The following is a 144,179-nucleotide window of genomic DNA, read 5'->3' as shown; positions in this document are numbered from 1 at the left end:
CTCTTCATAGTGATAAGCTCCGCCTCTTCAGAGTGATAAGCCCCGCCTCTTTATAGTGGCATTTCGCTGTGACAAGCAGCAGATTTTCATGTACATGTTTTAATTTTATTTTTAAAGTGGCAACATGACATTTTAGAACAGAATGTCTTACAATAAATACCTCCTTGGTTTATTTAACTTACGTCTTCAGTCTGTTAGTGTGGTCCATCTGTTTCAATGGTGTGTGCCACGATTTTGACATTGACCAGAAGCTGTGAGGCCACTACAAAAAGCTTGTTCCTGATTTAAAAAGTGAATAGTTTGAAATACACCAGCTGCATATCTTTCCCACCAAAACACATTTCACAACTTTAATTAGCTCTAGCCACTTCCAATAAAAACATTTTCAAATCAAACTTATTCTTATATAGATTCTTATTTTGAGAAGAGCAAAACTGCAATTACAAGTTTGAAAAGACAGATTGTGTGTTTTTTCAGGTACTTCAGGTACAACAACAACAAAACAATAAAAATAAGTTACATGTTGTTCTTTGTAAACCCCAAAAATGTATTCAAAACGGTTTAGTAATGTGGCCTGTTCAAAATTGCAGAACTGATACGTCAAACACACGTGACATTTCACTGAAAATAACATGATTGCTTACATGTTTTTTAAATTTTCTCAAAGTGGCAAAATTACATTAAAATCCTATCACTCGGAATCTCTAGTAATCTCAAATATGGGGTGGGAAAAAGTGGTTAGGTGAAAACAGAAATCGTCTAAAAACTCAATCAAAAAAACAATGAGAGCATTAATTTTAAGGAAACATCATTGTAACAAGGTTAAAAGTTCATTCAAGCTGATTGTACATGGAATCTCTCCTTTAAAGCCATATTTAGGAGCATTTCCTAGTAATAGTGCGTCTCCATGGAGAAAAGAGGGTGTAGAGATGTTACAGGGTGCACATTTAAGTTTCATATGTTTAATACTAAGCATCTATAACCCAAAAGTGTCCAGAAATTCTCTAATATAGCAAAAAATACAAACATTTAGTGACTCAAAATGGACTGATTGCATTTTCTTGTTTCTTCGCTCTCCAGAGCTTTACAGCAGTTATGAGATCCTGGTGTGAGGAGGCTGTTTTGGTGGATTGATTACTTCTGTGATGGCTGGTGCTTTACCGTCCGCCTCAGAGGAAAACCATGCAGGTGATAAAGCCTGCAGCCGCGCTCACGTCTGACCAGAATATCCTCCTCCCTCCTCCCGCCCTTCCACGCCAACGGTCAGAGTTCGCAGATGAAAATAGCAAAAAGTGGGATTGTTACACTTCGCACTGCAGCGGAGGCTCGATATGAAAGCTTTTTGTTCTGTCAATGAGTCATGTTTCAGCCCACAGATCACGACCATACATCTGAACATGAACATGAAAGTATTCAACCTACATTGATCAAATGTGATGTACTTGATATACAATAGTGGTAAAACTGTGTTCCCCTAACTGGGACTAATCTGTTACTAAACACAGATTTGACCAGGATTTGAACAGGACCAAACCAAGTCTCAAACCAGGACCAATTGTGAACAAACCCTTAATAAGATTCATTCCAATGGAGCTTAAGTCGGATTCTCATCCATTGTTGCATTACGCGGTTGTTTCCAGTTCAAAAAGCAGTTAAAAACACACAAGCAAGCAATTAAACATTCAGTATTATGTTTTTTCGGAATCTCTATGTGAATAATTTATGGAAAATGTACTTCTGGAACCAAGCGGTGGGCGGTCACTGCTCCATAAACGGTACCTATCCCCCGTCTCATACATGCCTCACAATATTCATATGCATGCACTTTAACTCGCTTCCTTTAGTTCAAACTAATTCAACCAGCAGAAAACTTCCTCCGCTCCATCGCTACTGAAGCAGAAAAACCGTCAGCCTCCTCATCTCCCCTTCACCACCAGAGTCTGCCGTCTAAAAGAAATATTGCATCATTTGATTGACAAGACAAGTTCCAGACCCCAAAACATGGGAATTAGCTTGACACGCTAATGTGCAGCAGGTCAAAGAGCACATTTGGCAGATTCTGGTGCAGTGGTTCTCAAACCTTTCACACCAAGAACCACCTGAGACAATGTTTCTGTCTGAGAACTAATCCCAAACTTCATCAGGACAAAATTAAGGTTAAACATGGTCTCTAAAATGAAACTAACCAGGTCTAAAATGAAACTGAGGTGCGTCCAGGCTAAACATGGACAAGGCCAGGCTAAACCAGAACTAAAACAAGTCTATATCAGAATTAACCTGGGACCTAACAAGTACAAGTGTGAATGAGCCATGAACCATGGATAAGGTGGCTGTAATTAAGCTTAACCAAAAGAAGGGCAAAAACAGATACATTCATACATGCAAAATTCCCCATTACTGCCTATTTCCGATGCAACCTGGACTTCCATCAAATCAAACGCTCCGTCACATACAAATGATTGATCAAGCCAATCCCCATAGCAAAGGATAGAAACCATTTATTTTATGTAAACGAGAATGTTCAGTGGTCAATAGATGCTAAGAAGAAGCACACAAGTTGAGAAATCTCAACGTAAAGTCAGTTAGCCTTTAGCTCAGATGACGGTTTCACACGCTAAAATAAAACAGAAGGTTTACACACTCAACAATGACTTTTACCGAAGCGCTGACCTCTCGTAAATGTGGTTGATGGGTTGGTACCAGCTGACACACTCATAATTTTTCATAACTTGCATGCTTTGCGGGCTAATGCTAACGGCTATAGGGCAAATACGTGAGACTGGCTCCGGAGTGCTTCAAATCATACCAGACTTGCGTTGTGATCAATAGCATGAACACCGAGTGGCGCGTATAACATAAACATTATATTTATTTGAAGCAGCTCGCGTACATGTTCCGCAGCTTGAGAAACACTACACCAATGCAGTGCCACATACTCCTGTAAAGAAAACCATTCAATACAATTCTCCCGTATCAATACTTGTTCAAATTAGTTGCTTTTGGGCTCCTAAGTATGAATTAGTACCACAGTAGGCACACGTTCCCAGCGCCATTTTAAATCCTTCCCAAAACGTCGCCAAACTCTCTTTAAACTCATTTCAGAGATATTGGAGTTGACCGTTTTTTTATCTGCGCGATGGTTCTGCAGCTGCCACACACACACACACACACACACACACACCTGCAAAAGAAGTCCACCACATATTTTCATTCGGATTAAAAACTGTCCAAGGCATAAATCCCAGATGTGACCCACTTTCTCGTGGCCTTTATTGGGGAATTGGGACTTTTCATTTTCGACTGTAAATACGATTTTAATGGAAACATACTGCTGTTTTGCATAGTTTGTAAATAGTTTTGTACTCCCCGGGCATTTTGGGTGTCATGGTTTGGAAATAAAATATAGGTGCAACGATCCGGTTGAGCTCGGGACACCAGCGCTGTCCGCAGAGACGCTGAAATGCCCACACCATTTACCCCTTTATCGTGTTTTTATGGCGCTTGTGCTGTTTGTCATTATTAGTGGCTTGGTGTCATGCTGCTGTGCCACTGTGCAGCGAAATAAAATGTTGTTTCAAACGTTCGCTCACACATTGAAATAGGAAAACGTTTTCCGACTGTATAATTAAATGAGTCCAAAGTTCAAACTATGAACGGAAAAAGTAAGTGGTCTATTTAATTTGTATAACGATTCCTTGCTCTCACAAACCCTTTGGCACATTTTTGAGTGCGTGGACAGCTTTAAAATGGCTTTTTCAGACCAATGCACAGCCAACACGACCTTTATTCCAGATCTGCCATAAATAAAACGTAGATGCTGACAGGATGTATAAGTCAGATGCTGCTTTTACAATATAATCAGGCAAATACCGCAGCTTTCACTCTAGCTCAAGCGCATGTGGATTGTGAACGGCCTCCCAGTCTACAGACGGATAAACTCGAGTGTGTGTTGGTGGTCAAACATCCTGCTTCATCTGCAGCGTGGCCGTCTTTGCTTTGTCGTTTGTCCGTCTTCGCTTTGTCGTTTGGCCGTCTGTTTGGCCGCCGTCCCGCAAGCTTAGGTGTAATGCAGTGTAGTGATGCCTTCGGCATTATTACTGTTTAAAGCAAATATCAAACTCAATGCCAAAAACTATAACCTTTGGCTAACTCAGCTACATTTACGTAACAGCGTTAAAAAAACATGCACTGTAAAATAAACTCTCTCAGCAGCATATTACTTTAAACACAAACGCCTCCATTGTAGTAGCAGTGTGTCTTCTGTATCTGAAGGAGTCATTATTGTACTCCAAACTATCGTGTCTCCTCTGAACCTTTTGTTGTCAGTAGAAACTCCAGTCTTTCTCAAAGAAAGAAAATCCAATAGCGCTCATGGTCCCTCTTGTCCCAGTGGCTCTTTGGTCAGTTGTTTCCACGGTTCAGTTCAGACAACATTAATTACTGTGGAGCTGGATACCTGAACAAGAGGACTGACTCGACCTTAAATCAACTCATGGATCAAAGTCTGTAAAAGATTTGGTTGTTTTATCCTTTTCTATTCTATATTTGTTTTTGTTGTTAGTGACTCACACAAAACACCAAAATGCCACACACGACTCAAAAGTGATTCATGGGCAGAATGTTATACAAGTAAAAACAATCCAAATCTTGTTTTTACTTACTTTAAAAACGTTCACCAAAGCAAGTTCCAATGTTTGTGAATTCTGTTCATTGGCAATGGCAATAAACCTTTTCTCATTCTGATTCTATATCTACCGGTAACTAACTTGATAATTTGACACCGCACAGTTCAGTTGTTGTGTCCTTGGGCCAAACACAAAACTAATCTGTTGAAGGGTACATTTTTCACCAAACTGAAGCACCGTGTAGACTGGGCTGTGACTCGGACATCGCCTTAAATTATATTGACTCGACTTGGACTTCAACTCTAACCTTGTTGTAATGACTCAACCCAAAGCAGTCCCATCTGACTTGGAAAGAAATGTAGCATAATGCATAAAAGTTCAACGTAATCAAAAATACTCCATCCGTTTTAGTGTCTGCTTATATCCAGCCCGGTCTGAATTCTGCATTTGGCCGGATAAACTGGAACATTCGGTCTGCTCTGGCGCTCCAGGTCTCAGTCACCCTCCCCTCTGGGCCCCGCCAACTGTTTAATATTCACCCGACACCGCACCGGCGTTCAACGAGCCGTGGTGCGTTCGCTGTCACCCTTAATGCTGTGTTTATGAAGAGATGCGGCAGGAAACTTGCCATAAAACCCGACAGCGGCAAAAGCAACACGGGCCCAAAACAATAGAAACTACTAAAGGCTTATCGCTTTTTACAAATGAAGGCAACCTAATTACGGCTGATGAGAGTCTGGCTGAACTGTCCTTGGTTCTGAATAGGTCGAAAGGCAAATAATCTAACTCCAGTTAAACATGCTAATTGTAATTGCTTCCTATTCGATTCAGTTCCATTTGTTTCTGTAACGTCCAGAATCCCAACAGCGGTTGCCTCGATCGGGTGAAATAGGGAAACGGATTAAACAATGTTCACAGGAAATTAGCAAATGGATAAATGTCCCAACGTCCCCTGTCCTTAGACCCTGCTTCTCTGTGAGGAAAAACTACAAAAGCCTGTGGGGGAAAGTAGAAACCTCGGGAGAACAACATTCTGTTCACAAAAAATGTCCCTGAGATCAATCACTGAGAAGAAAAAGCATAAACTTGTGTAAAGCATTTGAATAAGTTGGAGAAACAGAAGTGGAGCAGTGTAGTAAAGAATACAGAAAGTAATACGTGTGCACATATTTTTAATCTAGGAAGGTGTTTCAAAAAATGTCCATGATCTTCATCACATTTAGGCTGCTCTCAAACGCTTTAAACTGGGACTAAACAAAACTTAATTAACCTGGATCAGGACTAAACAGGGTTTAAAACATGGGCCCACCAGAATAAAGTGTGGACCCAACAACGCATCATCAGTCTTGAAATCAAAAAGTCTGGAAGCGCGAGTATCAGTCCTCTTGTTACCATTGGTAATTGCTAAAAAACAGCAATTATGAGGTAACCCTCTTGTTTATTTTATTCCTGCAATCATTTGGTAATTTTCAAACTTATCTTTAACGTAGAACCAGATCTGAACACAAAAGGTGGAATGACGCGCATCAACCTTGACTGAATTAGGACTGTATTGTTAGCTAGGTTAGGACTGTATTGTTAGCTAGATGTTTAAGAATTGCACACATTCTCCAATAACAAAGCGAGTCAGTCAGTGTGGGTCCAAACGCATTAAAGCAGCTTTTATTTACGATTTACGAAATGAATTAAGAGACAGAGAGAGAGGCGTGGTACTAGTGAAGAAGAAACAAGATGCCACCATCGCCAATAGTGATAAATAAAGTCACCCTCATCCTCCCCGGCAACCTCAGGACCGACACCAACTGCAGGGATATTAGATACTGATACTACTGAGTGAAATGTACAAACTAAACTATGATAAATATAATAAACGGCGTCAGTGCGGTTACTATCACAACTGACCAACTTTACGTCTGATGAATAGTTTTGTTGTTCAAATTTGAAGAGTGGAGATGAAGCGCTTTACACGTTTCCTTTGACTTTGTTATGACACAAGCCCAATTTACAGGTCAGATCAGTGGAGAGGCCTTATTGTAAAAAATATCTTTTTTGTTTTAAAAAAAATATTTTTGGGCAATAAAAACAGCTGTAAAGGAATAAATACTGACATACTGTGATCCTTCCAGTGGTGATGGGCGATAACAGATGTTTTTAATCTGATATCACATAATACTATGGCAAATTGTTGCGATATTGAGCTGATACTGAATGAGTTTTGTACTAAATGCCTTTTTTTTCGTTGGCCATCATTTTCTTTCAGCTTCTACTTGAACTAATATGAATAGTAAATATATGTGCAGAAAACCTAATATGAACACAGTTTTTGGAGAAAGTTTAAGTATCGATATTTTCGCTCGAGGTTCAATACGTTTGTCTGTATCGACGATATTGATATTTGGTATTGATCTGCCTGTCACTGCATTCCAGGCAAAGTGATACCTCCCACCAGAAAAGTTCCACGATGCGCCTTAAACGAACGGAGCGTCATTAATTGCTATTTTTTTCCCATCTCCCATTTGTGTAGTGACAGCTGAGTTTCATCTCCATTCCTCGGCCCCGCCCGCACACATGCAGCTTATTACCACTGCGTTGAAGAAGTCGTTTGTGGATTGATATATTCTCCACACTGTGCAGCTCTCGCATGGCTTTGTGTAAACTCGCTAATGCATTTTTTTCCAGCTCAACGCCAAGAAAATGGATTGAATGTTATCTAAAATAAGTATTGTTTTAATGTGCAGAGGTAGAATGGGAGGAGGTGAGCGAGGCTTTGATATACGGCATAATAGAACCCGCCCGATCCCAATAGAGTACATATACACAGGATATGCAAAGATGAATTATGAAACGGAGGTTGTGAATACACTGCAATACTAAACAGGAGCCTATGCACATGACTATGTGTATTCGAAGGTGCACAAAGTGTCCTCTGCTCGCATGCAGTGGTAATTTTGTTACAGTTACAGTCAAGATTTTGTCAAATAATTGTTTTAGTCTTTGTCAAACAAAAATGCTGTCATAGTTTTAGTCTTTGTGATGGTTTTTATTTAATTTTTTCATTTTCATTTCAGTTTTATTCCAGACAAGGTCCATTTCCAAAATGGACTAACATATGCACACAAAACGGCAGTAGCTCAGAGGTAGAGTGCTCATGTGAATACTGTCGTTGTGCCCTTGGGCAAGGCCTGACTCGCTCCTGGTATCTGCGAATACTAGTGTGTGAATGTGTGTGTGAATGGGTGACTGGTTCCTTGATGTAAAGCGCTTTGAGTGCCTTGCCAGGAGAAAAGCACTATAAAATTATCACATTATATTATAATGTGATCATTTTATTTATTTTATTTATTTGTTTTATTTGTTTTATTTGTTTTATTTTATGTATTTATATATTTATAAAAAAAATGTATTACAGTCTATAAAGATCCTCATAATGTTCCATATTGGCTGTGATGTTATGTTAACGCATGTCGCTCGCATGTCGCCTTAAATGTTATTGCTTTGCCTGGAATTCTCCACAGTACGACAATAAACTCATCAGTCCCCATGGACACAAGCAGGTAAGGTCGCCGGGCCAAGTTACAGGTCAGGTCCGCGTAAAGGCTTGTTCACAGTAAGAATGCACATTTTTTGTATTTTTTCCATCTGTTTTTTCTTTAATAAATGCAAGATGGATACATGTAATGCCATGATCGTGGAACATTCGGCAAAGCAATAAAATCTCCATGGAGACAAACAGGTGACCAAACACCCAGAAGAAAAGTTACATAGTGTGCCTTTAAAATGGAAAATAGTTTAGTTTCATGTGCGACGAAAGGAGTTCACATTATCTTTGAAGCACTTTAAAGCACACTCGTTTTCCTTCAGTTGTTCTAAAGTGCTATTAAAAGATCGATTTATTGATTTGCAGTATTGGACGCTAAGCAACAGAAAATTCGGGTCAGTATAAAGAAGGGCCTCTTTCACCTTCAGGGGCCCACACAATAAGTACTCCTGCTTCTTCAGGATTTTCCAATTGGCCATTAAAAAAAAAGTTCATTAGCCTCTATTGCGTAACATTGGCGTCCCTAAAGATGATGATGAATGCTAAGCCAATATAGAGAGGAAAAGGTTCAGTTTGACCCTAATAATAACACAATTTTCATACAGTAGCCAAACTAGTTTTAACTGTTTTTTTTTATGTTTGTCAAACTTGACGACAGAAACTAATCTTGATGTTCTAGCGACGGTTGTAACTTTAGAAAATTGTCGGTGTCATTGCTCGAATCCGACCGTTTCCGCTCGTGTTTCCAGACCGTCCTGGATGCGGTTGTTTACGGCTGTGGATGATATTAATCCGAGCAGACGCTCATTAGACGCTGCCTGCTCCTGCATCTGTCCCGACTTCGGTTTGGGACCAGACCAGACCAGAATACACAACTAACCATAACGTTCCACTGCAGAACTGTCAGACTCCATACTGCCGGAGGAATGTGCTACTGATGACATTTTGGGTAATTTGAGAGAGTTTTAATCACATGTAATTTGTGTTAAAATGAGTAATAAAAAAATAATACTGGTATGTATGAGCTTAATAAATAGATCTTTGCTTATATAGTGAATAAAAACGGAATAATAATTGACATAGTAAACAATACAGCAACAACGATCATTTGCATTGCCCGTCACTAATAAAAAGTAAGTTGACGAACTAATAATGTCTCTACGAAGATGAAAAAAAAAGGATGAATGGGGACAAGATTGAGCAAACTGTTTTGAATTGATTGTGTAGAGATTGGGATTGTGTCGTCGCGACGATGGAACTGAAGCAAATCAAAAGAGATTTTAAGAACTATATTATGATAGATCAATGCGCTTAGACACGAAAACGTGGGATGAGCCACACGCGGCTGCAGGTGAGCGGTAGGTGCGCTTTATGATTGATACGTGGCAGGACTAATCGGCAGTCCACGCCACGAGGAAATAAGACTCAGATTTGGGCCAAAAAAATCTTCCATTCAACCTTTAAGTAAGAGTCATTTTAAGAGTACCGGTTACTGTCAGTGTAATTTGAAGGACAACCAACATTATTGAAGGATTTTCAAAGGATAAACACAAAAAAAAAAAAATCATATCTGAAGGAGCGGTACAGGAAACACAAAATTTGTGTTTCTTGCACCGCTTTGTACAAATGTTCAAATCGTTTGATATTGTGAACAAAAAGCTTTTGATTTGAGGTTTACTCACAGTAGGAAGAGGAGCCAAAACTTTTGATCACGTAAGATCAAGACGTACAATTAAGTAAGTAAAAGTAAATGTAGCCCATCTCCGTTCATATGTAATCTCAACACTGAATTGTCTTTGTAATGCTCAAAAATAGTTGATATTGAGTTTGAGCAGCACCAGCCAACAGGTCTTTGAAATAGACATAAGTCCATGTTCCTGTTATGCTGCTGATGCATAATGATGGACTTTTTCGCCCGCTGCAGACTTGTGCGACAGTGTCCTCAAATAGCTTGGAGTTATTTATTTTATGTTCGGCCCACAACCTAAAACGAGCTCGACATCCTTGTGTGTAACCCCTTTGTCATTCAGGTATGTCCCAACACTTTGAGATTGAAACAAGTTCATCCAAAAGGCAGAACTCCGAGCCACAAACAAAGTCATGTGGTCCATCCCATCCAGAGCAGCGACGACAGCAATGGAACGAGAGGATGTACTAACGTGGCGCCGCAGTCTGCCGTGGATCTTTATCGTAAAGCCACTAAGCACACCTTTGAGGGCAGTTGAGATCCTGGAGACACAGGAGACGAGCCGGTTTGGAAAAGGAGTCAAAGAGGCTATATTTATTAGGAAAGACAATCCAAACAGTACAATCCATCACCCATTTACAACTCCATCCTCAAACCAAAACAAAGGAAGCACTATAGATCCTCAGGGTATGTTCATAGGTTGTTTTATCATTGTTCATTGTTTTATGTTGCACCGTTTCACCAAAGCAAATTCCTATGTTTGTGAATTATTTTCATTGACAATGGCAATAAAGACACGATAAAATTCTCTGCTAGCCATGGCATTTTCACATTTAATTCTACAACTTTGTTAGATAAATATATGTCACTCTTTTGAAAATTAAAGCCAATACAAGCACTATTCTTTTATGTTTGGTTCCATTTTGCTTGGTATAAGCACTAGAATCACCAAACCCAAGGACCAAACCCAAGGACCAAACCCGAGGACCAAACCCGAGGACCTAAGGTAACATATCGGTGATTATCAGTTATTATAATGAAACTAGACGTTTACCTGCTCCTCTCTCTGTGTGTCATTTGTCCCGCCGTCGATCTCACACGGGAATTTTGATCCCGCAGCCTCACGATCGTCTTGGCGTGGCTCACTTCACGGTCACTTCCTGGTTTTACTCAGCTCTCTGGTCTGTTTGTGTTCACTATTCAGACGAATCGCGCCAGAGTTTGACTCAATCGGACCAAGACTGACCTTTCCAACTGGTTTTCCTTCCTCGGCCCGGACCAGCATCTGATTGCTCGTTCACAGTTACCCGAATTGAACATTAAAACAAGTGAGTGAAGGTTATGGCTAATATTAACATATATCGAAACAATGGAAATGTAACTGCGTACTTCAGCCCCAAGCGCATCTGCCTCCTTTCCCTCTTCCTCTAACCTCTCTCCTCTTGTACATATACAGCTGAGGAAGTCATTTTACCCTTAAATCAGCTCATTTCGATGCAAAGCTGAGGTTTCTGTCCAATTACACGCCATCGCTGGAGCGGAGTACAGCAGGACGCAAATTGCTCTTATTAGATTAGGACGGTAAAGTTGGGCTCAAAGGCTTAGTGGTCCCGCTTCATGAGAGAAAAGGGGAAGAAGTGCTCTGAACAGCTCTCTGAAGCACTCCAGCAGCATAATCCACCCGCCGCATGTTATATAAGGGCCTAATGTGTACGTATTTAAAAATAACTCGTTTAGAATGCAGCCTTGGAGGGTACACCCAGCAGAGAAGCAGGTCGGAGAAAGACGATTGTACTCAGATAAACAGGTATACAGCAGGGTCAAGTATTCATTTTAAAGCCAGTCGTCTCATTTGGAAACGCAATACCATTAGCATTGGAAGAGTGGTAAGCTCGACTGCCTCTCAAGCAAAAAAGTTGTGTGTTTTTTGCTGAAAGCCCAATGCAATGACAAAATCATGTTAGCATGCTGGTTCACATGATTCATATTTCTTTGTCTTTCTATACTGCCTTCCATGCGTCCGTTCAACGAGCCTGAGCAGTTAGTGGTCTGTAAACATGCTACTTTACATAAAAATGAGCGGTCCAGTCCAAAACTATATGAACTTTGCACTTGCAGGGCTTTGGGACAGAGAGACTGGGTTAAATGCTAGGACAAATATTACCCTATGCAGTCAATTCAATGTACAAAGACAAAATGGGAAAAAATGCGCAACGTTATGACATTTTTTGACTTTTAGGAGTCAAAAGGTTGAATTCGTGCCTTTCATAATGCGTTCAATGTCAATGTCGAATATAAAGTAAGCGTAACAATGAAGCTATAGAAATACTTCCAATCCTCTGCTATTTATTCACACTCAGATTTGACTTATTTATAGATTAATTTTCATTCTCCTGCCGGCAGGAAATGTGCAGCAAAAGGTCAAACAAACCGCACACCTTTCCACTTGTGTTTGCTCTGAAGTTTAAAAGGCCCTCACCGTGTTTCTTCATGAAGGTTTTGTGAAAATGTCCACTTTAATGAATGTATTTGACCCGTTACTAGAACAGTGACCTTTGAGAAAATGCGGTGTCTTTTTTTAAAGGCAAAAATAAAAGCCTTTTCCCCCCTTATTGTTCAACGGTTGGTAGGTTTGGTCCTGCCCATGCTTTGCTTAAAACAATACATTATGCAAGTACTGAAAATTGCTTTTTTAAGATTAATACATTCATGAGTCCTGGTCAAACACTGCATAAGGGATCCATCTAAGTCAGTAATTGTTTTGCTATGTATAAATACTATTCTGTCAATTGTAACATGTCCCTTTTTGTATGTGCATCATAATCACAACAAGTTTTTTGATCTACAAATATTAAATCGCCTGTACTTTTAAGTAAAGTTTGAATCTTACATGTTTCTTATCTGTTTTGGAAAGTTCTGCTACTTCAGATGTTGAACTGCACTTCGCTTAACGTGGTGATTTCCTGTAAAGCAGCCGTCCAATTACACGGCAGGCTCCGAGGCATTTCTGATCAAACCTCATCACATGTCGAGCCATGTTGTTAGGCCATTAACCATTCCCTCTGATCCCACTCACATTAAGTCAGTTTCAGTGAAACATATTCACACTTTCAACGCTTTACCGCCATAAGTGGAGATCAGGAAGCAACTGGATGAAAACAGAGAGAAGAAGTGGGAATTGATGTGAATAATTCAGGAAGCGTTTTTCAAAGATCACGAGTCGAGGTGAAACGGCTACAAAAAAGTTCACAACCCGTCAGATCTGAAAGCCAGCGCATCTTCACAGTAAAAAAGACATATTTGTGAACCTTAAATTCAAAATGACGGACGTTAAAGGTGCCCCGTGTAATTGCCTGACAGTATTAAACGTAGCCATCGTGCGTTTGTTTCATCACAGCTGTTTTTATTGCTCAAAAATACAGTTAAAAAACATGCATTCTTAGTGTGAATGGGGATGTGTAACTGACTAAAATGTATGTCTACTTCAGGTGCAATTGAAACTAGAGCTGGGTTGAAATAATCAATTTTCCGATTTTTAATCGATTCGCATATTAATGACCAATTATCGATTCGTACGTCCAAAGATCGATTTAAAAAAAAAAAAAAAAAAATTAAAATTATTTTCTACATTTCCCTCAGTGAACTTCAATCTACCTTCAAGAAAGATAATTCAGGACTCCTGGATTATCTTTCTTGAAGGTAGATTGACCCTTAACCTTTTCATCAGTCTTCCATCAGTAACTACCAATACTTGTAAGATTTGCTGTTTAATATTGATATAATACTAGTTTTAATATGTTGCTTCTCTACACAGTCATGAAGTGAAGGAAACGGTTCAAATACATCTTTCATTTTGAATAACATTAACCCCCGGATCGAATCGAAATCGGATCGAATCGGAAATCAGATCGAAATCGGAGCGAATCAGATGGGATCTGAGAAATCGGAAAAAAAAAAACGATTTTGAAACGTAAAAATCGGAATCGAATCAAGTCTTGAAATTTGAATCGAAACCCAGCTCTAATTGAAACTCACTGACATGGAGCCAAATTTAATAGGAATGCAATAAGACTGTCTCACAAGTTGCCTATGTCATGATTGTCTTAAGCAAAAGAAACATAAAATCTGTAGAAAAAGAAAAAGGCCAATCGGCTTTCTCTTTCAAATCTACAAATCTATCACAGAATGGAGCAAACTGCACAAAACACACCCGACACCACTGCGCGGAAGCACAACCGTTGTTGTTCACGAAACATGAGTAAACTTACCATATTTCCCGCACTATGAGGCACACTAAAAAGCCTTCAATGTTCTCAAAAAACGAGTGCACTTATAATCCAGTGTGCCTTATATATGGATTAGTTCTGGTTGTGCTCACTGACCTTGAAGCCATTTTATGTGGTACACGTTTGGTTTCGCTTAATGCGCCTTATAATGCAGAAAATACGGTACTACACAGTGGGAGTGGGGTGGGGGGGTGTACACAGTAGCTCACAGATTGCAATATAACAACCAGATCAAAAATACACATTTATAGCTAGATTTGTAAATGATTAAAATAGATGTCTCACATTGTACAACTGTACAAATATAAAGATATGTACAACACAGACTTATATTACGTAGGTATACGGGTTGTCAAGTAAAACGTATATTGTTTGATTAAGATTTATACTAATTGTCAAAAAACTAATAGTGGTAACTCATTTAATTGTGAATACTGTTGTGTCCTTGGGCAAGACACTAAACCCAGCTCGCCTCCTTGATGAAATAAAAAACTTTCCTAATGGAGGTAGAAAAGGGCTAAAAATATAAAAGAATATAATCGTCAATGTTTGGTTCTTATTTCATGGTTTTCATTTTGGCGGAAGGTTGATTAATGTCCTACTCAAGTTCTCATTCCTCTCATTTGTTTGAAGAGCATAATATCTGTTCCGTGAGCCCTGTTCCAGTGCAAACACACCCAGAGCTTTTTAATGATGCCCCATCCGAGAGCGGAGATGAGGAAGGAGGAAGAGCAGAGCCTGATATTATGGATCCGCAGTGGTCTTGACCCCAGCTTTACAATGAGACGCCCATAAATATTTCACACATAAACTCGACTTTCATCTTTTATTCATCAAAGTCAGAAGAATGGGGCCTGTGATGCCTTCGGGGCCCAGCCATCTCCTGTTTGTCCTTCTCAACAAAGACAGGTAAATAAATGATCCTGCTGACTGTGTGAGTTTATAGATTATATTTAATTAAAGCCACTAACTAATGTTCTCTGCTTTCTCTTGAGGGTCTGTTTGAAGAATCGGCCTCTTCAGACGTTTCTGCACATCGTGTTTGACCTCACCTTATCTAAAATGATCCTATATGTCTGTCTGGAGAGCTAAAAGAGTGGCACACCTCAACAATGCATTCATGATGATGTGAAATTGAGAGCCTGGTTCAGCACTACACCAGACTAAAAACAAGCTGAAAGCAATGGTTTTCTGTTCCATACACACAGAACTGGGTAAGAAAGCCTTTGACTACGGTACTCATCTTCTTATGCTTGGCATGTTGCAAAAGTCTGGAAATTGACTGAGTTTATATCCTCCAATGTCTTTAAATCCCAGTTGAAAGCATTGCAGACCGCCTCGTGCACTTGTTTTTCAAGTTTGTGTGATTTCATTGTTAAACTTTGGCCAGAACGCTCTTGAAAAAGAGGCTTTTATTCCCGACAGAATTCTCCTGGTGAAATAAACTACAACATATGAAGATTTTAAAATGTGTTCATTGCAAACAGCAATCTACAATTGCACAATAGTCGCATAAGGACCAATTACTCCCCATTCAAAACTGCAGATCTCAAGTCCTCGCCGACGCATTTCGCCTTTCAGTTTGTAAAAAGGCTGCACAACAACAACACAGCCTGTAGTGACCAAAGTCTAAACTCAATTCACAAACTACAGAACTACATTTTTTGTTGTTGCATTAAATCAAACCTGATCACTCCCAAATAAACGAGCCAACGAGGTCATGATAATTAAAAGTGAATCATCAGTAAGTGAAAAGATAAAACGAGTACACATTTTCTTTGTGTGAATTAAAAAGTACACACAGTTTTTAATTTAAAATGGTGTAAGTTGATCCTTCTACCGAAACAGAAATGGCGCAAAAAAAATAATATGGTGTAACCTCAAGATTACATTATAAATATGTTGAGTACAAGCTTCATAACACGAGTGCAGGAGTGCAACCAATGCAATTATTAATGTGTGAAAGAATCGTTGTAAACCATTCAATATAATGCTATTGAAGTTGTTTTTGATAGAAAACAATAATAATTCATGCAACAGTTATTTTGTTTAAAAATAAATTTTGTCTGAGGAGAGACACAGTCCTGTAAGAGCAGATCCGACCATCATCATTCAGCAATACACCACAACAAAACTGTTTAAGGTTCTTGAGTATAATAGTTTGGTTGGCAAAATTCTAAACTTGTAGGTTAATAGTGAGTTAACACAGCAATTGTGAATATGTGAGCCACAACACAAGATTTAAATTAGTTAATATGAACCAGGCTAGTTTAATTATCCTGCCAAAAATAAATGCTTTAAACAAGAACCTAAAAGAACCTTCATGCCTGCTTTATAATAAGTATTTAATCACACAAGCTAAACCTCTAAATGGGCATACAAGCGGTGCAAAAGTATGTATGAGCTCATTGTCATCATCGTATTTATACAGCGCAATACATTATGTTTGTCCTTGAACGCGGTCCGTGAATGCTTTATTTAAATCTGTAAAAGTGCACAATGCCACTTCCACTGCTCCGTTAAGATTGAAAACCACTGACAAAGTTTTAAAAATGACCATATTAGCTCAATATTATTAATCTATCTATTAATTGATCCCACTCATGGAATAATACATTTTTTCAAGGTATTCTTAACAATAAACACACAAAAACACTCCAGAAAGTTGCAGTGTGAACTAGGCAGATTTGTTGGACCTCTGTACATCAGACTGCGTGCATATCCCTGTAACATTCAGACGTTTGTGCCTGCTTCAGACGTTTGTGCCTACTTCAGACGTTTGTGCATGCTTCAGAGACGTTTGTGAATGCTTCAGAGACGTTTGTGCATGCTTCAGACGTCTGTGCATGCTGCAGAGACGTTTGTGCGTGCTTCAGAGATGTTTGTGCGTGCTTCAGAGATGTTTGTGCATGCTTCAGACGTTTGTGCATGCTTCAGAGATGTTTGTGCATGCTTCAGACGTTTGTGCATACTTCAGTTGTTTGTGCATGCTTCCGAGACGTTTGTGCATGATTCAGAGATGCTTGTGCATGCTTCAGAGACGTTTGTGCATGGTTCAGACGTTTGTGCATGCTTCAGAGTCGTTTGTGCATGCTTCAGACGTTTGTGCATGCTTCAGAGTCGTTTGTGCATGCTTCAGACGTTTGTGCATGATTCAGAGATGCTTGTGCATGCTTCAGAGACGTTTGTGCATGGTTCAGACGTTTGTGCATGCTTCAGAGTCGTTTGTGCATGCTTCAGACGTTTGTGCATGCTTCAGAGTCGTTTGTGCATGCTTCATTCCAGGCCCCTGCTTCATTCCAGGCCCCTGCTTCAGTCCAGGCCCCCGTGTCCCTGTTTGAATCAGGCTCCGTGGAAAGTGTCTGTAAGTACATGTAATCAGCCCTTTTGCAGAGGCCCCATCGTCGCCTGTGACGTCTGAGTAATCGATGGTGGTTTACTCTGTCTCACGTCTGCTGCTGTTGACCCGACACTGCGTAAAGACCATAATAAGCTTTTTCTTTTTCTCTGTGTCGCATCTGGACCGATCAATATCCAATTGCGGCGCTTACATCTGCTCCATCTATAATATTTAATACAGGGCTTTCCAGCGCGGAGGCACCTGGTAAAGCTGCTCTGATGTGAGCCTCGGTTTAAAGATATGATCACATGTCACCTTCAAGCTTGTATTTACAAGTTGCTGTTAGTGAAAATTGTAGCATTTTTAAATCACTTTTTCAACAGGTGGGTAGTACTCAGGTCACATTCACTCAAATAATAAATAACCTTGCCTAACTTTTTCAGAAAATTTTGAAGGTTGTTTTCGACACGGTTCTTCAAACAAACCAGCAGAGTTTAGACATACTATTTTATCTTATTTTCATTGTCTATACCAGCAAGCTATACATCATTTTAAAGATTATTTTCACAACCAAACAAATATGTCATTGATGTGCATTGAATAATAGGCATCGAGTTGACAAGAAAAGTCTGTAGATGCACGTCCAGGCCATCCAGCATTTTCACAGTGCATCTTGAGCGCTTGGCACGCCACGTTCAGCATCCCGCGTCCCATGTGTCATCAGAGTTGGAAAAAAAATAACATTCAGTGACAACCAATCAGGAGCATCAAAATACCAATGGTACTTCCTCGGAAAATACCAGCTTTTGTACTGTATTCTTGTCCTTCCAGTAACATCAAATTATAAATCAGATACAGAACCCTCTTATTCTTCCTCGAGTGTTCTTTTTGGGCCACTACTTTGTACTAGTAGAATACTATTTTGAAGTAACTGTACTCTTCCCCCTCTGCTTTACTTAATAAATATCACATATTCATCTTATATTTACAGCAAATTGCTAGTCAAGTATCCATGACGATGTAAATGCGTTGCCCTGGCATTGAGAGTGTGTTAAATAGAGGACGCATTTCCCTACAAGGACAATTCCATTAATAATCTAAAGAGTCGCTTTCTGTTTGTGGACAAAGTGACGTGCCCAATTTCCACATAATACTACGGTACATATTTACAGACTATTTATTACCATGCTATTACCATGGTTTGAGCATCCCCCCCTTTCTTAGAACTATTCTACACATTAATACTTCTTTAATTTGATGCTATAGCTGGGATATAAATCAGTAATTAGATGTAACACATTAATACAGTATGTCAGTGTTCAACGGTACAAAGAACAAAGCATAGAATACAAACTTTTGGAATCATAACATAACCAGTATTATTATTTTTGAAACTTTGAAACGTTTCAGCGCTCTCTCTCTGCCCTCCTTAGTGAGCTGCTTCAATTCCAGTTAGAATTCCTGAGAGTGCAGCTCATTGAACCCACGCATCCTCCGGCAGAAAACGCTGACAGAGAAGCGGCTAAAAGCTCGGCGCTCTTCCTCCCACGTCAGGACGACATCACAGCTCCACGTCTGAGCAACAGGAGAACCCAACAGCGCCAAAACACCAAACTTTCCGCACAAAACATCGAAGACAACCCCAGCAAGTTTGAAAGTACACGAGGATGCTGGAGGTTTGTACAATTAAGCTGGCTTCTAGCAAAACACTAGCTGTTGCACCTATAACTTATTTTAACCCTGTTTTAACACCCTCATCAAGAACACACCTGGAGCTGCATTTAGCTTCAGTTACACTAGTTTGATGAATCCTGGTTAGAAAGTCCTCTCCCCTCCGAGCGTCAAAAACACTCTGAAGTTCTGAATCCCCTCGATAAAGAACCTTTTCTCGACCTGTGACGCGGCTCTGAGAATCTCCTCTGCTGTTTTTGAAGTCCATAGATCGTTGCTAGACATCGTTCTGTGACTTTCTCCCGTCCAATCATGATCAGTACTACTGCCTGCTGGAACCCAAAAGTTGCCAGCTTAAAATGTGTCTTTTTCTGGTGGAGTGTCTCTTTTGCTGAAATGATCTGTGCAGAGGCGAATCTGACAGTAATCAGGCATGTTTTTCTTGTTTTGTTTAAGGAAGGTTAACGAATAAGTGCAAGCTGGAAGGGGTTAATGCCATACTGCGGAACACGGCAACATACCCACGAGACAAGCCGGTGTCTACATGCAGTAATGGACTGTAGTGGACAAAACACAAGGCAGGGACAACAGGTGGATATAATGTACAATTTAAATAGTTTATAATTGATTTGGTGGCGGAAGTATCCACCACAAGGTCATAGTGTACCTTTAATGCCACAATTGGCTGCATCTCACATTATTCATTTATTCACAAAAAATTTAAGCATTTGTTATGGCCAAATGATATTGCTGTGTGGAGTTATATGCAACATTTTTCCTATTCAAAAGTTGTAATGTCAATGGTCCTAGATTCTCATCAGTCCGAAACCAGTTTAGAGTGGAGGACATATTTCAGAATTAATTGCTTTGCCCCTTCTCTCTAATGTTGAATCCTAATGTCGTTCCTATCAAATAAACACTATGTTTCTCATTCAAAAAATGTTTTTGATTAAAATAGTCTGTTCCTGCTAGTTGCTTTCTTATGGTTCTTACATCCAGTATTTAAAAATGTATGTTTTTTTTTTTCATACTGTTCCAACTAAAATCTGTTTTCCTGAACAGAACTCGTTTATTGTAACCTAAATATTCACCGCAATGAACACTTTTCACGAGTCTCTGAGCCTAAAGGTGAGTGAGATTTACCATCACGGGTAAAGCTAGCAAACATTAGCATGCTAACAGCGCACTTCCTACTTCATTTTTACCTGAATAGATGTCTTGTATCAGTGCTGGGGCCAAACAGATTTGACTTAATTACATGCAAAGGGGTGCACGGTGGCAAAGGCAGTTAGCGCTCTTCCCTCCCAAGAAGGAGATCATGGGTTTGATTCCCGGACTAGACCAACATCACATGATCTCTCTCTGGGTGGAGTCTGCATGTCCTCCCCGTGTTACTGTGGGTTCTCTCCGGGTTCTCCGGCTTCCTCCCACCGTCCAAAGACATGCGTGTGCTAGGAAAAATTGGTGACTCTAAATTGGCCCTAGCGAATGAATGTGAGAGTGAACGGTTGTCTGTAATGTCTATGTCTATGTGTTGGCCCTGCGACGAGTTGGTAATGTACCCTGCCTAAGGCCCGAAGTCACTGGGATAGGCTCCAGTCACACACGACCCCAAAAGGGAACAAGCGGTAGAAAATGGATGGATGGATAATCAGGTGGATGAATTGGATCTGTTTTACACTTACAGCGCAAACATTTCTATCCAAGTTCAGGCCCTGTCCAAACAAAGCTAAGCTCAAAGATATTCGCTCTGAAAACAGACAGCGTTTCAGGAGTCCAATTACTCAACTTTTGGAAACGAGGACCCAGAGTGTCTTCGATATTACGCCATATCAGCAATAGGTATCCAACCAAACGGCCACAACAACAATGGGCTGTACAGTGTTTCTGCCTCAATGCCACCTGGGAAGACGCCAATTTTGTCCAGAAACCTTTTAGAAAACTCTCTCGGTTTTGTCTCCGTGTGGACGTGGTCTCGGTCCATTGTTGTGTTCTTGCTAAGACACTTATGTGGTGTATGACTGGTATAACGCAGACGCAAATTGACAGTCTGTCTCGTGGCAGTTGTGGCTACAGATATAGATTACCATACACCTGTGGGGGGTTAATGAATAATACATAACATTGCAAATGTGCCTGCTTCTTATTTATTCTGCTGCGGCACAAAACAGAGCCAGTGAAGCAGCATAACTTCTGAAAATTAAAGCAAAAACATTTCAGGAAAGAAAAAAATGTTACCTTGTTCTCAAGCTGAATGTGCATTTGACAGGCAGGACAACACATTTCACTTAAACGCAGTGAACATGATTGTATTCAAAGATTTCACATAATTTTCTCCCCAGTTTGACCAATTTTTGGGAGTTTCCAATTGTACTTCCTGGTTGAACATGGGCAGCAAATGTAGAAATAATTCCATGACAGCCATGATGTAAACCAAGAGCCAAAATCCATATAGATTATACAATAGTTATTATTTGACAATTAATACTACCTGATAACACCTTGATTTAGTTAAATTATAGTTTAAAGTGTGTTAAAGTGTAGTTTGTAGATTGTCCCTGCGTTTTTTCTAATATGAAAAACGAGCGGGAGAAGTCTCGCTGCCGGAATAAGGTGAATAACTTGGGCTAGTGGTGTCACCTGCCATGATACAATGTTCGCAATAAACATCAGATAACCTAACATGGTGTGCCTTGTGAACTTTACTTGTGTTATAAAGGACTTTTCTCCCAAAGCACCGAGCGTCTTAATATTCACCAACTCTGAGGCTTTTGTTCCAGTTTGTCCTCTGAAGATTCTGCACAAAAATCATGCATTTCCTCCGAAAACTGCTGCTCGTTGGAAAGCAATTGGCCCCCGGCTCCCCCCGCGACGCCCGTCCCAAAGCAGCCAATGGAGGTGCTTGAGATGAAAATGTTTCCCTCACAGCGAGCCCCAGAATCACAGCCCGTTTGGCACTCGCATCCGTCAGCCTCGTCCTGTACAGCGATCTGGTAATTTGGTGCTCCATCAAAATTTAACACCGGGATGACTCTGGTTCATAAAACATAGCAGCTAACGCTAACGCTGGCACTCATGAGACGGGCGCTTTTCGGAGTTCTACAGCCTGGAATATTGTGGGTGCATTTTAGCAACGAAAAGCAATGACAGACTGCACTAGAGGTAAAACGTTATCACTTTACACTAAGAGCAAGATTGGAGTTAAATTAAGAGTCTTAGAATGAGCGTTACGTTGCCAGATCAAATCAAATCAAATCAATTTATTTTTGTAAGGCCCAAAATCACAACAACAGTTGCCTCTGAGGGCCACAGGGAGAAATGAATCAACAATGTCTGTGGTGGCGATGGAGTCAGACAATGTCTGTGGTGGCGAGGGACGATGTCCCAGGGTCCTCTGTCCTTAGACTCTCCTTCTCGGCCAGGAAAAACTACAAAAAAAACCTCTTTGGGAAAAAAGCGTAGAAACCTGGAGGAGTTCCAGTGAAGGAGAGATCTGACTCTCACAGACGGACAGACGGACACGAGGAGACTGGAGCTGGACCCACTCTTCAGGCAGATGAGGGACCGACTGAGGCGAACTGGAGATGTGGAAGGCAGGATTGTGAAAATTGATGAAGTATTTACAAAAGCCTCACAAATGTATGAAGCGTTTGAATAACATGACAACAGTGTAACATCGAGGGTTATTTTGTATTATAGTTCATGCTAAAACTAAAAAGTGCAAAGGCCTATATGGTTATTATTGTTTATTAACCCTAACCCAAGTTATTTTACTTTTAATTACTTTTAATAAGGCAAGTCTTGATATGTATCTTACAACTATCGTAAGATGCCACTTGCAATGAAAGTTATAGACTGTGTGAGGAGGACATGAACAGAGCAGGTGCAGCCGAGTGAACTCAAGGTCACAATACAAGCAGAGAAACAGGGGCTTTGAGTTCATATCAGGGGGCTGCAGTCGGGGTGGTGAGGTCACTTACAGAGGTGGAACGTAACAAGGGAAAACCCATAGTAACACTGAAGCTACTAGTGAAGAGATCTACACCCATATTTAAGGAGTCTTAAGAGGGGAGTGTCGGGGCCCAATATTCATGAACCAAGGCGTGTAACTGTCGGAGCAGCGTTTTTTCCTGCAGAAACTGTCGGCTCTTGTTGGCGTTCTGTCATCTTGTGTAGCTCATCAATAAAGACTATTTTGCATTGAAACTTCTCAAGTCTGGAGTTCAGTTAGAGTTTGATTCAACAAAATGAAGAGTCATGTCACGTCATTGGGAAATAACATAGTATGGATCCATTGCAAAGGAAAGAATTGTGTTGGATCTGGAGAATGCCCACGGAGAATCTGGGACCACATCAGCTGACACAGTCTAAAGAGTTGATAATGTCGCACAGGAACAACAGAGCTGATAGCAAGTGTGAAAACTGTTTTAGTGTGGACAAAGAGGATTCTGACGTGGTTTTGAGTGCAGCTGAAACATTCCTCACCATAAATTATGTTTCTAGAGGAGACCTGGACGTCTCATTGAGAGAAGAAGCTGTAAGAGAGTTGAAGCCGGACATTGAGTGGGGTTATGTGTTTTTTATGTCATTGAACACTTAAACCAAACTTACAAGGAAGCGATGACAGTTGGGGGCAGCAATGCACTAACCGTGCCTAGCCAGCAGGAAATCTACAAGAAGAAGAAGAAGATGGACCATGAGGGAGTTTTGAACGGAATAAAGTATGTCCCTGCGCTTTTTGTGCGTGATTATTAAAGAACATTGACTTATATCACTGGCTCCAAGAAGCAGCTTGACTGTCTGAATACCTCCACAGACAGTGAAGCAGAGAAGCTGCGATGATAACAGTCAGACATGGCAGAGACAAGGAAGGAGGATGTGTCACATAGCGCTGTCCACTGTCATTAGAGAGCTGCTGGGTCAAACTCTGTACGGAGACACTTGGGACTGGCTGCGAAATGGAGAGTGTAGTCTACAGCTAGTGCACTCACGAAGGTGTGCGCAGGTGAACGCAGAGGTGGACTGCAGACACACATTAAGCTTGTTTAAGCAGAGCAAGGTGGTGAAGGCGGCTGAAGGTGGACGGCCCTACGACACCTGTGCACCAGCCCCTGTAATACCATGAGACCAAGAAGAGATTGAAATGCAACTACAGCACCTTCATAGACTACGAATCCAAATGCATGATGGAGAAAGCTGATTGTTCCTGATCTGTTGTGATCAGAAATGTAACATCCAGCAGTCCTCTTATATAATCAGAACTGGTCCAAATAAGACAGAAAAGGCCCAGGCTGTTGTACAATACACACAGCATAATTCAAAGATGATCCTTGTGTGCTAAAAGTCATTTTCCCAATTGCTCAAGAACAAGCTTAAACTGTGTGAGCTCATTGTGTTTTGCTCTGGTTATGTGCTTGTCAGTCAATGGTGCTTGAGGGAGACGGGAGCATTCACAAAGTTTTATCTAGTTTTATTCATTGCCACACTTCAAAGAAATGCGAAATATGTCCTTTTCTTTTGACGCTGCGTGATCTGAGCCCACCGCTCTATTCTCAGGCTCGAGGAGCGTTCGAGGCTGTTTCTCCTCTCGGTTTCAGCTGCCTGCGCTCGCTGACAATCCAGCTGGAGATTTTGGCTGCTTAATCAAGCCTAATGCCTGCATGTTAATCAGTAAAATGATGCATGTATGCATTATAATATCACCCTTATTCACGTGGAAACGAGTCTAATTATGAATATGACGTGCCCGCTCCAAACCGACGCACAGGTCAAAACACAATCTGCACAACACTATTGTCTGCCACTGTGTTTGCTTTAGTGGATGTGGCAGTTCTAAACATGTAGCGTGACATTCTTTGCATGTTTAAAGTCACTCAAGGAGAGCCAATCCAAGTGCTGCAGAACTCTATGAACCAAGTGTAAACTCTTCAGGCTTCATATGACCTGGTATGTTTAAAATCACTCCTAAAGGGCTGTGTACACATGTGTTAATCTAATTTCCTTAGGATTTATATTAAGATAAAATAAGAGAACCTTTATCTGTCCCACAATGGGAAAATTACAATGTTGCCATACACAATTCAAGAATAGCAGGAGACTAGAAATGTGCAGAATATACTTACATATTCACACTATGTGCATGTAGAGCAAAAATGTAAAATTATTTAAAGATAAGGTGAGTATTTTTGGCATTATCAAAATAGCAAAAAATAATTCTAATTAAAATGGCCAATAAACAAACAAACATGCAAAATGCTAGCACTACAATTCAATCCCCTCTTGACTATGGTTGTGTTCAGAGCAGCTTATGGACAGAATAATTAGTAGGTAAATAGCAGCTAAAGTGACTTAAGTGTATATTATGTACAATAATGGTTAAACACAGTGCAGCTGTTATGGAAAAGTAATTACAGATAAAGTGACTTCAGTGAGGATTGCTCCAGAGATGTTTGATATAATAATTATTACAGTAATGCACATGATTATAAGACATGAATGACACATGTTCAGGGCTAACAGCCTTGTTTACTCTACTAATACAGGATAAAACTGACTAAATTCACTTCACTAAAATTAACCAGAATGCAAGAAATGTCATGTGTTTGGTTAATGTTTTTTGTGAAAATGTATTATTTCACACCTCATTAATTTAGTTTAAAGAAATACTTTAAGCATATTTCATTAAATCAGTTTTATGTGTTACCACAATTTTAGTTTGTAAAATTAGAAGTCAGTTTGTTTCCACTCTTTGGACACAGGGCACACCACAGCTCGTCATTACGTCACATGAGTTGCACAGGAGCGTGTTTCATGCGGCGCCGCAGCACTGACCCCCAGAAGCAACTATGTGAGGGTCAAAACTACATCATTAAAGTACATGAGACACTGCAAGTGGGAAAAAAATCTTAAAAGATATCAATTTGTCTGTAATGTCTATGTCTCTGTGTTGGCCCTGCGACAAGTTGGCCACTGTCCAGGGTGTACCCCATAGTCACTGGGATAGGCTCCAGTCACCCACGACCTCGAAAGGGAACAAGCGGTAGAAAATGAATGAATGAATACATTTTACCAACAGATAATAATACTTTTCAATAATATCATATAAAAGGACTACAGACCTATAGTCATTTTATACATATTTTATATAGATCAAGACTAAAACAATTCAAGAAATCTCCAAATGTATATTTTGCAATCAGGTTATTTGTATTTTGCTATATTTACTATCTATTTTTCACATATTGTATTAGTGATGACTGAACGCTCTAACTAGACGAAAATCTAGACAAAATAAATAAAAAGAAAAAAAACAACCCTACACTCCAGTCCAAACTTCATAAAACCCTTGTCCCACTGCACCTGCCTGTGTTGAGGTTAATTATTATAACAGAGTATTTATATATAGCTTTTTCCACCTTCAAGGCACTCCCAGCACTTTACTAGGGCTGTGAGTGTGGGTGAAGTGACATTCCCTCTAGTGCCCCCCTGTGGCACCTGGTGTTCTGACATCCAAGTACTAACCAGGTCCCGTCCTGCTTAGCTTCCGAGCACTGACGAGATCGGGCATTGGGACGCAGGTGAGGCCACAGAGTCCCGGGGTTAGTCTGCAGGAATCGATAAACTCCCACTTAATCGCTCCGTCTCCGTCACACGCCGAGGCTTCCAAACGAGCTCTGAGCGTTAAGACCCGTAATCCGGGGATCAGACTTTACATGACTCTACAGTGAACAATACAACATAGATGTCAGAAAAGGAAAGTGATGTGTTTTAGGTCAGGTTAGGTCATCAGAAGTATGTGCCACGATGCATGAATGAATCAAAAACACACTTACAAGAGAAGTGCTGAGCTCAGACTCGTTTACCAAGTCACTTCCGGGACTCGTGACTCGACATAGGTACAGGGAAACATGGGTACCGGGGAACATAGGTACGCACCCGTTTTTTTTTTTAAGCAAATGTCCAGATATGCTATGTTTGGTTTTCCTTAAATATTGACAGCATTATGACGGTATTATTCTTCTTGGGAACATAGCTGACAATGTGATGGCCAGAGGGTTGTTTCATAAACTTGTTCAGTACAACCAAACTTTCAGCCTTCTCTCTCGACTGAGTATAAAGAGTTCAGGTCTATTTCACCCGTCTCACTCAATCCACTCGATAAGAGCGTTCAGGATAAACAAAAACTGCAGATTGGATCGTGTCAGTCGACATTGAAGTTTCAAGTATAACCCTTTTGGGCTGCCGCTGATCATCAAGGCCACGCCCACCTCCATCAACACCCCCTTAAGACATTAAGACACACACTTGTGTTTGGAGGGAAGAGGACAGGAATTTAATTTGCAAACAAGCAAAACTTGACACGACTCTGCACACAGTATTACACACAGTATCACTAAGGCACAAGCTCAAGGATCAAACTCACTCTCTCTGATGTGGGGTTCATGTCTTTATCAATTAGATAATTACCAAATGATGTCTAGCAATTTAAGCCTAAAGAAATATGCCAATATTGGAAAAGATAAACATATGTACATATATTGTTAATAGAACAACAACTGGACAACTTCTGTCTATCAATTATAAGTCTAACTTCAAATTTTGTATATAATATCAAGTTTTCGTAAGTTAAGTCAAATTAATCTAATAATAAAAACTTGTGACTGAGTAAGTAAGAATTTACCATTTGAGTCCATCTTAGAAAGTTAAAAAAGTTTTATGAAACAGGCCTCTGGTTTAAAACAACCATTATCTCTACAGAACAAAAGAAATCTAAGTTTTGCCATTGTATTTCCCACTTTTACACTTCCACCGAGTCCATTCTGTGTGAGCAGGACCTCTTAAAATACTAGTTTCCAAATCATGCTCCGACTGCTTCTCCAGTCTGACATGTGAGTAGTTCCAGTGAAGCGGCCCCTGTGCTCGGAGCCTTGTTAACGGGGATTTTTTGCGGCGCGGAGCAGATGGACTGACAGTTTTGGGAGAGTGTCTTCGAATTGGACCAAGTGAGCAGCATTTGTGTCTTTCTGTTTCGCTTCAAGACCAAATCTGTCGTCCATCTGTCCATCTGAGGAGCAGAGCGGCGAGCGAGTATAAGAACGGGGCTGAAACCTGCGCCCGGTACAAAGAGGGATGAAGAGTTTCCAGAATAAATCATTCCCAAACTCTCTTTCAAAGTTGGGCTTGCAGAGTCTATTTTATGCCTCTATTTTGTTTTTTACTATTGTATCTGTAAATATAGGCCATTAAACTCACCAGGTCATGAGCTTTAATTGTTCATTAAATTTGCTTCATGTCAGATTCATACAGCAGGTGTGTCCCTGCGTAAGACACTAAACTAAATGTGTTGGTGTCATACTATTTTATTAGTCTTTAATTTAACCAGGAAACTCCATTTTTTACATTTTACAGTATAGCATAAAAAAAGAGAAGCTATCCTGCTCACATAATCACACTGCGGGGAGACTCAGAATGCCATCGATATTTGCACAATTACAAATCATCAAACCATTTAAACGTTACGTCAACAAAATAAACCTGTTTCTATATATGTTTATTTGTCAAGTATAATATATTTTTAGGGACTTTCCTAATTTACATGGTTACCCCTCACGAGACCGAAGGTTCACTAGTCCGAAGGTTTTAAAGGTTCACTAGTCCGAAGGTTCGCTAGTCCGAAGGTTCACTGGTCCGAAATTTCGCTAGTCCGAAGGTTCACTGGTCCGAAGGTTCACTGGTCCGAAGGTTCACTGGTCCGAAGGTTAGCTAGTCCGAAAGTTCCTCATAGGCTGAAATTTTTAAAATTTCTGTGAAATTTCGGACTCGTGAACCTTCGGACTAATGAACCTTCGGACATGTGAACCTTAAAATTTCTGAATTTTCGGACTCGTGAACCTTCGGACCAGTAAACCTTCGGACTCGTGGGCAGCCACCGATTTACATTCTACAGTTTATAATTCAACATTAAAGTTCATTACAGGAGAAGGATGCAAAACTCACCGTTGTCACTTATACTTTAAAGTAGATCATTGTCAGACGTGTACAGTTTGCAGATAGCACGCTGATATGGGAAAGAATCAGACGAGACGAGACTAGGTCTGTCGTTAAAGATATAAATCGCCACACATAAGGTGGAGGCGTCGACGAGAGAGTCGTCGTAAAAGATACATACGCTCAGCACAGACGTGTGCAGTTTGCAGATAGCGCGCTGATATCGGAAATAATCAATCTAAAAGTGATGTGTCCATCCTAGAGACGCCTGTCATGCTGCAATGTCAAATATATATGGGAAAGAGTGTCTGGAATGCTATGTATGTGGACTGTAATTTTGTGATTTTAATGCATGTTTTCCTATTGTGTGAAGCACTTTGAATTGCCTTGTGTATGAAATGTGCTCTACAAATAAACTTGCCTTGCCTTGCCATTGGATGTGATTGGAGAACAGCACTGCCTTTCGTTTATAAAGTTTGCGGAACATCAGATCAAGCATTCACCGATTAAGATCTCAGGACATCTTTATCTTACAGTTGCGCAACGTCAACAGAGACAGGTAAAGGGTTATCAGCCACTTTGCTCCCTGTCAGTGCAACACAATGAATTCTGTTTGAACACAATGAAGTACTGGTTAAGGATGATCCACAATACCACAATGTCCCATATCTGTTATGTTTGGGGTTGCCAACCGTCCCGGATTGCCCGGGACGTCCCGAATTATGGGTGATTTTGATTTGTCCCGTCCGGGACAGCTCCAGTCCCGTCTTCCAATCACTGCCTCGCCGGCCAATAATTGGCCACTGCAAATGCGCTACGAAAACATTTACCACGCGCCTCTCGAAGCTGCACTTCCTGGAATTACAGTGAGAGACTCGGAGACCCGTGAGAGGCTCGTCTCAGCCAATCAGCGCGCAGCAGTCAAACAGCGGTTGTTGCGCGCTGATCAGAGGTTCTATTGAATTGAAATACCTGTCCTGTCCTCGTTCTCTGACTGCCACCGTCAGCTCAAGATCAAGTATTATTCATATCAATAGAGGGAAACTGAAGGTAAAGCGCGTTTAAACCGAGGCGCACAGATATTGGAGTTTGCTGTGAGGAGAAACACACACATATCCTCATAGATTAGGGGCAGTATTTATCAAACTAAGAATGATTTGTTTCTGTCATTTACTGCAGGGTGAGAGGAGGTCCATGAAACAGACAGATACACAGACAACTGAAGATGATAACAACAGAGACACAGTCAAGAAGACAATACAGTTATAAGAACAGAAACAGGTCAGGAGAGCAACACCAACACAATTTATGTAGGAGAGAAAAACTGAAGACAGATAGATAATAACAAAAAGTTCTACACCCGTTAAATGACATGTTTTAAAAGCTTAAATGTCAGAGTTATAATAAAATGTTAATATGTAACTTACATAAATGTCTCTCCTTGAACCGACACCTTAACGTGGTGGAGGGGTTTGAGTGCCCGAATGATCCCGGGAGCTATGTTGTCGGGGGCTTCATGCCCCTGGTAGGGTCTCCCAAGGCAAACAGGTCCTAGGTGACGGGTCAGACAAAGATCAGTTCAGAAGCCCCCTATGTTGACAACACGAACAAGGCAGTTTACGTCGCCCGGATCGGTGTCACCGGGGCCCCATCCTGGAGCCAGGCCTGGGATGGGTGCTCCATGGCGAGCGCCTGGTGGCCGGGTCTTACCCCACGGGGCCCGGCCGGGCACAGCCCGAAAGAGCGACGTGGGACCGCCCTCCCGTGGGCCCACCACCCGCAGGAGGATCCATAAGGGGCCGGTGCAGAGAGATCTGGGCGGCAGTCGACGGCAGGGGCCTCGGCGACCAGATCTCCAGACACAGAGACCAACTCTGGGGACATGGAATGTCACCTCGCTGGGGGGGAAAGAGCCTGAGCTTGTGCGGGAGGTTGAGCGATACCGACTAGATATAGTCGGCCTCACCTCTATGCACAGTTTGGGCTCTGGAACCCATCTCCTCGAGAGGGGCTGGACGCTCCACTTCTCTGGTGTTGCCCGCGGGGAGAGGCGGCGGGCTGGTGTGGGCTTGCTGATAGCCCCTCAGCTCAGCCGCCACGTGTTGGAGTTCACCCCGGTGAACGAGAGGGTCGCATCCCTCCGCCTTCGGGTGGGGGACAGGTCTCTCACTGTTGTGGCGGCCTACGGGCCGAACAGCAGTGCAGAGTACCCGGCCTTCTTGGAGTTCTTGGGAGGTGTACTGGACAGTGCACCGACCGGGGACTCCGTTGTTCTACTGGGGGACTTCAACGCCCACGTGGGCAATGACAGTGACACCTGGAGAGGGGTGATCGGGAAGAACGGCTTCCCCGATCTGAACCCGAGCGGTGTTCAGTTATTGGACTTCTGTGCTAGCCACGGATTGTCCATAACGAACACCATGTTCAAGCACAAGGGTGTTCATCAGTGCACATGGCACCAGGACACCCTAGGCCGGAGGTCAATGATCGACTTTGTTGTCGTGTCATCAGACCTCCGGCCGCGTGTCTTGGACACTCGGGTGAAGAGAGGGGCAGAGTTGTCAACCGATCACCACCTGGTGGTGAGTTGGATCCGCTGGCGGAGGAGGAAGCCGGACAGACTTGGCAGACCCAAGCGCATTGTGAGGGTCTGTTGGGAACGTCTAGTGGAGCCCTCTGTCAGTAGGGTGTTCAACTCGCACCTCCGGGAGAGCTTCTCCCATGTCCCGGGGGAGGCTGGGGACATTGAGTCCGAGTGGACCATGTTCTCTGCCTCCATTGTTGATGCGGCTGCTCGGAGCTGTGGTCGCAAGGTCTCCGGTGCCTGTCGTGGCGGCAACCCCCGAACCCGGTGGTGGACACCGGAAGTAAGGGATGCCGTCAGACTGAAGAAGGAGGCCTATCAGGCCACTCTGGCTTGTTGGTCTCCGGAGGTCATCGACGGGTATCGGCAGGCCAAGCGAGCCGCGGCTCGTGCTGTCGCAGAGGCAAAAACCCGGGCCTGGGAGGAGTTCGGGGAGGCCATGGAGGAGGACTATCGGTCGGCACCAAAGAAATTCTGGCAAACCGTCCGGCGCCTCAGGAGGGGGAGGCAGTGTCTCACCAACACCGTTTACGGTGCGGGTGGAGGCCTGCTGACCTCGACTGGGGATGTCGTCGGACGGTGGAAGGAATACTTTCAGGATCTCCTTAATCCCTCAGTCACGTCTTCCGAAGAGGAAGTAGAGACCGGGGACTCGGAGGCTGGCTCATCCATCACCCAAGCTGAAGTCACTGAGGTTGTTCGCAAACTCCTCGGTGGCAGGGCTCCGGGGGTGGATGAGATCCGCCCTGAGTACCTAAAGTATCTGGATGTTGTAGGACTGTCTTGGTTGACACGTCTCTGCAACATCGCGTGGCGTTCGGGGACCGTGCCTCTGGACTGGCAGGGTGGTGGTCCCTCTGTTCAAGAAGGGGGACCGGAGGGTGTGTTCCAACTACAGAGGGATCACACTCCTCAGCCTCCCAGGTAAGGTCTATTCCAAGGTACTGGAGAGGAGAATCCGACCGATAGTCGAACCTCGGATTCAGGAGGAGCAGAGTGGTTTTCGTCCCGGTCGTGGAACACTGGACCAGCTCTTTACCCTCCATCGGGTGCTCGAGGGTTCATGGGAGTTTGCCCAACCAGTCCACATGTGCTTTGTGGATCTGGAGAAGGCTTTCGACCGTGTCCCTCGGGGTGTCCTTTGGGGGGTGCTCCGGGAGTACGGGGTCCGGGGCCTTTTGCTCAGGGCTGTCCGGTATGACCCTGTATGACCGGAGCAGGAGCTGTGTTCGCATTGCCGGCAGTAAGTCAGACCTGTTCCCAGTGCATGTTGGACTCCGCCAGGGCTGCCCTTTGTCACCGGTTCTGTTCATAATTTTTATGGACAGAATTTCTAGGCGCAGTCAGGGGTCGGAGGGTGTCCGGTTTGGGGACCACAGGATCTCATCTCTGCTGTTTGCAGACGATGTTGTCCTGATGGCTCCATCAAACCCGGACCTGCAACATGCACTGGGACGGTTTGCAGCCGAGTGTGAAGCGGCTGGGATGAGAATCAGCACCTCCAAATCCGAGGCCACGGTTCTCGACCGGAAAAAGGTGGCTTGCCCTCTCCAGGTGGGTGGGGTGTCCTTGCCCCAAGTGGAGGAGTTCAAGTATCTCGGGGTCTTGTTCACGAGTGAGGGAAGGATGGAGCGTGAGATCGACAGGCGGATCGGTGCAGCGGCTGCAGTGATGCAGTCGCTGCATCGGACTGTTGTGGTGAAGAGGGAGCTGAGCCGAAAGGCAAAGCTCTCTATTTACCCGTCGGTCTACGTTCCTACCCTCACCTATGGTCATGAGCTTTGGGTAGTGACCGAAAGAACAAGATCGCGGATACAAGCGGTCGAAATGAGTTTCCTCCGCCGTGTGGCTGGGCGCTCCCTTAGAGACAAGGTGAGGAGCTCGGCCACACGGGGGGAGCTCGGAGTAGAGCCGCTGCTCCTCCACGTCGAGAGGAGCCAGCTGAGGTGGCTCGGGCATCTGTTCCGGATGCCTCCTGGGCGCCTCCCTCGGGAGGTGTTTCAGGCATGTCCCACCGGGAAGAGGCCCCGGGGAAGACCCAGGACACGCTGGAGAGACTATGTCTCTCGGCTGGCCTGGGAACGCCTCGGGATCCCCCAGAGGAGTTAGAGGAAGTGTCTGGGGAGGAGGAAGTCTGGGAGTCCCTGCTCAGACTGCTGCCCCCGCGACCCGGCCCCGGATAAAGCGGCAGAAGATGGATGGATGGATGGACATAAATGTCTTTTTCCCCCTTCAATATGATATGGCCTCCCATGTACTGCTCTGAACTGAACTGGAATAAATGAGTTTGACAATGGTTTAGGCCCAAAGCTTTTCAGTGTCTGCAGCGTATGGTTATAATCTAATGCTAACATGACATTTGAAAGAAAGTTGTAATAATTGTCTTCACTATTCACTATGAACAATGCATCCAAGCAAGTACAGTAGTGGTTTACCAAAATTACACTGAAATTAGTAGATTTATGGCTTATGAAACCTTGCAATTTCCATTACTGTTGGTCAGCTGTTGGCGCCCCTGATTTGGGGTTGAGATAGTTGGCAACCCTAGTTATGTTTGTTTAAGTTATGTTTAAGTGTGTTGTTTTAATGTATTTGTTAATTGTATTCATTGTTTTACTGAATGTTTTATTGGCATTTTATCTGGATATTCTGTGTTTGTGTTCTGTATTTGGCAGGCTAAACTGCGGTAAAAATCTGTTTAACATTTCTTAACTGCGTCATGGGCACGTTCAGAAGCAGAAGTTTGCTCTGTGTTAATGTAATCGTAATGTATTCATTCCCCTGTTGCAGTGATCCATCATTAGAACAATAGCAGTGTGGGAGAGCTCTTTTGCTAGCGTCGCGGCTAATGCTATCGTGCCATTGTGATTGTCTCATCAGAATCCAGACACGGCCATCGAAGAGAAGACAGAAGGCATTAATCAAGACGCGCAGGCTAAAAGAGATGTACGGCTCCTCCCACACCCACTCAGTTACTGCTCACCGCCATTAAGACGCTGTGGAGTAGACGGACACTTTGCGCTGTGAATAGTGTAATTGTAGTAAATAACGTTGAAGGAAAGGAAAGTGCTTACGACAAACACCCTTATAACGGAAGTCAGACTTCAGTGGTAGAATGTGCTGTTAAACCGTCAGAACACAAACGCTTCGACCGGGTTTATCTCTATGTACTTTTGCCGAAAAACCTGCAAAAAGTTCACAATCTTCTCTGAAAGCAAATTTAAAGCGTTGATATAACTCAATCACAAAATGAGGCGATGAGGCTGTAATCGTTTAGCCGTCGAGTTGATTATTCGTCTTTTTATTAGATTTTTATTTGTCGACTACTTATGTTATTTTGAATGAAAGTATTTATATGGGGCTTATAGTATCTCACATATGAATACACGGATTACTAGTACTCCTGTGCAGTGGCGGACACCAGAAGTTAGACTTTGGGAGAAGAAATTCGATTGGTTTTGGAGTTTTTGTGTGAAATGGCACAGAAAAGTCTGTATAGTTTATGTGCACGACTTATCCATCCATCCATCCATTTTCTACCGCTTGTTCCCTTTCGGGGTCGCGGGTGACTGGAGCCTATCCCAGTGACTTCGGGCCTTAGGCGGGGTACACCCTGGACAGTGGCCAACTTGTCGCAGGGCCAGCACAGAGACATAGACATTACAGACAGTTCACGCTCACATTCATTCACTAGGACCAATTTAGAGTCACCAATTTTGCCTAACACATGCATGTCTTTGGACGGTGGGGAGGAAGCCGGAGAACCCGGAGAGAACCCACGATAACACGGGGAGAACATGCAGACTCCACCCAGAGAGATCATGTGATGTTGGTCTGGTCCGGGAATCGAACCCATGATCTCCTTCTTGGGAGGCAAGAGCGCTAACCGCCTTTGCCACCGTGCACGACTTAATTCATTTAAAAAAAAAAAAAAAAAAAAAAAAATTATGAATTATGTGCACGACTTAATTCATAAAAAAACATATTTAGTTAAATTAAAATCCAGGCCTAACTGGACATTAGGTGACTCCATCTCTGACCCTGCCTTCCTAACCTGGATGATTCCATTTGGCCCAGGCCTTTCCATGGGAGTGATTATCTCCTTTAAAGGTCCCATAACATGCAAAATCGACTTTTCAGAGCTTTTAACCTTCTTACATTGCTATTTGTGCTTCATAGATGTACCCAGAGGGTTTTTTGATTAATTCCCGCAGTTTTTAGCTACATTACAGACTATCTTCTTTCCGCAAATCTCCAAACTGACGGGCGGTGGGTGCAAGACCGCGTCATAAGGGCAAGCACGCATCATCATCCCCCCTCCCCCTCAACACCCCCCTCCCCAGACTACGTCACGGGTTGGGCGGGGGAGCCAGATCGCTGTTCGCAAGGGTGGGGGCGAATATCAAACCAAGCCGTTTGCATTTCCGGGTTGGTGAGGGTGTCCAAGGTCTGGGTGATATTTCTTAACTATCACGTTAAGGGTGTTGCACAACCCTTATTATTATCAATTATACACTTAGGATAGACTACGAAATGTGAAAAAAAACATGTTATGGCACTTTTAATGTTGTTCGTTTCCATTTTTCCCTCCGCCAAGTTCTGCGAGGCAAGAAGATGCCTTGGAACAATTGTCCATTTTCTGGTTTGGTCATTTGCTTCATTAAAGTGAAATAAAGCGGTAGCCCTGACCACACCGACGTCACGATATGGAGCTCCCGGGCGCCGCACTGGGGACTAACTTCCCTGCAGAGACGAGAGAAACGCTTACGCACCTTTAACCTCAACTGTGCAGCTTCTTCATCACGTCGAAGAGCTCAGATGTTGTTAAAAGTGCACCGATTTAGCCACATTTAGAACCATTGAAGAGAGTATTATTTTTTTATGCCGGCAGTTTTTTTTATTCAATTACAAAACGCGTCTATGTGTAATGCTGCATTGATTTTGTCAGAGGCGAGCTTTTCCCCAGCACTCTTCTGTCCATTTGTGGCAGTTTATCAGCAGTACTAACGCTCCCCAGAGAAAGAGAAACGGTCAGAGAAAATCTAAAACTCAAAAGTTCAGCTGACAGTTTGATAAATTGCGTATTTATTTTTCTAAACACATTAACGTGAACTGAAAAGCGCTTGCATTAGAACCAGTTTCTTAGCGCCTCTAAGGTTGTTCCAACGCTTTCAATCTCTTTCCCAATTAACTTTAATTAATTGGTAAATGTTTCATACGAGCTGGGCCCTCCGTCACCAGGGAGCATGCAATCAATCAGAAGTATTTTATTGAATATTAACTCGGTTTGAAATTGAGGTGGCGTTGCATTCACTTTAAATTCAATTCATGCTTGTAATATGTTATTATTCTATTGTGGAGAACATGCATTTGGACCTCAGTTTATTATAGACAGTCATTTCAAAGTGGAACATGGATCGATTGCTACTGTAACAAAATCATATCATATAGAAAGTATTAGGTTCAAATATCAAGTGATTTGCTTAAAGACATAACAGATGCGTAACATTTTTTAGACTTAAACCTAACCGAAATTAAACTAAAATAAACTTAAAAATTATGCGACGCACTCCGTCAACATGCAGAAATGGCTTGCAGACTTTTCAGAAGCTGGAACCATGGGTCTCACAAATGCAGAATGCCAAAATATAAAATGTGAAGTATTGGGACAATTACAGCATTAAAGCTAATTCTTCCATAGAGCATTCTCTCTCTTAATAACAAAGTCAAATACCAGCAGGGGTGAGGATTGACTTAATATTGTGAAATTACTCTACAATATGAGTGTATGATTATGCTTGTATGTATAAATATATATATATATATATATATATATATATATATATGTGTGTAGGTGTATTCATGTATGTGTATGTGTGCATATGTCTGTGAATATAATTAAAACAGAGGAAAAGTAAAATGTAATTAAGTATTGCAATGCTCTCCTCATCCCTGTGATTAAATTTGAAGACTACAATAAAAAAAATTGCCTGAAATGTTATGATCCCACAAGTGGCCCCGACATCACCCGCCACATATTTTTTACCATTGTTCTTTCTGTATTGGGGGTTCAGCAGCGTTTTAGCTCAAATTAAAAACATAATCTGCTGCTGGCTTCTGTGAATTCTACAGTGAAAAAAAGAATTTACCATCAACTTTTACGCCCTATACTTTTTGTACAATCAATACATGAAAAGCTTGTTTTAAAAAGTGCTCTTACAAAAAGTGCTAACATTTTTCACAACAACTTGGCCAAATCCGTGGTGTTCACCAGAGACAGAGTTTTGGTGAGAGTGAAGAGTGACTCGACTCCAACAGTTTGATTGCACACTCTCGTCTCCAACAAACTTCACCTTAGAGAAAAATAAACTTTGATTAAAACGACAATCACGTCTGCAGTTGTGTATTGTCCGAAAGCTGAGACTTTTAGACATTCTGAAACAACTTTTAAAATGATTGAAGGTTCAATTATAAACTGCAGTTCGTTTATTGTTTGGTGTTAAACCGGTGGAGATTTTTCAGATGCTAATGTTCATGTTCTGATATTTGCTCCATAACTGTAAGCAGTTATCTTTATAGACGTTTATAACAATCATAATTCCCACGGCAACGGTGATTTTTTGACATTTCATCCCAAGCTTTGTGCTATTACCCAATATTCTCTCTGTTGTCTCACTACTGTTACCTAGCAACAATTTAAAAAACAGAACCTGTATATTTACCACAGGTAGCCTACTATCAACATGTACTTTATGTAAAAGACTGAGTGAGTGTTGGGTGGACTTTTACGCATTATCAGAATTTAACTTAAACGGAGCCGGTTGAACATGGCGTCAGCACCTGCCAGACACAGCTCCTGTCGCACAGAGGAAACAGTTAAGGACACATAACTCATAACACCACAGACATAATCCTGTTCACGCCATTTTAAATATCTGTGAGGCTGAGGCTTTGAAGCTGTGGTGGTCCTCGCTCGGACTGATATATGCAAATCAAAGACACAAATTATCTAAAAACAATGATCTAAAATGAAAGCACTTATTTCATAACATACATACTTGCCTCTCCACAGACCAAACTCGGAACAGATGGATGTCTGTCTCCATGGAGATGTTCTTTGTCCGGTAATGTTCCGCAGAAAGCCATTAAATGTTTTCCATCTCCATCAGGGATTGTTGAAAAGCTGTTGTTGTTGTCCTGTCTCCACGGAGTCCTGTCTCCACGGAGTCCTGTCTCCATGGAGTGTCCTGTCTCCATGGAGTCCTGTTTCCACGGAGTCCTGTGTCCACGGAGTCCTGTCTCCTTGAAGTCCTGTCTCCTTGGAGTCCTGTCTCCATGGAGTCCTGTCTCCACGGAGTGTCCTGTCTCCATGGAGTGTCCTGTCTCCATGTAGTCCTGTCTCCATGGAGTCCTGTCTCCTTGGAGTCCGGTCTCCACGGAGTCCTGTCTACATGGAGTGTCCTGTCTCCATGGAGTGTCCTGTCTCCATGGAGTGTCTTGTCTCCATGGAGTGTCCTGTCTCTACGGAGTCCTGTCTCCGTGGAATCGTCTCTCCGTGGAGTCCTGTCTCCATGGAGTCCTGTCTCCATGGAGTGTCCTGTCTCCATGGATTCATGTCCCCACGGAGTCCTGTCTCCATGGATTCCTGTCTCCAAGTAGTCCTGTCTCCACGGAGTGTCCTGGCTCCACGGAGTCCTGTCTCCACGGAGTGTCCCATCTCCACGGAGCGTCCCGTCTCCACGGAGTGTCCCGTCTCCATGGAATCCTGTCTCCATGGAGTCCTGTCTCCATGGAGTCCAGAAATTGTATGTGATGCTGCGCTAACGTCGGGATCCAGCACTCCTTTTTTACCAGTTACACATCATGGCCGTGTCTTTATCTATTTGTGGAAGTCATTATGCTATATATACTGAAGAACACGTTGTTTTTCTTTTTAGGTTTGTTGAGCTACTTCCATATCCATCTATCTGCTGTACACTCTGAGGCAGATGAATGATGACGGTGCAACCCACTTATACAGTACTAACTGTATAAGTGTTGTTGGTTCTAATTACTGAGAATAACAAGACAAGATTACAATAAAAGTATTTATTCCCTACAATTACAAAACTAACAGATTAAAACGCATGTCATGTCCCTCAAGTTCCCATCAGACATCCGTGCTCCTCATCTGGGGGCTTCTCACACACAGGACAAAGAATATGAATATTCATAAGAAGGTGGATCTTTTCTGGCACCTCTTGGTACCAGGCTGTACCTTCCAGGACATCCTAATATGGTCGTGAGATGCGACCCTTGACCCAGACAGAGAAGCTGGGGGAGCAGAGACAGACACAAGCAGACAGAGAAGAATGTGCAGTGTGTGTGTGTGTGTGTGTGTGTGTGTGTGTGTCCAGTCTGCAATAACAATGAAAGGTATATTAATGCATTACAATATTAAATGCTTATTAATTCCTTCAGTGTAGTGTAGTCCAAAGAAAACATCTTTGGACTACACTTTCCTGGAGTACAACTACTTTTTTCACCTTGTCTTTTCCCCCAAATCGATACACACACTGGCCCATGTGGTGATCTAAGTGCACTTTCTCATTGCATCGTCTGCTTTCACATTTGTGGTTTGTAATTTGCATTTTGTCATTAAAACAAACGCAGAAATGACCTTCGTTTTTGACATACTAATCATATTTATTTGACTCTAAAGTAAAGCAAACCCGCTACGATTAAGGTTGAACTATGAAACATCCTATCTCCATGGATCTGTTATTGTTTTGCCTGGAAAGTTCCAAACCGGTATTCCGCGTGTCTACCTTACATTTCTTCAGTTGCTACTGCTAAAAATAGTCTATATAGCTATATAGTAGTAGTCTATAATAGTCTAATACCTATGTAACTATAAGAATTATAAATTTATTGCTAAAAAATATTCAGATTCTGACTAAAAATGGCTTGAAAAACAACACTATATCAATGGAGATATAGTTTATTCAGCTTTTCTATTATTGACCAATGTTTGAAAGTGTGGGACCCCCGCTGTCATGATTTTGGTTGTTACAAAAACAAATTGAAAATATAGCCGCAAGCGGCAATGATCGGCCCTCGCTACGCCGCCGCCACGCCGCAAGAGGAGGGGGCGCTAACGCGCCCCAATTGTCCTTTTATTACGCCTACTGCTGAATCTGTGACGCTGTCACATCTTCTCCCCTTTGTTTTACCATCAAAAAGCAATTTTATTTTGAATTCTTGGCAAAATGTGCGGCTTTGCCGCACAGACACCGTGACTCTTTGAATAAAAATGTGGATAACTTTTGATGGTCCACCCCTGAAGATGAGTCTCACCAAATTTCAGGTTAATAGGGCTGACGCCCTGGGAGGAGTTTGTGAAAGTCTAAAGTGTAAACATGTTCTGGCGATTTCCCCATTGGAATAACATGAAAGGTTTCGGTCATCGTTACGGCAACGCCATAACAATTATGACATGAGTCATTGACTTTTTTGATGGGGATGCTAAACTTGAGTTGTGTGTCAAATTTCATATAATTTCGCAAAACTAAACATTTAACCTCCATATAAAATCTGTAGGGGGCGCTGTGGCGCCAAATTAATTTATTTCACTTCAAGTAGGTTTAGGGCAAAGAGTTTAACAACTGATTCTAATTTGACGCAATTCGGACTTTATCTGCGCAAACGGCAGAAATTTTAAATATGGGAGATTTCTGAAATTCTAGCTACAGTTTGCGGCTTCGCCGCACAGAGACCGTGAGAGGTATCAATGTAATTTGGATAACTTTTGATGTCCCACTCCTCAGTAGCATTTTCACCAAATTTCAGCTTTTTAGGGCCAACGCCCTGGGAGGAGTTCGTAAAAGTACGACGTTTGGAAAAACTCCAAAGTCATGTTTAGCCATTTTTGAAGCAATATGGCCGACATTTGGTTGGGCGGACAGCGTTGCCGTAATAATATTTTTTACTTCTCTTGTCACCATCTACCTCTGCGCCAAATTTCATGATTCTACGATCAGATTTTTTTTGGGTCATTTCCCATCTCTCAATGCATTTTTGGTACATTTGGGGGCGCTGACGCGCCAATTTTTTTATTTTAGAAAAGGGAAATAGCCAGAATGTAGAGAGGCACGATTTTTAGAGGTGTGAACATTTTTGTGACTTTTCGTCAATGTTCACTGGGTGAAAAATAGGGGGGTTGGTCCCGAGAAGAAGAAGAAGAAGAAGAAGAAGAAGAAGAAGAAGAAGAAGAAGAAGAAGAAGAAGAAGAAGGAGGAGGAGGAGGAGGAGGAGGAGGAGGAGGAGGAGGAGGAGGAGGAGGAGGAGGAGGAGGAGGAGGAGGAGGAGGAGAAGAAGAAGAAGAAGAAGAAGAAGAAGAAGAAGAAGAAGAAGAAGAAGAAGAAGAAGAAGAAGAAGAAGAAGAAGAAGAAGAAGAAGAAGAAGAAGAAGAAGAAGAAGAAGAAGAAGAAGAAGAAGAAGAAAGAAAGAATAATATTCCGATGCGAAAACAATGTTTCCCATTTTTCAAATATCATAAACTATAGATTTTCGGAAAGCGCTCGCGCTTTCCTACCTCATGGTGTGGGTCCCTGGTCACTGACGGGTACTTTCGATAATTTTGAGTCACTTTGTGTTTTTGGCCCTCTGTACAGTAATAATGTTCAATTTTTGCATTACATGCTTATATGCACGGAACATGCAAGAGATGGGGAACGTATTCGTGAGCTACTTAGCGCAAATGAGTGCTTTATATGGGGATGACGACCGCTTTAAAGTGCTCGTTTAGTGCGAACTTTTGCACGGGCTTCGCCCGTTTACAACGGTAATGTTCCATTTTCCTACAACTAATTAGTATGCACGGGGCGTGCATGAGTGGAGGAGTGCGTTAGTGAGTGTTTGGAAGTGGGCGAGCGCTTCGCGCTCAATTTCGTGCGCACTATGTGCGCACTTTCGCAGCCGTGCTTTGCATGGCCTTACGAGACTAATAGGCCTCTCGCCAGCTTGTGGCGCTCGGGCCTAATTAATTGAAAAGCAGGTGGCAGACTCTTCACCAGTAAAGTGACATCATGTGCGGTTAAACTGAGAGTGAACGTTTCAAACAGCAGAATGTTCGTCTGTCCGGAGGCGTTCCCGTACACTAAAGCCATAACGAGAAACCCAGGCGTGACGTCTCATGGTCACGACAGGTGTCTCTCCATCATGGTGTGACATTAGCGCGAGGAAGAGGTCATTGTTAAATACTGAACCATATTCTTCACTGGTGGTTCAACATCTGGTACTTGGCCACCTTAAAAGGTGCCTTTCTGCAGTAATCAAGAAAGATCAATCATTTTATTAATATCTTGCCATAAACCTCTCCATGCCCGTCCACCACAGTAGCAGAACCATACTCTCTTTATATAGTATTGTTGATAGTTCTCCTCTCATGTCCTTCACACACCGCATTCATTATAATATTCAAAAGAAATTGTACGAATTGACAACGTTATAGATTTTCCTTGCCTCCGGTGTGAATCATTATGCCTCCGGTGTGAATCATCACTGTAGTAGATTTGAAAGATAAAAGTTGCGTCTTCATGTTGTTTGTACTGAAATAGATGTTGTTCCCCCATGTATTTTTTTTTTTTGCCACAAAAGAAAGTAATTCTATATTATTGTGAGACTTGAGACGATATTTCAGTTACACTCCTATTCATCTGTCTTTGTCCGAGTGGCTTGCATGTGTTGTTGCGACTTGACCTTCGCGTGTGTAACGTAATCATATTCATTTGCCGCCTCATAGGATTAACTCATCCTCCATATTGCCATGTGCACTTGATTTTTAAGCAGCAGTCTTGACATTATCCGCGTCAATCTCCCGAAGCTTGAACGACTTTTCCGGGAGGTTGCGGAGCCCTCGACGGCGCATTTCGACCGTCCTCTACAGCGCGGCGGCTGTGGGGGATTCATTATGCAAACCACCGCTCCGTGTTCGCACGATCGATACGGCAGCAGCTACGGAGCGCGCGTGCAGTCGATGTGTGTACAGTATTCAGGCGAGAAATGACCCGACTGTGGCTGCGCCCAGGGGTCCGGCATACCGTAAACATGTCCATGAGTTACTCAGCGTGCACATCAGGATTCAAGAGGGCCCACCACTGGAAACCGTGAGAGATTCCCACCACTGCGAACGTGAGAGATTCATGAGACGCAGTGGAAGTGGTATTAAACTTTGTGATACAGTGCTGCGCGTGCGCTATGTACTTTGTATCAATGAAGAGATTACGGACATAAATGCACGAAAAGGGGTCGTTCTGCCAAATGACGACAATAAAAACGTACCATAATTAATGTAAATGTTAAACTAAAAGAGGTCGTTCTGCCAAATGACAACAATAAAACGTACCATAATTAATCAGAGTCGGCTCTACCTCCTGAGGAGACTCAGGTCTTTTGGAGTGACAGGGCCACTCCTGAAGACCTTCTATGACTCTGTGGTGGCATCAGCCCTCCTGTACGGTGTGGTCTGCAGGAGCAGCAGCATCACAGAGAGGGAGAGGAAGAGGCTGGACAGAGTCATCAAGAAGTCCAGCTCCGTCCTGGGCTGCGCTCTGGACTCGGTGCAGGAGGTGGGGGACAGAAGGGTCCTGGCTAAACTCACATCTATGCTTGACCCTGAGTCTCACCCCCTGCAGGACACTCTGTCCGCTCTGGAGAGCAGCTTCAGTGAGAGACTGATCCACCCTCGCTGTGTGAAGGAAAGGTTTCGCAGGTCTTTCCTTCCTGCTGCTGTCAGACTTTATAACAAACACTGTTAGTACTGAACACTCGCAATACTGACCTAACCATGTGCAATTCCGTCATATGTGCAATTACTGTTGTGATTCATGTGCAATTACTGTGAAATCCATGTGCAATCCATATGCCGTCGTGACACACATTCATGTGCAATTACTGTCGTGATCACATGCAATGGTATTTATGTATTTATTTATTTTTATCTTTATTATTTTTCCCCTCCATCCCTTGTTGGGTAATGGGAGGTTTTGTCTATGGGAGTTTTTGTTTATAGGAGATCTTCTACTGAGAGTGTTTTTCAAACTTCCTATAAGTTATCTGTTCTTTTCTTCTGTATCTGCCTCTGTATCTTCCTGCGTTGCATCAATGAAATTTCCCCATGTGGGACAATAAAGGAATATCTTATCTTATCTTAAAGGTTGAATGGACAATTTTTTTGGCATAAATCTAAGTCTTATTTCCTCGTGGCGTGGACTGCCGATTAGTCTTGCCACGTATCAATCATAAAACGCACCTACCGCTCACCTGCAGCCGCGTGCGGTTCGTCCCCACGTTTCCGCGTGCCTAAGCGCATGGATCTATCATAATATAGTTCCCTCAGTGTATGGGGCAAAATGAAGACGGAGAAAGACAGTTCGAGCTGACGCAGAAGTGGACAGAAATCTACGGGAGACGAGAGATGCGATGTGCTCCGTTGCGCTAATAAACAAACGCACGTGTGTGTTGTATCAGTCCGCACGGGGGACTGCGCATGCGCACTTCCGCCTGTGTTCTCAAATCGCCGAAAAATCGTCCATTGCGCCTTTAAGTAAAAGAAAGTACAACTAGAAAAATTACAAGTATTTCAGATTTTAAGACCTCCTTCAGAAGTTTTAAATGCAGTGATTTTGATGAATTGTGCTGCTTTTCTGGTTTTAACAGTTAGTATCTATATTTTTGTCTGCTAAAAGCAGATTGTCACCATTAACGTGCTAAAAACAACCTCCCAGCCTCAAACCATGAAGATACTTTCAACTTTTCATCTCAGTTCAAAGTTGTAGAGGAGTAGAAAGTACAGATATCAGAGCTCAAATGCAGTGAAGTAAAAGTAAAAAGTATCTAGTAAAAATGACTTAAGTAAAGTACAAATAGCTAAAACATTTACTTAAAGGCGGTATGGACGATTTTTCGGCGATTTGAGAACGCAGGCGGAAGTGCGCATGCGCACTCCCCCGTGCGGACTGATACAACACACACGTGCGTTTGTTTATTAGCGCGACGGAGCGCATCGCTCGTCTCCCGTAGATTTCTGTCCACTTCTGCGTCAGCTCGAACTGTCTTTCTCCGTCTTCATTTTGCCCCGTACACTGAGGGAACTATAGTATGATAGATCCATGCGCTTAGGCACGCGGAAACGTGGGCACGAGCCTGACGCGGCTGCAGGTGAGCGATAGGTGCGTTTTATGATTGATGCGTGGCAGGACTAATGATTTATCCACGCCACGAGGAAATATGATACAAAATTGCTGAAAAAAATCGTCCATACCACCTTTAAGAACAGTACTTTACTTTTGTAATTTGTTTCTTTCAACCACCGATTAGGAGACACAAAATGGAAACTCAATTTAAGACATATTATGCCTTTTTTTTTTTACAATTACATTAATCATTATTTTACTAATTGTAAACAGCAGACAACATTGTGGCGCATCACCGTAGCAAGCAGTGGACTTTCATAATATGTTTTTATAATTGAAAAAAGGCTACATGACATTCTTTAACACTACATTTTGATAATAGATGAAATTACCCCCGCTATTAGCCCTGAACTAGCCCAAGCTGTAAATCTAACGTCCCATATAAATCCACCTGTAAACTTAGAAAGGTTCACAGCTGTCGATCAAGCAGAGATAATTTCAGCCATTATGTCCTCTAAAAGCTCAACTTGTGTCCTAGACCCCATTCCAAGCAGACTCCTCAAAGACATTCTTCCCCTAATTATAGACCCTATTCTTAATATAATAAATACTTCACTCGAAAGTGGCTATGTTCCACAGTCCTTCAAACATGCAGTCATTAAACCTCTTCTGAAAAAGCCTAATCTAGATCCCGACCTATTGGTAAACTACAGACCTATTTCAAATCTTCCCTTCGTCTCTAAAATCCTTGAAAAAGTTGTAGTAAAACAGCTTTGTCGTCACCTGCAGGACAATAACTTATTTGAAGTTTTCCAGTCAGGGTTCAGAGCCCACCACAGCACTGAAACTGCACTAGTTAAAGTCACAAATGATTTGTTATTAGCCGCTGACGTTGGACTGGTCTCAATCCTGGTTCTGTTGGACCTCAGCGCAGCGTTTGACACTATTGACCACAACATTCTACTGCAGAGGTTAGAATGTGATGTAGGTGTTGGAGGAACAGCCCTCAGCTAGTTTAAATCCTATCTATCTGATAGGTTCCAATTTGTTAATGTAAACCAGAGCTCCTCACCAAGCTCTAAAGTAATTTACGGTGTGCCACAGGGTTCGGTACTCGGTCCAATTCTGTTTACTCTTTATATGCTGCCATTAGGCAACATTATCAGAAAGCATGACACTAACTTCCACTGCTATGCAGACGACACTCAGCTGTATTTATCAATGAAACCTGATCAGAGCGATCAAGTAGACAGACTTAATACTTGTGTGAAGGAGATAAAAACCTGGATGACTAAACTACCTGCTTCTTAACCCTGAAAAAACCGAGGTCATTGTGCTTGGCCCTAAGCATCTACGAGACAATCTGAGCAGATAGTCACACTGGACAATGTCAGTGTAGCCTCCAGTTCTACTGTAAGAAACCTTGGAGTCTTATTTGACCAGGAGCTCTCATTTAAAGCTCATATAAATCAAGCTTGTAAAAGAGCCTATTTCCATTTGCGCAACATAGCCAAAATCAGAAGAATCCTGCCTAAAAGTGATGCCGAAAAACTTATCCATGCATTTGTAACGACTAGATTAGACTACTGTAACTCCCTGCTTGCAGCGTGTCCTAAAAGCTCCATAAAAAGCTTTCAACTGGTTCAAAATGCAGCAGCAAGATTACTAACAGGAACAAAAAGAAGAGAGAACATTACGCCGGTGCTGAAGTCTCTTCACTGGCTCCCCGTCGAGTCTAGAATCAAATTCAAAATTCTACTCTTGACCTACAAAGCCATAAATGACATGGCCCCATCCTACCTCAAAGATGCTATAGAACCATATCATCCAAACAGAGCTCTTCGCTCTCAGAATGCCGGCCTTCTGGTGGTGCCAAGAGTCTCTAAAAGTACTGTAGGAGGTAGAGCGTTTAGCTACCAAGCTCCTGTGTTATGGAATCAGCTCCCGACCCATGTTAAATATGCTGACACAGTCTCTTCATTTAAGTCCAGGCTTAAAACGTTCCTCTTCGAAATCGCTTATGGTCAGACTAGTTAGGAACAGAAACATAAACCCACAGCTTTAGCTACGCTGCCCTAGGAGTAACTATGCTGGGGGAAGTATGACAGCTTGAGCACTATCCTCTTCTTCTTCTGACTACTTATGCTATCAAACAATATTTATTTTTTGATTCCACTTGCAAACTGTTCACCGCCTTCTTTTCTCTCTCTCACTCCTGAGGACCTGTGGACCCAGATGCCCCTCCCCTGGTGAAGTGGTCCCTGCCCTGTGTGGACGGTCCCTCATCTGCCTGAGGAGTGGGTCCAGCTCGCCCCGACGATCCCTCATCTGCCTGAGGAGTGGGTCCAGCTCGACTCAGACGGTCCCTCATCTGCCTGAAGAGTGGGTCCAGCTCGACTCAGACGGTCCCTCATCTGCCTGAGGAGTGGGTCCAGCTCGCCTCCGACGGTCCCTCATCTGCCTGAAGAGTGGGTCCAGCTCGACTCAGACGGTCCCTCATCTGCCTGAAGAGTGGGTCAAGCTCGACTCAGACGGTCCCTTATCTGCCTGAAGAGTGGGTCCAGCTCGACTCCGACGGTCCCTCATCTGCCTGAAGAGTGGGTCCAGCTCGACTCAGTCGGTCCCTCATCTGCCTGAAGAGTGGGTCCAGCTCCAGTCTCCTCGTGTCCGTCTGTCCGTCTGTGAGAGTCGGATCTCTCCTTCACTGGAACTCCTCCAGGTTTCTACGCTTTTTTCCCAAAGAGGTTTTTTTTGTAGTTTTTCCTGGCCGAGAAGGAGAGTCTAAGGACAGAGGACCCAGGGACATCGTCCCTCGCCACCACAGACATTGTCTGACTCCACCGCCACCACAGACACTGTTGATTCATTTCTCCCTGTGGCCCTCAGAGGCAACTGTTGTTGTGATTTTGGGCCTTACAAAAATAAATTTATTTGATTTGATTTGATTTGATAATTGCGAACAAGAACAGAAAAGAGGTCTAAAAGAAAAGGAGAAAAGAGATGGGTGAAAATGAAGCCAGCAGCAGAGAATCAGATCTGCAGTTTTAAACAGGAAGTCAAGCAAACCTTTTTTGTATTATTGTTTCAAATTTGCAAAACGTAAAATAAAACTGTATGTAGTTGTGTTTTAAAGTGCTTTTCTGAGACCTCCTACAGAAAAATAAACTGTAAAATACTCCTTAACATAAACCTGCTGATATGTTGGTATCATCCCCTGGTGGCCACTCACTTTGAGCTTTACTGAACTGTTCTGACCATTACGTCTCGTCAATAATGCACCCAAAGGGCTGCGTGTGCATGCTCTAGGCGGATCTACTTTCTCAATAATATATGAGATTTATACAGGCCTAACTATCCCCCCAGAGTGCCCCTGGTTACAGCAGACACACGGGCGGAGACATGAAGTAGATGAGGCGCGTCATGGGAGAGGCGCCCCGGTGAGGGGTTCAGGGGGTGAACTCGGAGCCTTTTCGCTTGTCGCAGTCTGAACAAATGCCAGGAGAAAACAGACTGCTGGCATTCAGAAGACAAGAGACGGCGGTCACAAAACAGAGCCGTTATAGGTCAGACTCCAGAACTTTCTCAGTCTCTCTGTCAGATTAGGGACGGAGGTGTTTCTTTCAATGTTTCTGGATTTCAGAAATTTTCACAAAGGTAAACATATGAGTGCTGAACCTGATCACGCCAACCCCGTTATAATTGAGTTATTCATATGTTCTTGTACACCAAATGTTATAGGGTTTGGTGAAAAGGTGAAGATTTCATAAGCACAAGCTAAATTGACTTGATGTTATACTCTAAAGTTCTGTCTGCCTGAATAGTTACAAAGCGCACACTTAAATTTATTTTCTTTGTGTGATCACCTGACCTTGAGTTTAACATTTAGATTGAACCCAACTGTGGAGAAAAACATGATCATGAATTATTACACAAAGTTTACCAAGCCTTTCGAAAATGTCAACATCGTCTGAACTAATGTTTTAAGATGTTTTATCAACTTTTTGATTTTTTTTTTAATTCAACAGCCTGCTTTTGACCATTTTAAAAAAAGTTATTTGATTTATGTAATGAGCAAAAGCTGTATTAATTTGAAAAAGATTCACTTACACTGAATGGTGCCCCAAAAATGGGGCAATTTTCATCATAATTTTACATTCTCTGTTTTGTCCGGTTTAGTCCAGATTATTGTGCTTTGGTGTGAAAACAGGGCATAGAAAGGTAGACTTTTAAATACATGTCTCAAAATGCACACCGCAGTACTGATTTACGCCTGACACTGTGTAAAAGTAGCACAAGGTCAAAATAAAGGATACCAGTTGTTGTCACAAACCTTTAAGTTTTTAGCAAGTAAACAAGTTAAACAAATATTATCTTGTGTTAGCATTAGCAACTCTGTCACGTTGTCCTCTCGTCTGCGCGCTCCACATCCGCTCTCATAAAACTCACTAATCCCTCAGCTGTGATCCCCATTTTTTACAGCTGCCATTAAACGCGCCGCTGACGACCTCACCTAAAAAACACACGCGTGCCAATGATACCGCCGGTTTACCAATCTGTCACATAGTGTTGGAGCGTGCAAACTCAAGAAGCCATATTTGCGCACTCTAAATTAGCGTTGCCTAATAAAAAATGTAATTTGGTTATTACAGGCCTGGAGTGGTGCCCCGGAGTAGCGTCTGGTTGAGCGGATCAGAAGCGTGGAAGGAATGCAAGTGAATTTTAATTGGTGGGAAATACTTTGGCTTTGTTAAAAGGGTGTTATGGAGAAGTGGAAGGATGAAGTAAGATTGAACTACTTGAGCATACTTTTTTAATGCTAATGGCACGGTCTCGCTGTGAAATTAAAAAATCAGCTGTCTCATAATTGTATTTTATAACATGGGCATTCAAGTACCCAAGTATTTGGCCGTTTGGCTGAGATTGTGAAAAAAATGTTTACCCAGGTACCAACTGGTGTTAAAACTACAGAATCAAAACCATACTCGTCTCTTGAAATAAATATATTATTATAAATGGAAGAAAGTTGGACCTTTGATTAGTTTTATAATGTTATTGTTATATCTAGTAAAAGAACACGTGAAAATACAAACATTTTGTCTTGAAAATTGCATTCTATATTAAAAAGGGGGGTATTTTACTGATCAATGTGGTGTTGAAATCAGTATCAACACACCTCATAAAAACATGGGACAGAACTTGGAACTGAACCCCGACTAAACCTGGACTAAACCAGGACCACAAAAAACACCTACATTAGGACTAAAATGGGGCCAAACCAAGAGGAGTGTAATAACAGACTCAAGATAACAAACTAAGTGCAGATATTAATTTATTCTTCCAACTGTGAACATTCTTAAGTAAAAATGTCATGTAATTATTACGTTGCAACCAAACGACTTAAATCACACTATCTGGTGGGAAGGTTCACCACCTGCTTGTCACCATGGAGATATTATTGCTTTGCTTTGAAATGTCCCCAGTATGACACTCTGACAGGTCGGACTCACAGAACTAAACTCTAGTTGAGATAAATATATTTTGAATTTAGCTAAAAATCGCACATTAAAGTTTATAATTGCACTTCCTTTTTGGTTATTGATGACATCACACTAGGAATTACCCAGCAAAAACTCATTTCTTTTTTCATTTGACAAATATAAAATAAGTCAGACATTTCTTTGTGCAAATTCTGCATAAACTTTGACTGGAATGAGTGTCGCTGGTGTGATGTCACTTCCTGTCATTTTCTACACATTTTTTAACATTTTCTTTTTCAAATCCCTGCTCGACTGGTGTAAAACTATTTCACCCTGGGGAGACTCAGACGACAAAGAAAGGACTGTTTAGCAAGCTTTATTACATGGGTTATTTGGCGCTCAGACCCCGGCGGAAGACATTGCGATCATGGGCACTCCATGATCTATTTGTATTAGATGTCTCCCCCCAGGGCCTGGAGACTGGTGGTGGTAGATATGCTGAGAGGGTAGAGAGGATGATTAGGATGAGAGGGATGCAGAGGAGGAGGAGGGGAGGTGATGGGTCGCAGTACAGTCTGAAGCGGCCGCAAGCCCCCGGAAGCCAAGATGGCCGCCATTGAAACCTATGGAGTGTGCTCATTGGCGCATGGTTCCAAAAAAGTTTTTTAGTTCTGCATTACTTCCTGAATACTGTCTCATTTACGCCCACTTTTGTGACATCATCGCCATAAGGCTTTGGCGTCGGGAGCGCGCACGTCACAGCAGCGTGAAAGACTGAGAACTGTCAACACAGACTTTTGGAATAATTTGGCTTGAAATAGTCTGTTTACGTAACGTATAATGATGGATTGTTATATCCATCAATAAATATACATGTATCATGTTGTAAAGCTCTGATATTTATAAAGAAGTGTTAAGATAAAAATGGTTTAATGACAATGAATTACATTTAGAGGTGTAATAACGTCCTCATCATTTTCTGTAGTTTTTGGTTTGGGTATTTATTTTGTTATTAACTTTTCAGTTATTTATTTACATAATATAATTTGGCCAATATGCTTTTTTTAATCAAATGAGAAGTATAATCATATAAATATAATCATCGATTCTGTTACATAATTGAGTTAAGCAGTATTTAATTATATTCACTGTTTCCTTTTGTGTCGTTTTTGTGTCATGTCAATCTTTAATAAATACAAAACACATTTGTTTATTAATGTATTTAATAAGAATAATGAACATGAATGAACTTGTTCAATAAATGTAAATCTGTTTATAGCTACAAATGATAAATTGATTTTAGCCACATTTTTAGTTGAGTTTTAAAGCTCCAATGAGTTTTAAAGCTACAATGTCCATTATTAAGGAGTTTGAGTCTGTGTACTGTTCATTATTATTATCATCATTAATAGAATCAGAAAATGTATTGCCATTGTCAAAGAACAGAATTCACAAACAGTGGAACTTGCTTTGGTGATTCAGTGCAACATAAAAATAGTAACAATGATAAAACAACCTGTATAAGTCAAATAGAACATACTGAATAAGATAAGATAGTCCCTTATTGTCCACACATGGGGAAATTCCGTTGTTGCAACACAGTAGATACAGAGGAAAAGGACAGAAAACTTATAGGAAGTTTAAAAAACACTCTTAATAGATCGATCTTAATAGAAGAACTCTTATAAACAAAAACTCCTATAGACAGAACCTCTCATTTCTTAATAAGGAATGGAGGGGGAAAATAGAGATAAAGATAAAATAAAAACAGCGTAAGACAAAATAATACTAATAATAATAATGGTAAAATAAACACTCTTTTTACATCAGTTATATGCACATGAATGTGACATTATTGCGTTAAATACTGAATATCTCAGTATTTTACAAGACTTTGTTTCCATGGCTACGCAGTCTTCTGGTGAAAAGGACTTCAGTAAACTCCTCCGTTCAGCTCCATCGTTTGACTGAGGGACAAACAGAACATGTCACAGCTTTAGATTATACAAGTCACATAACATACACTTCATATGTATTAGATTATACAAGTCATAGAACATACACTTCATATGTATTAGATTATACTAGTCATAGAACATACACTTCATATGTTTAGATTATACAAGTCACAGAACATACACTTCACATGTTTGTCCTGAAGCTGCTTCACAGACACATGTGACACAGCAGTTTCTCTTTTGAAGAACAATTATCGTTTAGTTTTTTTGGTCATAACAAAACAGACATTTTATAAATTCAAAGTACTGATTCTACACTGTTCACTTTTAGTCGAGGCACAAGTTAATATTAAAATACCTTTTACTTTGGAGTCGTCAGGACTTTACTTGAGATGACTCTGTGTCTGCAGTGACCTGTAGTGACCTGTAGTGACCTGTAGAGCTCTGGACAGCACAGACAGACCAAACTCACTGGTCAGCACTGAAGATGAGAAAGATACTCATTAGAACATTGATATATTATGCACATTTAACAGAGAAAAGCTGGAATATGTTATTGACAGATTTACATTTCGCTCTGTAACACAAAAGTTCCTCTTTTCACATTAATTTTTAAAGCTAGAACCAAAAGTCATTTACTTTTGCATAAGTTTAAACCTTAGAAGTTAGAACATAACTGACATGTTTGCTAAATCTCTACATATTCCATGGAAGTAAATCCATGACATTCATATTGAAAACAAGCGTGTGCTTTGCTGTTTAAACACAACACACTTCATTATTAAATGGGTAATAAAACCTCAAATGTCGTCTCAGCCCCTGTAAGTACCTTTACATTTATATATGTAATATATTACCCATTTCAGCAGGTTATATTTGAATTATTGGTAGTTTTTGATAGCACATCATACAAACATCACTTTATTTCCTCTTCTTTCTCTAGTTTTCCTTGATCTGTGCTTAAACCTTTTGTCTCTTAGAACATTTAGTAGGAGAAATAATGAGTTATTTATTTGTAGAAGGCACGAGCCATCACGACGTGTTGTTCCAATGCATCTTTGTGTAGCTAAACGTTGGCTCGTGTTAGCTTGTGTTAGCTCGTGTTAGCTCGAGTTAACTCTTGTTAACTTGTGTTAACTGTGTAATCGTTGTTTTACACTTCACATGGAACAATGTGTGAAACGTGAGGAATGACATACAAACAGAACTTACGTGTATCGTGGTCTCGTCACTTTCTTCTGCTTGTGTTTAGTTTCCATCAAGTGTTCTCCCGAGGCTCGTTCACGAGAGTTACGTGCGCGCTCGGTGCGCGTACACCGTTCTCCGGGAGGTTAAAAATGTATTTTTAATGTATTTTAGAAACAGTCAAAGAGTGAAATTCCTTCTATTTTATTTTTAGACTAAAAACAATTTAACGTGTTTGGTAATTTTAGAGGCCGGACTCCTGAAATGGTCAAACCAAAAGGCTGCATTCTACGGAGTGGCCACTACTCAATTTGGAGCCAGAGGCAGAGGGGGCGTACCCTATCCAGATAATATAATACATCCATGATCGTCCGGGCCAACTGAGTGAGGGTTAATATCGGACCGGCTGTGCGCTGATTGGGAGCAGAGGTGCGACGTGCCACGGGGAGGAGTGACTTGGGTGCGTTGACTGAAGATAGGGAGCAGGTGCGAGGGGCGATGACCTGGGAATCCCCTGTCCTTAGTACTCTCCTTCTCGGCCAGGAAAAACTACAAAAACCTCCATGGGAAAAAGTAGAAACCTGGAGGAGTTCCGTGGTGAAGGAGAGCTCTGAACTCTCACAGACGGACAGGCCGGACTGGGTGCGTTGGTTGAGCTGGGGAGCAGGTGGCCTTGATGTAGATGGGTAGAGTTAGGTCTTCCAGGCTGAATTTACGCAGGCTTCATTATTCATCATACACCAAATAAAGTCTTATTGCCATGGAGACAAGTACAACAGGGGCCGCTATCCACCTCAGTTTCAAGTCAGATCTGTTGAGAGGGGAGCCGCTCACAGTATGAGTTTTTTCGAAAGTGCTTTTGAACATGAAATTACGGCTACAGTTAATGCTGTGCTTAGGGACATTGGGAAATGAATGATTTTCTTTGCGTGTCCAGTTTCAGTGCCTTTGTGTTATTTCTTTATTCAACAACCTGCTCTTGAGCAATTTAAAACAGTTGTTATTTGAAGAGTGCATTTTCTGCTTGTTGGCTCCAAATCTCCTCCGAGTACAAAGACTTTAGTGAATTTCCCTCGACGCGATCCTGTCTCCTCGATCACTGAACCAGACCAACTGCTCCTCTGTTTGTGATGGAAAATAAATGTGTTTTTACAGATGACAGACCCTTGATAATAATGTGTGCGTGTGTGTTTGCTGAGGCTGAAGATGTTTCATTCAAATATTAATATCACTCCACTGAATTACACATCTCACTGGCTTTTGAGGAGATTGTGTTCACCGGAGCCGAGGAGGTACTTTGCCGTTAGTTGTCGGCGAAAGGTTCAACAAATATTTATGAACATGTCGTTGCGCTATCCCAGCATGCATCAGCAAACTCCTCAGTGGAAGTGACGGCGGAAGTCGCATTGGAACCAACTAAAAAGGCGTCGGCAGCAGATGTCAAAGTTTATCAGATTTTCAGGGATTGTGGATTATTGTTGCACCAGGATTTACAAATGATCATGAGCAGAAGAAAGGCAAAGGCTTCTACTGGACTGTAGTGAGTCAGGTGTAACAGGTTCATCAGTTTGTTACTAATGTACTAATAGAAAGAGACCAGTATAGGGAAGACAGAAGGCCTACATTCGACTACTGGAGGGTGTTGGACAGTAAACACACAAAAGCAGATTTGGTGTTGGTTCTATATACTGTGAAATACATACAACACAAATAATTAACCCCAAAATGATTTACAGTTGAAGTCAGTTGCGCACATAATGTTTGACCAGTCAGTTCCAGAAAGTTAAAGTTCTGATCCATATTTTCCACAGTTTGAGAATTTTGCGTACATTTGCGGTGTACGTGCCACGATATTGTCCGATATTCTCTTATTTGCAGTGTGAGTAGATGTAACGCGTAAATGTCAGAGAGAAAGTTGAACGTTGAAGTGGTGGCAGTAACCAGCCTCCTACTGACCAGTCTCCTCCCTGACCAGCCTCCTACTGACCAGTCTCCTACTCTGACCAGCCTCCTACTGACCAGTCTCCTACTCTGACCAGCCTCCAACTGACCAGTCTCCTACTCTGACCAGCCTCCTACTGACCAGTCTCCTCCCTGACCAGCCTCCTACTGACCAGTCTCCTACTCTGACCAGCCTCCTACTGACCAGTCTCCTCCCTGACCAGCCTCCTACTGACCAGTCTCCTACTCTGACCAGCCTCCTACTGACCAGTTTCCTACCTGACCAGCCTCCTACTGACCAGTCTTCTACTGACCAGCCTCCAACTCACCAGTCTCCTACTCTGAGCAGCCTCCAACTGACCAGTCTCCTACTCTGACCAGTCTCCTACTGACCAGTCTCCTACCTGACCAGCCTCCTACTGACCAGTCTCATACCTGACCAGCCTCCTACTGACCAGTCTCCTACCTGACCAGCCTCCTACTGACCAGCCTCCTACTGACCAGCCTCCTACCTGACCAGCCTCCTACTGACCAGCCTCCTACTGACCAGCCTGAATTTAATTTGTTTACTAAATTGAACCGAAGTCTGATACAAGCACAAAGTCGCCTTGATCAGTTGACTTTCTGCCACACCAGATTCAAACAAACCATTGAAACGTGTCTGCAGAAGTCTTCTACAAGGCTTTCCGGAAAAGGTCGACTCGTACTTATCACTTAGCGATTTTGGGGCGCCGATACAAACACAGGCGATTCCCACAGATGCGCACACCAACGGCATCCTGGGAAATGTTGGCGTTTTGTGAAACAGGGGCTCCACGCGGATATAGACAAAAATAAGGGAGTATTTTTAGCTGCACAAAACCAGTCACACAGAAATGCAAAAGAGGACATGTACGTCTGTAGATGGGAGGAGGAAGAGGATAGAACCTGTGGTAAATATTATCATAGTTTTACATCAGTCAAGTTGCCGTTTGGGAAGATTCTTTATTTATTTTTTTAAGTCGGAAAAAAACAGGAAGTAGCAGAAAATGAAGGTGTTTCAGGTATTATTATTTGTCAAATCATAATTACTGTGTAATTCATATGGATATTGGCACTTGTTTTCAGCATCGTTGCAAGGAAACAGTTTATTTTCATTATGTTTTGGTGGAATGTGTTGTCCAACATGTCATATGCACTTTGAGGCTGCAGCAAACTCCTAACTTGCATTTATATAATTACAGGTGTTCTTACTGATACATTTATTGTCTGAGAAGCATGCGTTCTTTCTGTGAGCGAGGTTGCTTCTCAGTAGATGTTTAAAATTCCCCCTTTATTTGCCAATACACAACGTTTCCCAATTCCCAAAGCTTCATAATGACATTGATAACTCTATAAATAAGCAGCGCCCTTGTTTCTGTTCAGTCTGAGTTCACCACAAAGACACTCCAGCTGCAGCCCGCTCCTCCCCTCTCTCTTCTTCTTGTCATGCGTCCCTGAACAGGAAACAGGAAGTGCTTTGATTTGTCAGTTTGTGGCAGATGTTTCTGTGGAGGAGACGCAGGAGTGCAGGGGGCGCAGGTGGCTGACTCCAGATCAGCCCAGATCAACTCGAGAGATAATTATAACACCCGGGACTGAACTGGAACAAAAGAAGCCTTCCCCCCATCGTAGCTGCAAAGAGCATCAACAACAATCTGGCTGAAAATAGATCCAAGTTAGAAGTGTATTTTGATCCCCAATAAAACAGTTCAGGTAGAAGTGGGCCATTGCGCAACACAATACATTTCAAAATGCATAAGGGAAATCTCTCCGACTGTTTTTTCTCCATAAAGTAAACTCTGCTCTGTCTTAGTACAGAAATATTGTAAATGCAGCTCTTAGGGTTAAAATATGATCAGTGTGTGCGTCTGCATCTAAATATAGAGAGTTTATTTGCTCAAGTGCGCTGTTAGCATGCTAATGTTTGTAAAGCTTTATTGTGAGATTGTAGAAAAAATCTGTTGTATCATCTGAAACAAAACATTTTGACTCTCATCCAAGAGTCATTCTGAATCTGTGAATATGCTGCCCACCGGGCGGGACCTCGTGATAAAGGGAGTTTTTGGTTTCACTTGAGACCCTGTAATGGGCTATTGGACTCATGAACACTTCTAACACCTGTCACTTTAACTATTTGAATCAATCTTTTAACGCGCGGCTCACTTTCTTCATTACATCTGTAAATTTAACTGTACATTTTGTGTACATAGTAAGCTTATTTTTATTTTCCTATCTTATGGTAAATTTAAATTGTTTTTCTTTTAACACGTGCCCTTTTTGATTTTATATATGCTGTGTTATCTTTGTTCATTGTTTTATGTTGCACCAAATCACCAAGACGAGTTCCTATGTTTGTGAATTCTGTTCATTGGCAATGGCAATAAACCCTTTCTGATTGTGTTAGCGGTTGTGTTGTGATTGTGTTTTATTGGTCCCTTGTGGCCGATCGTTCACTAGCGTTTGTGACAGAGGCGTTTATAGGCTGAGACCCCCGGGAGGGACAGGTTAACAGCGATTACTCAAACATGACTCACAGACGGGAGGGGCTCCTGGTTTGACCAATCAGACACAGGTATTAGACAATTATTTTACCCATGCCCTTTTCACGTTTACACATGTATGACAGGCTATTGGACTATACTTTCATTAAATTAGATTATATTATCAGATTATATTTAAAAATATATATATTAAAGATTTGAGTGACATTGTATATTTCCCTTAGTTTGACAACTCTGTGTACAACTGTGTTGTCAAATGTCTAATTCGCTCTCTAACTAAATGCTCAGGCAGTGAGCAGCAAGTTATGGTGGATGTCTCTGGCAAAATATGAATTTTAAAGAGTTAAAAGTTAATACAAAGGTGTGTTCATAAAGGGACCTGTTTGTGTCTCAATGCTAACGCTAAATCTGCTGTGGAGGAAAGAATTAAAAAAATAAAACAAATGAAAAATAACAAACTGAAATATCTTCACATAAAAACAATGTAATAAAAGTTAACTGTGAGAAACCATTAGCTTAGCATTAAGCTAATGGTTAGAGTAGTAGCGTCAGAGAGTGAGGGGTGTAGGGTCAGAGAGTGAGGGGTGAAGGGTCAGAGTGTGAGGGGTGTAGGATCAGAGAGTGAGGGGTTTCAATTCAATTTATTTTTGTAACGCCCAAAATCACAACAACAGTTGCCTCTGAGGGCGACAGTGAAAAATGAATCAAGCAATGTCTGTGGTGGCGAGGGACGATGTCCCAGAGTCCTCTGTCCTTAGACCCTCCTTCTCGGCATGGAAAAACTGCAAAAACCTCCTTGGGAAAAAGTAGAAACCTGGAGGAGTTCCAGAGTGAAGGGTCAGAGAGTGAAGGGTGTAGGGTCAGGGTCAGAGTGTGAGGGGTGTAGGGTCAGAGTGTGAGGGGTATAGGGTCAGAGTGTGAGGGGTGTAGGGTCAGAGTGTGAGGGATGTAGGGTGTTATGACCCCGAAGAGAGGTTTAACATATTTAAACGGACACGGAGACGAAGACAAGTTTAAACAAGTTTATTAGGTTTTCACCAAAAATAAATGCCAAATTTCGAACCCCCGTGCCCTAAAAATCACCCCAAAGTTATAAAAAGAAAGGTGGACCTGGTGGGCCAGCCAAACAGAAATAAAATATGAGCGACACCGGGCCAGCCCCGTATAGGGCCGTCGAAGCCGGTGCCGACACCTCTAACTAAAGCACAAAAAGAAGACACACAAAACCCCCTATCTAGCCCCAAACAAAAGCGAAAATGGGACTACTGGCCCCACCAGGCCAAACAAAACAGGCTAGTGCTACTGCTAGTGAGAGCCAGCTGGGAGCAGGCGAGCCGAGTGTGTCAACGAAGCGGGACCGTAGCGGGATGGGCGGAGCCGAGCTGAGAGAGAGCGCTGAGCCCATCCGGTCTCCATTTTAAAGGCTGCCGGGCGCGCACCCGCGACCAGGAGCCAATCTAAAAAAAACTAAACAGATTAGACAAAAACTGAACAGACAGAATATTATTATCACCAATAGGGAGGAAAAGTGCCCAAACCTAACGTAGGGTCAGAGTGTGAGGGGTGTAGGGTCAGAGTGTGAGGGGTGTAGGGTCAGAGTGTGAGGGGTGTAGGGTCAGAGTGTGAGGGGTGTAGGGTCAGAGTGTGAGGGGTGTAGGGTCAGAGAGTGTTGGGTGAAGAGTCAGAGAGTGAGGGGTTTAAGGTCAGAGTGTGAGGGGTGAAGGGAGTGTGTTGGGTCTGTCCTTGTACTCTTTTGTGTTGTATTGTAATACATTCTATTGTAAAGTGTGTTGTGTTGAGTGGGATTGGAAAAGTGAAAGTAATTGCTTCATCCGTCTACTTTTCAAACCATCTGTGCTTGTAATGTTGTGTTATATGAACTTCATGTCCAGGTTTGAAATTAATATTGAGTTGAATTTAATAGTTTTACAGATCTTGACTTGTTTTGACAGCTGTCTCCATGGTTTATGTGTAGTTTGCTGGCTTTCTTGAGCATTTTTATGGCTTTATTTTGTTGTATTGCCTGGCTGCATTGCTAAACACCATTATTTTCAAACTGTTGATCCTTCATGACAAGATTAGCTGTGCAAGTGGAGTCCCATTGACCCTTTACTCACCATGAAAACATGATCATTTATAACAAAAAAAAACACTTTCATTTGTTCGACCTCTTTCCCCACACACGTCCATTGAATCGTGCATGAATCGATTGTAAAACTAAATGGTAAAACACGTCTTAATCCGTTTCAAATAAAGTAGACTGGACTGTAGACGATTCAGTCTTGGTGAATATTGAAAGACCAGGTCCTTGCACTTTGTATGTTTATACGACCTTGCAGCCTCAGACAGCCAATACTTTTCGTGGCGTATTGAATCTGGACTCACAGCGTCAATAAAGCAGGAGAAACCGAGGGAGATGTACTTTGGCGGAGGGTTTGCTCTCTTCTTCGACAGCGTGATGAGTTTGTATGACCCTGGATTTATCAGATTTCCAATAAGACGTCTGAGACACAGCAGTGGAGAGAGAAAGAGGAGGTGGTGGTGGGCTGGTGGGTTCAAAGATGAGCAAAGAGGAGATCAACAGAACTGTTAAGCTAAAATACTTTCACATTTTGACAATATGTTTTGCCAAAAGTTTGTAGTCTTTCCATGTGGTTCAGATAGATGGTGAACTTTTAGGAGAAACGTCAACAGCTCTAAACCAAATATATATGGAAACTTTTTAAAGAGTTTAAAAATTAGCTGGAGGGATTCATTGAAAATTCAGTTATAATTTGCCATTTTAATTATTCATGCAGCAGCAAGATTACTAACAGGAACTAAAAGAAGAGAGCACATTACGCCGGTGCTGGAGTCTCTTCACTGGCTCCTGTCCAGTTTAGAATCACATTTAAACTCCTCCTCCTGACCTACAGCTACCCCATCCTACCTCAAATATGCTATAGAACCATATCATCCAAACAGAGCTCTTCACTCTCAAAATGCTGGCCTTCTGGTGGTCCCAAGAGTCTCTAAAAGCACAGTAGGAGGTAGAGCCTTCTGGCGGTGCCAAGAGTCTCTAAAGGCCCAATAGGAGGTAGAGCCTTCTGGTGGTGCCAAGAGTCTCTAAAAGCACAGTAGGGGGTAGAGCGTTTAGCTCCCAAGCTCCTGTGTGATGGAATCAGCTCCTGTCCATGTTAAAGAGGCCGGCACAGTCTCTTCATTTAAGACCAGGCTTAAAACGTTCCTCTTTGAAATGGCTTATGGTCAGGCCAGTTAGGAACAGAAATATAAAGCTACAGTTTCAGCGCCGCTGCCCTAGGTGCAACTATGGGGGAAGTATGGCAGCTTGAGCACAATCCTCTGATAAACACTACTTATTCTATCAAACAAAAAAATCATATTTGACCTTCACCTGTGTCTGTTCAGTGCTGTTCATGTTTTTCTCCTTCTTTCACTCCTCTCAGAAAGTGTTTCTGTTTCTGACACTGCTGATGCTGCTTCCGTGGCAACTGCACCTTAGATGCCTCACGTCACGGCTCTGAACAGTAGACCCTGTAGACCCGGATGCTCCTCAACTGCTCTCGTTTGTTCTAATGACTGTCATTGTCGTACATTGATACTGCTGTTGTGATCTGTGCATTACGAAAATAAATTTAATTGAATTATCAAAATACAGATGTAGTTTCACATGAAAAACAAGCAGAAAAAATAAACCGCACTGTGTAGAAAGCACTTTGAGGGGAACAAGATTAATGTTTGGACCAAATCCCCAAACATGTTTTGGCCCATAAGACAGCTGTCTTATGGGCCAAAACGTGTCTGTTAAAGGTGGAATGGACGTTTTTTTGGCCCAAATCTGAGTCTCATTACCTCGTGGCGTGGACTGCCGATTAGTCCTGCCACGTATCAATCATAGGATGCACCTACCGCTCACCTGCAGCCTCTTCGGCTCGTCCCCAGGAGAGCAGCACGTTTCCCTGTGTCTAAGTGCATGGATCTATCATAATATAGTCCCCTCAGTGTACGGGACAAAATTAAGACAGAAAGACAGTTCGAGCTCAGAAGAAACAGAAGTCTACGGAGACAAGAGATGCGATAAGATCCGTCACGCTAATAAACAAGGGAGTGTCTAGAGCCGCGGCGCGCGGCCAAAACTGCCATGTTATGTTGTGCCGCGGCTCCTGAAACTGCTGCGCTATTTGACCGCGCCGTTTTAGACTGCGCCGGGTTAGGGTTATGGTCAGGGTTAGGGTTAGCCATGAGGCTATATGGCAGTGCCGCGGCTCTACAGCCACGGCCAATAAACAAACGCATATTATGTGTAGCCACAAGGCTTATTTGTGCGTCCGCATGGGGGGAGTGCGCATGTGCACTTCCGCTTGAGTTGAATCGCCGAAGAATCGTCCATTACGTTTTTAAATATCTCCAAAGACACAAATACAAAACTGTGATTTTAAATTTAGTAAGACTCTCCAGGCTGCAACATTTAGGCTTTATTAAAAAGTAGTAAAATACACTATAAAACATAAAAATAAAACATTTATGATTTCATCTCCACATGTCCATTAAACGCAGAAGAACAGCAGCAGATCCCAGAACAGGAGGTTGAAGGCAAAGGTAAATTGTGTCCAGACCACAGGCTTTCAGCGCACTAACAAGTATATTCCAAAAATGTGTAATGCATTGTGCCATGCTGCGTCACTTCATCCTGGAGAGGCACAAAAAACACAGTTATAATATTTATATTCAAGAGAGTTATAGTAAAATGTTATAATTATATGTGCGCTATGCAACTCTTCTGGTAGCACATCCTTGTTGAGGAGTTGCCTCGAATGTTCCACAGTAGGACATTAAACTTATCTACGAGGAGACACAGGCGGGCGGACCCGGCAGAGCTTCAAATCAGATCTGTGGTCCCTGCTCAAAGTACCAATGACAGTTATTGAAGGTATTTGTTTAAAGAAAGAGAACTGCTATGATGGATACGTTTAATGTCATGTTGAGAGCTTTTCAAGGCAAAGCAATAGTATCTCCATGGAGACAAGCAGATGGCAGACCCCCCGACCAGAAGAAGTTACACAGTGCAGCTTTAACACTTGTAATACCTTGTGCTTTATGACAACTGTCCTTGTCAGTTCTGCTTCTTGTTTCATTGTATTTGGTTTGTGGATCATCTCAGTAATACAAATGTTATTCATCTGCAAAATATCAAGACAAAGTTTTTTTTTTAAAGTACAATTTGTCAACAAATTGTACCTTATAATACATTCATACAGTAAATCTCCTCTTCGGTCTTATATTCACTCTCCCTCCTCTGTACCGCATATAAAGGTTATGCAGAAGAAATCACAATTGTAATTTTTGCTACAGTCGACAAATCTGCTTAATAACAAAAACAATGAAAAAGCATGTAAATAGTGGAAAACCAGAGAAACATAGATGCTTTAAGCTGTGCGCACGAGTATGACTGATAAAGAGCTTTGGAATCATACACAGAGGTAATGGACTTCTTTGTGTTGAGGATGATAATTTGTTGTTGCAATCTAAATGAGGCAAAAAAAAAAAAACGAGAATAAATGCATTTTATCATCGAACCTTCACTCACTCCCTCCTCTGCACCATGGAGCTCCCTCCTCTGCACCATGGAGCTCCCTCCTCTGAACCATGGAGCTCCCTCCTCTGAACCATGGAGTCAGTATCTCTATACACACGCCTGACTTTATCTCAGCACAGCAGAGGCCCAACTTCAAAAGGATTCTGAATCCTGATCATATCCTCCTGACTTAAGTTCCTCGACTCTCACCCAATAGTTGGAGCTGGCTGTTAGCTGCCTTTGTTTGGTGGAAGACGTATTGGCTGCGCGTCGGGCGCTCAGTGGGGGTCCCCTCGGTTGAAGTGGTCCAGGACGGTGGCATTAGTCCGTTCAAAGACCCACTGCTGGCTCTGAGAGGACGGGTCACATGTGTTCATGAAGACTCGCCTCTCTGTCGGGTTGCTGTCGATGCAGCTGTTGCTGACCGGGTGGAACAGGCTACGGTCCTGCAGGAGAGAGGGTGGTACAGTAATCAATTAGTATTCATTTATATTGGACTTAATTTGAATGAAACGTGAGTAACTTAACAAGTTTATAAGAAATAACATATCCTAACGTTGCCTTTTAAGTTTATCAACATTAAATGAAGACAAATCGAACATTGTTGGACTTAAAATATGAGTAGATTCACTAGCAAGGACCACGCCACAACAATGGAATATGAAAGAATGTTTATTGATAATAAAGACGATGGAGCGACGATGGATCGATGGTGGAGTGACGATGGAGCGGTGGCGGAGAGGCGGCGGAGCGACGATGGAGAGCAGAGACGACAAAAAATGCTGTGAATAGGCCTTATAAATAGGGCTTCTGGGTAATTATAGGTGTGGTTAAAGAGCTGACGATTAACATCTCCAACTACACTAATAATAAGTAACAAAAAGTAGTAACAAGATTTTAAGACAAAATCACAACTATCTACTTAAAGTGAGAGCAAAACTTTCCCCCATTGTTTCCTGTGGGCAAATTGCTGACGTTTTTGCATAGGATGTATCTCTGACGACATTGTTACTCGCTGAATTTTGGCTTCGATGTGTTTCGTTTGCAAAGTAGAACCATCAGTGTAATGTAAAACCAAATCCCTCTCAGTTTGGATCGACGCTACGGCCGATCCCAGACTCCTGTCAACGTTTCGGGGTTTAAATTCCAAGAGTTTCCAAGTAACACGCAGTTTAAACATTGACAAGGAACAGTGGATGACAAAAAATGCATTTAATATCTAGTTCTGTGAAAGTTGGTCATATGCTTGAAGTCTGGATTCAAACGCTTCAACAGTCTGACTTGCTCTCAAAGGTTAGATGACTTCATAGTTCTACTTAACTAGTGGTTCTGGCGACCACAAGTAGACGTGCGTGAACTAAGCATTCTGTTAAAGTTAAAAGGGAATGTAGCTTTGCTTAATCCAGCTCTTTTACTTTTTGAGATAACCAAGCTCACCGTGTTGAATAAGAATATAGTGTTGACAACTATAGTTCATTATTCCTGTAATGAGGCGAGAAGCGAGAACACTAGCACGACACCCTCTTGTAATAAAGAAAAGTGAATGAGTTTCAAAACACATTAGAACTGAAAGCAAACTCCAGCAGAGGAATCATGAAATAAATAGTTCAAGTGATATCTACACAAAGCGCCCCTTAACTAGTCTTTTCTTTGTGCTCAAAGCTCTCTTGCACTTTTTTCCGGTAGCGTTTATTTAATTATCGTCTTAACAGATGGGCTCCTCAAACTCAAGTGATTCATTAATTGGCTTAAATGGGGCTTAGCTGACCACAGCACATTCATCTGGCTGCAGCGAGGACGCCACAGCTGCAAAATATGACTCAAAATAAAAGGAAGATGGATGCGCCACTCTTGCCTCTGACTCAGAATCTGCTCTTTAAGCCATTAGCCGCAAGCGATGCTAATTGTGCGCTACATCTGATAAAATACAATCAATCATACACTTTCTAATAAATGTAGGTTGTTTTTTTCTCCCAAAAAACTGTGAGATTGCTGAGAAAGCTTTAGACTAAATATATGAATTGTTTTATTCTTCTCCTGAACGTGACTTTGACATTTTTAACCCTCAGGCAGGAACATGCTTCTGGTGATCTAATTGTTTTGGATAATGCATGTCATAACCTCGGGAGAAACACAAGTGAATTATTACTTTGTCTCATTGTTGTATATTGTAATAGCACTAAACACTGCCCGGTAAGCATCGTGCATGACTGTAATAGGTTTAACAGTGGTGATATTGCGCTGTGATGACGCTGAACACACTGCCGAACCTTCCTGTATCTCCAGAGCTGGTTTCCCTTCATGCCGTGGCAGTCATACAGTGTCACTGGACTGTTGTGGGACACGGCATCGAAGCAGACCTTCCGGGTGTGCAGCGGGTCACCCACTCGGATGTCCTCCCTCCAGCCCAGAGTCAGCACCTGCACAAACGCACACGCAGTTTCATCGCCATGGGGATCACCTGCTGCACCCGAGTTAAAAATGTATTTCTCCAATTAGGTTTTTGCCAAGTTGTATTTCCCTTTTTGCCCAAAGTTAATTTTTTGGGGGTTATTGTCTCTGTTTTGCATGTGGATTATTCATTGTTTACATGGTTTCTGCCACAAAGTTAATCGTTTTCTTTGGTCACAGGGCTAGCGGCATGAATAGATCGAGGTGGAGGAGCTCGGCAGCCATTGAGCGTGTGCGGACAGGCTGCAGGAGGAATAGGACCTGTATGTTTGCTATATGTAAACCAGCTCAAATACATTGTTCTTGTTTGAACATTGGCTTTATTTGCTGCGTAAAGACCTCGCTCGACCTCGACAATCCTCTGTGGCCTTTTCATCTCTTTGATTTAAGTTTGTTTTCTGGTCAAATTGCTACACTTGACCCACTTTTACTTGCTTTTCGCATTCCATTTCCCAACCATAAGTCGCACCGGTCAAAAAAACCCCATATATAAGTCGCACTGGAGTATGAAATGCAACTTATTGTCCGGAAAATATGGTATATACTTGTGAAGAAACGTTCAATTTGATGTTCAAGTCGCATCTGCCAAGTGATGGTGCGAACAGACTGAGATCTGTGAAACGTCTGAGAACCTCGACCTATGTCACATCTGCTGCTCGTGTTCCAACCAGGAAGTATCCAAAGACAGGCACAATGTTTAGTCAAATCTTAAATATAATCATGCCCACTGTGTTTTAGTGACATGTCAGGGACTTGCATTCAGGGGAGGCAGGGCCTCACCTGTCAATCTTGGGAGAGAAAAATAAAATAAATTATATATATATATATATATATATATATATATATATATATATATATATATATATATATATATATATATATATATATATATTATATAAAACATCAAAAATATTAATATTTGTCATCTGGTATGTATTATAAACCCCCTTTTCATTTGAATCCAATATCGAACGATATATTTTCAAATGTCAAAATGTTCATGTCCTAAATCTAAAGAGACTATGTCGGAAAACTGAGCGTCTGTGGAAAACCTCCAGTCTTGAGGTCCATAGGTTACACCTCAGAGATCTTGTATCATCTTACAATGAAATGATGGAAAGTTCCAGATCTGATTACTTCCGCCAGCTAATAACATCCAACAAGACAAACCCCAAAGTGTTGTTTGACACTATAAATTCTATTGTTTGTCCTTCAGCTGCAGTTACTCCTGTTACCTGCAAAGCTGACAGCAATGACTTCCTCAGGTTCTTTATCGATAAGATCAAGATGATCAAAGACCAAATCCCACTCCCATTGTCTGATAAACCTGTTTCTGTGGAGCCTGTTTCCCAAAACTGCTCTTCTTTTAAGCCTGTCACTCTAGAAGACATCTCAGCTCTGGTGACCAAGATGAAACCCTCCTCTTGTACATCAGATGCCCTTCCCTGCAGGCTCTTCCTCAAAGTGTTTGATGTCATTGGCCCCTGGGTTACCAAAATGGTAAATCTCTCTCTTTCTACTGGTGTGTTTCCTGGTCCATTTAAACATGCCATAGTTGAGCCTTTACTGAAAAAAACAAACTTGGACCCGACAGACCCCAAAAGTTTCAGACCCATATCAAAGCTCCCGTTCATGTCCAAGATCCTAGAGAAGGTGGTCTCTGAACAATTGTCCGATTTCCTTGATCAGTCAAACATTCACGACTCTTTTCAATCTGGTTTCCGCAAACATCATTCTACGGAAACCGCATTGTTGAAAGTGTCCAGTGACATTATGATGTCTGCTGATTCTGGAAAATGCACTGTTCTAGTTCTGTTGGATCTGTCTGCAGCCTTTGACACTGTCGACCATCATATCCTGTTGAACAGACTGAGGGACCTGATTGGACTATCGGGGTCAGTTCTTCATTGGTTTTCCTCATATTTATCCGGTCGGAGCTTTAGTGTTGCTGCAAACCAAATAATGTCCGACTCAGCTGATCTGTTGTGTGGAGTTCCTCAGGGCTCCGTCTTGGGTCCCGTCTTATTTATGCTTTATATAATTCCCCTGGGAATGATCATTAAAGAGTTTAGTGATGTGTCCTATCACCTGTTCGCTGACGATATTCAGCTCTATTGCTCTTTTAAACCTTCTGAGATCCAGAAGCTGAACTCCTTGGTCAGTTGTTTAGTGCAAATAAAACAATGGCTGAGTCAAAACTCCTTGCAGCTAAATGCTGACAAAACAGAAACTCTGATTATTGCCCCTGATGATGCCATTCCAGGGATAAACCAGTACTTGGGTGTTTTAGGCCAGACTGCTAAACCAAGTCTTAGAAACTTGGGTGTTGTCTTTGACAAAGACATGTCTTTAGAGCACCACTCCAAGCTGTTGACGAGGAATTGTTTCTTTCAGTTGGGGAAAATCTCTAAGCTCAGGAAAAAGGTGTCTCAAAATGACCTGGAAGTTATAATTCATGCATTTGTGTCTTCACGTTTAGACTATTGTAATAGCTTGTTTTCCTGTCTTAACAAGAAGGAGCTTTCTCGTCTGCAGCTGGTCCAGAACTCTGCAGCGAGGATCTTGACCCGCACAAATAGAAGGGCCCACATTTCACCCATTCTTAAAGCCCTTCACTGGCTGCCGGTCTCCTACCGGATACAGTTTAAAATTCTTGTTTTAACTTTTAGAGCTTTAAATGGTCAGGTCCCATTGTACATCAGCGATCTGATTAAACCGTACGCTCCCTCTCGCTCACTAAGGTCCTTGGACCAGAAACTGTTGTTGGTTCCTCGCACCCGTTTTCGGACCAGAGGAGACAGATCCTTCCAGGCTGTTGCCCCCAGACTCTGGAACGATCTTCCGTTCTCCCTACGGTCACTGGACTGCTTTTAAGGGTCAGCTTAAAACCTTTTTATTTAGTCAAGCCTTTTAAATGCACTTGTTTTACGGACTGATTTTACTGTATATTGTTGTATATGTATTGTTCACTGTAAGTTTTTTGTGTTTTTATTGTTTTATTCTGTGTTTTGTGAAGCACTTTGTGACCTCTGTCTGTGAAAGGTGCTATATAAATAAAATTGACTTACTTACTTACTATGTTTGTCATTCAGATACAGGGAAGCAGCACCTTTTCTGCCTCTCGGAGCACACACACACTCCTCACAAACTGAGCTGGTGCAATGGAAATTATGTGTCACTCGCTCCCTCTGTTTATAACAAATAAAACACCCTGATGATGTGCTCTGTGCTTCCATATTCTCAATAATGTGTGAATTGTATTTTTAAAACATGTTTTAGGCTCACAGATTCATTATAAAACCGCAGTAAAAGTTCACTCAGAGAGGCTTCATTACATGGGCCGCGTGAAGAGGGCCCTCCTGAGCCCGGCCGTGTGTGGACAGAAGCGCTATCTTCTTCGTTATCATTTTGTGTGCAGAATCCGGACAATATAGACAATTACATTTCCAAGTTAAAACGTTTCGCAAATCTGGATTTTCAATCAAAGCAAGATAAGTAAAGGAAGACCTTCACCGGAGTTGAACAGGTTGCTTCAGACGGATTGATATCTCTAAAACGCTATCTCAATTTACAGAGCACTTCGCCTAGTGATTAGTGACACAGTCTTGAGTTTAAGAGATAGTGGGATCAACTCCCGCATCCCCCGAAATATTTTTTAGTGTTCAAACTTTTTACACTTATAGATTGCTCTTGTCTAGTTTATTTTGGGACGACTTATGTCAGTCAGAGATGAACAGAGGCAATGGTTCTTTAACATTTTTGATAACATCAATGATCAGATTAAAGTCAGGGTTGATCATTTTGGTGAGCTAACCTTCCTTGGTTTAAACTTTAGTGGATTGCACAAAATGTTGTGAAATGTCCCAACATTTTGCGTTTTACATTTGCTATACGTATGTAGATCAGATTTTATCTTAAATTTTTCAGATTTTTATCTTTTTGTTACGCCCATAATCACAACAGCAGTTTCCTCGACAGTGAAACACAGATTAAACAATGTTCATAGGGACTTGGTAATGTCCCAGCGTACCGTGTCCTTAGACAAATGTCCAAGCGTCCCGTGTCCTTAGACAAATATCCCAGCATCCCGTGTCCTTAAACAAACGTCCCAGCGTCCCGTGTCCTTAGACAAATGTCCAAGCGTCCCGTGTCCTTAGACAAATGTCCAAGCGTCCCGTGTCCTTAGACAAATGTCCCAGCGTCCTGTGTCCTTAGTCCCAGCGTCCTGTGTCCTTAGACAAATGTCCCAGCGTCTCATGTTCTTAGACAAATGTCCGTTTGTCCCCTGTCCTTAGACCTCCTTCTCGGCCAGGAAAAAACTACCAAACCTCTTTGGGAAAAAGTATAAATCTGGAGGAGTTCCACAGTGAAGGAGAGATCTGACTCTCTGACAGGAGGATGCGAGGTGGACAGTTGGTTGAGTTATTCACAATTCTAAGAAATAATTAATTATGAAACAATAACTAAGTAGGCCCTTAGTTTTATTCCTTGATTATTCATAAACCAGGACTTAACATTACAGTTCTGTTCTCCTGTGAGCAGGTCATAATGTCGATGTGGCATGCACCTATTCTACCGGTGGATGTTGGCTGTGATGTTACCTGTCCATGGCTCCAGCTGACCTCTCCTCTGCTCTTCACACAAGTGTCCAGTCGGATGGGACTCCCTGAAACAAAGTGTTTGATCTGCATACACATCCCACAGCCCACATTACGGATCTGCACAAAAAGCACGGAGAAATCAATCAATCAATCAATCATTGCCTCCATAATGTATTAAAGTGGCTAAACACAGGCACAGACGACTAGTTAGACCAACGGAAACGGTAAAATACAAAACGATCCAAGACATTACAAACACATTTTAAATCGGCTTAAAGAGGTTGGAACTATTTAACACCATAATCAAAGTTCTACACTATTGTATATTATTATGTATCATCTGTGTTAAAAGATGATACATTTGCATTGTAAATTGAACAGAATTGTGTTTTTATTCACTTTTAATCAGCTCTTTTTGTAGCCTTTTCGAAACAGTTTTTTTTACTGTTTAAACAATACACTCGGCGCTCAAATCTCCAAATTACAGCAATCGCAATAATGTATTTTCAGATATAGCTCCCACGTAGTAACAAGTAAACACACTGAAATAAAACACAGAGGCGTAACTACATCAAAGTCCAAACTAAACTTTCCTGTTAGCTCTTGTCTCCTTAGTTCTCGAGGTAGAGTATAAATATATTTGTTAATTAAGTATGTTATTGTCAGATAAAAGATAATAAAATGGTCTTATAACAGGGAAAATCAAATCTGCTGCCCTTTGAAGTCTAAAGCGGCAGTAAAAACGGATGAAATTTTGTGTTCGTGGAGTTTGCTTATGTTTTCTGTGGCTTTGATATTAATCCTCTGTGGAGATTCTTTTGAAAATATTTTCATAAAACATTAGATGTTGAAGCGTGGGATTTCTGAATATATTTCTGATCGTTTCGTCTCCCACGCAGATGCCAATCAGGAGGCAAAAAGTACAAATAAAACTTAGGCTGTAAAATAACGCTCTGGCGGATGAACTGTAATTTAAGATGTGACATAAATTACAATCACCAGTGTTAAAAAGTGACATGGTAAAAAATTAAAGTCGTAAATGTCACAAAAGTAGACGGATAGCTTGATGACAAATTTACAGCGGTCTCATAAAATAGAAAAGTGTAACAAGAACAAAAAGCTTAACCACTATATAATAAGGGAGTGTCTGCAGTGCCGCGGCGCGCGGCCGAAACTGCCATGTTATTTTTGTGCCGGCCGCGCGCCGCGGCTCCTGAAACTGCGCCGCTATTTGACCGCGTTTTAGCGCCGTTTTAGACCGCGCTGGGTTAAGGTTAGGGTTAGGGTTAAGGTTAGGGTAAGCCATGAGGCTATAACGGGCTATAAGGGAAATGCAGCGGTCCCTGAAACTGCGTGGCAATTTGACCGCGCCGCAGCTCTCCAGCCACGGCCATATAAAAAATATAATCCTTTTTATTTTTATGTCAGTTGAATCGTATTGACTGCACAAACCAGTTACACAATGATTCAGCAGATGTTTAAGTCCTTCCAGTCACGTACTGTAGGTAATGTACTGCAGTATTTTTCAGATTTTAACTGGTTACCCTCTGGTCTGGAGGCACAATTTGAACGCAAAGCCCGTGCAACTGCGTCTCACCGATCAAAATAGTGGAAGTCGATGTAATCTGTATGCTCCTCCCACTCTGTGCACCGGTCGCCCCCAGGGATCCGCTTTGGCCCCTCTACCATTCTCACTTTACTTTAACGATCTCCGTTTGCAATAAAGTCTCTGGTTTAGACAATTCCCACTTTCGTTAAATGATTGTATGTGTACATGTAGGCAAAGGCGCAGGCGGCTCTGTACCTCTCCCCAGGCGGCAGCAGGGGGCTCCACTGGGGGGTAGTGCTTGGGCAGGTCCCAGGCCACCTCCTTCATGAACCATCTGAAGCTTTTGCAGTTGAGTTTGGCCCTGAGCTCCTTCTGCGCCGTCATGTCTCCGGCCGAGAGGTGCCTGTACTCGGGGCGACGCTGGTACACAAACTCTGCGTACTCGTCCATCCACACCTCAGCCACGCGCTTTAGATTCTGAAAGAAAAGAATGCAGTTTTAAACACACCAGACCTTTTCTGACGGCGGGTTCAATGGATATGTTAATGCTTTGCTTAGTGTAGCGTACAGTCGAATTGAGAAGGCCAAAACTGATGGTTAAATGTATTTGAATGGTTCCTTTTCCGTGCCATTCAACCAACGTAAGAGCTAGGCAAGAACAAAATTAAAAAAAAGTTTTGTCCGTAAATTCACTGTGTTACTAGCACATTACATTAGTATAACATTTTACAACATATTTGTAAATTAAACATTTCAAATTGTTCATGAATACAGTCATTTTAACTACAGACCTTGTTCCCCTGTCAACTGTAGCTAGATCCTTGAGTTTGAACCACACTCAACATGTTTTACCCATGTTTTCACAGTTTATTGTAGTTCACTTTACTTTGAGTCTTTTCTTTAGTGTCAAGTAAATTTCCGTTTCAAGGCCAGGTCACACAGGAAGTTACCAAAATAAAAGCAAAACCTTACAATACAACGTAAATGTCAAATTGACCTTTACACTTAGAATGTATCACAGTAACAATAACTCTACACTCTACCACACTTAGAGTAAGAATGCCCGTTTTGCCTGATAAGTTTGAGCAATAAAAACACCTGTAATAAAATGAATACAAGATGGTACACACAAGTTTAATGCTGCAGTTACTCGGTGCACTTTGATATATCTACAGCAAATCAACCTTGATCTAATGAAAGCCATCACTTTCTGTTAAAAAGGGTTAATTGTGTAGCTCGTTACACAGGGTCAGATCTATGCTGAGCCTTTTGAAAGCCTCACTGCTGTTTTCAACTCCACTACTGCAAAAAAAAAGTCTGATAAAGCCAGCGCTGGACAAGGTAAATTTGTGCTTTGTCTGGGACATTGGTCATTCAGAAGCTGCAGGACTCAAGCTTGATTTGTACTGTTGGCCTGAATCAAATAAAATTTATTTATAAAGCACAATTCATACAAACTGCAATTCAAAGTGCTTTACAGTGTTTAAAACACAATTTAAAACAAGTAATGAGGTAAAAACACAATGCAGTTTATACAAATGTAAAACAATGTACATTAGAGTAAAGTAAAGAATACAAATAATGTAGTATTTTAAAATATTAAAAACCAGGTAAAATTATGTCAGTCATAGGCGCGGCTAAACAAAATAGTTTTTAGTTTGGATTTAAACACAGCCGGGGTGGGGGCCTGTCTCACGACTTCGGGAAGGCTATTCCAGACCTTTGTCCCATAGCACTGGAACGCAGATTCTCCATGTCTGGTCTTGGCTCTGGGCACCAGCAGGAGGCCGGTCCCTAAGGTCCTTAGAGTCCGAGATGGTTCATATGGCACACACAAGTCAGAGATGTATTTTGGTGTTAGGCCATGGAGAGACTTATTAGAGCTGTTTTGAAGTCTATTCTCTGAACCACAGGAAGCCAGTGCAGAGACCTGAGAACAGGACTAATGTGCTCATACTTCCACGCCTATTGCCAAGTTTAGTCCAATTGCAAAATATAAGATAACAATTTCTCAAGTTATTTCCTTTTGTGTCTGCATTCTTCAGGCAATAGCAAATAAGATGAGTGGATTTGATCACGGAGGAATGACTCAATATGCTGTATGAGCTGTAAAGAGTAAATTACAAAGCTCGCCTGACACTTTCAAATCATCAACCTTTTAATGTGCGCTTTGCCAATTATAGATTTTAACTGTACGATAAAAAAAATGAATATTTACCATTTCCCATAACATTTTCTGTGCTTTAAAAAAAAAAAAAAAAAAATAGAAACAAGAAGAAGAATGGAATCAAAGTCGTTTCTCGTTGTCATTCACATGGAATCAAAGTCTATATATACAATACTACTACATATAGGCTATAGGCATTGGTGAACATGAGTGTTTTGTACCTTTGCAAGGCTGATTCCTCCTGGGACCTTGTATGGGACGTACTTCCTGTAGATGTGCCCCACTCTGGAACAGGGGATGTCCTCCATTCGCCCTCCACACATCCAAACCTGCAAAATATTTAAGAAAACTATAATATGGAGTGATACAAAAGGTTTCAAAGATAGTAATCGAAGCAATTTAACTTTATTTATTTATTTTGCAGATTTTTTTGGCCCAGAGGTTTTATTTGACAGGACATTGTAGCGTGGACTGGGGGCGAGAGAGGGAAAGAAATGCAGCAAATCGTCAGAGCCTGCTCTTGACCACAGAGAGGCACCAAACGACACTTAAAAAACAATGTCCAGATTTACTAAAGCCTTGAAATGTTGTCGACCGCGGACCACGTGATGGAGACACCGAATAGTTTTTAAAAATATAGTAAAAACACATATAAAAATCTCCATTGATCAAAAGATTTAAGCCTCCAGGGAACAACACCGCATTTTTAATAGTCTAGAGTGGTAGAGTATGTCTAGATTTTAGAACAGAACATAGTTGAATCAAATAAACCCAATTGGGATCAGGAAAGAAAAAAAAAACGTCCATTGACATACTGTATATTAGCCAAGACGTTATAAAAAAAGTAATTGAAAGCGATGAGAAACAAATTAATCAACTCCCACTACTGGTAAATGTGAACATGCGTTTGAATTGATTGTAGTGAGTACTTTAAATACTTAAAACTCTCTAGGAACAAGCAAGAGAAAACGTAACAACCACACACAGTCTAATAAACTGAAGTAATTGTATTCATTATTTGCGCTTTATTTCCAGACCCGTCCAAAAGTTTCGAGGTGAATCGAGGAGACGTTAGAGCGGGAGAATGATCGCCCTCTACGGCAGCTGAATTGGGACATAAATCCAGCAGAAGTACAGAACTCTCAGAGGCAGACGATGGGACGAGGTGATGGATCGCGGCAACCAAAAACTCATTTTCACCAGAGGAATTCACAGCTGCAGCAGAGTGTGTGGCAGTATTTCTATATCCCGGCTACGAGGGGAAGAAACGACTTAAATAACACAGCGAGAGGAAGGTAAACATTGTGATTTATCAGCGGGTCGACGCGAGGCAGAGATTACACTGCGGAAAGTGGCAGATATTATTAACAGAAAGCTTCCATACACACGTACTTGGAAGAAAAAATAAAAAAATAAAAATTCAACAAGCAAAACTGACTTTCCTCCTCATTCTTGCCTCCTGTCACCCGCACGTCACCGTTGCGGCTACGTTTGCCTGTCAACCAATCAACTTTGAACACATCTATATGAATACATCCACTGCCCCGTCTTCACTATAATTGTACTGCTTTATCGATGTCCATTAGTCATCACGTCTCAATCATGTGTCAGTGTGTGAATCTTTGCTGCTAAAATGTCAAAGGAGCAGAGATGGAGCAGAGGACGTCCATCGCCGAGGAAAACCAAGTCCGCGAGCAATTTTCACTTTGCCTTTGACCGTTTCTGCTGCGTTTACCTCTGCGTTACCTATAGAAACGACACTGGATTCAACTAATTCAGGTGGATCTCTCTGAAACCTGCTGGTCGGACTGCCACAGATCGGAAGCCCTCGAGCCTAGAGGCATCGATCAAAGAAAGCGTTGAAGAGATGCTTTGTACCAGACTGTACCTGGCTAAGTCCCATCTGCACAGTCCCTGAGACGTGCATAAATAAATACACAGAATGCACAAACAGGACAAAATAATTCAACATCATTTCCCGATAGAAAATACTATGATCATAAATATGTCTATCGGCTTCCTTTGCTCCACTGTGCACTTGAAGAGGCCGTACCCGATGTTCACACACGCAGTTTAGTCAATGTAGTTTCAAATCTTACAGGCTCATTTAGTGAAGTCAAAATACGAATTGCAGTGCCTTTAATTATCCAGCTCGTGTTGGTTGTGAATCACTCTTCTAGTTTATTCAACTAAAAGTGAAAAGACATGAGAAAACAAACAAACATCAAATACAGAGGGCGGGCGACGGTGCAGCAACAGTTAGACATGTAATAATTATACAACTAGTGTTACAAAGGCGACTCAAAACGCACTTTCACTGAAACAGCTTTGCTAACGTGCGCGCGCTCGTTTAGTCGCATGCAGTGATCTATTTAAGTCAAATTAGGGTTCATTTGAAGCTGGCGTTTTCTAGTTGAAAAGCCCTATTACGTTTTACAGTGCAGTATATTATCAGACCACAACAAATACATAGAGCGTTTTTATCCAACCAGCCTCTTATTACATTTAAAATCAGCAGAAAGCGCCAAAAAAACACATAATAATATATATCCTCGTTCATTATTAACAGGTCAAAACTTCAGCTAAAATTATGAGTTTGATGTTCATTTCACTACAGGCACATTTTGGGTCACCTCAATAACACCATTACTTATTAAACAAGAAAGAAAATGTTGAACAAATGAACCTGCTTTTATCCTTCATGTATATTTAATCCTTACAATAGCTCCTAATGCTTTTGGACCCGACTGTGCTCCCAGCGTGGTTTTGCCTGAGGTCCCAAACTTCGTTAAGAAAGTTTAATTCACATAATTTCGTTCTAAGCAAAAACGGGTTGATTAATACATACAATATAAAAAAAGAAAAGAAAGATAATTGTACTTGGAAAAAGGGTAAAACATTTGCATTTGTACAACTTTTGCTGCTCGAGTCTGAGAACAAATGTAAAAGTCTACAACTTTGCTAAATATTTAGTTTGTACCCGACATGACAATAGATAATCCATCCAACAGTTGTAGAAAGCCAGATGAACAGCAGCGGCTGGTCCATTAAGGGCGCTGGGGTCAATCTGCCAACTACGTAAATTTTTGTGTGTCTAAAAACAATATAATTTATTCAGAAAAATCTTATATTCTTATTAGTGTTAATGTGTAAAATAATAATATATATCCATATATATACAAATAGATATAGATGAACACTTTGTTTGCGCGGCGCGTGGTCTGCTGCCTGCGTCTCTTTTCTACGTAGCCGTGGGGCGGTTTGAATAGCGCCCCAGAGCCTCAGAGAAAATCAATGGGGATTTTTAGCCAATCAAATCACAATCAAAAGTGACTACGTCACTATGGCTTTCTCCATAGGAAAATAGTGACTATGGGGCGCTCCAAAAAGCGCCCTTTTGAACGTAGGAGCTACGCTTTTTACGCTAGAGACAGAGGCATGTGCGCGCACCGCGCGCAGAAGTGCCACACACGCCGTGTTTCCGTCTTAAAACTGCATCTACAGACGTCTGTGACAAAATGTACGTCCAAAACGACTCAGAATGAGCTGCTCAACTGCTTGCTGGATTTATTTGTGTTGAAATGAAAGCGGCTGATTTCTTATCAATCCGAGCCGAGACATGTGTCTGTCAAACTCCGTGCTCCATTACCATGACAACAAATACGCAGTTTTTTTTAGTTTATTACTTGCATAAGGCTAGCGCTAAGCATTAAGTATCGCTTAACTTCTATTGAAAATATGCTTTTGTTATTAGAAAACCCATGAAAGAAAGCCATAAATGACAACTTTCCATACAGCAATAATGGCTGTGATGATTAAATATAAAAATGTTAAATGTTACACATGTAGTTCAGGGTAACTAATGCCACTTAGAGGCTGTTTTATGAAACACCAACTATTGTTTGTGTTTTTATTTCCTCTTAATGTAGTAATTGTTACTCTGCACTATAAGTGACAGTATCACTGAGATTTTTGATTTGCGCTATTCATTTTATAAAGTGTAAAATTTAATTTTATGTCAAATGTATTTTCTTACAAATGGAATCTGCCGCTAAGTCATTGTATTATCATTAACAAAAGTGGAAATAAATTGTGTTTACTTAATAAATTCAGTAAATGTGTATTTAAAATATGTATCCATACAGGCAATGTAAAATATTCAATTTTGGACATTTAAAAAAACAAAAAAAAACATGTTCATGTCAAATAGCCCCCCCTATAATTTGCACCACCAGCCGCCACTGCAGATGAACAACATTTACTGCTAATGCACTCTTTGTGATCGTACGTAAGTTGAAGACAAAAGGCCGTACAGTGTTGTACCTGAACGCGTTCATTGAACGAAAGTTCATGAACGCGTTCATTGAACGTGTTCATAATTTTGGTGAACGTGAACTGAATGCACTGTATTACTGCAGACGAACGATACTGTGAACGCGTCCATTCTGGTGTCTGAACGGCAAATTCGTTATTTTTAATTTCGTTCTATAAAGGTGTCAGATTTCTAGAGACTTCCAGGCGAAAAACAAACCGTTATGTTGCCCAAAAAGAGCCTATGTCTGGCAAGTGTGAGAGCTGATGGCCGCTAGCGGAGACAGATATTTCACGTGTCGCGCCACACTGCGCATGCGCATTAAACAAAAAAGCGACAGCAACAGAGCAGCAAGGAGTCGCCCTACGAGCAGTTCCGTGTGTTTTATGATAAGGCCGGTGAGGATGGGAACAATCTGCATTTCTGTGCAAAATTTGCCACTCAATTCAATGTGAATGTAAATCCTGGATAAGGATTCAAAATTGGATATGAAGATGAAATCTGACACATGGTTTCAGCATTAAACTAATAAAATAATTGGTGCCTGTGGTTGTATATGGGCTGTGGAAATAATTTAGAAACATTATAGCATAATATTGAAAAAAGAACTGAACTAGTTCATTTTAAAATGTGTGAACTATGAACTGAACTAGTTCATGTAGAAAGTGAACTTTCCCAACACTGGGGCCATATTTTGCCCCCGGAGGTAGCGTTATATTATTCAGAAACAAGACCACGCCCTCAGTTTGCTTTACTCCACCTCACAAAAAACGCAATTGATGACACCCTGCAGCTGCATCAATTGCGGCGACTGCAAGAAATATTTCCCCATGTGTGGATATGAAATTTCCCCCATGTGTGGACAATAAAGGATTATCTTAAGATGTGACGAAATGAGCTCCACAGCCCATGTTAACACCAAGACCGGGGGCCCAAATACGGCCCAATACCTTTCTCTCCTTTAATTAGGAAGTAAATGAATTGTTATGTGGCAGTTGAAGGGTCCTAAATCTCCAACTGTTGTCGGCAAACAAGCTGGCCAAGCTCTGCAGTCACAGCAACAACAAGCATGAAACTACTTTCACTTTACATCATTAATTTGGACAAAAAGTAGGCTGATAAAAGCCAAAAAATGTGTTTTATCGGATGAGGTTCTTTATATATATATATATATATATATATATATATATATATATATATATATATATATATATATATATATATATATATATATATATATATATATATATATATATATTGTTGCCCATAGGGTTTATTACACAGGAGAGGACAGGGTGGAATGAGAGAGAGGGGAAAACATGCAGTAAATGCACTGGGAAGTTACCTATTGTTGCTTTAAATTATACTAATATCAATCCAGTTAACAATCTGAAGTAAACTAAATTGGTAAAACTACTCAAGACAACAAGACAAGATAATTATTCTGCATTTTAACTAATGTACATATTCCTTTTTTTTTTCTTTTTTTTGCAGCGTGTTGTTGGTTTGTGTCTAAACTTAAATCTAAGAGTGAAGTTTTGGAAGCTCATGTACTTTGGTATGCAGATGAGGTCGCTGCTGGAGGCTGAGGCTGGGAATATTTTAACATTAAATATGCATATGATCAGATTCAAAAGGCAGACAATAGCTCCAGTTCGGTGTGGAGCGTGTGTTTGTGTTGAAGATAATGTATTACAATGGCGAGGTCAATGATTAAGATTAGAGGAGATGCAGGTCAAAACATTAATCATCAAACTGTCAATCAACACCCTTTAAAGGCAATAAATGTAATTGCTTTACCAGGAATGTTCCACAATATGGTATTTAATGCATCAATCAGGTTTTAATTGCAAATAAATAACCACAGAAAAGCACATTCTTAACTCTTGTCAGTCACCGTTTAACTAGGGATGTAACTATATTAAATGTTACGATTATTGTGAGAAGAAGCATCACTATTTTACGATTATTCACAATTATTATTGGCGCTAAGAGCAAACAGTAAAATACTTAATTTTCTCTTTTTTCAAAATGTCTAATAGGTCATAGAAAGTCAGTTATCCTTGTTGAATTTTTCTTTTTTTAATGTTTCTTTTGAATAAGACATTAAAGTTAATACGTTTATAGTATGCTTAAATTGCATTCATTATAGATTCAATTTATTTTTGTCTCTAAAAAATGGTGACCATTAGCTGAATCACAATTATCAATTAATCGAATAATCACAACACCCCTCTCAACAAATCTCATTTACAAAATTGTATGTTGTTGTTTTTTTTTTGCCATTGTCAGTGAACAATTCACAAACTTAGAACTTGCTTCACCAATAGTGTGCAACATAACAATGCATAATAATAATAACAGAAAAAAAGCAACAAGATCAGAACGATGCAAAACTGGCAGTGCAAAAGAGTGCTGAAGGAGGTATTCTTTACATGGATTATTAAAGGAATAATAGAGGATTTTTGGCGCGCAATCTGAGTCACATTTCTGGTGGCGTGGACAGCCGAGTTGTTCTCCCACATGTCAATCATTCCCTGCGTCCCACTGCACACCTGTAGCCTCCTTCCCAGGATAGCCGCACGTTTCCATGGCTGTGCATGCGTGGTTGATATGCCGGTGTGTTCGAGCTGCTCAGACGAGACGGAAATCTGCTGCGACGAGAGATGATGCGATTGTGCAAATAAACAAACGCACGTCTAGAGGCGGGGCTGTTGAGATTTGATGGGAGGCGGCAACAGGAGGGTGGGGGGGTGAGTGTGTGCATGCACATTTTTAAAAAGGGACTAACAAACGCTTGAGTTCTCAAATTGGCGAAAAGCAGTGTCCTTGGGCAATACACTTCATAACTTGTGGCTGCAGAAGAAGCCGTTATGTTATCATGTTGACTGCACACGTGAGCGATACCTTTAAAGCTGCAGCATTTACCCTAAAACTAGATAAACTTGCTTTAAATATAAATCGGACCAATAGCCTTCAACATTATATTTGTGTTTAGGCTGAGCAAAATAATATGTCTGTTTGCTGTAACCCGACCGACCCAGTATGAAACTAGCAGACTGAAAAAAAAAGTCAGCATTTTGTCGGAAAAACATTAAAATCTTTTATTTTTCAATTATTTCGCCGACTCACCGACTGGTCTTTCCTAAACCGCCGTGTCGAATATTTTTATCACGCTGGTAAACCTATCTTTCATCCCAAAGGACTGATAACGCATAAGCATCCTCATATTTGGTCCTCCATATGCATCTGTAACAAAACAGAAAGTGCATAAGTGTTGTTATATTGCCTTTTACAAGTTGGTTTGCCTCTGTCGGCGCCACTGAAATCTCCATAGTATATGTCACGCTCTATCACGGTGTGACTTGATTTAAATTTGATTTACACAATGCATTCTGGGATTGAAACATCCCCAGCAGCGTCATCACAACAAACATGGCGGCGCCCGTGTCCCCCGCATGTTCCCCCCGCTCGTCTTAGCTACCAAAATAAAGGATAGCGGCGTACAAAAGGTCGATTGAAATATCTTAAAATCGTGAGATTTAGTCTCCCGATCGGGTTGATAGAGACGTTTTCCATCATTGACTGTCATTTGACTCACTCCGAGTCAAAAAATGGCTAAATTTTGATTTTGTTTTGCCTTCAAAGTAAAAAAATAAGAATTTGCCTACCGTCCGACCCACTTGAAAAATGTTGGCTCGGGTTACAGCAATCAGACAATTTATTTGGGGTAGCCTAATTGTGAATATTTTATACCAGTTTTCTGCAATTTAACAGCGTTTGTGAAATCAACTCACTCAGTCTTTATATTACATTAGATGCAGGTTTACTTCCTGTATATATTTGCATTTGCCGACCCTTGGGACACTCCATCCTTAAAACAAGTTCCATTCTTCATAAACTTTTAAATCTTGGCCCGTTTTTCGCCTGTGCCTCGAGTTTAATTAAAATACAGTGACCCCACATCCATCTTTATGCGATGATTCTGCAAAATCCACAATTTATTCAGGACAAATTCAATCAGTATGTAAATGTCCTTTCAAAATAAAATCCTCGCAAAGATTTATGTGTTTATGGATAAAAAACGCCAGAATAAGGCAAATCCTGCGGTGCTGATGCAACGGGGGGTTTTACCAAAGGTTATTCAAGGTCATTGGTGGGGGTCAGTGGGTTTGTGGTCGCCAACTCACCAAGGGCAAGCCAGTTCAAGCCATTACAAAAATGAATAACTGGATTGGTGCGTCTAAAACTTTTCACACCAAGTACTTTCAAAGAAAATATATTCAACTTATTCAACTTCAACCTTCTGAGTGTCACCAGAATTAAAATCAGGTCTCAAACAGGACTATCCCAGGTCCAAAAGAGGACTGACTGCATTGTTGTTTCTGTAGCTCTAAACCAGGACTCGCTCAAAGAAAGAAACATTTCAAAAACAGTGATCAAGATCATCTTAAATGTACTGAGAATAAGAATCTGGATTTGAGGCGTTTTTTTTTACGTTTTTAAGTTTTGAATCAAATGACTTAACCGTAAGCTATTTCAGACTTACATCTTCATTTTCCCTTTTTCATCTTGAAACAGAAACAGGAATCTCCCAACATATGGAAAACATTCTTGAAATAATAATACATAAAAAGAGAGTAATATTCTATGATTAAAATAATGTTTGCATGCTATTTGAATGTATTTTTCAGCTCACTGCTGTTGTGTCCCTGGCAGAGTAAGAGGAAGGGCATCAGGCGTGTCAAGTAAACCTTAAATAAATAAAGTCTACACGGACACAGTGTGTGCGTTGAGAACAGCGTGTGGCAAAGCCTTTTCAAACAGTGCTCTGAAAGAAACTGCAGAGTGACTCATCTAGATTCAGAACTTTGTCGAGTGTCACTAAATTGACGTGTTGAAAAGTTGGACTTGCTCTGGCCCCATTATGTTCCAGACAGCGGCCCAGACGCAGCCAAGAGGACTTTTATGTGAGCTCTGAAAGGGCTTAATGTGTCCACGGAGATGAAATCCACGAAGAAATGCCACGCTGGACATATTAACGGGACTCCTGTTGTCATGCTGCAGATGTAGCCGCGAAAAGATATCAAATCAAAATGGCCGATTGACTGGTCACAATTAGCAAATAGCAAAGACCACAACATTTACTATTCATGGATTATTGTTGTATGTAATATTTTGAGGACTTTTTTCAAAATATGTTAGTTTGTTTCAAACTGTTTATCGCTATGGCACCAGTCGTGATTCTGATTCGAGGATACAAAAAAAAAATGTTTTGGAGAAAATTATAATATAACATAATTTATCATTCATTAATTTTCTACCGCTTGTTCCTGTTGGTGTCGTGGGTGACTGGAGCCCGTCCCAGTGACTTTGGGCCTTAGGCGGGGCACACCCTGGACAGGGGCCAGCTCGTCGCAGAGTTAACACAATTCATATAATTTATAATAAAAAAATATTGCAGCTCTGTATAAGATGAAGATGTGGTTATATTTGACATCACTTTTTGTGTAATGCTTTACAATTGCAATGTAGCACACTTTGGGAGGAATGCCACAATTTAATCTGATTGTCTTCATCCTGATGATCTTGAGGACGACATTCATCCTCGTCACGCCTGTACTGTGCACAAGTTATATCATTACTACACCACTTCCTGTCTGCATCAGGTCTGCATGTGATTTGTATCCTTAGACAACCGTACAAACTATATTGATCCACGAGGGAAACTAGATGAATTTAACTTATTATTAATATTGATGACACACACACAAAAAAATACCGTATTAATCTTCAGCCAAATAAGCAATACATTAGAGGAAATAAATATACATCATCAGGGGATCTCGCTTCTAACACAAACTGACCTACTTTAAATAACTATTCTCTTTCTCGCCACAAACTTGGAATTACTGATCGTCTTTTGGGGCACTTTTGAGATACTTGTCATGATTAAAACATATAATCCAGGAACAATTTAGATTTTATCGATAAAGAAAACGTTTAGGATGACCGTGAGCCAAGCAGTTACCATTGAAACGCAGCTAGCCATTAACCCGCTTTCCAATCGGCTCCATCGTTCAACTCCAAAGACGTAACTGTCGTCAGCTGAAAGGACTTCCAAGAGCGCATGACTGAAGATTGAAAACGTTTAGATATTTCTGCTCTCGTTCAGACGATTTCTATAACTTATAATGACAGCGAGGTGACCCGCACGATTGAGGCCAGTGTTCAGACCCATGTAAGTATGTCGCCATATCAGATCTTAGTGTTTTGAGTAAACAGTGAGAAAAAAACATCATGATTTAACAAATATTAGTGAAATCTTTGCATTTAGGTCAATTTTTTAACAATATATTGATTTGAAAAAACTTCTAAAAGAGTCACAATTACAATTTGTTTGGTTCCGATGATCATATAAATAATCACGATTATCAATTAATCATCTCGACGTCCCTAAACCCAGTTGACCCAGTGTGACCAGTTCGTCGTCATGTTATGGTCAAGTTTATTCGTCCCGGCTCATATGCTTCTCCTCGCTCCTCTTTCTCACCCCAAATGCATCAATAAAACATCTCGCTTGCAGACAAAATACAGAACTAAATGCGGTGCGCGCCTCTGGATGTAAATAAAACAACTCCAGCATGTTACTCTTCCAAAATCGCAAATATATTAATATTCATTTTGCAACACGCACACCACCAAACCAGACATTTAGCACAAGAATCCCACAATCTGCCATCAGCTCTGCTCTTTCGCCTCAACTTTAACCTCTACGTTTATATTTTTGGTCCATTTTTCCAGTCAATACCCCTCATTCACGCTGCCAACTTCCTGCTAGATCCCAATGAATAAAATATGAGATTTTTGGTCTTAATGTATGCTGTCAGAAAAGTTGCCTACAGTTTCTCGGTTAGATAACTTTTCGTTGCTGGTCCGTGGAGGTTTAATTATACTTCCAGTTGGTTTCCGAGGCCCTGTTTGCATTATCGAGCGGGCAGATGTGAAAACTGCGATTCTCCGTGTTTGAATACGAAGTCCTGAAGGTGGATGGGTTTATATCGTTGGACTTGAAAAGGACATTTTTCGACATCTGGGATTTTGAGGAAAGAGCTGGCAGAACATGCAATTAAACAGTGCCAAAGCTTTGACAAGATTTTTTATAATGTAAGTTACAACATTTGGAACGCATCATTAAAGGTCTGTTGTGGGGAAATATTGAATTCTTTTTTTGGTTAAAGTTGAGCTTTAAGATGAATCCAATGCAATTATTTGTGGTCTACGTTTCTTCTAATGAAAGCAATACTTTGTTATCAAAGGAAGTGCTTTTATTTGAGATATTGCAGCTGTTGTATACATTGAGCTTATGAATTCTCAAGCTTGTGGGAAATCAGATTGTTATGTTTCTTCCTGAGAGGCTTTTCTGTGTCTCAGTCAGTACAACAAAACCAGGATTTAACCGGAACTAAATCAGGGCTTGATGGACATATTAAAATAATCCATAATAATAATCTGTGTATTTTCTGTTTGGTCTCTATACAACAGAACTAAAGGTCTACACTTAGATTTCACAAGTTTTAAACCCGTTCTCAACTAGAACAAGTCCAGTTTCAAACCTGAGGCCTGTTTCATAAAACTGGTTTACTTTATAATCAGTCTAACTTTACTTTGTTGTAATTTGGGTTTCATAAAGCTGAGTCTGAGTCTCACTCAGTCGCTATGGCAACTTAGACAGAGAATTTAGACTGGTCTGGAGCACACTTAAAGGGTCTGAACTTGAGTGTAAACACTGCACCCTAACCCTTCAACAGGAAAATAATGTTATCAAAAGTCCAAAACATCACACACACAGCCCGAAAGAGCGACGTGGGGCCGCCCTCCCGTGGGCCCACCACCCGCAGGAGGATCCATAAGGGGCCGGTGCAGAGAGATCTGGGCGGCAGTCGACGGCAGGGGCCTCGGCGACCAGATCTCCAGACACAGAGACTAACTCTGGGGACATGGAATGTCACCTCGCTGGGGGGGAAAGAGCCTGAGCTTGTGCGGGAGGTTGAGCGATACCGACTAGATATAGTCGGCCTCACCTCCACGCACAGTTTGGGCTCTGGAACCCATCTCCTCGAGAGGGGCTGGACGCTCCACTTCTCTGGTGTTGCCCGCGGGGAGAGGCGGCGGGCTGGTGTGGGCTTGCTGATAGCCCCTCAGCTCAGCCGCCACGTGTTGGAGTTTACCCCGGTGAACGAGAGGGTCGCGTCCCTCCGCCTTCGGGTGGGGGACAGGTCTCTCACTGTTGTGGCGGCCTACGGGCCGAACAGCAGTGCAGAGTACCCGGCCTTCTTGGAGTCCTTGGGAGGGGTACTGGACAGTGCACAGACCGGGGACTCCGTTGTTCTACTGGGGGACTTCAACGCCCACGTGGGCAATGACAGTGACACCTGGAGAGGGGTGATCGGGAAGAACGGCTTCCCCGATCTGAACCCGAGCGGTGTTCAGTTATTGGACTTGTGTGCTAGCCACGGATTGTCCATAACGAACACCATGTTCAAGCACAAGGGTGTTCATCAGTGCACATGGCACCAGGACACCCTAGGCCGGAGGTCAATGATCGACTTAGTTGTCGTGTCATCAGACCTCCGGCCGCGTGTCTTGGACACTCGGGTGAAGAGAGGGGCAGAGTTGTCAACCGATCACCACCTGGTGGTGAGTTGGATCCGCTGGCGGAGGAGGAAGCCGGACAGACTTGGCAGACCCAAGCGCATTGTGAGGGTCTGTTGGGAACGTCTAGTGGAGCCCTCTGTCAGTAGGGTATTCAACTCGCACCTCCGGGAGAGCTTCTCCCATGTCCCGGAGGAGGTTGGGGACATTGAGTCCGAGTGGACCATGTTCTCCGCCTCCATTGTTGATGCGGCTGCTCGGAGTTGTGGTCGCAAGGTCTCCGGTGCCTGTCGTGGCGGCAACCCCCGAACCCGGTGGTGGACACCGGAAGTAAGGGATGCCGTCAGACTGAAGAAGGAGGCCTATCAGGCCACTCTGGCTTGTAGGTCTCCGGAGGTCATCAACGGGTATTGGCAGGCCAAGCGAGCCGCGGCTCGTGCTGTCGCAGAGGCAAAAACCCGGGCCTGGGAGGAGTTCGGCGAGGCCATGGAGGAGGACTATCGGTCGGCACCAAAGAAATTCTGGCAAACCGTCCGGCGCCTCAGGAGGGGGAAGAAGTGTCTCACCAACACCGTTTACGGTGCGGGTGGAGGCCTGCTGACCTCGACTGGGGATGTCGTCATACGGTGGAAGGAATACTTTGAGGATCTCCTTAATCCCTCAGTCACGTCTTCCGAAGAGGAAGTAGAGACCGGGGACTCGGAGGCTGGCTCATCCATCACCCAAGCTGAAGTCACTGAGGTTGTTCGCAAACTCCTCGGTGGCAGGGCTCGGGGGTGGATGAGATCCGCCCTGAGTACCTAAAGTATATGGATGTTGTAGGACTGTCTTGGTTGACACGTCTCTGCAACATCGCGTGGCGTTCGGGGACCGTGCCTCTGGACTGGCAGACCGGGGTGGTGGTCCCTCTGTTCAAGAAGGGGGACCGGAGGGTGTGTTCCAAATACAGAGGGATCACACTCCTCAGCCTCCCGGGTAAGGTCTATTCCAAGGTACTGGAGAGGAGAATCCGACCGATAGTCGAACCTCGGATTCAGGAGGAGCAGAGTGGTTTTCGTCCCGGTCGTGGAACACTGGACCAGCTCTATACCCTCCATCGGGTGCTCGAGGGCTCATGGGAGTTTGCCCAACCAGTCCACATGTGCTTTGTGGATCTGGAGAAGGCTTTCGACCGTGTCCCTCGGGGTGTCCTTTGGGGGGTGCTCCGGGAGTACGGGGTCCGGGGCCCTTTGCTCAGGGCTGTCCGGTCCCTTTATGACCGGAGCAGGAGCTGTGTTCGCATTGCCGGCAGTAAGTCAGACCTGTTCCCAGTGCATGTTGGACTCCGCCAGGGCTGCCCTTTGTCACGAAAGAACAAGATCGCGGATACAAGCGGTCGAAATGAGTTTCCTCCGCCGGGTGGCTGGGCGCTCCCTTAGAGATAAGGTGAGGAGCTCGGCCACACTGGGGGAGCTCGGAGTAGAGCCGCTGCTCCTCCACGTCGAGAGGAGCCAGCTGAGGTGGCTTGGGCATCTGTTCCGGATGCCTCCTGGGCGCCTCCCTCGGGAGGTGTTTCAGGCATGTTCCACCGGGAAGAGGCCCCGGGGAAGACCCAGGACACGCTGGAGAGACTATGTCTCTCGGCTGGCCTGGGAACGCCTCAGGATCCCCCCGGAGGAGTTAGAGTGTCTGGGGAGAAGGAAGTCTGGGAGTCCCTGCTCAGACTGCTGCCCCCGCGACCCGGCCCCGGATAAAGCGGCAGAAGATGGATGGATGGATGGATGGATGGAAGTCCAAAACATATTGTGTGTTCCATTGTAGAAAAAGATTCAGTTGTAGTCATTGTCTGCTGTGAGTGCTGTTGTAGTCTGCAGCTTCATTGTTCTACTCCCGAGCATGTTAGTGCTTCACTTTTCTTCTCTGTGTGGTTCGGGTGCACGTTAGATTGAGTTGATGTGGTAAAACATCTGCCTTTATAATGCAGCCAACGTGAAGGATTTAGGCTTTAAAAGCCCCACTGAACGATGCTTCGCTGCACTCTTTCGCTCTTCTGCCTCTTTCCTAAACAAAACAAAACACTAATGATTCTGATTTGACTATTTGAGTATCTAGCAAATGGATGCTTATATCGCCCCTGCACTCTTTGTGTTTAAGTCAAATTAGTTGAACTTGCGGTGCAAACTGTCCCTGCTTTGGTGATTCGGCCGATATAACTATTGTGCATTTCTATCACTTCCTTATTCCGTGCGCTTTAGTGGTAAATGTGACCCCCGGCGCTGTGACCCCCGGCGCTGTGACCCCCGGCGCTGTGAGCCCGGCGCTGTGAGCCCGGCGCTGTGAGCCCACTGTGATCCACGATAATGCGGTGGCCACTACTGTTACTATGGTAAATACATGAAAAACAGATTCAATATCAAATATAAAAAGTCAACTGGAATAGTAATTTCTGCCAAATTGAGCGGCCCTGAAAAAAAACATACATTTTTTTTATTTTAATAGCAGTGAAAAAAATAATCATAATCTCAATATTCCTTTTTTTGGCTAAAACGTTCAGCCCTAGCTTCAAACCAGCTGTAGAGTTTAATTGGAAACTTAATTCTGAAATAAACCAGGTCTTTACATTGGCCCGTCAAAGAATTCCCCGATTATCCCTGGCTTTTCTGTTTGCTTTAATTCCTCTGCATCCCCACAATCGCAGTGACATATTGGACTCATCTGTTCGTTGCCGCCGCGCCGCTGTGCCGCGAGCGCGGTACCGTTACTTACCACAGCGCGCTCTTCCCGGCGCTACATGTATTCCAATTAATAAGATCATTCCGGTTTGTACCATGGATTAGGCTGAAATCCTGCTAATCGCCTCACCTCAGGGGGGGCTTTCTGCATCGGCTAATGGGGACCCCAATAAACAAAGACCTAATTGAATACAAAGGGACAGCGGGCGCGTGATTGGGGGGTATTTGTGATTGGCAAAATAATAAAAAGGGATTGAGATGTTATCGCTGCAATGACGTGAACGCGATAAAAGGCTCAGGCGCAGGACGGGAGGCGGCGGGCACCTGTTAATCCCTGCCCCGAGCAACAAATGTCCTCCAAACTCAGACAAAGGTGAGAGCGACGGTGAGCAGCGTTATGGGTTTCAGAGCGACGGTGGGCAGCGTTATGGGTTTCAGAGCGACGGTGGCCAGCGTTATGGGTTTCAGAGCGACGGTGGCCAGCGTTATGGGTTTCAGAGCGACGGTGGGCAGCGTTATAGCGTTATGGATTTCAGAGTGACGGTGGGCAGCGTTATGGGTTTCAGAGCGACGGTGGGCAGCGTTATAGCCTTATGTATTTCAGAGTGACGGTGGGCAGCGTTATGGGTTTCAGAGCAACAGTGGGCAGCATTATGGGTTTCAGAGCGACGGTGGGCAGCCTTATAGGTTTCAGAGCGACGGTGGGCAGCATTATGGGTTTCAGAGCGACGGTGGCCAGCGTTATGGGTTTCAGAGCGACGGTGGCCAGCGTTATGGGTTTCAGAGCGACGGTGAGCAGCGTTATGGGTTTCAGAGTGAGGGTGGGCAGCGTCATGGGTTTCAGAGCGACGGTGGCCAGCGTTATGGGTTTCAGAGCGACGGTGAGCAGCGTTATGGGTTTCAGAGTGAGGGTGGGCAGCGTTATGGGTTTCAGAGCGACGGTGAGCAGCGTTATGGGTTTCAGAGCGACGGTGGGCAGCGTTATGGGTTTCAGAGCGACGGTGGCCAGCGTTATGGGTTTCAGAGCGACGGTGGGCAGCGTTATGGGTTTCAGAGCGACGGTGGCCAGCAGTATGGGTTTCAGAGTGAGGGTGGGCAGCGTTATGGGTTTCAGAGCGACGGTGGGCAGCGTTATAGCGTTATGGATTTCAGAGTGACGGTGGGCAGCGTTATGGGTTTCAGAGCGACGGTGGGCAGCGTTATAGCGTTATGGATTTCAGAGTGACGGTGGGCAGCGTTATGGGTTTCAGAGCGACGGTGGGCAGCGCTATAGCGTTATGGATTTCAGAGTGACGGTGGGCAGCGTTATGGGTTTCAGAGCGACAGTGGGCAGCATTATGGGTTTCAGAGCGACGGTGGGCAGCGTTATAGGTTTCAGAGCGACGGTGGGCAGCATTATGGGTTTCAGAGCGACGGTGGCCAGCGTTATGGGTTTCAGAGCGATGGTGGCCAGCGTTATGGGTTTCAGAGTGACGGTGGGCAGCGTTATGGGTTTCAGAGCGACGGTGGGCAGCGTTATAGCGTTATGGATTTCAGAGTGACGGTGGGCAGCGTTATGGGTTTCAGAGCGACAGTGGGCAGCATTATGGGTTTCAGAGCGACGGTGGGCAGCGTTATAGGTTTCAGAGCGACGGTGGGCAGCGTTATGGGTTTCAGACCAGATCCAGCGCTGACATTTTCCTGCTGTGTTCAGGTAAAAGTGTTAAAAACAATAAAACGGCAGTTATATTTTATCTCATAGCCTATTTTTTATCCTATAGCAGATTTAAATTGTTTTTCTTTTTGACTTTGACTATAGGTTGTTGTATCATTGTTCATTGTTTTATATTAAATCACCAAAGCAAGCTCCTATGTTTGTGAATTCTGTTCATTACTAATGGCAATAAACCTTTTCTGATTCTGATTCTGAAAAGCAGATCTCGGGTGAAAATGAGAACGCTGTGTGCCGTGTGCGTCTGATTATAGAGTGTTTTCCTCTGGGAACACGAGGAAGTCCGCGGATGACACTCGTTGGGCTGAATAATTAGGACGCTTGGAAGGTTTTAGGTAAGTTACATTACAGTTGGACCAAGCTGAAGTAGTTCTATTTTTCATACTTTTTAAGACGGTAAAAACTAGGTAGATTTGTGGGTCCCTAATTTTGATTTTGCTCATTGTAAAACTATAAATATTGATGCACTCCGCCTCTTCATAGTGACAAGAAGTAGGTTTTCATTTTAGTTTGAACATTTTACAAATAATCGCAAATAAATGTAGGGTGTGGGCAGAGATAAGGGAAATAGGTGGAAAAAAAAACAACAACACAGAACGATTAAAATGCCACTGAAAAAGCCAACAGTGAGGGAAAACCAGCATAATATGGTTAAAAAGTTGATCGCGCAGGATGTCTAACTTAACATTTATGATTTATGTGGGTGGACGGATGCATGTATAATGAAGATTCTAAATAACAAAATCGTCTTCTGAGAGCTCACACTGCTCTGCGATTGGTTGACTCGCTCGCCACTCACTCGGAGCACCACGGATGATGACCAATGGGAGAACAGGGTGGGGGGGGGGGGGAAAGTAGGCCGCATTTGTCGGTGTTATAAAGCATAGAACTAAAATGCACCGACGAGCACTGGAACGCTACATCACATTGTCACCGCAAAGTTGACCTTTTTACTCATTAAATTACAGAGTTTCCTTTAAAATATGGCTTGTGTACCCAGCTGATAGTATGGGCACAGTTATATTCTTTAAATACAGCATGGACGGACTTCCTTTAAACCTTTTTTTTTACCATCCAAGCTCCTCGTGCACAGTGTGTTTAATGCCTCACCTTGAATGAGATCTCGTACTGTTCCCCTCCCCAGATCTCCAGGCCTGTGTCGTATCCTCCCAGCTCCCAGAACCACTTCCTGTCCACGGCAAACAGCCCCCCAGCCATCACAGGGGACCTGCAGACGCAAGCAAATCAAGCAACAACATGAAATGGTTCTTATAGACACTTTGAAATGCGTCATCGTCGTCACAATGTTCCATATTTCAGAATGGAGGCAAAATGAAGCAGACCATGAAGGAATTACACACAGTTCAGGTTAAACATATGGTAGAGCCATGACTTCAAAGCATTTCAAACTGGACTCTCACTTCAGGGTCTCAGATTACAGTTATACTGATTGTGATTAGACGGGAGACATTCCCATAATGAGTCTGGAGATGATTAATGGTCTTAAAAATAACAGGGGATATTCTCAGAGCCACGTCACAAATCGAGAAAACGTCAGTTATCGAGGAGATTCAAGAGAGTGTTTTTGACACTTTCTAACCAGGATTCATTAAACTAGTGTGACTGAACAATGTTAGAAAATGGTTAAAAGAAACATTACAGAACATGGGGAAAATATATTGTTTTCTCATCTCAAAATTGTAATTGAACTTCACAAAAAGTATAATTTGTGGTCAAATATATAGATATGGAAAAACTGTGTAAAAACAATATTTCTGTAAGTAAAATATATATATTTTTCCCCCTATGCACTATTTTGAGACCTTCTTCATAATCTCCTTATGAACAAATAAGGCAAAATACAATAGTAAATGTCTGTTGATATCACTCATTATTAAAAATAAATGAATAAAATAAACGCCTTTTTTATACTTTTAGTAATGCTCTGAGGTTAATCCCAGTTTATCCATGGAAATTGCATTATGTTCCCATTCCAAACTTTTGAATAGTTTTGTTAACCTTAAAAGCGTCAATAGCGATGGATGCTGTAGTGACAGATGCATACAGAAGATTGATGGTTTGTCACTCGTTATACTTTAATCTGAGCTTCGTTTAAAACAATCTGGCTGTAACGACTGAGACGATTTGTGATGTTAAACGAGTCAGTTTACTTTTGTATCTCCATGTCAGTCAGACATTTCCTACATCAGGAATTTACTCCAACCACTGGCTGCAGTGACTTTATAAACAACATTTATCAAACTAGCTTTACAGAAACTAAATACAACTTCAGCTTTGATTTAATATTTTTGGATGATGGAACAAGGATTAAATGCTCAAAGTCAGTTTTGCATATGCATAATATTTGTCCATTAAAGGCGGTATGGACGATTTTTCGGCGATTTAAGAACGCATGCGCACTCCCCCGTATGGACTGATACAACACACACGTGTGTTTGTTTATTAGCGCAAAGGAGCGCATCGCATCTCTCGTCTCCCGTAGATTTCTGTCCATTTCTGAGTCAGCTCGAACTGTCTTTCTGTCTTCATTTTGCCCCGTACACTGAGGGAACTATATTATGATAGATCCATGCGCTTAGGCACGTGGAAACGTGAGGACAAGCCTGACGCGGCTGCAGGTGAGCGGTAGGTGCGTTTTATGATTGATACGTGTCAGGACAAATGATTTATCCACGCCACGAGGAAATATGATAAAAAATTTGCTGAAAAAAATCGTCCATACCACCTTTAAGGGACAATTACATCACGACACATAATGTTTTGTTTTGAGTTTTTTATGTTTATAGAAAAACAAATCAAATACAATTACTACAATTAATACACAATTAAATAATGATCAGAACTGAAAAAGCTGCATTATGTCTAATCACAGGCCCCATAAAATTACTGTGTAGTTTTTTTTCTTCTGAGCATCTGAAATGTGTTTAACCTATTAATTTGGGACTTTTTGTGAGGGTGAGAAAAGTGCCTGAACATAATCAAGAAACCCATTGAACCGATTAAGGGCAATCTTATTCTCTGTAAAAATGCAATGTGTATTTTATAAAAAAAAAAAAAAAAAAAAAATCTTTGGGATTCTTTCTCTACTTGGTTGTTCCAATCTGTTCATATGCGCATAACACAAAATCCACTTCAAGAGAGAGTTTAAACTTAACTTTCATGCAAATAAAGGATTTAAAATGTGATATTTGGCTTTTCCATCTCCCTTTTCTCATGCAACGCTTCAAAATGTGCATTCATATAAGGGGTGGAAATGCAGTTTATGTCTCTGACCAGGTTACGATTGTCTTGACACACATTTGGCTTAAATCTAGCATTTTTAAACTCTTACATTCGTATTCCAAGTCACAACAATTTTGCCCAGCATTTAATTGAATCGAATGTGTGAATGAAGCAGTGATATTAAAGGCGCAATGGACGATTTTTCGGTGATTTGAGAACGCAGGCAGAAGTGCGCATGCACACTCCCCCGTGCGGACTGATACGACACACACGTGCGTTTGTTTATCAGCGCGACGGAGCGCATCGCATCTCTCGTCTCCCGTAGATTTCTGTCCACTTCTGCGTCAGCTCGAACTGTCTTTCTCCGTCTTCATTTTGTCCCGTACACTGAGGGAACTATATTATGATAGATTCATCCGCTTAGACACGCGGAACCGTGCTGCTCGTGGGGTCGAACCCGCACGCGGCTGCAGGTGAGCGGTAGGTGCGTTTTATGATTGATACGTGGCAGGACTAATCGGCCGTCCACGCCACGAGGAAATAAGACTCAGATTTGGGTCAAAAACAAAATCGTCCATTCAACCTTTAAACAGACCATCCCTTCATACCACGGTAAATGAGAATTCTAATGCTAACTGTCGTGCATTATTTTTTTGCATGGGATTATAGTGTATCCCTCACGTCCAGGTCCAAACACCCGTGGCGATGGTTTTGTTTGTGAAAATACACCACAGTATGCTGTTTGTTCAAATGCATCAGCAATCAATATAAACAAGACAGATACGCTTTCCTTTCATTCATTTACATGAGATGAAATTAAAAAAGAAGTTGGTTGAATTTATGAGGTGAATTGACAGCTGTTTTGTCTACGGTAACATTAAAACCGCAGAAGAGCTAACTTTAGTTTAATACAGACCGTTAAACAGCTGTTTCTCAAATTTACACGATTTTAGCCAAATTTTCCTCTGATTTTCAGTCGTGTCTCGTCATCTCTAGTCGAGTAGCAGGCATTTAAACATGTAATAAAGACAATTTTGGCCGTGCTCTAGTACAGCAGACCGTTTACTGCAAACTAATGCTAGCTCCACAAAGAAAGACCCAGCACCACCCGCTTTCAGGACCGTCGTGCTGTGAAGCGGAAGCACTAACTGCTGCGCTGTTGTGAGCCTTCCCAAAAGTTTCTGTTTTTAACTTTAGCATGCCAACATTGCATTGGTAAACTAACACTGTTGACAACACACTATTGTCTGGTCTTTCTTGCAAAGAGTCTTTTTCCCGACTTGTGCGAGCACTCAAATGAACACAGAATTAAGAATGAGGGAACTATCTTATAAACTAAATGTGAGATAACTGATCTCTCGGACAGCAAATTGACAGCAAAGAGGTTGTTACATTCACCAATTGGCTGTTGCAGTTTGTGACAACATGGTATAAGCGGATTAAACTACCGGAGCAGTGCGTTGTGGTGTTCTTGACATGTTGTTGCACTAAAACTGTGAGACTCCACTTTGTTGTTTCGTTCTTACTTAAATAACTCTTCGAACCAGTTAAATGACTCACTCAAAGGGTTCGCTGGGGTCGTCCGGCTGTAGCTCTGATGGGATGGGGATCCGTTTGTAGTACATCTCCCAGTCGAACGCTCCCCTCATAGCGCCCCCTGCCTGCATGTCATAGCCAAAGTTATCGTGGTCGATGACGTCAATCATAGGACACACGATGGTCTTCCTGTTCTGAACGATACGGTCTGAAAAATACAACACAATTCAAGCCGTTACTAAAGAGTATTTATATCTAGTGAAATGCATTGAGGTGAACAAATAATTCAGATGACTCATATGTGCCATGGCATTACTCATTGTACTGTAAATACAAAATTACATTCAAATATTTGTTTCATCAATATTATCACACATGTATAAACTATACTTTCTCTTTTGTGGAACAAAGGTTGTATCATCTTAAAACAGTATTTTGGTCCTGGTTTGATCCCAGTATATCCGAGATAAGAGTCCTGGTTTAGTCCTGGTTTAGTCCTGGTTTAGTCCTGGTTTAGTCCTGGTTTAGTCCTGGTTTAGTCTTGGTTTAGTCTTGGTTTAGACCTGGTTTAGTCCTGGTTTAGTCCTGGTTTAGTCCTGGTTTAGTCCTGGTTTAGTCCTGGTTTAGACCCAGTTTGAATGTGGTATGTGTCAGAATCTGATCGTGGTATTAATTTGAATTTATTTCTCAGTCCTACTTTAAAAGCTGTAGGACTTATATTTTCTTAAATACAAAAAAATGGTATTATAATACATGGTATTATAATACATTAAAGATGCTGTACTGTCTCTTTACTCTCTTAAAACCCTGCATTTTGCACTTACTTATCTGAGCATCCAAATTACTCACCACGATGAGTTTATGAGAGCTTTTAAGTACTTTCAGAGAGCGAATTTACCCTCACGCTAAAGCTAACAAACATTAGCATGCTAATAACTCACTTCATGCTTTGCTGAGAATAAAACACTGTTATTCGATGCAGGCAACAGGCAGCGGTCTCATTTTGACCCCAAGAGCTGCTTTTACAACAATGCTGGGATAAAACAGATTGTACTTGACAGCCCCGTAACTACAATGCAATAAGAAATAAAGACCTTCATGGATGGAAAGTCAGCGCTTGGCATTGTGGGTTTAGTGGTTAATTGTTGGTCATTTTTGGTCATTGTAGTCCTGGTTTTGTCTAGTCTTTTTCTAGCCTCGAAAGCCAAATACATGAGCTGGTTCTTGGTATAAAATATTTGAGTTGTAAGTTTTCTGCTATCTTGTTCCTTCTTGTCCTTGCCTCTCCACTCCTCTGTGTACTGGAGTCTATATCTTTCTCAGCATGTTGTATAAACATAGGAGTTGCATGGCGCTGCTGTGGTCATTAGCTCGATGTGAGATGGTCCCATGGTGTGCGTCTTCCTGCTGTGAAACATGAGTGAAGTCGGGCCTAAGTGGAGATGGTGATGGAGGAAGGGGGGGGGGCACTCCGCCTCACAGCCAGACATCAGCCATGTTTGTTCTGCTAAACTGACTGGAAGAGGACCACGAGCAGCTGCATTTATTTGTATTTGTATGAGGCGATATGGACAGCACAGTGTACAGCCACTGGGAAATATAGATGTTATGGTGTTTTGGATTCACTCTGAAGCAAACCTCATTGATGTTACAAGCTGTCAAATCTATAGATATTGAATAAACAGAAAGCGCCGACAGTCAGAAGGACAGCCATTATCTATTGAAATTGAACGTCATGCGTGGAGTGTGTGTTTACTTGCAGCAGTTCTCTCACCGAGCAGCGGTGGGAGCCAGTTGACGTTGGCCTCACAGTGCGAGTCCAGGAAGGTGATGACTTCTCCTCGCGCTGCTGCAGCGCCGAGAAGTCGAGTCCGGATCAGACCCTCTCTCTTCTTTGTCCTCAGGATGTGCACTTTAGGGAAACGCAACATGTACTCCTCCAGCGCCCCCTTCAGGTGTTCTTTACAGAGACACACAGAACAGTGGAAATGATCATTTAAAATACAAGTATATAATTATTAGCACTAGGAGCACTCAAAGGTGCACAATGTAACTTTTCCAAGACAAATGGGCTAATTCCACTACATGTATGTCCACTGCGCTAGACTACTTGTTTACAGGATATGTTTTGTCTCCCCAAAGGGCTAAAGAAGAACATGTGCCGAGACCATGGGTTTATAAAATAAAAGTCCAGAAACATTTGGAACCCCTACTCTAGAATACAACCATTTAATCTAATTTACTGACAGATTAATACCCTAATATTTAACGTAGCTTCATTTTTCTGTGCAGTAGTTTGGTAGTGTGCTAGATGCCGTAGTGTGTCGCTCTGACCATTCATGGCTCTGACTGAGGCAGCACTGGATTTAAATACTCTACTTAGCTACAAACTCAAGATTACAAGTGAACTTTGGCACAGATCACACTAGTGACAACATAGGACTTATTTCTTATCAAAGTGCCAATGTGGAGAAGAGAGAAGATTCTGGTCAGCTACAGTGCTACCGCTGTTGCCCACAACAACAACATGGTGAATTATTATTCACTACGGACAATCGTTTGGCCCGTTATAAGTCTGACCACAAAGTCTTCCAACCGGATTTTACTCTTGTTTTATTGCACTCAAAGTCAAACTAAACTCTATTCCACATATTCAGTGTGACCACTTCAGTATTGAGGGAAATCCAGTCCACATTTTCCAGTTCACCCAGTGTTCCCCATGGTTTGGAACATAACAAAAGTATGTTCCCGTGCAGACCAGTCTATTGTGGATGATTACTTGGATTTATATCACTGGCTCCAAGCAATGAGTCCTGGCCTGAGCACAGTGTGGCAGAGACAAGGAAGGAGGATGTGTGTCACAGAGCGCTGTCCACTGTCATTAGAGAGCTGCTGGATCAAACTCTGTCCGGAGACACTTGGGACAAGCTGCAAGATGGAGAGTGTAGTATACAGCTGCTGCACTCGTGGAGGGGTGCGCAGGTGAACGCAACGGTGGACTGCATGTTCATCTGAGAATTAATGCGAGTCTAGACATGCCAAATGCATAAGTGCACTACTGCAGAGGTATGAGACCATGGTCACACTTTCATGACGCGCTCCAAACCGACACAATCCATCACTATTGCCTGTGACTTTGTTTGCAAAGCAACTTTAGGGCAGTTCTAAAAATGTAACATGGCAGATTTTTTAAACTGGCTTGTTTAAACCCGCTATAGGAGAAACAATCTAAGTGCTGCAGAACATTGCCTATAGTATCATAGCATGAAATGTTACAATAAAAATAGAAATACAAAAAAATCCTAGCGGCCTACACTTTGATGAATCATACTTTTATTTTCCTGTGTGGGCACTGAAACTCTACAGGCTTTATATGACCTGGCATATTTTAAATGACTCCTTTATGGCGACATGTAAATGTGTTTATATCCTTAGGATGTATATAAAAGTAAAATAAGATAACATAAGATAACCTTTATTTGGTCCACAATGGGAAATTTCCACTGTTGCAATGCACAGTTCAAGAACAGCAGGAGAAAAGAAACACATACCGAAAATACTCTTCGCATACACTATGTGCATTCATTCATTTTCTCCCGCTTGTTCCCAGTTCCCAGTTCCTAGTTTGCTCTTGGCTCGTAAAGTGCTACCACAACACTGTAAACATTGCCTCTGTTCTCTCATCGGCTACTGTAACGTGATTATGGCTGTATCCGTGTTTACTGTTAAAAAGGATAAGTATTGATTAGCACATACCGCCCCCCCTCCCCCTATTTTTTTACTATCAATAAAGCAGTGTAAATCCCCCAACATTGGAACTGTGGTCACTATGCAATTAGAAATTCACCTAAAATGTACAACTATTGCTAGTATTTTCTCATTTTTTAATTTTCCAATTTTCTTAACATTTAGAACAACCAACTGAATGAACTCTCAGTTCTCATGAACTGAATGAAGACTCACTGCAGTGTCATTAAATGCATTAATGCGTTTTTTTCTTTTACGAGGCTGAACATTTGAAGGTGACTCTTTTATTGTTCTCTTGATCATGACCTAACACTGTAAACCGTGACCCTGACCGAGCGTCACAGGGGTCAAACGCATCCCGCCGTAAATCAAACGGTGGCGTACGCTGGTATCTGCGTCGCTAATCACATCAACGCGGTCGCCGTGTGAAGCAGAGGCGAGGGGCTTTTAATTATGATTGGTTCGTTTTGCCCGGATTAATTGAAATCAAGCTCAAAGTGTTGAGAGGAAGTGAGGAGGCGATTAATCAAGCTAACGAGAGTGGAGCAATGTCGGGAAAAGCATTAGTCTTTATTAAAACAAAACGTCACGCTCACTTAAGGCTCAACATTTACAGTGTTTACAAGAAGCTTAAGATGATGGTATAGGATGTGTGATATAATGACATGGTGTTATAACTGCCTGGACAAAAAAATAATAGAAAAATTCCACACTTAGATTAAAGAAAGCGAGCTGGTCGTCTCCTATTGGAAAAGTACCGTGTGGGTCATTGTCTTTAGTTAAAAACAACACGAGACAAACCATAGAACCACATTCACAGAACGACTGTTCTCATTTCTGAAACAACCATGCGGAAAGACAAATCCTGGATCCTGGTCATGGAAAAGATGTCAGTGTGTTTGAGAAGGATCAAATCATCATTGGTATCAAGCAGAGAAAACATCTGAGGAGAAAAATAAACTAATGTACTCCAGATCTGAACCCCAGAGACTGAAGATCAGTGTGAGGAACAATGACACACTGAAGATCTGTGTGAGGAACAATGACACGCTGAAGATCTGTGTGAGGAACAATGACACTCTGAAGATCTGTGTGAGGAACAATGACATGCTGAAGATCTGTGTGAGGAACGATGACACGCTGAAGATCTGTGTGAGGAACAATGACACGCTGAAGATCTGTGTGAGGAACGATGACACACTGAAGATCTGTGTGAGGAACAATGACACACTGAAGATCTGTGTGAGGAACAATGACACGCTGAAGATCTGTGTGAGGAACGATGACACACTGAAGATCTTTGTGAGGAACAATGACACACTGAAGATCTGTGTGAGGAACAATGACACGCTGAAGATCTGTGTGAGGAACAATGACACGCTGAAGATCCGTGTGAGGAATAATGACACGCTGAAGATCTGTGTGAGGAATAATGACACGCTGAAGATCCGTGTGAGGAACAATGACAGGCTGAAGATCTGTGTGAGGAACAATGACACGCTGAAGATCCGTGTGAGGAACAATGACACGCTGAAGATCCGTGTGAGGAACAATGACACACTGAAGATCTTTGTGAGGAACAATGACACGCTGAAGATCTGTGTGAGGAACGATGACACACTGAAGATCTTTGTGAGGAACAATGACACACTGAAGATCTGTGCGAGGAACAATGACACGCTGAAGATCTGTGTGAGGAACAATGACACGCTGAAGATCTGTGTGAGGAACGATGACACGCTGAAGATCTGTGTGAGGAACAATGACACGCTGAAGATCCGTGTGAGGAACAATGACACGCTGAAGATCCGTGTGAGGAACAATGACACACTGAAGATCTTTGTGAGGAACAATGACACGCTGAAGATCTGTGTGAGGAACGATGACACACTGAAGATCTTTGTGAGGAACAATGACACACTGAAGATCTGTGCGAGGAACAATGACACGCTGAAGATCTGTGTGAGGAACAATGACACGCTGAAGATCTGTGTGAGGAACAATGACACGCTGAAGATCTGTGTGAGGAACAACGCCACGCTGAAGATCTGTGTGAGGAACAATGACACGCTGAAGATCTGTGTGAGGAACAATGACACACTGAAGATCTGTGTGAGGAACAATGACACGCTGAAGATCTGTGTGAGGAACAATGACATGCTGAAGATCTGTGTGAGGAACAATGACACACTGAAGATCTGTGTGAGGAACAATGACACACTGAAGATCTGTGTGAGGAACAATGACACACTTAAGATCTGTGTGAGGAACAATGACACGCTGAAGATCTGTGTGAGGAATAATGACACGCTGAAGATCTGTGTGAGGAACAATGACACGCTGAAGATCTGTGTGAGGAATAATGACACACTGAAGATCTGTGTGAGGAATAATGAATCAAATTGTTTAGATGATACAGTTGCAATAAGATCTTGTATAGAAAGTGACAGACACCGGTTTCTACACCTTTAAAAGAAGTAAAAATAAATACAAAAGTTCTGCAGTTTTCGTCTCGTCTCGTCTTTTGTATTTTTTGGCTGTGATTGATGTCAGTTTGACGGGAAACATAATGGAGCTCAAACCTTTGTAATAAAAGCTAAAGTAACGTGTGAGGTCAGTAGTGCAGAATATAGTTGGACAGGCTGAACAGACCGGCGCCGCTTTGAACTCTGGGTATTGAATAGTTCATACAGAGCAAAGCATTCATCACGGATCGGCTTCATCTGCAGAAAGACTGACGCAGAACAAGGAGGAAACCGTGTCAATGCCCCCATTTTATGTGCAAATCTTATGCTTCGGTCTGCGATGTCAACATTTATGAAAATCTATTCTTATTGCTGATATTTAGTAATATGCGGTCACATATCTATATAGGTAAATGCAGATAAAATCAACAAAATGCATATAAAACAATCTCATAAATTGACTTCCTATTAAAAAATGCAAAACTCAACAGAAAAATGGCTATGCATCTTTGACCCAATGTCCGCGATTTAACTTTTAATATAATTGCAAGTAAGGCGGGAATAGGGGGAAGGTGACAACAACCTAGCTGAGCACTCGAGCTTCAAATCCAGGACAATGCAAGAGTACTCAAACGTGCACAACTGAATCATAACACAAATTCGAGTAAGCGAATGATGATGGAAAACATGAGTAAAAGCTTGTTAAAGTCATTTTTGCGTTTTTATATTTATCTTACAAAGCAGTCATTTGCCTTATCTAGCTCCCCCTTGTGTTAATGACCTTACATAACCCAGGTTTTGCTCCGTGAACCTCTGTTTCCAGGCAACCGTCGCAGCAAACCAAAGCGATTTACATTTTGAACTCGTTTTTTAGATTTCGTGCCACGTTACATGACATAATTATTGGTAAACAGACAGTGTCCGTGTGACTTACGGCGGCAGTTTGTCCGCCCGCTTTCGTCTCTGAAGGGTGGTATCCTCTAAACGAGTTTGAGGCAGCGGAAAATCTCATTAACGAGGGGGACATAAATGCATCGTTCAGTCAGGCGCGGTGACAGACACGGCTAATTAAGCAAAGAATCAAAGACGTTCTAAGGAGCAAAGCCAGGACACCAAACGACTCTTTGCACGTCCCGGATGTGGAGAAGAGAATAAAGCGTGTGTGGTATAGTTCAGTACATTGTGGTCGGGTTTGGTACTGCAATCAATGTAATCATAAACAAACTTGAACTAGTTTTATTTACTTACCTATTAGTAATGCGGGTGTAAAGTCAACCAGTCAGACATTATTCTTAAGCCTGCGGCGAAAACTTTTACAGCGATATGACTGTGAATGTGAATGTGATTTCTCAACACAAATTTGGAAAAACAAATTATACCTAATGCTTGTAGTATTGTCGTAAACATATACACGTAACTCTATTTGAACTGTGTCTTTTGAAAAAAATGTATTAGAGGCATCATCTTAATTTTAACTACTACTACTACTAACTACTACTATGTTAATTTTATTTGTATTAAATTTTATTCAATTATTCATTAATTGTGTGTGTGTGTGTGTGTGTGTGTGTGACTCATGTCACAGCTTGCGTTGTGTAAACTTTGTTTTGCTATTAAAATTACCTGATTACTAATGAAGTTCATTGAAATTCAAATAAATAAAAGTTTATTGTCATGAAAAACATTGCTAAATTTGTTTGATTTTGTCCACTCTTATCTTGGGTATAATTGAGTTCCTTGATTTTACTAAAAAAAAAAAAAAAAAAAAACGAGTAGCACTTTAATTCATAAATGTGTGATAACAAAGCTAGAGGGCTAATATTAAACATATTTGATGTTTATATTGCTTCTAATTGGGACAATGTAAACATCTGTTGAGTATTTTACCATAAAATTGTTTTATTGGGTTTAATTAAAACCCCCAAAATACAGCGGGTCCAACACCCGGAACACCAGCTAAGTAACAAAACAATAAACACCATACAAGGGTTAAGATGCGATCGCACCGGCTGAAGTGTGGGTCAGTGGATCTGACCGCTCAACCAAGAATATTTATGCAGGATTCAATCCGTGGTATTTATGTAATTTAGCTGATTTGTTTAAGCGAGACTTAACTAAGTCTCCATGAGGAATGGAGCAGGAAGCATTTTAGAAGGAACCAGAAGAAGTGGTCAATTTTGTGAAAAGGGCCCATATAGAGTGTTTTTAGTGTGTTTTTGAATTATGATCATTAATATTCAAAGTCTGCATGTTGTGGAGCGCCTTTTTCCTTCTTTTTTTTACAGTTATTTAATTTTTTCCCTGAACCACTGAAATTAAATTCAGAAACAAAAGCATTTTTTTTCTTTTGTACATAATCACTCTGATTTAGAGTGATTATTAGGCCGAGGCTACAGCTCAGTGCACACTTTTGACAACATTTTGGTCCAAATCCACAGGACACAAAGTGGAGTTGGTTTACACTGGTCTTTGTTTGGAATAACGAATAAGGTCATGCTTCTATTCCGACATGAACAGACAAGGGCAGTGCGAGCTGAAGGAAAAGACACACAGTGGCAGCTATAGATCCATGTGTTGATTTGAGCGAGTGGCGTGAGTCATGTGTGCAGGGGCCCTGGCCCCGCAGACACATGGGGCCTGGGGCCCTTGCCCCGCAGACACATGGGCCCTGGCCCAGCAGACGCATGGGCCCTGGCCCAGCAGACGCATGATCTCAAAGGCTGAATTGTAGGCATTATGTGAACACTAGCCCATAAAGACATTCTACATGACTCAATCTTTACAGCAGTTTTACGTTGCTACATCATATATTCATGTTGTTCTGGTCATCTTTAGCTCATTGACATGATCTCAGAAAAGGGGCAAAGGCCATTAGCCTCAAAAGTGTTTCAGATGTCCTGATACAAGTCTGTGAAGCCTTGAACGTTTAGCAGCCACTTTAGACCTCTGCTTAGACCAACACTCTAGAGTCGACCTTCGATAAGCATGAGAAAGAGAACAGGTCTCCTTTATGCTCCTGGTTATGGTTTTACTTTCCCCTGCACACTGAATCAAACGTTACAGCCCCAGCGTCAGTACCTTTGTCGCTGAAGTCGTCGACCAGGATGAGCTCGTGGATGAGAGCCGGAGGCGAGCGGTTCAGGACGCTGTGAACGGTTCGGAGCAGAGACGACCAGCCTTCATTGTGGAACGGGATGATCACACTGCTGTTGGGCAGCTTCTCCGAGTACAACTTCTGTTTACAACTGGAAGAAAGAGAAACGGCAGGAGAAACAGATGTTAGAGATGCGATGAAATTACAACAGTCATCTGTGTTTTCCCACACTCGTTTTCCTTTTTTTTTTACAGATAAACACAATAACGGGGGTGAAGAGTGTGGAGACATTCAGGTCATTAAGCAAGGCTTGTAATGGTTCAGGCCCTGTCTGATGGCACCAGTGAGAATAATGGGTCTGTTATCAGCGTTTATCAGCAAGGGTCCACTACCTGCTTGTTTCCGTGGAGACATTCTTGCTCTGGAATGTTCCACAGAACATCATGTGCACTGAACAAAAATAAAAACAGCACTTTGTTTTTGCTCCCATTTCTGATGAGCTGAACATACAAATATAAGATTTTTTTTCCCAAATGTGTCAAAATCTGTTTAATTAATTATTAATTAATAATCCATTCCATATCAAGATGCACTGCTGTTGCTCAATAATATAGATTTTGACAGATTTTTTAACAATATTTGAGAGAAATGGGTCTTTTGTGTTTATAGAAATGGTTTCATATCTTCAATGTTGTGCTTATATTTTTGTTCAGTGCATAAATTCCCATGGAGACCAGACTGTAGGTCATTAGTGGCTTAGATGATTAATGGGCTGCTGGTATCTTCGTTGACCCATATTGTCTGTATTAATGGTTATTTAATAGTGGTCTTTGTGAGTGTGGTTTGGGTTGCATTTAAAGATGATTTTTATAGTCAAATAGTCAAATGATTATTTATTTTGTACATTGGAAAAAAAATAAAAGGTAAATAAAGGTTGACATATTGGGAATGAAGCTTTTTAAAGAGAAAATTAGATATATTTAGAGATAAAGTTAAATATTTAGATTTAATAATGCTGCGGTCTTCCTTATGAAAAAGTCATTTCAGATGTGTTTTAAAGTTTATATCGTCCAGATAATGATTATATCTGAGATAATTTATGTTTTTTAGAGCATATGCACAGTTCACGTTTTACTACTACTGCACGACTAAAGGAGACATAAGGAGGATGGAAGAATGGAAGATTAGAATGTGTTTTTGAGGCAATTTTGCAATAAAAACACACAATTGAAGCAAACTTACTCCTTCCTCATTTATACCAACTCTCCAGTTCTACTTTTGACTGATGCCCTAAGAGTGAAGTTGAACAAGCTATAAACACCCAGACAAACAATAAAAACTTAAAGGCGTAAACTGTGTTAAGACGAAACCTTTAATGTCTTTGTCTCTGGCAGACCAAATACAATGTCGGACATCAACACCGGGGCAAACGTCCGACACAATGTTGTTTGCGGCGGGACGTGAGTTTCTTTCACATTTCTCTTGAACAGTTTCAGCATTTATCGTCTAAACTAAAACTGTGGGATGTTTCCAAAAGCACCAGCACCAGCTCTGAGAGTGCACGGCTTCACTTTCCATTTCACCTCAAGACGCGGCCGCGGATGGACTTGAACATCGAGGAGCGAAGGCGGCGTCATTGATTTACAAAGAACGGCGAGGAGCGAGCAGAGAGTGAGTGGAGGAAAAGGAAACACACAGGTGCAAACGCTGAACATAACCACATCTCAACCTGTGTTACATGTTCACCATTTAGTTAAAACATGCTATTTTATACAATTACTATTGCCTGATTGTGGTTTGAAAAACTGACGCATCCCTGACACACGTACTCAATATAAATTAGAAATGACCGTGCGACAAACGTGCATCTGACGTGACAGAGTTGGTATAAATGAGGTATAAGTTGCACACATCAGATACATTTTAAAGAGTCAACCCACATGTAGTTGCTCTGGTCAAATGATGCCGTTCGCTGCTCCACATTCAATCACTGCACATTCTCCCGGAGGCTGCACACATCCGTTTCGCACTCCCACAGCTGATTATATTTGTAAGCGAACAGAAAATGTCCTTGTGTTTGAAGCGCTCGCGTTTTCTAAGGTCAAACTCTGCTATGAGATGAATGAGTCTGAAATCAGGGAGCAATCTTCTCCAAACCACCTTTCCATCCCACCGCCATCGGTGGATATTTGTGTCGCTCGCCACAAAAGGGACAGGAATTCAATCTATTTTCCTCCTCAAAAGAAAGGCACTTGTGTCTGTGAAAGTGGTCGGCTTGCAATGAAAGCGCTTGTAAATATTTGTTTCTTTATTTATTCACTGTTGTCAGCCTCAGACAAGACCAGATTGTGCGAAGTCAAAGACATTTGAGCTGTTTCAGATCAGAAAATATAAACTCAAACATTGAGACAGTTACTTTTAAAATGTAATAAATCTATACTGAAATTATTTCCAACAAGCATCCTGTTTTAAGTAAAGAGTAAAGAAAGACTATGCACACATTTATTGTGTGCTATACTGTGTTCGGGAGTGAAGGAGAAATGCATTAAACTGGAAAGGAACTAGAAAACCCCTACAACCTTCAGGCGCACCCAATATTTTTCCCTTAGCGGACAAAAGAAGGACCAAACAAAAAACATTTTGTTCCATTGTCTTCAACTATTGCTATTTAGGGAGAGTCAGACTGACAAACAGACCTCGGAGATCAAATCGAGTCTACTTGAGGGCCACGTTTTTAAACCGCACTTTGAACACCCCTGCACCGTAAAAAAAAACATTTCTCACCATCAACAGTCAAAATATATGTACCGGACTTTTCGGACTTTAAGCCGCTACTTTTTTCTCACGCTTTAAACCCTGCAATCATTATAACTGTGCGTCTAATTTATAGATTTTTACTGGCTGACGGCCAATAGGGGGCAATCTAGCAGGAAGCGCAATGTTTGACACACTGTAGAAGAAGATGTCAGTGGAATCACTGCCCAAGGCACACATCTGTGTGTTTTCATTACAATCAGACTCATTTTCACTGAGATCTTAGTCTAATTAGTCCCACAGTGCAGCGGGCCTCCGGTGCGCCACGAGACCCCGGTTCAAAAGACACGGTTATTTTTTCTTCGTAAATATTGTGTCCGTGGCTTTTATTCAGGAGTGCTCTTCAGCCCGAAAAGTACGGTAGTCCTCATTGTGTCTGTTGTAATAATACTTAAAGTTGCAAACAGCAGATTTACAATGATTAATCACATTTTGTTATTCTTTGACTCGTCATACAGAAAGTATGGTTCAGCCCTAGTTCAGACCTGGTTTAGTCCTGTTATATAATTTGAATTTGTTTTTTTTTTCTACAGTGTAAAAGGTTTGAAACAAAATAAAACACAGCAAGGACCTTAATCTTTGCAGATAAACAGGTAAGGATTATTTCCTGTCAATTCAATGTCTCCATGCTGAATGTGCAGGTCTACTTCTATTGGGAGTGTGGAGGTCGTGAAAGGTTAAGTCCAATGACGCCCTTTGGTAAATGAATGGAGCACTATACAAGAAAAAATAATAAAAACATACATTTGACAAGAGTGTGAAATGTGGTCAGACCAAACAAACTTTGTGGATAAAAGCTTTCAATTCAAAACAGATCTTGGTCTAGAGTAAACAACCTGCTCTTGAATACATTTGTTACATCACACAAAATGAACCTAAAATACACAAAGGGCCGAACTTCAAACTCCAGACCTTTTAAGAAGGAACCATTTTGAAACTGGATGTTCAGCCACTTCTCCCTTTTTACTGGAAATTATTCAAACACTGGACCAAAAAGCAACCTATTGTTCCTTGTGGATAGGCTCAGAACGTACTCCCTGATTATGAAAGGAAATGTAGACTGTATTACAGGTGGTTAGAATGATTTAAGTCGTGTTGTACCCATTATGGAGGCACACAACATCACAGACGATTATGTTCTGACGTCATAGTATCAACATGTACTGACTTGGGGTGTCTGATGTCGGGCACGGATCTGTTGAGCGAGATGCGATCGCTGACGTAGATGTTGAAGCCGTTCTCTCTGTAGGCCTGGTCCACCCCGTCGCCGTCGCCCAGAGGAAACGCCTTCCCCTGCTCGCCGTTACCTGCACACAAAACGTCCGTCACGATAACAGGTTCTGAAGTGCGTTATGTTGCAGCGGACAAATATCACGATTGAAACCACTTTATGCACTGACACAATAACCCAAAAGCCGGATAATCCCATTAAACCCTTTCTAAATGTGTAATAATATATATATATATATATATATATTTTATCTACAATAATGAATAATCAGAATGAACAAACAACTGATTATGTATTTAGTGTCTACATTTGGTCATAGCAGTTACAAACTCAACCATCTATAGTTCAAATCTTACGGTACAACACAAGTTTACACAAAATTCACCATTATACCATAAAAATGGAGCCAAAAAAGTATTGTTACATCCATTATTTTCTGAACGATAGAAGTCATTCATGTGCCAGCTCACATAAAATGGGCAAACATAATTTTAGAATGAAAAAAATTATATTTTACCCACATTTCTTTTTTTATTTTAGTAAATTGTACACTGTCTGTGGTTCTAAGAAACGTAAAGCTTGCGTTTTTATTTCATTTGATAAAAAATGTCTACGGTTATTGCGGGCGCACCAAAAGTAAAACAACAAAAGCCAACACATTTCCCACTGTAAAACTTGCATAAATAGTTGACTCTTGATGTGTCAAACTCTGATTCAAACCGAAGCTTCGTCGGTAAAGACCAGAATGACACGAGCATCTCTCTTGGCTTCAGATGTGGTGTGACTCACGTTAGAGCTGCTGCTGCTGCTGCTAAAGGCGATCAGAGAAGAGCAAAAAACTCTCCATCCCACGCGTCATTTCAGAGATAAACACCTCGTCAGAGTAAGATGTGCTACTAATTATACATCCGCAAGTTAAATATAAATGCAAATATGCAATATGAAAGTGTCAACCAGGGCTGTCATATAACCTGCAATTTGAAATGGGTGCAGTTAGCAAAAGAATGAAGAGCTGAGCGTTGAGGAAAACAAAAATATATTGATCAATGCCCATTTTCAAAGGTTTGTATTTTGTCATATTAAAAACAAATAACACAATTGTTTCAATATCAATTTCTTGAACATAATCATTAAATCATTCTCATTTGACACACAAATAAGTGAACTACACTATTACAAATTCTTATTTATCTTTGAATTAGACAGGAAGTACTGATGCTAACACTGAGCTCGCCATGTTCAATCACTCTGGGGTTTTCATTAAAGGCGGTATGGACGATTTTTCGGTGATTTATGAACGCAGGCGGAAGTGCGCATGCGCACTCCCCCGTGCGGACTGATACAACACACACGTATGTTTGTTTATTAGCGCAACGGAGCGCATCGCATCTCTCGTCTCCCGTAGATTTCTGTCCACTTCTGCGTCAGCTCGAACTGTCTTTCTCCGTCTTCATTTTGCCCCGTACACTGAGGGAACTATATTATGATAGATCCATGCGCTTAGGCACGCGGAAACGTGGGGACGAACCGCACGCGGCTGCAGGTGAGCGATAGGTGCGTTTTATGATTGATACGTGGCAGGACAAATGATTCATTCACGCCACGAGGAAATATGATAAAAAATGTGCTGAAAAAATCTTCCATTCCACCTTTATAAGTCAGTCTAGAATGAATAAATACTCACCTTGAGTAGCAACAGTTCTTCTGGGCTCAGACATTTCATCATAAGTTCGACTTCTGAATGATTCTAAGCCCCGCCCCCATGAGCTCAAACACCTGTTGCTATGCCGCTGCTCTGGAGATAATCAATAGTATCGTTACAGCCAATGTTCCCTCTACATCTTCATGTGTCTGAGCAAACACACAAACATCCAGAGCAGACCCCTGTGAGCAGCATCAGACAGTTGTTACATACTTTTAAAAGAATCAAATTGCAGCAGTTATTTTTTTTTAGATTACTTTTAATTAAGTGATTTAATCCACGTACAGTGAAAAAGACCCTGTGTAGCAGGGGCAGAGCTGGAGGCGGAGCCGCTCACTATGACATCATAACATTACAGTCATATTTACTCCTGGGAGTTCTATTCATTGCATATCTATTTAATGTATAGACTCAGTTGGCCATAGTCTTATGATATCTATATAATGTATATAATGACATCTTGCTTCAATCGGTTTGTTATGTAAACACGGTGAATACTGGTTTGTATAGATTTTTTTTATTACTTTCATTATCGGCACCCATTTTTAGTACAGTATGCAACCGAGTACTTTTGAGGAAATAAAAACTCCTTTAACTAGATAAATGAAGGATAGAAGAGTTTATATTATACTGTGGAACCTTCCAGGCATATCAAGAACAATTTTATGAGAAAATCAGGTGATGGTCCCACAACTAGAAAACATAATGCACCTTTAAACATCAAACTGCCTCATTTCACCTGAGGAGCCTTTGTTCTGTGGCCAGTGTAGTCTCCTCTCTGTGGCCCGTTTGTGGACCCTCACCCACTGTTTGAGAACCACTGCTTTAAACATACGTGTAGTCGGACGATATTATGTGTCTTTAAATGTTTTGTTGAGGTTTAATATTTGGTATGTAAAATGTCTGTAAAATGAATCACAAAAATGCTTGACATTATGAAGCTCCGGTATTCACAATACTCAATGCTCAAATTTTTAACATACACAATATTATCTAAATGGCTCTTCAACCCTTTTGGTCATTGTTTCTCACAGCCAATGTTTTTAATCAAGGCCTGTTAAATTCAGTGAACCAGTACTCAAGAAGTCTAATATCTGATTTAGAATTTGAAGTTCAAATTTAACTGAGAAGACAAAACATAACTCTAAAAAGGAGTGATGTTTTGAGTCAAAATGGGTAAGGTAAAATATTTCCCAGCGTCTCGTTACAAATCATTAGCTGCCGGTGAAACACGGGAAAGATCAACCACCCAGCCTTCCGTAAAGTCGGCCTTAAAAACACATTTCTCTCTCGGATTTACTCGCCGCTGGAGAGTTCAAACGAATGCCAAAGCAAAGCCGGGGAGATGCGTAACGTTTGGCGGAAAAGCCCGGGGCCGGGACAGGATCGATGCTCGTTTGAGAAGATTAACTGAGTTTAATTATGTACTGCACTGTACGCTCACAGCATCCATCCACAAAGACCGGCAAATCCAGCAAAAACAGAGAACTTCACAAAGATTAGGCCCGTGGTTTTTATTCTGTGTAAATATTCTCATCTTGATTGTGACACCTTGTACTCCGCTAGCACTTTGTTATGACTTAAGCACAAGTACATTTCCCCACAGTGAGATGAGATCAATAAAAGAGTACCTAAAATCCAAACATTGCTCACGATCAGTGAGGTCAGATGCAAAACCGATCCGGACTACGGTCAGAAATACCAATGCCATTATTTGTCTTGCTTTCCAAATTATCCATCTAACCCATATGTTAACATTTAAGCAAAGCAAAAAATTGTAGCTCAAACATTGTAGTTTTATTTATACTATTCTACAATATAAATAAAATAAATTATTATAATATTTTTTTATAAAGTACCGCCGACAACGAAAAATAGCATTAAATGAAATATAAAAAGCGGTTTTAAGTCCTTTATATCGCAAATATACATTTCAAACCTGTTTATCGCATTTTCTCCAGCGCGTTTTGCCGTGACTAAGACTGCACACTTAGTAGATTTAGAGTGTTTTGCATTGGTAGAACAGATGCTTCTGTTACACTCACCTGCGCACTAGGGCTGTGTTCAAAATATCGATGCGGCGATATATCGTCACAGGCGAGTCGCCGTATCGATACTTTTCAATAACGTTAATTTATTAAAAATTGTCCGGGCGGCCGTTCAGAAGCTCCCTCCTGTAGAGGGCGGTAAACAGCGCGGAACTACTGAGACAGACACACACCGTAAACCAGCGTGTACACAGGCCTGAAGAAGAGCTTTTGGCTCGAAACGTCGCTACTGTTACACGCCTCCTTTTTTCCATTCTATTTGATTTCCTTTTTCATTGATTTCATTCCTTTCACCCCTTTATTTTATACAAATTCAACGCAGCCCCGGAGCTAACTTAGCCCCACATTAAAACGATGTGGAGTTTACAGCTGGAGGCCAAGAGGAGGACCAAAGAGCAGATTTATGGATGCAGTGAAAGAGGACGTGCCGTCAGCTGTATTAGACATAAATAAATCTACCAAATCGCGACGCGTCTTTCTTCATCGCCTCATAGTCGTGCCAGTCGACCCTCCGCACACCGTCCGCTCCCACTTCGACTATCCTCCTCATCGCGTACCCCTGAAAACACAAACAAGAACATTACGTTAAAAAAAAAGACAGGCGGGATCACATTTTGTCAGGCGCACTCTGCTGGCGGCGGAAGTTAAGACGGGCTCGCAAAAGTAGCGGCTTGAGTAAAAAGTTTAAACTGAATTACGCCAACGCGCGCACATCAAACGCAACAACAAACAAGCATAATGTGACTGGCAAAGGTGATTGTGAACATTTTGGGACGGACGGTCGAGACACTGCACGAAACAATCACGGGTCAGAATACAGGGAGGGGCATCTGGCTTTTGTGTCATAGAGTACAATCGAGAAGCAGTTAAACGTCTCTTACCTCTATATTTCAGATTTTATTCACTAAACATTTTGCCCGTTTGTCCCCAGTTTGACCGATTTTGTAAAGTTTATAATTGTACTTCCTGGTTGGACATGAGCAGCAAATATGACATGCAGTAGGTAGAGGTAATTCCACAGCTGTTACCTAGCAACCAGAATGTAAACAAGAGCCACAATCCATATGCATGACAACGGTTATGATTTGACAAACAATATTACCATACAACACCTTTATTTTGTTGAATGTTCGTTTAAACTGTGAGAAAACTGCGTCAGTTAAGTGTAAACTGTCCCTGTGTTTTCAACGGCATGTCGCATATTGATGACGTCACAGAGGGATTTCAGCTCTACCTCCGTCATCTACCTCCGTCATTTTAAACTCTTATTCTTCAAAATTCTTCACAAAGTGCAACTTTACGTAAGTAAACCTATGATAAATATCTATCCACCAAACTAAGTCATAATTTAAAAAAACATGAGAAGCTTCATATGGACTTTAATGTATGAAATGGGCGATATAGTCCAATCAATTCTATAAATAGTCCTCGGGTGCGTGGGGAGTCTTTGCCCCAAGTGGAGGAGTTCAAGTATCTCGGGGTCTTGTTCACGAGTGAGGGAAGGATGGAGCGTGAGATCGACAGTTGGATCGGTGCAGCGGCTGCAGTGATGCAGTTGCTGCATCGGACTGTTAGGACGAAGGACAAAGCTCTCGATTTACCGGTCAATCTACGTTCCTACCCTCACCTATGGTCCTGAGCTTTGGGTAATGACCGAAAGGACAAGATCGGGGATACAAGCGGTCGACAATGAGTTTCCTCCGCCGGGTGGCTGGGCGCTCCCACAGAGATAGGGTGAGGAGCTCGGCCACACGGGGGGAGCTCGGAGTAGAGCCGCTGCTCCTCCACGTCGAGAGGAGCCAGCTGAGGTGGCTCGGGCATCTGTTCCGGATGCCTCCTGGGCGCCTCCCTGGGGAGGTGTTCCGGGCATGTCCCACCGGGAAGAGGCCCCGGGGAAGACCCAGGACACGCTGGAGAGACTATGTCTCTCGACTGGCCTGGAAACGCCTCAGGATCCCCCTGCCCCCGTGACTCAGGCCCCGGATAAAGCGGTAGAAGATGGATGGATGGAAACAGTCCTCATATTGAGTATCTAGATTTTTGTATTAAATAAAATTAAAATACAATGGCTTTCATTGGTTTTGTGAACAAGACTTTAAGACACAAACAGCATAATTTCCTCTTTCAAAGCCGAGTTCAACAATTTAAAATGGCTCTTGAGTTTATAAAAATGTGATAAATTACCCTGCCCTTGTTTTATTGACTTTCTTTTTAGGGGGGTTATTCTTAACCTATAGCAGCGCTTCCTAAACTATTGTACGTGAACTTCTGGTAGGACGGCAGCTCTGAATTCAATTGTTTGCTGAATTTAATCCACATTTTGATGTTCATGAAATATATTGAAATTTTGAGGGGGGATTTTTCGTACATTTTTGCTAAACCTCCTAAAAGTGTGTTAAATGTTCCATTGTAGCGCAACAGTTTCAGGAATAAGATTTAGTTTGTGGCAACTGCGTGATACAGCAGAAGAAATGAATACGGAGTGACCACTCACTGAAGCCACTGTATAAACGCATATCAAAATAGATGTTTCTCATACGTGACCTTCCCAACGTTCACCGACTTTGCGGCTTCTTCATACATCAAACCCGGAGCAAAAAAACAGAGCCATCATCGTTCTGTTCTCTGTGACAATGCATTGATAAACAGCACATTTGAGCCGCTCCATCTGCCTCAGCACACAGCTAATAGAGCATTTATCTCAAAACGCACAACGCTTTCTCTGTAATTACGACCCGCTGCGCCTGTGGCCGATGGCTGTGATGGAAATGTGTGCGAGAGAGCAAAACAAGAGTGGAAAGAACACACACAAAGTCAACAAATAATGAAAAAGAGGGCAGTCTGAACCTGAATCAATGCCCACTAACAAACTCCAAGTTGGGTTTAATGTTTGTCTCCAAGAGTGACAATAAATGACGACATCTGCCATTTACTGTTGCTGTTGTTGTTTTTAAGAGCTATTCACCGTATGCACGTTGCATTCATACATACATATGTATGAATGCAACGTGCAAACGTACATACATACATCGCCCACGTGTATTTCTTTGCTACTTTCAGGTTCTACTCTGCCTCTGCATTTCTGAACTTCTCTGTTGTGTCTCTGCCCGTAGCGCTCGTCTTGCATTATTTATCGAAGGGCGAGGAATGTTTGAATAGAATTGTCTTTTTCAAGCGCCTCCAACCCACAATCGAATAACACAATGCGGTGGACTTCCAAAGCTAGTGTCGTCAATAATCTGAACGTTTTTTTTCAATACACTTTTCAATCGTTCTCCTGCGTTCACACGGTTATGGTTTGATCGCTGCTGTAGAATTGGTTTTGTCCGGTCCTTGTCCAGGTTTTGTCATGGTCTAGTCCCAGTTCTGATGTGGTATGTGTTTGAATGTGCTGGAAGAGCATTTTGTGACGCTAAAGTACAGATACAGGAGCAAAGGTTTACTCATACACGCAAAATTACTAAAAATATTGATGTACATATTTCAAGTTTAGTTTTAGAGTAAAAATGAAATGTATTTCACACAGGTTTGTGATGATCTGTGATGATCGACAAGATTTGGTGATCTTGATAAAGAATTGTTTAGATTTTTAGTCAACAAATGTCTCGATGGTTCTTTTCTGTATTTGTGCTCGCTCAAGGCCTTAAACTCAAAACATTACATAGGATATCAAAAAAATAGCCCCTCGAACCATACAAAAATACTTAATACTTTTCAAACATGTAGTGGAGTAGAAAGAGCAGATGGTAGACAAAGATTAATTTGTAGTCATCTGAACACAACAAACTCAAATGTAGTAAACGTAAAAAGTATCCACTTGTGAAATTTGCTTACGTAAAGTATGGATACCTGTTTCTTTTTTTTTCCAGGTTTACAGTGATGCACAGTGAGTAATTTTAGGTCAGTCTGAACTCCAAAAAGTCAAACTACATGTAAAATACTTTTTATCTGGCAGTTTAGGGGAAATTATCATTACTTTTTCACTCAGAACGCTTGATTTCCTAAAACTAGACTTGTGACTGAAAGCAAATTAAAAATGTCAGTGTCATTTGGTCCTGATCACTTACTCCTAATTATTTTGAAGGGAAAACCTGCATACTTCTTGGATTTTTATGGAATTGTTAGTCTTTGAAAAACAACTATTTCAGACATTTTCAAGGTTTTCAGTAGAACAAAACTTAAATACACTGAGTTAAGGGACACATTCCTCTTTTACATTCTGTTCTTGCATATATTTTGTGCTGCAGCGGTGAAATCAGTTCCCCAGAGAAGTTGGCTTGTTGATAAAGAAAATGTTTAAACTCCATTAAATCTTTGGTGTGTACAAACAAACGGATCTGTAGTCTCCATAAATCACAGCGCGCTGCTGTTTACTGCATTAACTTGTGCCTCTCTCGAGACTCTACTCAAACTGTGAACGGCTCGATGTTTTTCTCAGAGGCGTCTTTACAAGGAGCGGCATAAATAATGTCTGACACCGCTGCAGCCGGTGTGCCACTAATGCCGCTCTATGCATTTATTACAAAGAGCAGGAAATAGGGTCTGTTTATGGGGAATAATGTGGTGGCACGAACAAAGCAACCAAGTATGTTTAAAGGTCGTTTATGATGCATTATTCAGGCCATTAAAACTTTTGCGCAACAAATCTTTGGTATTGCCTGCAGAAGTAGTGCTTTACTTTGAATTCATTTTCTTTTCTTTTCTTTAAGGATGTTCTGGCCCATAGGCTACATTAGACAGGACAGCTTAGTGTTAAATGGGGGATGAGAGAGAAGGGAGGACATGCAGTAAATTGTCAGAGCTGGGATTCAAACTCATGGCACGGCCGGCTGCACATGGAGCCAGGCATAAGTCAGAATGAGAAAAGGTTTATTGTCAATGTCAATGAACAAAATTCACAACCTAGGAACTTGTTTTGATGATTTGGTGCGACAAAAAACAATGAAAAATAAAATAAAATGTATAAAATAAAAAAGTGCATGCATTAAAGAAACATAAAACAACAACACTGTAAATCTACAATAGGATAGAAATAAAAATAGGCTTACTATGTACACAAAATAAGCGCTGCCACCTTAACCACTCATTTTAATTTTTCCACAGCTTCCACTAAAATGACTCCAGTACTAAAGAAAAGGTTTGATCATTTTAAGGCAGTAGAATGTAATTTTCATCACAAATTAATCGTAATCTCTTTACCATGTGGTTTCATGCCAGGGCTGGGACCATTCTAAATCAGGAAAAGTATGATGTTTTTCAATACTTCTTCAACAAGTCTCGCAGTTTGTGCCACATGCCCCGTTCAACAACAATCAATTGGGCAAACACTAGATCTGAACTGGGATTGAACCGCTGACATTGGGGTTTGGTGGGTGAACACGCTCTCCAACTGTTAACCTCACACAGATAAAAAGCTGGAGCTGTTTTGATCCAAGTCGATTTCAAATCTAAAATGTTCAGAGAAGGTGGACTGAAGGTGTGTTTTTTGTAAATAAGGAGAAGCTTCATGATTGATGACCTATACTCATGAGGGGCATAGGGTTTGAGAGAAACGTTTATTTATCCATTCATTCAATTTAAACACATTGATTTTTTACTTTAATTTCACAAGAACATAGAAACTAGTTGCATATTCTTATTGACTAATATACCATTATCACGTGTACAAAAGGGGGACAATTCGCAGAGCTGTCCAAGGTGCTGAAATAATAGTAGTATTAATAGTAGCAACAGTAGTAGTATCAGCAGTAGTAATATTATTGTAATAGTAGTAGTAGCAGCAGCAGCAGCAGCAGCAGAAGTTGTAGTAGTATCAGCAGTACTAATATTAGTAGTAGTAGTATTAGCAGTACTCATAATAGTAGCAGTTGCAGTAGCATAAGCAGTACTCCTAATAGTAATAGCTGCAGTAGTATCAGCAGTACTCATAATAGTAGGAGTTGTAGTAGTATTAGCAGTACTCATAATAGTAGAAGTCACAGTAGTAGCAGTTGTAGTAGTATTAGCAGTATTCATAATAGTAGAAGTTGCAGTAGTAGCAGTTGTAGTAGTATTAGCAGTACTCATAATAGTAGAAGTTGCAGTAGTAGCAGTTGTAGTAGTATTAGCAGTACTCATAATAGACGTTGCAGTAGTAGCAGTTGTAGTAATATCAGCAGTACTCATAATAGTAGCAGTTGTAGTAGTATCAGTAGTAGAAGTTGTAGTACCTTCTCTGACTTTACCAGACATGGCTGCAGTCTGGTCCCTCTCCTCCAGAGCCTAATTCAGCCTGCTGTCTGAGGGACCCTCCCCAAAGACCCTGCCCGTGCCCCAGAAGGACTCATTACCAGGATCTGGCCAGGACCTGGGCTCTGGACCGGGACTCTCTCTGGCCCTTGCTATGTCTGTGAGGAGCTGAATCAAAGCCCACATCAATGAGGCGCACAGACAAACGCACTATTCTCCACGGTTCACTGCTCCCTGCAGCTCACACACCAGTCACCACAGAGAAACTTCACTTCTGTCCAGCCCTTTCATTCTGATTTTGTTTTTCATCACGCAACCGTCTCAAAAAGTGAAGCGGTATGGAAAATGTGGGATAATCGTGCATTTGTATTTGAGTGATGACTTGTTGTGGCCTAGAATATTTGCATCATTATATCCGCCACCGCCATACTCCATATTCGAGTTCAGCTACTTCAGAATAATATTTGAAGTTGCCTTACTAAGCCAATCCCCCTTCTCCCATCTATTCAAATCTAATAAACATAGTGTATAAGATATGTTAAGATAAGCCTTTATTTGTCCTACAATGGGGAAATTCCCATGTTGCAACACAAGTAGATACAGAAGTAAACGTTATAACTTAGGAAGCTTTAAAAAAAACACTCATAAAAGAAAAGCTCTTATAAAAAACTCTTATATTCTTAATAAAAAGTAAAAAAATTATAATAATAGTAACAAAAGTAACATATGGACAGTTATATGGACGGAGAATATTGCACCAATATGATTGACATTATGCCAGAGCATTGCACATGAATATGACAGTATTGCATATGAATGACAGTATGACAGTATTGCGTATGAATATGACAGTATTGCGTATGAATGACAGTATTGCACATGCATATGAAAGTATGACAGTATTCCGTATGAATATGACAGTATTGCACATGAATATGACAGTATGACAGTATTGCGTATGAATATGACAGTATTGCACATGAATATGACAGTATGACAGTATTGCGTATGAATATGACAGTATTGCACATGAATATGACAGTATGACAGTATTGCGTATGAATATGACAGTATTGCACATGAATATGACAGTATGACAGTATTGCGTATGAATATGACAGTATTGCACATGAATATGACAGTATGACAGTATTGCGTATGAATATGACAGTATTGCACATGAATATGACAGTATGACAGTATTGCGTATGAATATGACAGTATTGCACATGAATATGACAGTATGACAGTATTGCGTATGAATATGACAGTATTGCGTATGAATATGACAGTATTGCACATTGATATGTCAGTATCAGTATGTAATGTAATCTGAGAGATCATTTATTCTTTTAAAAACACTGATGTGCGGAGAACAACCAGGAAATGACACATGGATACACACAAACTGGGCTAGCCAAGACAACAAAAAATAAAAAGCTGATCATTTCATATTCCAATTCCATATGAAAAATTTTAAATATTGGCCAATGGCAATATCGTCACCTTTTCTGCCCGTCTGTTATCACGCAAGAGCACATCGGGGCTGCAAACTGCTGCTGTGGCCTCGGGCGCCACACGTTATCACTCCTGGCAGACAAGACTGAAGAGGGGATTGTGGTAAAGTGCGTTTGAGAATGTTAAGTAATATCATACGAGTCGAGTCAATAAACAATACTCTTGTGCTTATTGACACGATCATAATTAGTTGGTGCTGTGCAAATACTTTGAGTGGATATAAAGATTCAGTCAGCAATCAGCTTGGGTCTTATTAATCACAGCCAGTCCTTTGGAGGAAGATCATTTACTTTCATTTGTTCTTCTTTTTGTTTTGTTCAATGGCTCTTATTAACATCTTCCTCGTTTCTGTTCAGGAAATTCATATTGAACGCGATATTTAGCAAAACTCATTTTAAAATTATGATCTTCACTATGATCATTGATTTGGTGACAATGTAGTTTATGGAATATTTAAAAAGGTCCATAATGTAACTTGTCTGCCACTTGCTGGGTCAATGCCTTTCTCGGCATGTTCCACAGTATGGCATTAACCTATTTCTATCGTTACAGGTGTTTTATTACTTGGTATTACATGTATTTGTAACTGTTTCAGTGTACATATGTTCAATGCCAAACTGTGGAACACTGAAGATAATAACAATAACGTACAAGATGCAAACTACTCACCAAAACAGTTTTAAATTTGTCCACATAATTTGTACTTTTCTAAAATATTGCTGCTTTTGAACGCAGCACTTAAAATGAACTATTTATTTTAACCTTCCTTTACAAATTGCCACTTGACTAGTGGAACATTTAATCATAGTTTACTCAAGTATTTTTCCACCTTAACTGAGCAATAATAAAATAAGCTAAAATATTTTGAGAGGATAAACCGCTTTTTCTAGTATTTATTTTTTTATTTTCTGACCACAAGAGAACACAGCACATCCTCTATCAGTAAAAGCATTTTGTTTGGATATTCTTTAATGGCAATTTTTAAAAGTCAATCTTGTTTATGTTCAGCAATTGTTGTTGCACACGGGCTTGTTGTTTCAAGCCCGTGTGCATTTGCTCCTCTTGTACCTAATTGGGCGCATGTTGTCGGTAGCTCACGTTCAAAATGTGACCAGGCCACGGCTCTTTTGTGTTGTGTCTGTTGTCCATCAGGCTTTCCTCTTTTCAACTCGCCGATCGATGCGTGCGCACTGAATCGAAGCCAATCTACGACTTCACAAAGAGAGGTTTCGCAGAGGGGGGGATTGTGGCCGTTTCCACTTCAAACCAATATCGGGGCACGTTCTGGTGGAGTGACAAGAGCTTTGGCGTTCTCTTGTTAGAGCCTCGACTACATGCAGCTGTCAGGGAGGAGATAAACATGTCGGTGTGTGTGTGCGTGTGTGTGGCTGGGTTTCGAAGCGTGGACCAGGCAACCCACGCACACGCAACAAGAAGAGAGGAAAGTATTTGCATTGTTTGGTAGTGTTTAGCTCATGCTTGTCATTCAGAAGTGCGTTCAAACAGGCAGTAAGCGTAAAGTGTTTCTCTCACTCTCACTGTGCACAATGTGCTAGAAAGAATTAGGATTGGTCCCTTGTAGGGTGTCAAGATTATTCAGTTAATCGTGATTATTCAAGTCACAATATAATCTTAGAACTTAAAAATAATACCATTGTGACAATAGTAGGCAGCAGCAATGTAATTTTAGTTCATTCATCAAAAACGTCAAACTGCTGGTAAAGGACATTTATATGTGGCAACATTGACTTTTTTATTCCGAAAGTTTGATTTCTTAAAAATAGACTCGTGACAGAGAGAAAAAGTATTTCCCTGTTTGGTCAAAGCGCCGACAATCGTGAATAATTGAAAAATCGTGATGTTTCTTAGCACAATAATTGTACATGCACACATACACACATGCATGCATACATACATACATACATACATACACCATAAGGCACACTTAAAAGCCTTTAATGTTCTCAAAAATTACGCTTTGTAATCCAGTACACCTCATAAATGGATTAATTCTGGTCGTGCTCACTGACCTCGAAGCAATTTTGTGGTACACGTTTTGTTTCGCTTAATGCGCCTTATAGTCCGGTGCGCCTTATATATATGAAACATTATGAAAAATAGACCATTCATTGACAGTGTGCCTTATAATCCAGTGCCCTTTAGTGCTGAAAATACATCACATACACATTTCCTCTGCGGAGGCCTGGGAGCTTGAGGGTTCTTCAGTATCTTTGCTGTTCCTGCAGTGCACTTTTCTGGACCGAGGTATCTGATATTTGCTGTATCTACTCCTCCAGTTTGGGGGTGACTGGCTAGGGTTACTGAAGAAGCTTTTCAACAGACCCTTGTTCTCACATCTTGGCCATTTACGCCTTGTTCCAGAAGCCCATTTGTCATCATGGTGCTCTGGTTCCCCAGCAACCTGACGCACATAAAAATAAAAGACATAGGGCTGACTAATCACTAAGGGATTCTTAAGAGGTTTTATAACTCAAAAAGACAGAAAACATGAACATTTATTGTGTTTTTTTTGTTCTTTTTGTTCTTTTTGTCTGTAAATATTCTCCAGCAGGATGTCCAGCTGATATTTCCGGCCATTTCAGGTTCTCAACAACTAATTAATCGAAAGAATAATCACAAGACTAGTCGATTCATAAAATAATTGGTAGTTGCAGCCCTACACAGAGGACACTCTGTATATCCTCTTTTGTATCCGTCCCATTTGTCCCAAATTCACTACTCTGTCCATGTCAGTCCAGTCTTTGTCAGTCGGCTCCGTTCATGCCAGTCATCTCCTTGTTATTGCTTTTTGCTGCAGCCAAACTGTACATTCCACAGGTATCCATCCATCAGTTCCATTGTCCAGGAATGTCTTCATGTCCAACTGATACAATATATAAAACTAAAAATTCTACCAACATCTGTGGGAACATGTTCCGTTCATGTCTTTTTTTATTTTCACTTTCAAATGTTTTCGTTTTTGCTCATGGAAAAAAAGAAAAAAAGATGATTCCTTGTTATTTGCTCCTACAACGAAAATCGAAAAAACTAACGAAAACACAAAATGAGCAAAATGGTCTCATGACAAATTCTGGAGTAAACACAAATGTCTGCTGTAAAAAAAAAAGTGAAAAAATTAATCATGCAGTGGAACATCTACCCAGGAAACAAGCCCAAAGTGGTCAGGAAATATCTGTTACACAAAAAGATGACCATTTAAGTAAAAGAGTATTTAAGAGTATCAATCCATTTGAATCCTCTTACACCCAGAAAGGAACAATCTCTAGTCATTACTTATTTTAAGTCATGGCCCAAAATTCACTGACAACACATTGAGAAACAACGAGCACACCAAATGAGATTTTTGTTTTTTGGCATACATTTTGAGAGAAGCAGCAGTGAGAGCCCACAGGGAACAGCAGCATGTCCAACTCATACAGACATTTAAGGCATTCGTTCCATTTGTCATCCTCCATTAAAATGAGCTGCACAGATCAAACCGAGACTGAGATTCTCATGCTCGGGGCAGGATTTAAAGATCAAATAAGGACATATTTTACTCCTACAATGTATTATTATTTTTTTTTTTTACTATATACATTTTGGTTCCTAGAAATGAACCATAATTAAATGCTTGATTGTTCTGACAGGTACAACATTTTATCTGTTTAATGTTCACTAGAAAAAGACGGAAATATGTGCTATGAAATAAACATTTTTGAAGAGGTCTAAACTACTCACAGCTTTTAGATACAATAAACAAAGGAGACAGGATATTCTTACTAGTTTTTAGGACCACAAAATACATAAAACTTCAATTGCGTCAAGAAATAGGCAATATATCACAAATGTAGTTCTGAAGATATGCAAAATGTGAATACCGAGTATATAATTTTATAGTAAAAAAAATGCTACAAAAAGAGATGATTAAAAATGTAAATGAAAAAAGGTGAATTTTTGTACTTTTGTGAATAATATTACATTTCACATTTGTCTGATACTTAAATCTCAAACATTATATTTAAAGACATTGTTGTAACACATTTTTGTTGACATTCAGACAACATTATGTCATCGGGATACAACAAAAGGTATTAAGATTTTCATTTTCATCATTATCCCAGCCTTATTTGCTACTAATGATAACTTAGAATTTTGGTACTTTGATAATTGTATTCATTATCTGGACTACACACTCTAATACATACACAAAAACAGCTGGATTAAATAAAATGTAAAATAAATAATAAAATATTTCTGATTCTGTAAATATTCTCTATCTAGAAGCCTTCAGTCACCATATTTCAACATGAACTTGGTTAAATGTGCAATAGATTTAATGGTTTGACTTGTCGAATACTAAAATCATTGTTAGTTGCAGCTCTAAACGCTTAATCAGGTCTAAGCCAGGATTAAACCAGCGTGTAAAGTACCTCAGATACGGAGAGAATGTCTCGGCTACAGTTTTGGAAATGCTCTGACACAGTTGCTCTCAACCAAGAAAAATGCAACTTTTTAACAATCACAAAATATGCCTAAAGTATGTTCATTCAGAAAGCTTGTCTGAAACTGTTGGCCACAGTAACATCTGATCTTACTGTAAAGAATTATGAACCGCTGCCAGAAATGTACGTCGCTTGCTCTACAAATTATTCAGCTTTAAACCAACACACCGAAGAATGTCAGCCGCTCAATCTGTGAAAACGTCATCTAAAACAAATCAGCACTCAAATCACTATTAGACATTTCTGCATTGGCAAATTGCAAGGTCAATTTTGGGTTGCGCAATTGTGGGAAACTTTCTGATTGCGATTAGATTTGCGACATGTGTTTAAAAAGTAGGATTCTGTTCAGAGTGGACAAAGAACTTTTGGAGCTTTAAAGGCAAATAGGTATGTTCTTGATGAGGGAACAATGTTCGAACAGTTAAAAGCATTTGAGAGAAAACTGAAATATGAACTGATAAACTAATACAATTTCAGAACACGTTTTTACAAATAAAAACTCTTTGGGGAGGACAGTCTGCCATTTAAATATTTGCATTTTGAGTTGGCGCAAATCGCAAAGACTCACAAATTGACTGATATTAAGTTATTCAATTATTTTATATGTATTTTCTTCAGTAGATAATCAAATATTCTTTCTCCATGGGGTCTTAATCCATATAAAACCTGCTAACCTTGTAGATTGAACCATGACAAAGCTGTTTTGAAATGCAGAGTGTTTGTTCTCTCAAATGTAAACGCTCTTGGAAGTGTTTCAAATGTGCACCATCTGTGAACTGCGTCGAGATTTTATTTCATATTTAGCAAATCAAATAAGAATAAATCAGACGAATTAGAAATACATAAACTCATCAAGATTGTTCTGACATAATTACATCAATGAAACCAAATTCCTAAACAGGAACTGTCCATGGTGCTGAGGGCCGGCCAGCTCTCAAATACAATATGCAATTCAACCGATTGTATTTAAGGCTATATTACCTTTCACGCAGACATTGACACTGGAGGTAAGGGAAAGTGTCTTGCCCAAGGACACAATGATAGAGTGCACTACCGCCCCCTGTGATACCTGGCATTCCAACTGTCTCCCATCAAAGTACTAACCAGGCCCATCCCTGCTTAGCTTACAAGATCTGACGAGATTGGGCATTAACTAATTGGCATGATATGAAATGTTCAACCGTAACCAAAACTACAGCATATGATAGTATACCAAGGAGTTGCATTTATTACATAATGCTTAAAAAAACAAGTACATTTTTTACCTAAAAGTGTTAATATAGTTAACGATTATACCACATTGCCGTAAAGAGAGTTGGGAAGTTCTCATAAGTTGATTATAAACTGTGTACATGGATTTAAAGATGATTCTATATCTTAAGGCTGTGAGGGTGCTGCTATTTCCTCAGATTCAGTGAAATAAATCGGCTCTGTAAATACTGTCAGAAGCCCATCCTCACGGTGTTAATACTCTGGCTTTTGAATACCACAGTTTTACCTTAACACCAGCTATCACGCTATTCACAATATATGTGAAATAATGTGAAATGAAAATCACAGAGAAGCACAAATAATACCAGTTTGTGTCGGTTTAAAGACATTTACAATTGTATTTTATAGCGCTGCAACAATTTATCGATTTATTAATTTGTCTTATCCTATTCTGGACTATACAGACTCTAAAACATGCAGCATTTGATCACAAAGACACTGGCATTATTAAACAAAAATGTCAAAAAAGAATAAACAATTTTGATTTTCATCTTTTATGAGTAAAGATTCTCTATCTAGACGTCTTCATTCACCAAATTTAAACATTTATTTGGTAGATACTATAACTAAAAAGTTGACAACTACAATAATTGTTCTAGCTCTAGTGTCTTACATTGACACTAGATTTTTTAGGTTTTATTGGACAAATACTTTGACCCTCCGAGCTGCCTTCAAATGTATATGATCCTATTACACGCTTTAACTCCAAGTATACGTTTGTGAAGTCATATTTTGAGACTAGAATTCAGTATTTTCTATGCTTTGTAATAGAAAAGCAAAATGACATCTCTACACTTCTTTTTTGTTTTAAACAATTAAAATCACAAGCATTTAGGTCTGATCTCAGTTCATCTTGGAAAACGTGTTGCGGTTCACTTCATCCCGGAATTTTGACCATTATGACACGGCATTTGTAAGAGTCTACGTGCCTAAATAAAACCTGTGTTAATTCTACTGGAACACGATAAACTTGTGCTATACCCGGAGCTCCAGCGCGGACACCGGTGCGTGACAGCCTGCGCGCCCGGGGCTCGCTCACCTGCACGGGGCTGACCGCGTCCGCTCCCTCCACCGCGTTGCTCTCCGGAGAGTGGTCCGAGACGCGGTCCCGGTACAAAGCCCATAGTCCGACATTGGGGAAGAAGAGCAGCGCGGCCACGAGCAGCCCGGCGACCTGCAGCAGCCTCTTCTCCTTCCGCCTCATCTCTCCCGGTGACGAGACGCGCGGGGGGAAACCGGACGCGCGGGGGGACGAGGGAAGAGTAGAGTGAGGTAATCCCGAGGCGACGCACTTCGAGGCGGACACGGACTGCGAGGCGAGCCGCTGCTGCCGCCGCTCTAATACAGCGCTGCGTCAGACTGCGTCGTGCGTCAGACGCGACTTTAAACGCACGTATTCTGCGCGCACGTGTTACAGTAGACGACACAACACGACGACGACATAAAAGTCCCGCGGATGTCAACCGCCATAAAACAACAACAACAACAACAACAACAAAAAGCACTGGAAGTCAAGGCACTGGAAGAAGAACTTTTAGGACTACGACAAAGTCTAAGGAATAAAGTCTGGCGGTAATGCAACACTCGGATGTCAACCGCCATAAAACAACAACAACAACAACAACAATTGTGGAGGCAGCAGCGCGGAGGATCGTTGTTATGCGTGAGGTGAGAATAGAGCACGTTTTTAAATCATTAAAGACTGTTATGGGTGCTGATGTTTATTAGGCTGTGTTTTTGTGTTGCAATTGCAAAAAGTAAAAGTCCTAATTTGGGAATAGCTGTTCACTTAAAACAGGCTCAAACGATAGCCTAACTGTGCATGAAGTCAACTTGAATAAATGTTGATTTAACGTTTGCTATTAATTGTAATTGCAATGTTGTTTGAATTACATCGATTCACTGTCAATCAAAATCAACACCTATACCAGTGGCGGCTGGTGGAACAAATTATAGGGGGGGCTATTTGCCATGACCGTGTTTTTGTTTTTTTAAATGTCCAAAATTGAAATTTCTAACATTGACTGTATGATACATATTTTAAATACACATTTACAACTGAATTAATTAATTAAACACACTGTATTTCCACTTTTGTTAATGATATGTTAGAAGTTAGGCCATACTTAATGCTTAGCGTTAGCCTTATGCAAATAATGAACAAAAAAAACCTGCGTGTTTGTTGTCATGGTAACGTAGCACGGAGTTTGACAGATCAGATGTCTTGGCTCGGATTGATTCGAAATCAGCCGCTTTCAATACGAATAAAGCCAACAAACAGTTGAGCAGCTCATTCTGAGTCGTTTTGGACGTACATCTTGTCACAGACATCTGTAGATGCAGTTTTAAGATGGAAACACGGCGTGTGTGGCACTTCCGCGCGCGGCGCGCGCACATGCCTGTCTCTAACGTAAAAAGCGTAGCTCCATGGCGTAACTTCTACGTTCAAAAGGGCGCTTTCTGGAGCGCCCCATAGTCGCTATTTTCCTATGGAGAAAGCCATAGTGACGTAGTCACTTTGGATTGTGATTTGATTGGCTAAAAATCCCCATTGATTTTCTCTGAGGCTCTGGGGCGCTATTCAAACCGCCCCACGGCTACGTAGAAAAGAGACGCAGGCAGCAGACCACGCGCCGCGCAAACAAAGTATACATCTATATATATATATATATATATATACATATATATATATATATATATATATATATATATATATATATATATATATATATATATATATATATATATGCAATGAACCCTATTCTGATTCTTTGATTCTATTCAGGGCCTTTTGTAATCCAAGTATTTCCATTTTAATACAGTAACTTCTAATTCTGATTCAAGTCCAGTTACCATCAATAACAACACTCCTCTTGAGTCTTCAGTGACAGCTGTAGGGCTTATCTCAATGAGATGTAAATGAGCCCCCCTGTGACTCTGGGCTCACTCCGGTGAGAAACTTTGAGCCCCGTTTTCTCAGTGAATTGGTTTGAGAGTTGTTTACATTCAAATGACCACAACTTACTCAAATATTGTCAGATCTACATGAGTGAGACATCATTGGAAAGCTTTGAATTCACACTTTCAGAATCACGGTCAGTCACATATATATATATATATATATATATATATATATATATATATATATATATATATATATATATATATATGTGTATATATATATATATATATATATATATATTACACATTTACACTAATAAGAATATAAGATGTTTTTGAATAAATTGTATTGTTTTTAGACACAAAAGAAATTGACGTAGTTGGAAGATTGACAAGGGGGGCGGCGCCCCAGCGCCCTTAATGGACCAGCTGCTGCTGACCTATACAATGATCATCATAGCGAGTGAGTGCTGTCTTTTTCTTTTTTTTAAAGAATACGATTCCAAGCAGAAGAAGCAATGGTTCGAAAGAGGAGTTTAGGAGGCTGCTCTTGTTTAAAAAAGAAAAGAGAGAGAGAGGGAGCGAATCCCTCTTTAAACAGAAATTAAGGTTTAATTGTTCAATTTACCGCTAATATATAACATAATTTTGGATCTCTGGTCAGATGCTTATCAGGTACTCATCAATGAGGAAGGAGCTGCATTCAGCTAACAACAGGGTTCCCATGGTCCGGCTCCGCCCACGGCGTGGAAGGAGTTGCTGGCTGTTGTGTAACAGTGAGCCAGCGTGTTCTGCTCTTTGGTCGGGACTTAAATAAACTGTCTGTACTTTGGTAGTTCATGGCTGAGATTCCCCTTGTTAAAATAGCCCAGGATAAAACACAAGGAGTCTGGGAAGGTCCTCTCCACACTCAGAACCTGGTCCGTGACCGCGCGCTTTGCCTCCTGCACGTTTGCGCTCGGTTGGGAGACAGGATGTATGAGGCAAACTGTTGTGTAGAGTAGAATGGTTTGCAGTTGATGGAAAGATATTCCAGATCAGGAGAGCAGTGTTTGAAGATCACTGTCACATCTGAAGACCAGGTGTTGTTGATGTTGGAGCAGAGTCCTCGGCCTCGTCTTTTCCCTCCGGAAAGCTCTGTCAGGCGGTCAGAGTGGAGCAGCTGGAAGCCCTCCAGCTCTACGGCGCAGTCCGGGATGGCCTCTGAAGAAAAGTCTTTATTTGTCTAATCAGTAGTGCTAGTTTGTCCAGTTTGTTGGGTAGTGAGTTCACGTTGGAGAGGAAAATCCCAGGTAAGGGCGTTCATGTGCCTCGCTAACTCAGGCGCACAAGAACGCACGTTTGCTTCTTCTGCGGCGTCTCACGCTTTTAGTCCAAAAAAAGGCCTAATTCTGCAGCTGCTGCTAAAAAAACTGGAACTAGATCCGTAGGAATTGTGGTTCTGATGGATAAGAGCTCTTCACGGGTGTAAGAGCACTCTGACGAACAAAAACAGACAAAACAAAGAGCACCGAAACAGCCGAGGCAGCCTTCAGCGGCGCCATCAAAAATTAACAAGAATAAAGTGCTCTTGTTTTACATTTGTTCAAAGGTTTTCGACCTGCTGCTGCAACTGAAAAAGCTGAAACTAGTAAAAGTTTGAAGCTGAGTTGAGACTTGTGTCATTTTTCCCTGGTCTTTCAAGTTGAAGCAGCGCTCATCAACAATGGCCCCCATTTTAGAGCATGCGGCTTTCTATGTGACATGTGGGCGTAAGTCTGCTCCCTGTAATGACTTGCATTAATTCATTCTTTCATTTGATCTATTTATACAGGGAAAACCCAATGAGAAAAGTTCTCTTTTTCACGGGTCCATGTTAAAACACAACACAAAATAACAACAAACACAAAGAATACACTTATACATACAATATGAGATAAAATTAGATAAAACAAGTTCATCGGCACAGCAGTTCTTTGAAATCATTAAACGACATATCGTAACATAACATAATATCGCCATAATCTAGAACTGAAAGAAATGTTGCCTGGATTAACAGTTTTTATTAAAAATAGGAAAACATGTTTTATTTATAAAGAGGAATATCAATCTGGCTTTAAGATGATTTGTCAGCTCTTGCATGTGTTTGTTGAAGGAGAGTTTATCATCCAGATACCCAAGTATTTGTAATAGAGAACTTGTTCAATCCTATTACCATCAAGCGTAAGAATAGATATATTTTGTGCAGAATGTGCCTTAGCATACAGAATCACATCATCTGCATACAAGTGGATGTGTTTTAGATTATGCCCAATTGAGTTCATATAAATTGTAAATAACAATGGTCCATGGACAGAGACTTGAGGAACACCTTTAACTAGAAAATCTGCAATGGCTGAAGCCATTGCTGGAGTGTCTGCATCTCTCCCTCTCCCCCCATCTCCCTCTCCCTCTCTCACTCAATGCCCAAATTCATTTAAATGGGGAAAACTATTTGACAATTCTGCAAAAAGTACAAGTTGTTCAAATGTCAAAAGTAATAGCATACGTACTACTGCGAAAACGATCGTAATGAGGTATAACATGTTGAAATCGGTTGAAGCGTTAAGGAGTTGTAAAGGAGTAAATGGAAAATCATGGAAAATATAATAATAATAATAAATACGTGAAATACAAGAACATATAGTGCCTGCGTGACATCACGCAGACACTCAATAAGGTAAGAACATTCAGATTCAAAGCCATTAGCAGAAACAGCATGAGCTCTATTTGTGAGGTCATCTGCAAACCATTTTTTAGAACTTGTAAAAAACCCAACAACATCCAGACGATCCAAGAGAATCCAGTGATCCACAGAATCAAAGGCTTTGATAGATCAACAAAAACAGCAGCACATTCTTCATGATTGTCCAATGCAACAGCAATATATATTTATAACTTTGGTAGCAGCTGTGATAGTACTATGTAGTAGTTCCATGCCCTGGTCTAAATCCAGACTGGTAGTTATTTAAAATTGAATATTTGGTTATGAAAGAACCTGGTAAGTATTAGCTTCTCAAAAGTTTTGCTAGGCAGGATAATTTAGAGATTGGACTGAAATTATTCAAATCATTTTTCTGGCAGTTTTCCATAGTAATGAGATACTTTCGGTTTGTATTGTGAGATTAAAAACACGAGTTAAACAATTTACTATTAGTGGAGCTTATAACAAAAGTAACCTAAGTTCGAATGTGACAAATACTTGACCATCAGGTCTATTCTCATGTATTGGGGAAACGGCAACAGTTGCACAGAAGGAACCATTTGCAGTTCCCATAACTTTGCTTAGTGCCAGACCTCTCGGACATTTTTAGCTTTTCCTTTCTTCCAATCAGACCAGGAATCTTTTTGTGACCTGTTTGAAACAAATCATTCATGTATATTCCAATTCATTTTCTTTACATTACATTGACGTTTGTGTAAATTGTGCTTGTTGCTACAGTAAGTGGTTCTTTAAGATAGAAATCCACTAATCCTAATGGACCAGTGATGAATGATAATAGTCTCTGTGGGAGCTAGAAGACGCATGTCCTCTTAATGATAAAACACTTGTTGAATTGTTCTTGAACATAGGGCTTCACACCTGCCAACTTGCTAAATATTAATGTGTGGTAGGGTTGTCTCAGTCATGTCAGTAAGTCACATGAGACTATAAAGGTCAGAGGTCAAGTGTGTCACTTCCTCTTCCTGAGCAGCGATTTTTCGGCGATTTGAGAACGCAGGTGGAAGTGCGCATGCGCACTCCCCCGTGTGGACCGATACAACACACACGTGCGTTTGTTTATTAGCGCAACTCTCGCATCTCTCCCGTAGATTTCTGTCCACTTCTGCGTCAGCTCGAACTGTCTTTCTCCGTCTTCATTTTGCCCTGTACACTGAGGGAACTATATTATGATAGATCAATGCGCTTAGGCACGCGGAAACGTGGGGACGAACCGCACGCGGCTGCAGGTGAGGGTAGGTGCGTTTTATGATTGATACGTGGCAGGACTAATGATTTATCCACGCCACGAGGAAATATGACAAAAAAATTTGCTGAAAAAAATCGTCCATTCCACCTTTAACAGTCTAGTGTTTTAAAGGGTTGGTGCTGGTTGTGGTTTTATACAGCTTATTTTAAACCTTTTTCATCTGTATTTAATAGTCTAATTGGTGTCGGTCCTGAGGGTGCTGGGGAGGATTGGGGCTCACTTTAGGGGGTGGTTTTATTTACAGTTCTTGGTGATGGTGGCACTTGTTGTTGGGTGTTTTCTGTCATGGAAATGGCTTAGTTTGCTTTAATCTTGTTTGTTTGTCATTAGTAGCATGCCCCTCCCTCCCCAGCTCAGAATGGAACCTGACCAACTCATCAACCACACTTTCTATCTTTTATTGTAAATAAAACCTGCCTTAAGGCTGTTTGACCCACACTGCTTTGTTATTAGAGCATACTTGCAATCCATGAGCACTTAGCTAGAGTTACATATGCATCATTGAGATTGTCACTCACAGTATTGATAATCACCTGGTCTCGATCAGAGCAGATGTAATGAAAACAATTCTGAATGTGTATCAAAAGTTATCTAAACCATTTTGATCAAATTTGCCATGTTTGAAAGCCTAAGAACTTTGATGTATTTGTCTGATGGAGCACTTCAACAGCTCCATACGCTCTATAAACTGCTGTTGCCGTGGTTCTGGCCTAAGCCTGTTGTCACTGGGGAGATGCTGAGTGAAGCCGCAGGCCGTCTGCCTTCGGAGTCATTTAGGCCAGAACCAGAACTGTAGACAAAAAAATTCAATTGGTCTAAAACGGATTTATTTGTATTATTTGTTTCCGTCTCAATGGTTTCTGGATGCCATTGTAAAATATGATATGTGTGACCCACTTTTAAGAGATGTTACAGATATTGTGCGGCAAACACCTGTCTTAACGCAACACTTTCTTTGAATCTGAGGTGTGATGACATAATGCGTGCATCTGACACCTTTATAAAGGTGTCAGATGCATGCTACACATTTGTTACGGTAAAAAAAAAATGTTTCTTAAATTCCCTGTAAATGTCTGTATTTTCAGTCTCCTCATGAATCCATTACTTTCACAGCAGCGGTCGCTTCTCTCATTTCCCGTTTTCCTTCTAATTACTTAATTACTTACACATAATGAATAACCATGACAACTATATCATAAACACCATGTGGGCCTTCATTAGCACCGGATTCTCTGCGATGATTCCAGAACATGCATTAAACAAAACCATTTCAATCACATTTCATTCATTAAAAAAGGCTTTCTGACATGGAATGTTCTTGTCCCTCTGTCCATACGATGTTGTGACTCAAATGGAAAGATCAGACATAACCTATTTCCAAAGAAAAATAAATAAAAAGACATCCTAAGACCCAGTTTAGAACATTATCTTGTTTTGATCCATGTGTTCCTACCCTTGATATAAAGCTTTATTAAATTGAATGTCATGAAAGGCACTATATGAATCCCTTCAAATATTCAAATTAAATCAAATCAACACCCAATTTGTGGAAAACATGATTCAGAATTGTCAGCAGTTCCTTCTGTTTTCTCTCTTTCTGATGTTGAACCATGAATTAATGAAACTGTATTGCTCCGAGGAGAATAAAGGTAATAATAGACATATTCATCACCCTATGACTCATGGCAATTATCTAACAATTTGGTCCGACTTAAATTGTAAGACTGTTTTTTCTGTTGCTCAGAAAAATCCAATCCCAGTTGTAAGTTAGCTTAGTTTTATTGGTGCAATCCCTCATTCGAAGTTTACTAACAAAAACATTTATCTCAGCACCTCGTTTTCCCTTACACTCTACCCTCACTATAATTCAACATTCTTCATCCAAATGCACAGCTCTTCTCTCTACTCTTGGCTCCATATACGTCTCCCAGATGAATCCTTTCACCGCTCCTAATGTGACTCTGCTATTTTTTTAATTAAGCCGCGGTGCGATTATCTCCAGCCGGGCTCTCTCCTCTCGGACAGGCAGCGGATAAATGTGGTCATTATTTCAGTTCTTGCGACTTTAAGCTCCAGCCAATCTCACCCTTCTGCACTTCACCATCGCAGATAGAAGGAAAAGTTAAAAAAGAAACACAGAAAACCTATGATTGTTTCAGTAAAGTTGTGGCATCGTCTCAAGCCTGGCTCAGATTTCACGTGGAGCGACTGCGACCGTAGTGCTTTTCTCACGTGTGTGTCACTCACGTGAAGAGCGGATCTCTGCGGAGCTCTGGGGGTCTCAGACTTTGAGAGATGCACTTGCGAGACCAACGAGTTCATGCGGTTCGAGCTAGTAATTTTATTAGTTACGACGCTAAATTTCCCAATAGAAATTCACCATAACTAACTCACCACTACTAATTGCCGTGATTTCACTGTAAAGTCATAAAAGGTTATTGTGAAAATATGTCAATAATTGTACAAAGACATAATGTGACTTGTTGTGATTTAACAATAACTTATCGGGAATGTGTTGCTGGCTATTGTCAATAAGTTAGTGGGATTTTCACAAAAATATTTAATATTGTGCTAGTGTAAATGTCACATTAGTTTTAAGTACAAAAAGATATACTATACATACAATACGACTTAGCAAACTGATTTTCACCCTTTACATTTAGTTGAAGACAAGTTAAAACATCAATGTAACGCTCTTATCAGTCATACACAGGGAATCAACTAATGCAAACACTTATCCAATATTGTGTTCAAATAAATAAATGTAGTTATGTAGAATGTTTGCTTCCATTAGGTTCACGCTGTCGAATACGTTTGCGTAGTGCTAATACTTGTCAAACGTTGACATGCAGGTAAATAAATACCATCATTGCAAGAAAATCAAAAATAAACTAAGTGCTGTTTTCACATAATTTTTGGGGGGGAGGGGGAGGGTGAGGGGGATGGTGACGCGTGCCTGTGGTTATGACGCCGTCCTGTGAACACCCCCCGTCAGTTTGGAGATTCGAGGAAAGGAGATAGTCTGTAATATAGCTAAACACTGCGGGAATCAATCAAAAAAACACTCTGGGTACATTTATGAAGCACAAATAGCAATGTAAGAAGGTTAAAAGCTCTGAAAAGTCAATTTTGCATGTTATGGGACCTTTAAGTTACTTAGTTCTGCTTTAACAAAAGGTTCAGTTCTTGTGGTCTCTACATGAACCTCATTTCCATTTTCAATTACATCCATACATCTCCTCTTTGGTTCTCCTCTGACCTCAACTTCCTTCCATTCCATATTTTCACAAACCCTCCTCCTCATTTGTTTTAATCAAACTGTGATAAAGTGAGTTTTACACATATAACTGCTTATCTACATTTTCAATATACTATAAGCTCATGTTTGTGTTAGCCTTGATAGTTATTTTGTTCAATTTGTAATTAATTAATTCATTAATTAATTTATGTTTAATTAGAAACATACATGAACATGATTATTTGAACAGTTTTATTATGTTGGTTTATTGGTTAATTATATATATTGCTTAATTATTATGTTGAGGTTAGGATTATTTATGTAAATTGGGATAATTATTTGTTCACTGTCTGTGCAGTAATTATGTTATTATATTGTATTGTATCATATGGTTTAGTTAAAATCCAGATAAGTGGAATAGGCCAATCCGACTGGCCTCAGTAAAGGCAGTTGTGTGCCTCATAAGAGATGATTTCACAGTGTGTGAAGCAATGTGCAGCTGTCCTGAAAACATTTTGGTGGCACAGTAAATAAAAATCCCCTTTTGAACATGAATGTTTGCCTCTGCACCTCTCTTCAGCCGCCATTTCAGCCACTCGATGCTACACTACCTCACACTAACATTTAATTTACAGTATTTAATTGTGATGAGATTGTGTGAAGCTCGCCACTGCAGCCTCTCCAGTTAGAGTTATGGATGACAAACAATGGAAATGTCTGTCATTAGTGATTCCCCCAAACAATCCACGGTTTAGATGGACAAACTCAGGCAGACAATTATTATGGGCTAATATAGAATCTCCCAAATAAGAGATTAACATCGCAGCAGGCAAACAGAACGTGACATTTACTGTCTTCATAATAGAAGTGGGCATTATACTGTCTCAATTTAAATAGTATTGTAAATGTTGTTTTGAAGATTTGCTAAATTTGAATATCAAGTATATAATTTATGGTATACAAATAAAAATACCACCTTACACCTTTATTTGAAAGTTTGTATTTCTACATTTTTGTGATAAATTTTTCATCTGAATTTAAACCTCAGCCAATACTAATACTCAACTTTTGGATTGACATCATATCATTTAAATTTTGTTATCGGGATGCTTTGTCAAAAACGCATTAAAAAATAAAAAAAATAAATCAGACTCTTTTCATGAGTAATGATCATGTGTACCATAATTACACTTATACTTTCATACGTCCACTTTATCAATCACTTTACTAGGCTCTAAAGTGCTGCCAGATTTTCTTTTGCAGAAGAAATACTTTCATTGATTATTAATTAATTTCTTCCAAGGAGAAGAAAAAAAATAAAGATATCTCTGCTACGCGGTTCCTCCTTTGTTCTAGTTCATGGGTTTATGCACTTTGTCCATAATTACTCTGTGCCCTGGTCTGTTCTTTCCCACAGATAGATGGAAGCACTCCCCGATGGAGCGTTAAAGTTGCTGCCTCCCGGCCTCGGCACGGGCCTTTGATTTGGTTTTGATCGATATTTTTTCCCGCCGCGGGCTACGGGTCTCGTGGATTCGTGTCCGCGCCGTAAATCAGTTTTATTGTGGATGTTTGAGAGCGAAAGCATGAGGTGTGCCGTCAGAGCAGATGAGTTACGGCGCTAATGTTTTATTGCGAGGAAGTTTTTAAAGTCAATATATTCCTGCAGGTGAATGAGGACGGAAGTTTGTCACACTTTAAATACCACCGGGGCTCCTGGATCTCCACTTATTCAATGTACAGCCGTTGTTCATTGCCGCTCGCTACCATCAACATTATTGTGCCCTTTACCTCGAGCGAGACAGTTCATCCTCTAGGGCTGTGCATTTAATCACATTTTAATAGAATTTTGATGAAATCGTTTGCAGAGTACAATGATCAGCTCGGGGCATTTGATTCGCTGTGGTCTGTTAGTCAATTCTGTGCCAATAAAAGTATGTTTTTTTGTGTGCAAATGAGGAATAAATTAGTTAAGTTAATTAGCAGTGGGAAAAAAATATATATAAGGCCCATTTGGACGGGATTAGTTTTACCTCTGGACCTCGAGTAAATTGAAATAATTACGAACGTCGTCTGTGTTTTTAGTCCTGTGCGTATGACATAAAATTTACTCAAAATGTCCATTTATGGGCCAGATTTTATGTAAATGATTCATATTAGTTTAGAGAAAGAGAGAGGACACGTTTTTATCATAAATCTGAACAGTGATAACATGAATATCACTCATCAGACACTAATCCAAACTAAAACTAGTATCAAAACTAGACACTAATTTGAGCAAGAATCAATATTTAAAAAATCGCTTGAACAAGAAAATGTTTTATCTTTTGTGAACAGTTTTAGAATGATCTTGAGCTTCATCTGAACTAGTATGAGACAATGTTGAATGAAGAAAGAACAATTATTTTTTCTTGCAAATTTCAATCTATTGTCCAAAAACTTGAAGATCCTTTAAAAAATTATGGTGCTATTGAAAATGCTATTGAGAATCGAGCATAATTCTTTGTTTCGAAATCAAGTATGACATTTTAGTATTGAGACGACATTACAGTTCATGCATATAATGAAAAAACCTAAAATAGTTGATAATAGAGGAAACGCTAGTAATATTACTGAACTAAAAGGCTCAAAGTGTATCAATCTGCCATTTCCGGATATAGATCTTTAAAAACTTATTACTGACATTGTTGACGGTGCTCCAAGTGGTTGACGAAATAGAATAAAGGAAAGGAAAACTCTCACAGTATAACTTGGCCATTGCTCATGCACATATTGTTACCATATTCTACATCACAAGCGTGTTTAGCATTGCACACTCAGCCGGAGCGGCAGCCAAGGCACTTCTCACTAGGATTTGTGCCCAGTGACCAACTTCTGGGTTAAGAAAAGACAATTGGAGTTCAAGTTTAGAACAGAACGGTTTAAAAGATCATTTGGCCCATCTGCTAAAAGACTGTAAATGATACACTTTATTTTCATTTCTTTCATTCATTCTTTTCTTTTCCTCTCTTTCCTTTTTATATGATATTATCCATCCATCTACCTATCTATCTTTCCTTCTTTCTTTGTCTTGGGTGTGAAACCTGCTCTGTGCTGTGGGAGTTACCATAGTTGCGGTTTAGACCTGTTAATCTATCTCCTTGTCATGCATCTATGTTTTAAGACAGTTTGAGGGGAGTAATAGCTCTCAGGACAAAGTCACTGTTACTCTGCCCTCCTGGTTTCGAAATCGATCAATGCATTTTTGCAATTGTCAAATCACAAAGGTCGCAGTCGAACTATTTGTTATACTAATTCGGATTTATCAAGAAGAAAAATGGTCAGATGGAGCACTTTGGACCACTGCGTATATGAGGTGGAAGCGGTAGCATTTGTGGGAGATAGTGTGGGGGAACAGCGTGCTCCTTCAGGCCACGGAGAGTCCTGATTGGTGGACGGGCTCAGAGACGGCGACAGAGAGTTGCAGATGTCAGCAGTGAAGAGTAATGAAGAGAAACGGGTCCAAATGAAGTGACGAAACACAGTGACACGCTGCACACTCCAACAAACATTTCTCCAACACAGTGCGATACGACGTGACGGACAAGGCTCACCCAAGTCAGGCGTAGATTTTTGTTTATAAGAATGCAAAGGCACAGCATGAAATCAACAATACGCCTTGGATTATGACCGCGAACCAATCAGAGAGCAACACCACGCAGTTGTTCCCCCCGGCACGATCGAGGCCCGATCACCGTGGACCGTCTTCATAACGGTCAAGGTTAAGGTACACTTCAATGTCCCCCGTAGGGAAATATCCTTTGCATTTGTTCCATCCTTCAAAGCTGCCCAGGGAGAAGCGCCCAGGGATCCATCTTCAGATCTTGAGCTCGGCTTGGTCGGCCCGGGAATCTGTGAGGCGAGCATGGCGACCACCCTGCCAGACATTTTGTAAACCATCTACTCCGTCAAAGAGCCCCACGCAGCTTTACGTTTACATTCAGAAAGAAGAGGGATCGCTGCAACCACACTTCATGTCTAATTAACAACTAATGAATTTCCTTCTACCTGAGCATCGCTATTAAACAAAGCAGGCGTGGAGTATTCTGTGATGTCATCTAACAGAGCGGTGCATTGTCTTTCCACCCGAGCCACGCCATTGGTCCGATCTATCCCTTTGTGCTACTCGCCCTTCTGCTGTGGCAGTAATGGACTCTCGCTCGCTCTCTGTTTAAATTAATTATGCGGCTTCAGTATTCCCGCGGCCCGTGTTGGACTTGGCTCCGTTTCCCCCAGTCCTGGACCAGAGCCCTGCAATGGATCCGTCCAGGGACCCTCCGCCTCGGACCACACTGTCAGACAGACACTCTGCATAAGTGCCTTAATGCTGCAGCGTTTCATGGATAATGTGGGCTTGTAATTTATTGTCTGGAACTGCATAAGATATTAAAAACAAAAACTATCTATTTCACAAAATGACTGGAGCTCAGAATGTCTTTTGGTGTTATTTTACAGAAGATATGATGACTATAATTGTTCATATTACACCATTGACATGCCTGGCTTTGTTATAACCATCAAAAATAGATAAGGTTGAGAACAACATGATAAGATTTTGTCTTGGTTTGTGGTTAATATCTCTGCAATCACAAAAACTGACTCTTAAACATTTCACACCGAGTGCTAACTAAGAACTAACCAGATGTAAACCAGTCCAGGTCGGAATTGGAGCTTAACCAGGTCTATAATAGAACTACATTTCAAAACAGAATCCAACTGAATCCAAATAACGGGTAAGAATCAGAACCAGGAAAAGTTATTGTGGACTCTCCGTTTGGATCAAATTCACAAACTCTCCCACAAAGCTGCACCGGCAAATTATAGAATGTCATAAAAGCAACCTCTGTATCCACTCCGGAGCAGAGGAAATGCACTTTAATCACATGAACCTGGAGCGTCCGCGGGGAGCAGGAAGTAATGGCTCCTCTCTGTCGTTGATAAAGAGCTTCGGAGCAGATTTATGAGCGACTGGCCTTTCTTAATGCCACCAAAGGTCAGGAGGCGTTAATTCAAGCATGAATCCAGGGTCGAGCTGCGCTGAGACTGAACCGCCAGGACGTGACAGAGGAGTGTGCGGGAGGATCCGTGCAGCGCTCGCTCAATGTCACATCCACCGCTAGACACTCATACCGCTGGACAGATACGGGCAAGATTCCTCTCTCAAGTTTTTAAATTGGATAAAAGAACCTTTATTTGTCCCACAATGGGGAACATTTCAATGTTGCAACGCAGAGACACCAAGAGAAATGGCTCAAAACGAGAGGCCCTAGTCACCTTATCCCAGAAGACCAATCGGGCACTGGCATTCCACGTAATCCTTCTTTCGGCTGTTCTACACAGATTAAAAAGAACATAGAACAACAAAGCAACAATATAACAACAACAGAAAACACACACAGAAAAAAACACAAAGAGCGAGCTGGACCAGGGAGAACATAAGTATAAAAGGTAAAAGTTTAAGGGAGTGGCATCAAAGTTTGCAATTGTTTTTATTTGTCTATTTCCAAGTTGAGTCCTGAGGTTATTTGTTTCCATTGTGCGTATGTCTGTTATAATATTTGTCCATTCCTTAATCGTCAGAGCGGTTTGAGTCATCTGTTTTGTGTGAGGGCCTTCTTCTTCCCAGCTTCCAGGAGTGTGTTCCAAGTTATTTTCAAGCCCGGGGAATCAGCATTGTTGACTTGTTGTTCACATGAACGTTTTACAAAAATCTAAAAAATCTACTTTATAGCGTGTTTTAACGGCGAGACTTTTCCCTCGTTCTACACGACTGGAAGTGTGATTACAATAGGAAGTGTGATTACAACATGGATGTGTGATTACAACAGGAAGTGCGATTACAACAGGAAGTGCTATTATAACAGGAAGTGTGATTACAACAGGAAGTGTGATTACAACATGG

The 144,179-nt window shown here is 41.3% G+C and overlaps 1 protein-coding gene across 1 annotated transcript; it reads right to left on the bottom strand.

Annotated features, from left to right (window-relative positions):
- Positions 1-63,605: 63,605 nt before the first annotated feature.
- LOC140360651 (polypeptide N-acetylgalactosaminyltransferase 10-like) lies at positions 63,606-129,356 on the bottom strand. Its single transcript, XM_072445973.1, has 14 exons — positions 129,150-129,356; positions 115,047-115,146; positions 110,775-110,913; positions 106,777-106,943; positions 99,261-99,446; positions 97,511-97,694; positions 93,818-93,935; positions 75,540-75,647; positions 73,407-73,628; positions 71,603-71,719; positions 66,821-66,970; positions 64,761-64,996; positions 64,063-64,155; positions 63,606-63,665 (listed from the first exon to the last, which is right to left on the bottom strand). The coding sequence occupies exons 1-12, from the start codon at positions 129,312-129,314 to the stop codon at positions 64,829-64,831; spliced, it is 1,824 nt and encodes a 607-aa protein (XP_072302074.1). The 5' UTR covers positions 129,315-129,356; the 3' UTR covers positions 63,606-63,665; positions 64,063-64,155; positions 64,761-64,828.
- Positions 129,357-144,179: the final 14,823 nt, after the last annotated feature.

This window comes from Eucyclogobius newberryi, unplaced genomic scaffold, assembly GCF_026437365.1.
Source record: "Eucyclogobius newberryi isolate DKJ021-1_F unplaced genomic scaffold, fEucNew1.0.hap1 SCAF_15, whole genome shotgun sequence".
Taxonomy (NCBI): Eukaryota; Metazoa; Chordata; class Actinopteri; order Gobiiformes; family Gobiidae; genus Eucyclogobius; species Eucyclogobius newberryi.
This window is presented reverse-complemented; position numbering and strand designations above follow the sequence as displayed.

What these genes read in the sequence shown, in the direction of transcription:
- LOC140360651 (XM_072445973.1), bottom strand. Translation starts at nt 129,314, where the DNA reads ATGAGGCGGAAGGAGAAGAGGCTGCTGCAGGTCGCCGGGCTGCTCGTG. An exon ending in CTGGCTCCCACCGCTGCTCG is followed by an intron (nt 97,695 to 99,260) that starts GTGAGAGAACTG and finishes TGTATTTTTCAG; the next exon opens with ACCGTATCGTTCAGAACAGG. An exon ending in AGTACGAGATCTCATTCAAG is followed by an intron (nt 75,648 to 93,817) that starts GTGAGGCATTAA and finishes AATATTTTGCAG; the next exon opens with GTTTGGATGTGTGGAGGGCG.